At 35.8% G+C, this 144,179-nt stretch overlaps 7 protein-coding genes across 12 annotated transcripts; 5 read left to right on the top strand and 2 right to left on the bottom strand.

The window, feature by feature from the left end:
- The first annotated feature begins 5,415 nt into the window (after nt 1-5,415).
- On the top strand, nt 5,416-17,288 carry LOC129271915 (alpha-N-acetyl-neuraminyl-2,3-beta-galactosyl-1,3-N-acetyl-galactosaminide alpha-2,6-sialyltransferase-like). The gene is made up of 5 exons (XM_054909167.2): nt 5,416-5,628; nt 12,792-13,013; nt 13,629-14,056; nt 14,472-14,579; nt 14,986-17,288. The coding sequence occupies exons 1-5, from the start codon at nt 5,575-5,577 to the stop codon at nt 15,671-15,673; spliced, it is 1,500 nt and encodes a 499-aa protein (XP_054765142.2). The 5' UTR covers nt 5,416-5,574; the 3' UTR covers nt 15,674-17,288.
- Nucleotides 17,289-25,584: 8,296 nt separating this feature from the next.
- On the top strand, nt 25,585-45,226 carry LOC129270922 (AP-1 complex subunit mu-1). Of its 2 annotated transcripts, none has more exons than XM_054908259.2 (10): nt 25,585-25,831; nt 29,414-29,570; nt 30,429-30,496; nt 34,468-34,598; nt 35,427-35,571; nt 36,753-36,879; nt 38,485-38,627; nt 39,198-39,428; nt 40,290-40,415; nt 41,130-45,226. In XM_054908259.2, exons 1-10 carry the CDS (start codon nt 25,790-25,792, stop codon nt 41,226-41,228), a joined length of 1,269 nt encoding a protein of 422 aa, XP_054764234.1. In that variant the 5' UTR covers nt 25,585-25,789; the 3' UTR covers nt 41,229-45,226. The 2 variants fall into 2 exon arrangements, with proteins under 2 accessions (XP_054764234.1, XP_054764235.1); XM_054908260.2 differs by having other exon boundaries at nt 25,607-25,831; nt 38,488-38,627.
- A 2,982-nt stretch (nt 45,227-48,208) lies between these two features.
- LOC129270921 (transcription elongation factor 1 homolog) lies at nt 48,209-67,953 on the bottom strand. The gene is made up of 4 exons (XM_054908258.2): nt 67,865-67,953; nt 59,976-60,108; nt 57,277-57,347; nt 48,209-51,046 (listed from the first exon to the last, which is right to left on the bottom strand). Exons 2-4 carry the CDS (start codon nt 60,089-60,091, stop codon nt 50,982-50,984), a joined length of 252 nt encoding a protein of 83 aa, XP_054764233.1. The 5' UTR covers nt 60,092-60,108; nt 67,865-67,953; the 3' UTR covers nt 48,209-50,981.
- Nucleotides 67,954-76,210: 8,257 nt separating this feature from the next.
- On the top strand, nt 76,211-87,333 carry LOC129271914 (protein rolling stone-like). The gene is made up of 4 exons (XM_054909166.2): nt 76,211-76,401; nt 77,925-78,019; nt 78,945-79,170; nt 86,375-87,333. The coding sequence occupies exons 2-4, from the start codon at nt 77,954-77,956 to the stop codon at nt 86,908-86,910; spliced, it is 828 nt and encodes a 275-aa protein (XP_054765141.2). The 5' UTR covers nt 76,211-76,401; nt 77,925-77,953; the 3' UTR covers nt 86,911-87,333.
- A 9,579-nt stretch (nt 87,334-96,912) lies between these two features.
- On the top strand, nt 96,913-97,731 carry LOC129271913 (putative fatty acid elongase 4). The gene has a single exon (XM_054909165.2). It carries the CDS (start codon nt 96,913-96,915, stop codon nt 97,729-97,731), a length of 819 nt encoding a protein of 272 aa, XP_054765140.2.
- Nucleotides 97,732-100,195: 2,464 nt separating this feature from the next.
- Nucleotides 100,196-116,694, bottom strand: LOC129270920 (glutathione peroxidase-like). Of its 4 annotated transcripts, none has more exons than XR_010295170.1 (8): nt 116,446-116,694; nt 110,897-111,006; nt 109,670-109,817; nt 108,593-108,741; nt 107,106-107,130; nt 106,173-106,232; nt 103,181-104,505; nt 100,196-100,897 (listed from the first exon to the last, which is right to left on the bottom strand). XR_010295170.1 is itself a non-coding variant. In XM_064106909.1 (7 exons), the coding sequence occupies exons 1-7, from the start codon at nt 116,578-116,580 to the stop codon at nt 104,473-104,475; spliced, it is 660 nt and encodes a 219-aa protein (XP_063962979.1). In that variant the 5' UTR covers nt 116,581-116,666; the 3' UTR covers nt 100,196-104,472. The 4 variants fall into 4 exon arrangements, 2 of the variants coding, with proteins under 2 accessions (XP_063962979.1, XP_063962980.1); XR_010295171.1 differs by lacking the exon at nt 116,446-116,694 and adding an exon at nt 111,989-112,107; XM_064106909.1 differs by having other exon boundaries at nt 100,196-104,505; nt 116,446-116,666.
- Nucleotides 116,695-120,216: 3,522 nt separating this feature from the next.
- On the top strand, nt 120,217-138,753 carry LOC129270919 (RING finger protein B-like). Of its 2 annotated transcripts, none has more exons than XM_064106908.1 (16): nt 120,217-120,392; nt 121,651-121,742; nt 122,187-122,265; nt 123,248-123,284; nt 123,958-124,033; nt 124,685-124,773; nt 125,966-126,112; nt 126,681-126,732; nt 127,229-127,329; nt 127,780-127,868; nt 129,196-129,274; nt 130,987-131,072; nt 131,848-131,935; nt 132,536-132,778; nt 135,711-137,089; nt 137,942-138,750. In XM_064106908.1, the coding sequence occupies exons 2-15, from the start codon at nt 121,675-121,677 to the stop codon at nt 136,790-136,792; spliced, it is 2,316 nt and encodes a 771-aa protein (XP_063962978.1). In that variant the 5' UTR covers nt 120,217-120,392; nt 121,651-121,674; the 3' UTR covers nt 136,793-137,089; nt 137,942-138,750. The 2 variants fall into 2 exon arrangements, with proteins under 2 accessions (XP_063962978.1, XP_063962977.1); XM_064106907.1 differs by having other exon boundaries at nt 120,300-120,392; nt 135,711-137,370; nt 137,966-138,753.
- Nucleotides 138,754-144,179: the final 5,426 nt, after the last annotated feature.

Here is a 144,179-nt window from a genome sequence, read left to right as displayed (position 1 = left end):
TGATTATTACTTTTGTTATTTTTACCTCATGTTTTCATAAGGGGGCATCAGCCAACCCCTGTTCATCACCAATGGAAGTATACCGATTTGATATGATTTCTATCATTACGTCATGAGACTGACCTTACATTATCATTTATACGCGTTATCCACTGTGGCCCAGTGGATTAGTCTTCGGACTTTGAAACAGAGGGTCGTGGGTTCGAATCCCAGCCATGGCGTAATTTCCTTCAGCAAGAAACTGATCTACAATGTGCTGCACTCAACCCAGGTGAGGTAAATGGGTACCGGTAGGAAGTAATTCCTTAAAAAGCTGTGTGCGCTATGAACGCCTAGCTTAGCCGGGTAATATAGGAGCGCCTTGAGCACCTAACAAGGTGGATATGTGCGCAATATAAATACCCTATATTATTATAAAATAATTTGTTGATGATTATTTTTATCATTAGCTGAACATGCTGAAACATAGCCATAAAAAATAAACATGGACTTTGTAATAGTTTATAACCTTCGCATGCAACTGAATATCATACGCCACTTGTTCATCGAAATGCAAACTTTTTTGTTATGGAGTACTGTTTCACGGAACTGCGAATGCCCAACTCAATGATGGCGCTCTTAAATGATCCATTGTTGCAGCATTGGGTCAGCAACTCATGAGCAATAGACTTTAAAAAAAATATGCATACAATATTCATCGAGTTCGAGTGTCCGACCATCAAAATACAATTATAATTTTGATGAGCGCCTGGTAATTTGCATCGATAAGACGGTGCTTATTTGTTTTGGTTGTTTTTGTTTTGTTTTATCTATTCATTTATTTATTCTGTCTCCCTGTCGAGGGCCGCCCAACAGGATAGCGTTTCATCAACATTATTTTGTTGGCAAACAACTTTCCTTGGTTGATTGGCTTAGGAGTTGCTGGATAATGACAACAATTTTATTGCGGAGAATTTTCACGGAAAGGTTCCCTGATTGTTCATTCACTGAAAACAACATTTCAACTACCCTTGTTCTCTTACAACTAGTGGCGCAATGGGCCAAACTTTTGAGGGGGCTAGATAATTATGGCGTATCTCTTAAAATTCATTAAAACAAATTGCCAGCGATTCTGTGATAGATTTTGAAATAATATTTGCAGAATAATGTTATATTTCACCATTCTTTCTCTCCTTTTCTCTTTTTTCTTGGTCGTGATTTTTTTTTTGGGGGGGGGGGGAGCGGGGGGGGGGGGGGCAAGAGCCCCTGTTCTCAATTATCGCCACTGTTCTCAATTATTATTGTATTTGAAAGCATTCATTCTCTTGCAACCCACTGGTCCAGTGGGTTGCAAGAGAATGAATGCTTTCAAATACAATAATAATTGAGAGTTTGTTTAACTTTTATCATCAAGATTGAGAACGATGTAGGCCTATATGTTCGCCTACACCTTTCAGGTGTAGAAATATCCCTTGATTTGGGGGTGCCCCGAAAGTTTGTATAATAGTTTAGCTCATACTGCTGTCATCTCCGTATCTCTCACGTACTGCTCGAACCGGATTTTCGCCAATAAATGGCACGGTTTACCGTCTGTAGGCTTAGCACTTGTCCCAGTCTACTTTGCAAAAAGACAATTTTCAGATTTATTTAATGATCCCATTTACAGCTATAACTTTTTTTGCCCTGTCAGATTTCCTTCAAACTTTCACCATTTGTGTTTCATAGTTTCTATTTTTACATACAACATAAATTATAAACATGCATTATTCTTTAAACAAACTTGGAGTCCCCAATTAAAAACATGTTAACGTGCACTTATCTCATTGGTTTCTGCATGATTGGAGTGTTCACACTAGCGTACGGATGGGGGCCTCTATGTATAATATTATATAAATATAATTATTATCTGAATATCATGGTAAAATCTCACAAAATCAGATCTCCTTTATCTAATTTGTTTTTGTTTTAAAAGCCTATACGTGTATAAAGCCCGGATATTTATCGATACACATAGTTTATGCCATTACAGTGCACATACATGTATAAATAAGATTGAACAAATTTAAATAGCGAAGACATGGGCGCATAAAGGCAAAGAAATACTGCGTGTTACTTGGTATCTAATTGCTTTATAATTATGTTGATTGCTTTGATAAAGTTGTACGAAATCCATCATCATATATTGTAATAGTTGAAGAATGGAAATGAAATGAACTTTGCAAAATGTAAATATAGTAAGATATAAGATATAATAAGATATATAATAGAATATCTCTAATCCATAGAAAGAGAGAGAGGGGGTTCCATAAGAGAGAGAGAGAGGGGGGGGGGGAGTGGGGGTAGAGAATAATCAATTCTATACACAAAGCAGCCTGCGCTAATAATTCACGGATAATTCTCCTCAAAAAACGACAACAACAAAAACAAAACCACCCCCGCAAAAAAAAAACATAATGATGTTGATCCTTTCACCCGAACCATTATGAATAATTTTGCGTGATAAAACTATGACAACACGTAGAAGCTCTTAAAATTAAATCTTACTATACGACTATATTTACGAGAGTAGATAAAAGCATGCAGAAATTGCTGAATCACACTTCTGGAGTAATAACCCGAGTAATTAACCTGAGGCATTCACTTTCCTTCTGTTCGAGTGAAAAGCTTTGCATTAATAATATTGGCAGTGGCAGCGCAAGGATACTGACTATTGCCACGGGGGAGGGGGTGGGAGTTATAGGCAAAGTAAGAAAAATGCTTAGCGGCCTGCCTTTAAAAAAGAAAAGAAGAAGGAGGGGCCTTTTAAAAAATGGTCGACCAACCAATACAAAAAAAAAAAAAACCTGGCATGCAGGGATGTTTTTTTTTCACATCAGGCCTACAAGTTCGTCGGATTTTTTAGTGTTATGCATTAATTCCATGCAAAATTGCCCATGGTTCACTTACAGGCTATAATGGCTTATAACACTCACTGCACAATCTAAACATCAAGAAAGCCTTAAAAACTAGGCCCTATACTGCAATTTTGCTTTCTACTTTTCCTTATTCCTAAACAAAAATTAGGAGTTTTTTCAATAGAAAATAGTTGTTCCTCAGTGAGCCTGTGCTGTTCAAACAAAATAATTAGGCATTCATGTGCCAGCAGTACAATGGGTTAAAATAATTTAAGGTGACTGGATGCTATGTAAAAATACATAATCATCATTATAATTCAGCTTTACGACCAATAAGTTGCAGAGTTCCACAGGGAAGCCTACTTGGCCCCTTGTTATTTATCATATAAACAACTTTTATAAATCTTCTGATTTTCTATCTTTCATCTTATTTGCAGACGACTCCAACTTATTTTATTCTCATGCTAGCCCTGTTACGCTTCTTTCTACTACAAATCTTGAACTAAAACGTGTAGTGCAGTGTGATAATGCCAGCAAATTATCTTTGAACATCCTTAAGTCAAATTGTTATGTTATTTAGTAATACTTTGCAAAAGCTACCAGGTGATATCTTTTTCGACAGTACGCCTCTCAACAGAGTCACTTCAACCAAATTCTTAGGGCTCATGATTGACGATAAATTGAAATGGAACATTCACAGCCGTATATCCAAAACTATATCACGAAATAATATTAGACGCTTTTTTTTCCAAAATCAACACCTTTTACACTTCATTTTACACTAATACTTCGTATTTTAATTATGGAATACTGACATGGGGTAGTGCCTACAAAAATCTCACTGACAAGATATTTATGCTACAAAAGAAAGTTATAAGGATTATTAATAATGCTCCTTTTCGTTATCATTCTGATGATTATTTTGTTCTACGAGTTGAATATCCTAAATTTTCCTGATTTATTTCTTTTTCATACAGGGCAATTCATGTACAAATTGGACATAAATGTTTCTGTTTCTGTTTGTGGTAACTCCCGTAGGAACTCGGCATGACAGCATTTTTGCTGGTAAACACCAAGCTGGTATATAACCAATTACCGTGGAAACATGTTACGTCTAGGTTAATCAGCCATAGTGGCTGACGTAATAGACGACAGATATCACTCTTGGGCCTTTTTATCAAAGTTGAGACAATTATGGCAGAGTTGGGATTCGAACTCACAACCTTGCGATTATGAGTCCAATGCTCTAACCACTGGACCACACGACCCGTACTACCAAACATATTGATTAGCATGTTTACAAAAAACAACACCATTCACAGATACCCAACCAGACAATCGCCCCGTTTCCACCTTCCCCGTGCCTGCGCCATCTCTGCACAAAAAACAATTACTTTTTACGGTCCTAAATACTGGAACTCTCTCAGCAATGACATTATAAATGCCGCTAGTTTGAATTGTTTTAAAAGCAAGCTAAAAAAATCATTCTCGAATAATAAGAGCGACTTCCAATTGAGCGAGCGGTACCCAACTTTGCCTTCATTTCCTCCCTTTTTTCTCCTCTCCGAGTCTCTCCCTCTTTCCCTCTCCTTCCACTCTTCCTCTTTCACCAACACAGCACCACCCTATCATCTCGGTTACATTTCTTTCTTTCATTTTCCTTTCATTAACTCCATATTCCATTATCAACCATGACATCAACTATTTATTTCCCCCTCCTTCTAGTATTATGCTATACATGTACTTATATCTACCAAATCTATCTTTTATCCAATTCTTTGAGGGATCCACATTTAACAAGCCCTGCTTTTCAGTGGATCCGTTCATTTCCTAAACTTTTATTTTATTAAAAAAAATAAATAAAAATAGCCTCGCAGATGTTTAATCGAGATTGTTCTACATTCTGTTACACCCTCATTGTACATCTTTTTTTATACCATTGTATGATTACCATTGTTTTGTAACGCTTTCCGCAAACTCCCTACTTCCTTTGTATGGTTATATTGCTTACATTGTATATTCCCTTGTATTGATTTGTATGGTTATTATTTCATATTTGTGTAATATGTTGAGTCGAAAAGAAATAAAGGAAACTTGAAACATGTACTGTTCTTTAAAAATTGCGACTGAGAGAAGCGTATGAGAGGAAATGACTTTATCATATAGGGCCTGATCAATATTCTATCTGATAGGAAAAATTAGGAGCATTCTGATGGAACTTATGAAATAGATCTAATTACAATTTAGGCCACAAAATGCTTACCTCATTAGGGCCCTATACCATCTATGACGAAAAATTTCAAGGGCCACCCCCCAAAAAAAAAAGACGACAGAGAGAGTGATAAAAAAAAACCCTCGTTAGTGCTGATGACATGTATGGAAAACATTCCTCGGCGGCCGGGGGTGCATTAGTTGGTAAAGGGCGGGGAGGGGGGGCTTCCCCCATGTACTTAGCGGAAGTGCAAAAACGTCAAATTTATGACTCAACTGACGACACCATAAAACCACCACAGTATAGTACGCGCCGCGCCCTACTATTATTAGCCGCGGGATCCATATCGATAGCAGCGCCAACGAATTTTCTTGCTGTTTTTTTAATTTATGTAAATGCCTAACGTTAGGCCCGAGCTCCTGCCTGGTGGATCAGACAGCCAAATACGGAATATATGGAATTGTGTGTTAACTGTAAACAATAATTGCCATGGCGGGAGATTTCCATTCTTTCAAGCAAAGGATTTGTCAAAGAATTCTGAAGGTAAGTACCGTAGTGCCATCGTCGGACATCCATCGCCATCGGTGTTGACATGTCATGGTTTGCATGGTCATTGACTGAACTTTTGCAGTGATACCGTACCGGTACCTGCCGATCTCCGAACAGCGGAGGAACTGAAACGAGAGAGAGAGAGTGTGTGTGTGTGTACGTGTATGTTGTGGAAGTTAGACAATCAACGTCATGACGTCAGGGCGAGGGGGGATTCCGTTAAAAATAAAAGATTTAAAACATCCGCTCTCATTTAATCCTAAAGTTTAAGTATTAAACGTTTAATAGCCAATAGGCCTACCGTTAGAATTATCGTTAGACCCTTTTCAACTTTCAAAAAAATCGTTCAACTTCAAGTTTAGTTCGATCTCTAACGTTACTCGTTAGACCAAAGTAACAACTGAACAAGCGTTAAATTTTGCTTCAGCTTGATTAACCCAGGGAGCTCCCTGGGTTACAGCTTGATTAGATCTATGGATTCTAGAGTCTAACAAATTATAGAAGTCTGACTGAGAAATAGATCTAACGTTAGAGACTAGACCAAAACTTAGCTTCAGCCTCTAACGTTATACATTGGTTGTTCCGCTGAACTAGGCCTACGACTACGTAGGGCCTACGTCGTTGGCTCCTCTCACCAATACACTAATATACTAATGTCTACAGATGACAGAAAAATGTCAGAAATTGTTGAATAAATCCCAGGACGGTATTCCTGTTTAACTAAGTTAGACTTAGAGCTTGATAATAATTAATATTTTGAGGTGTTAGCCTTTCGTGATGTGTTCAGTTCAGTCAGGCAAGTCAAGACACAACAAAAATGTGTCCAGTTTAAACTGAGTTCAGGCGCCGTTTCCTAGTATACGGTATCACATCTGGCTCTGTGTCCGGTGCGTACGGTACGTCTGGCCGTGTTCCGCAGGACTACAAATATTAGTAATAGTAGCCTATGTTCTAACACTATAGCCTAGGCCTAGATCTATAGATTTTAGTATTAACAGTAACGTTAGGCCCGGGCGTTATGCCTGATGTTTTCGTTAGTCTTAGACCTAACTTTAGGTCTAAGACTAATACAATTTAGACCTAGGCCTAGATCATGTAGACATCTAGATCAAACTGTTTTAGTGTTTGGCCTACGGTACGTAACCAAAAAAAAAATGTTTAAAAACTCTTCTTCAAAGTAAACAAATGGATTTTGGCTACCATGAAACAGGCGAGCCTCGCCTAGCTAGGGCTAGATCTAGAGTCACTAGACTAGATCTAGTTAGGCTAGATCTAATCTAGATCTAAAGCAGGAACGGATTTGGGAGGGAGTGGCACGAAGGCATACATGTATCTGCCTAGGCTGCTTAAAAAAACTCTTCCAAACATATTGATTTTGGCTACCATGAACCAGGCGAGCTTCGCCTAGCTAAACTATAGGGCTAGATTAGATCTAACCAGACTTACGTTAGGCTAGATCTAATCTAGATCTAGATTAAAGCAGGAGCAGATTCGGTAGGGAGTGGCACGAAGGCCTACATGTATATGTACCTGTAGGCTGTACCACCTCATTTTGAATAACCCTTTTTCTTTCTTTTTTCTTTTGCTCGTCAGAAAATGTTTTGATTGGAAAGATCTTCCCATTGTGACCTCTTTTCCCTGTCAGAATTTTTGTCATAAGATCGTAATGATCCATGAAATATATTAAGAAGAAAACAGATCTTCCACATGTTTTATTTTACTTATATACACCCAACCCACGGGACGTACCGTATTATCATGGTAAACGCGATAACTTCAGTTTAACTTTAGGCTCATATAACTTGGTGTGTATCCCATATAGGGAGCCTATTGATTTTAAGGTCAAGGTCACACTGACATGTTTTTAACTTACCCTTCTGAAGTCCTTGAAAACGCGATAACTTTAGTTTAACTTAACCTAGGCCGTGGCGTGTTTTCCTTTAGCAAGAAATTTATCCACACTGCTGCACTCAACCCAGGTGAGGTAAATGGGTACCGATACCGGAGGTAAATGTATATTCCTCAAAAAGCTGTGTGCACCTGAATCGGTAGCCTAGCTTAGCCGGGTAATAATAATAGCAGGGCTCGCTTGGAGAACAGTTTTCGAAACTGACCCTGGGTAAATATACCGTTATTATTATTATTATTTTAATTTGGTGTGTATGATACTACATGTAGCATGGATCCCAGGAAGCCTATTGATTTTGAGGTCAAAAGGTCAAGGTCACACTGACATGTTTTTATCTTACCCTTCTGAAGTCCTCGTTTGTTTGTTTTATTTCCGTATATAAAATAACAAATACAAAGTACATACAAATACATATAACATGAGATGATGAGGTCACTCAATGTTAAGATACAATAATAAAAGGTAAGGAATAAAATAAATTATATGGTTGGTAGTCCATATTCAGCTGCAATAATGCATTGCTGCTGGTCTTCCATGGAGCCAGTTTACTTGCAAAAAGGCTACGATTACCATAATGTAAAGGAAGTTGACCATCAGATACATGTATAAAAGTGAAATCATTAAAAACAAAGAAACATCATATAAGCTACACCTACCCCCCCCCCCTCCCCCCGGCACAAATCAGTGATTTAATTTCATTTAGCACAGATATATTTCAAAAATGTATATTTAAAGGAATTGAAAGTGGTGACATTACGCACGCACAAAGGGATTCTGTTGAATTCAGAGGCAGCTCGGTACTTTTACAACTATTGGTTCTAGGTCTGGGTAAACATATATTATTTTCATTTCTAAGAGTGTAAGGAGTAGCTTTTGTATGAAACATATTTTTCATATATTCAGTGGACATGTTGTTACTAATCTTATACTGTACATGAATAATATCAAGTGAGTATACTGTCTCTTTTGAATAAGTGTCCCAAGTTGGGACACTATTCAAAAGAGACAGTATACTCACTTGATATTCCCAACCCAGAATAGAATGAATTTGAGAGGTTGAAGTGTGTGTATAGGGGTAAATTTTCAAGATTATTCTTCAAGCTCTATTTTGAATTTTTCTAAGTTGGTCAAGTAAAGATTTGTTTGCAGATTGATAGATAATGTCACCATAATCTAAATGAGGTGAAATTATTGAGTTATATATTATCTTTAATTATGACAAATTTACAAAATGCTTTAGCCGTGCAATATAACCAATCATTCTCCCCAGTTTTTTACATAATAATTTATGTGATAGTCCCACTTCATGTTTTCATCCACAAAGACACCTAGATACTTAAAGCTTTTTACCTGAGTCAGTAAATGACAATCAATTTTTAGATGTAAATGTTGTGACTTTTTAAGCATTTTTGGCGTTCCAATCAGCATGCTTACAGTTTTATCATAGTTTATTTTCAAATTATTCCTGTTCATCCAGGCAGATAGACTTTCCAGTTCCTTATTAAGGACGAGTTCGATAACTCTAATATCCTTATGTGAGAAATATATGACTGTGTCGTCAGCATAAAGGTGTACGGTGCACTCTTTAAATACAGAAATTATATCATCAACAAATTAAATGAACAGTAAGGTTCCAAGGAGAGATCCCTGGGGTACCCCCTTAATAATAATAATAATAATAATTAACATTTATATAGCGCTTAATACAACAGTTTCTAAGCGCATTGGAAAGAGAAAAAAGAAGTAGCAAAATACACTGAAAGAGAACAGGATATAGAATTAAGAGGACTGCTTAATGAGGTAAGATTTGAGGAGTGTTTTGAAAGATTCGACAGTGGATGCATTACGGATGGAGATGGGGAGATTGTTCCAGAGTTTAGGGGCAAGAGCAGAAAAAGCACGATCGCCATAACGGGTAAAAGTGCGGGGTCCTAGAGATAGTCGAAGGTGAGCAGTAGAAGAAGATCGGAGACGTTGAGTTGCAGATGATGAGTGACAGAGAGAGATAAGATTTTGAAGGTAGGATGGGGCGAGACCATGGATGATTTTATAGACAAGGAGAAGGAGCTTGAAAATAATTATATTATGAACCTGAAGCCAATGGAGGGAGTAGAGAATAGGGGTGATATGTTCAAATTTCTTAGTGAGGGTTACCAATCTAGCTGCAGTATTTTGAATTCTTTGAAGGGGGGCTATACTAGATTGAGGTAAACCAGCAAGTAAAGCATTACAATAATCTAAATGGGATGATACAAAGGCATGTACTATACGTTCAGTAGATGATTTATCAAGATACTTTCTTAACTTCCCTATCTTACAAATACCCCCTTAAAAATGACTCTTCTGATAAAATTCCATAAATGGATGTACGTATTCTTCTCTTAGTCAAATAACTTTTGAACCAATGCAATTCATCACCAGATATACCAATATTTTAAGTTTGGATAAGAGAATTGCATGATCGACCAGGTCGAAAGCCTTTTGAAGGTCTATAAAAAAAAGCCCCTGTATACTGCCCATTGTCCATGGAATGAAACCAGTCATCCGTTACCTTAACAAGAGCAGTAATGGTAGAGTGTTTCGGACGGAATCCAGATTGAAATGCAGAAAGTAAAGAATGAGTTTGAATATAACGAAGCAATTGCTTCTGCACAATTTTTTCCATTAATTTAGACACACGGGGTAGAATCGATATCGGTCTATAGTTGTTAAATTCAAACTTATCACCTTTCTTGTGAATAGGAACAATTTTGGCTACTTTCCATTTCTCAGGTACAACACCATCTTATAAAGATTTATTTATCAAGAAAGTAATAGGTTCAATTAAAACTGAAGTTGATTCTTTGATTATATATACTGAAATACCATCTAGACCAACAGACTTTGTATTCTTCATATTATGAACCTCTTTCAAGACATCGCTTTCAGAGACAGGCGATAATTGAAAGTTTTCATGCGGAGTGGACGCTACATGATCATGGTGTACATTTGTTGACTCATCGGCAATTTCTAATGTCACATTAGCAAAGTGATTGTTAAAACCATTAGCCACTTCATCTGACATTACTTTGGGAAAAGTGCTATTAGACGAGTTGTTTTTGCCCATAAACGCGAATAACTTCAGTTTAACTTAACCTAGGCTCATATAATTTGGTGTTTATGATACTATTTCCTTTCCTTATCATAAATTATCATATTTTATCATTGACAAGGGACGTGATAAAGTAAAAATCGCAAAGAGTGTTTGTATTTGGCGGCAACAATTTTTTTGTATATAACAGATGAATGCACCGATATTGCACCCATGAAATCCAAACATTTTATTTTGATTTTAATCCAATTATACAGAAGCAAAGAATAAACTTTGATTTGTTGATAACATTAACATTTGATTATATGTATTCTGTTCTTATATATAGCTTATTTCACGTTATGATCTAACATATCTACGGTAACGGTATGTGTTATTGTGTTTCCATGATAAAGTTTAGATATTATTACCAGGACTTTAGCCCAAGAACTTTTTTACAGCCCACATGCAGTATTGTATGTAGGCCCTGTATTATTGTTTTCGCTTAATGTATTAATACATATCAGGTGCCCACTTATTAGAGGTGAGTGTTGCGAATTCAGATAATTTATAAAAATATTGCCAAAGAAAAAAAGTACTTCCAATGCTCTGTCTCCCTCCTTAAAAATTATTTATAATTCTATGTTGTTTTGTGATTTCTCGTCAATATTTTATTGATATTTCATTCTTCAACGAATATGAATTATGAATTGTAACTACATCCTTTAAAGGTATTGTTTAACTTTGTGAGCAGCCGATTTAAAAAATTCTCAAACCAAGATGAAACATGTGTACAAGTGCATGTATTAGAACTAATAAACCCTGAAAACAACCATTATTGAGAATGAAAAGCTAAAACTACAAGGCAAACCCCGATTTTGTAAATAGGCGTCTTATAGACACCTAAATAGTACACATAAGTGTATGGGATGAAATTAAGATGGTGTTTCCGGTCACTTTATATTTCAACTTTTGAAGCACTAAATAATTATTTCGAACGCAATTTTTTCTGGGCTTCATTTTTGTAACATATCACAGACACATGTGACAAGTGTGACCTTCTAGCTCAGATTTTTTAAAAGTCAAACCAATGTTAACCAATCACTTTAATGTTTCTTTTTGGGGATGTTTCGAAGGTACTGAGTTGGTGTATTTTTACCAGTGCCTGAATAAAATAGACTGTAAATCTCAGACAGTATTTTTTTACAAGATAGATATTGTTTTATTTGTATTCTATTTTTCAAGCTTAACGCAAGAAATAAAAAGAAATAAGATTGTTTTATTTATTTTCTAGTAATAACGCCTCACACACATTTTGTAAATATTTGTATTTTTGATTATTGCGGAACATATTAACGATTATTTTCCTGTCTATTTGTAGTAATTAGCTAATGTGACATTGTTTTATATGTGTTTCGTATATGGGCGATTCCAAGAAAATGTGGATATTTTCCAAAATCTTGTATTGGCTCTATTTCAAATCAATAAAAAATTTGGATTAAAATTCACATGGAAGTTTATAAATGCAAATAAAGATCATAATCAGCCTTAAAATAAGGGCCAAAAAAGGGCCTGTTTTCATTTGAAAGAACCATCAAACAATAATCAGTCACTTTTAGTTACCATTTTTTTTTCTAATGCGACTGGCCAATTTTTAGGATATCTTGGTGGTTACAATATACATGTACACTATGCAAATTTTGTCTTTGCTGTTTTAACGCCTTGATTGTCAAGTTAAATTCACAGTATAAACTTGACAGAGAAACTCACTCCTGTAAAACTGACGGACACATAAAAATGTAATGCGACTGACCGTGGAATCACCCAGGATATAAAATGATCGAGATGGTAATCAGTGTATAGCCAAAATAGCCCTTTTTTCAGTGGGGTAGTCCCGTAAAAGTACTTACATTATACTGTAGTGATGATCATTGTTATCTGATAAATTGTCCATGTCTTAAAACTACGATCGGTCATAATAATCATAGCCTATCACCGGTCAGAAGTAAAACTGTGCGTTAGGCAAAAATAATGCCTAGTCGAGTTTACGTGCAACTAATCATTTAATGAGATTTTACTTCGGTATCATAAATGATATGCTTATTATTGGAAATATTTATTTAGATATTTACCCCTTTTCTACATTTTTTCCTCTTCAAATTCGCCTTTTTCTTGCAGATGAGGGATTGTGCGCTTATGATAACATCGCTATATTCGGTGTTTATGTTCATTGTTGTGTGCTACCTTCTCCATCGATCACCTCCCAAAGTACAAACCGTAAATGGCAGATATCAGCGATTTCGGTTTATAGGTAGTCCCACAGAGGACATCAGCGATACGGAGTCCACATCGCCTAACCGAAGTCCGAACACTGGATACTTCATTCTGGATACAAATGAAGTGAGATACTAAAAAAAAAATTGGTTCTTGGAAAGGCTAATGACTTTTCGGCACTTCTAATATAATAATTTTTTTATGGGAATGATGAAAAGAGAAGACATAGTATGGAAGTAAAATGTACTTGTTTTATTATGTGACTAATTTACTTGAGGTGCTCCAAGCTTTTTTTTCCCCTCTCCTTTGGTCATAGAACTGAAGAGATCGAAACAAAGTTTTTTTTTAAATAATTGATAAGAAATCTAATCGCATTTAAATAGCTTCGTGTAAAAACCCAAATTGGTTGTAGAATTTTAATGAGAAAGGTTTAATTTTATATGTTTAATTTTGGTATTTTCTTTTAAAAAACCCAAATGTGACTTCAATATTGTTGAGGTGCTGCAAGCTTTTCATTTTCTTTCTTTGGGTCATCTTTAGGAATAAGGTAGAACTGAAGATATCGAAACAAACATTTTCTTGAAAATGATTAATAAGAAGACTATTAAATCGCATTTTAAACGCTTCGTGTAGAAAACATAATTGGTTGTATATTTTTTTTTATTGAGAAAGATGTAGTTGATATGTTTGATTTTGGAATTGTCTTTTTCACTCGTTCCCCTATTACTTTTTTTCCTGCAGACATTCACTAAGCGGTGCTCACGGTGCTCGTTGGTCTCGAGTAGCGGTCACCTCTATGAATCAGGAGCAGGTGCCGACATCGACAGCGCCGACTGTGTGATCAGAATGAACACCGCCCCCGTCACCGGCTGGACGGAGGACGTCGGCGCTCGAACCGACATCCGTATCATCGGACACGTCAACCTACCGCGGGGCCTTGTGAAAAAAAGTATCCTGCGACAAGAGATTCTGGTGGATGAGCAAACCAGAGCCAGCTATATCATCGTTCCATGGCTCTACGACGAGAAGATCAACATGTCGACTCATAGGATTTTCAAGATTGCGCGGGATTTCAAAGGGCGGTTTCCCCAAGTGAACTTTGTTTTCTTGACTAGAGAAAAGTACGAAGCGTCCGAGAGAAGGTTCAAGCTTGAGACGGGATTTTCGAGGTAAATTTGCAGTTTCCCCTTTTTCCTTTACATGTATTGTGTGTTCGGTCGGCTTCTACCAGGTCGAATATCAATTGTATTCGACGTATTCGCACCAACGAAACGGACTTCGGACTGGACGAGGCTATAACCATGATACTTCGAATAGCATATTATCGGTTGGTTTTGGAGCCTGTTTTGTTGGTGTGACAACAACATCTCTTTGTGCCTTTATGAATCTCCTTGTTTCTCCGTCGTAATAGAAGCCATTGGTACATGCTTTTAGCTTTAATGAAATCCGAAAAGTATGTTCATGAAAATTTTGACAGTCATACTTCAAATTTGTACACATAATTCTTTATCGTTTTTGGAGTTATTATCATTATGGAATATTTATGTCATTTTTTTTTTTCAATCAACCAACATTTACCCCCAGAACTCAAATCAAAACATGGTTTAGTACCGGTTTCGTGTCCATGATGTTCGCCCTCGATGTATGCGACAAAGTAGAGGTTTATGGACTATCAACATCACAATTTTGCATGTAAGTCAATTATCATATTCATATATTTATAATCTTATATTCCTTTTTTAAAAGGGGATACAAATATTACAATTGTTGCATATAGACAAGCCCTATCCATAATCACAGAACCGTTTTGCATTTCATTAGAATGGAAGTTATTTAATCTCTTTAACCGTAGTGGTCATCGTGGTTATATTATCTTTACACGTTAGCATATTTTACGAAAAGTGTGCTGACTTATTCGACTTTATTCCCCCTAGACAGGCAGTTCCAACTTACAGATCTACACGTAGTTCCTGAAGAAAACATCTCTGTTTTCGTAATAATTTATCAACATTTGCGACCCAAGAAATGCATCACTTCGTCGTCCTCTCATCTTTCCTCCTGTTCAACTCTTTCCCCCTTTCTTTCTTTTTTCTTTCAGTGTCCATCCCAAATCCAAGGTCCCATATCACTACTATGAACCCGACGGAGCAAGGGAATGTTCCTTCCAGCGAACCAATGAACTCGGACTGGGCGACGGCCATAAATTCATGACGGAACGTGCCATGTTTGCCCGCTGGTCTCTCATCTACGACATCACGTTCCACTATCCATCTTGGAAGGCCACTATCAAGAACGCCACCGGTAATTTGGATACGCCGTTCCTACGGAAGTACAAGGAAGCGCTGAAGACGGGAAAGCTGGATGATATTCCGCAGTACGTCTACAGGAACGGGAAGCGGTACCGCGTCATTTACCGGCGCGTTCCAAGAAAGGTTGCAAGAGCAAAAACGAACCAGACAAAAGAGATTGTCAACAAGCCTCCAGGAAATCAAACATCAGAGAACATGGCTTTACAAACTAACGACCAGAACCAGAATGGTAAGAGTAATGATACCCTGATAAAGGAAAGAAGTATCGAGAAAGATGTAGAAAAAGAATCTCCAGGTTCACCTAAAAACGATACGAATGGGATCGAGAAAAAGGCTCATGAGGATGGAAAGTCAAAATCAAAAGTGGCCATCAAAAGCCAGGATCGGACATCCAATAAGGCCAAATCGCATATAATAAAGAGAACGATTGTCAAGAGAGTCGTTAGGAAAAAGCACAATCAAACCGATAAAGACTGATGATTTTCTGTACAGTGTTTTTTTTTAACAATTTTTATTGAACATTGTTATGAAGTTGATGGAGCGGTCAAAATGTACAGTAAAGTTATAATCTATGATTCATCTCTATATGAGGTTTAATAACATTTTGATCACTCATGCTCATTACGTCAAGGGAAAGATCTCTTTCCTGTGAGTTCTATCCAGTCCTATTGCTTTCCAAATGACGTGAAGGTAATAACTGTGGTCCAGTTGACTCCCAGCGAATCTAACAATGTTCATACAAATACTTCTCCGGAAAGATGTCTCGCCTTGATTTCATCTATCATGTTCATTTTCCACTGGGGATAGTACCCCCCCCCCCCCCCGCTGCCGTGTTTCAGATATCGTTTTACTTCACGGGAAAAATATCTAGCCGGGATTCCATTTCCCACGTTGATTTACCACTCGGATGGATATCTTTCCCGAACGATATATTACGGGGAGTCCGTATCCCTCGTTGATTTACCATCGGAGTAGATATCTTTCCCGAGATTCTGAATTTCTTTCACGTACATCCCAGGAAAACAATATCACATGGATGTGAGTTATCAGGATCTCGAAAAGATATCTTACTGAGATTCCATCTTCCGCTTTCATTATCCACCCGTGAAAGTTTTTTTTTGTCGGGATTCTAAAAGCCCTCATCCATTTATACACCAGGAAAGATATTTTGCCGAGATTCCATTCCGGCTATACCATAGTAATTTACCAACGGGATAAGTATCTTTCGCGGGATTCTAATTACTCACATCCACGTACATCCCGGGAAAGATATATTGCCGAGATTCCTTCTCTCGTGTCCATTCACCAACCGAGATATATTTTTCTCCCGGGATTCTAATAACATAAATCCATGTGCATCCCGGGAAAGATATCTTGCAGAGATTCTCTCCCGTCTTTGTTCACCAACCGGGATAGATTTCTTTCCCCAAGACTTTTAAACACCCACTGTGACCCACATCCATATCTTTCCCGGAAGATAATCTTCTCCATGATTTTACATGTAATTGCACATTTTTGTTATGCCATGGGATTAATCTGCAGGTGAATGTATGAAAAGATTGGGGGGGGGGAATGATAAAATTGATTCATCGGACGACTTCACATTATTTGTCAAAAAAATAAATAAATAGCGTTCATTATCTAGAATTACAAACGGTAAAGTATTCTGATCTCGTAATTGACTTATTCTGTGTAATACATGTATAGATAGTTTTCAAATTTTGATTGTTACGGCAGTTGATTGTATAAAAGTTCATATAATTTTATTGGACATTCAACTATTGAACTTGTGTTAAAGATGATGAATAGCATGATTTGATGATGCACTGATCTGCGTGTGACACTAACTTTCGATCACTAGTTGTGGGCATTAGTATTTAGTAGGCATATATGTACACAGCATGATATCATGCACTACATGAGTGCATATTTTTATTACTGTCTTTCATGTGGAATTGGATCTTGCTTTAAAACTACAAGAATTTTCTTGAATTCAGATATAGTCATGATGGTATCTATTTATGTTTTGTTATCAATGTACATATTTTAACGTTGGAATCTTGCGATATATGCATGCAGTAAAGATCGGTTGATACAAAATGCTATTCTTGTGCTATTTGTGTGACATACGTTTATATGAGGGCATCTAAATTATTGTAATTTCCGGTATACAGCAATAATTAAAAAATATACATTAGACCATCAAAAAAGGGTATTTTTTGCTCTTCCGCTCTTCGTCATATTTCTTTTAGCATGTAAAACAAAATGTAGCCTGAGAGGCTCGGATATTAAAAGATAACAAGGGTAAATCAACCCCTGCAATAACTTTTTGGATAAAAAGATAAGTATGACATTTTACAATATTGAAATTTCGCTTTAAAAAAAAACCCAAAACAAAACGAGAAACATTTCTATGCACTACACTGAAATATGCATTTGAGAGGATCGATGATGCAACTCAACATTTCCTTTGTATTTGATATTTTATAGTCGGAATTATAATTTTTTTCAGCAAATCTTACAATTTAGGAGGCTCTTCATCAAATCACAATAAATTAAAATAGTGGAACTTCGGCATTTTCAGGGAAGAAGCAAACTTTGTTTCACATTATATTGAAAAGAAATTTAAATAATATCTTAAAATAAAATGCAAAAGAATTGTGAGTGGGTGGGGTTAACGGTCCCTTCATTTGCATACGGAACCAGGATAAATATCACAGCTCTTTTATGCTACATCTTATTTTAATGAAATTCTCATCGTTATGATTTGTATTTTTATTCAAAGTTCTAAGAAAATCAACATTGCATTGGGGGTGGACTTGCCCTTTAGCACGGTGAAGGAATTTGAAGTTAACCGTGTTTTGTGAAATGTTAGACAAGACTGATTGTAAGTAGTGAGCGATGATGGCATATGTTATTTATATCTTCTGATTTTGTTTTATGAGATTGAAACAATTTAATCCTTATTCTTCATGAAGACTTTAATAGCTCCCCCGAGTAGAGTGTGTGCGTGTTTTTATTCTTTTTTATACGGCTTGCGTGTGTGTTCGTGTATATGAGGGTGTGTGTGAGTATGTAACTTTCTGTGTTTTTGGCTATTATCAAAATAAGTTTTGAAAAAATTACATTGGATTTTTATTTCAATTTTTTTTTAATGTACATGGATATGTGTGCGGGGGGGGGGGGGGGCCTGAGCGCCAAAGAATCTTTGCTCTGTCACTTCACTAGTGCCAGTGTCAACGAATCGAGTCCGAGTTGGACTTCATTTTGAGAATAGATGAAACTATGAATTAGTTTCCTAAATTCATATAAAATCTGAGTTATAGAAGTATTGTAATGATTTTCTCAGGTATCCTAATACAATCATCTAGAATGACAGATTGCAGACGGATTTGGTCATATGGGCCGCTACGAAGCGAACTGGACCCATGGCAAATATTTGATATTAAACGACCAATCATTATTCAAATACATATAGACACCACGCAAAAAATTCCTTTCTTTGTCCTTGGTGTTTGGGAATCGTTGCATGGCCCTGGAAAGCGGGGGTACTGGGGTGCAGAAGCACCCCTAAGAACGGATATTAAAAATTCCTGCTCGCCCTTCGCGCTCGCAGTAATTATTTGTTGCATATGCATCTTCTTCAATCAGGATCACAAACAGTGATCAAAATGTTCAATTTTCAGGACAAATACATGAAATCCCCCCCAAAAATATGTATGTATATATTTATATATATAAGTGTGTGTGAGGATTATCTATTGTTACTGGGGGTGCTGTGACAATGCTCAGCACCCCCAGTAACAATAGATTAATCCTCCGTGGCCAGGTCCCTGATGTATATGTGTGTGTGGGGGGGGGGGGGGGTGTGGGTTGAATGTGTGTGTGTTAGAACGGAAAACTCAATTGTGTCCCCCCACCTTTGAGGAGAGACTTTAGCCCATGTCAGCACCCCCAGTCAAAAAGTCGTTCCCGGTGCCCTGAATCTTTGGGGGTAAGAAAAACGCAGTCAATTGGTTTTGAATATCTCTCTTTGATGCATTTCCTATGTAAGCATTTTGTGGTTGATTTTTATCGAATTGTAAATAGACAGACTAATGTTTGATTGGAAATGTTTGTTTATAATTACTGGTCACTGGTTGGCGTGTCAAGGGGCGTGTCAACTACAAAATGAAAGACCGAAAATTGATTCGTCACCTCAGAGTGTCTTGTAATGATTGAAAATTGAGAAAATTGATAACTACGTCAAATGGAATATAATGTTAATTGACAAGATGGACATTTGCTTGTCCATGAATTTTCCTATCTCAATATGTAACATGATGTAACTTGCCATATTTTGAATTTGCAGATTTTTAATTTTCCTTTCTCTCTACCTCTCTGTCTTGTTCAATATTTCACTGAATAAATTTGTTGAATTCAAAATCAATCATCCATGTAGTTCCTAGCTTTTTATTTCTTTGTAAATCGCTTATTAACAATAATAACTGATTTACCCAGGGTAGCCACTTCGACCAAGCGGGTCCTGCATAACATGTTATTATTACCCTTCTCTATTCTGAAAAGTCGAGCGGCGGACAGAAAGGCAAAAGGTCCCATTTTTCAAAAAGTCTGACTCAGCCAGGGATCTCGAACTCACGACTTTCCGTTCATGGGGCGGGCGCTCAACCACTTAGCCACCATCTCCGGTATGTGAAATCAGTAGGTCCCATTGTGAAATATACAAGAGGAACAAGTGGGGATTTACCCTTATGGGGGTAAAAAAGAAGATTTTTTCAAAATTTCTAACAAGAAAAAGGGTCACTGTCTTCACAATTTTGGCTCCCCATCGGACCCCAAATGTTTTCGTTTCTATACTGTCCTTTATTGTCTTTTTTTTTTCAAAAGGCTTCCTGATCAGCCACTGAGAGGAACCGCGAAGACTCTGCTGATCCGAAATTTGTGTTTAATCGGGGGGGGGGGGGACCAAATATTACCTCTCTTGGTGTGTTCTTACGTAAAGGTCAAATTCATCTCAGACAGAAAATAAAGGCCCATATTCTGAAGTCAGTTTTTAATTAGACCATGGTCTCACTCTGTGCTAAAATTATGGGAAGCCAAAAGTGTCAACATTTTTATTAAGTTGTATATTTCTTATGTTTACTGTGCTCTTTCCTGATTCATCGATGGTGAAGACAATCATCTATTCATACTTCCTACACAATTATCAATGATTTGAGAGCCAAACGGGGTGAAATATTATATCTCTACTGTTAATGATTTATGTTACATTTGGCTATCCATACTTAAACCACGACTTTAAACCGGAGTTTAAGTTAACCCGACTTCAGAATACGGGCCAAAGTGTTTTGAATCAATAGAGTAAAATTCAGAACAAACATAACGTTGAAAGAATCATCAAATCGGATGTAGAAATATATGACAGTTTTAAAAGTTTCGCTTTTTTCACAAAACGGTTGTATGCACAACTCAATGACATGTAAATAAGAGAGTCTGTGAGTCACTCACTGATTCTTTTTGTGTGTTTATTTCTTTATTATATACAATATTCCAATTTGTACAGATTTGACAATAAGGAACCCTTTTGGTTTAAACCACAGAATGTTGAATCAATGGTATAATTCCCTTTGTTCAGGGAGGGACAAAACTTTGTTTCACATGGCAATGAGGAGGAAATGAAAATATTTTGTATTTCCTAAAATAATTATTGTACATCAACTCAACAAAGTGAACCCATCAACACATTTTTTCCTTTCCTTTATTTTCTGAAGCGTTTTGAAACATAATTATCATGTGTTATGTGCTATATAAAAACTGATTATTATTATCATTTTTATTTTCATTTTTATTATTATATAAAATGCATTGAAGAAATAGTGAGTGACTGATGTCGTCAGTCCCCTCATATATATACTGACCACGATGTGAATAATACCTGTTTTGTGAAATTAAGCGAAACTTTAGAATGTCATAATATTTAACATCCACTTTTGATGAAACTTACAATGGTATGCTTGTTGGATTTTTATCCTTTTTATTCAAATCAATGTTTTGTTGGGGGTGGACGTGCCCTTCAATACATGATGAATCTATCAGTGTATATGGTGAATATAAGAAGGAGTGTCTTAGAATAGAGAATGTTTCTTTTTCTGTTCATGTAAACTCCGTAGGAAGTCTGCGGGACAGCTTTTTGCTGGTAAACGCGGAGCCGGGGCCCGTTTCATAAAGCTGTTCGTAAGTTACGAATGACTTTACGCACGACTGGAACATGTTACTGGGTCATAAATCAATTACATAGGAATATCACATTGCACAAGAAAGGATAACAAGTCGTGCGTAAAGTCATTCGTATCTTACCATTGCGACCAATTTGAAGTCTCCGTCGGTATAGTGATGACCATTTTTTACAATAAAAAACAACAAAAACCAAAGAAAAACTTTCTTATCGCTTTTCTTACTTTGTTCAAACTTATCTATACTTAGTTTCATTTTTCTTTTTCGTCTAATAGCCAACTTTTTATTTGAAGTGAGGAGAGGAACCGGGAAAACTTTGAAAGGGGAATTGAGATTAAAACTTAAGAAATATATTAATGAAGAACCGAGGCCAAAAAAGAGGTCTCTCATTCATTCTACTCATCGTTATAAAAAGGGTCATGCTCAATTTCACATGACAAGTTTCAAGAACATGAAGAAGTGTTGCGAAAAAATCCTTTCTCTGTCTCTCGCGCTGGTCGAAAGGTGGCGCTATAGCACCTTCGACAACTGCGATTTCAAAACATTCGGAACAAATTGCACAACCCTAAACTACAGTAATCCCCCGCCCTCCGCACCATGTACGGTTCGATTTTAGATTTAAATCTTTAAATATTTGAATTTCGAGTTCTTAAATCTATATTCAGCGTTCGGTTTGTCACTATTCACAGCCGCCGATTAGGATTTCTTCAAAATCCCTATAAAGTATATAGGCCTTCTTAGTAGGTACAAATATAATTCGAAAAAAACTCAGGTTTTTTGTTTGCATCTTCGTCAACGGTGTGCACCCGGCAAAGGCGAAGACGAATGAAAGACAAAAAAAAAAATGAAATTTAACAAAAGAAAGGATAAATTGAATTATTATTACATTATTTTGATGCAGGCCGAAAGGGAAATCTGGTAAAAGTGCTATATCGGATGCTTTCTCGCGGCATCTTATGGTAACCAGCTTTCGGTTACATTAATCATCGATATTCAGTGGCAGATCCAGGGGGGGGGGGGGGGACCATCCGGCCTGTGCCCCCCCCCCTTGAGAGTCAGAGTCAATATGTGTAATGTAAATATGCCATTCATAATATTTTCAATGGGAATATGTCGTTCATGCATACACAAGTGAGGACCCCCCCCCTTTTTTTTTTTTGCTTGCTTGTCAAAATTTACGTGGGACCAAAATTGGCCTTCATTTTTTGTGAAAACCTTTTGGCTTCTCAAATTTTCCTAGGGAAAAAATGCCCCCCCTTGATCCGCCATGTTATTATTTATTTTCTTATTTTGTATATTGTCCTTTAATGCAAGCCTATTGTCATCAGGGGAAATACAGAAGGGAAAGGACAGGCCGGCCACTGCCCTCCCCCCTCTTGAACTTGAAAAAAAAATTAAAAAAGGAAAAAAAGAAAGAATAAAGCTGAGTAAAAAAACTGTCAATTACCCCTCCCCCAAAAGTATAAAGGTTATACCTTGCCCCTCAAGTGCCTAGCGGCGACCCTAGCTGATAGACATGATACCTATGTAATGTTCATTTTAGTTAAGCATAGTCGGCCTTCGATAGAGTGAAAGAAGAAGTTCACCCTGACGAAAATTTAGTTGTAAAGACACAGAAAAAAATTAAATATTGGTGGATTTGAGGAAAATCCATTAACGATTAAGACAGTTGTTATATGATTTTTTATTTATGACGTCATATATATGACCAGCTGCCCCATTATGTTTACTTAAATATGCATAACTTTCATTTCTAATGGTTCATGATGACTAAAGAATTTCTCATTTCAGGAGCAGGTGCATGTGAAATAATTTGTCTATTGATATAACAATAAAGCCCATTATCATTTTTTTTTCAGACTGGCATTAATTTCATTGATTTTTTTTAACTTCACGATACATTGGAAGCTACATGTATACTCACATCTCAAATTAAAAAAAATTACAATGACTTTTTAAATCTTTGATGGATTTTCCTCAACCCTTCGCCAATATTTTTCTGCTGCTTAGTGAGGGTGAACTCATGCGGCCTGCATGGTCGGTATCCCGCTAGCAAGCCAAATCCTCGAGAGCCGGGGGGGGGGGGGGGGGAGAGGGGGAAGGGGGTTTTAACTTCATGTAGTCTAATGCCCTTCCGTCTAGCAACATTTCGTCTAACAACCATATTTGGTCCAGTCATCACTTCATCTAATCACCAGTTCGTCTATGACAATTTCTTATCATAACCAGTTGGTCTATTCATTTTCACCGTCCGGTTTTCATTCATTTCGCCCAATTTACACTTTCCCCAAGACCAAATGGTACGGTGGCTATCATAATTGCACCAAGTGGTTAGAAGACGAATTGATGATGGATGAAATGGCAATTCATGTGGATCGATAGTGTACGAACTGATGGAAGATGAAAAGATAAAGACGAGTTGGTAATTGGACGAACTGGCGCATTAGGCCATTAAACCCAGAATAGATCTCACTCGACGAGTTGCACAAAGGGTACTAGGAATAGAATCATCTTCTTTTTTTCTAATTATGTATTATGTTTATCCTTTTTTTTACAAACAATGTAAATATTTTTGATAAAGTATTGTGAACGCAGAAATAAAAATAAAACAAACAAACAAACAAAGAATTGTCCCCAGTCCAGGCACTTTATAAAAAACGCCTATACTTACCAAGGTCCGGACCATATTAGCAGATAGAACAAATACAGGTTTAATCGTTCTGGAATACGGCTGTGTCCACCCCACACTAGTCTTTCACGTTATCGGGACTCAATTTATATACCGGGCTCTTTTATTCCAAATTCTATCCAATTCTATATTATGTACAACTCTAATGTAACACGATGATGTCATATTCCTCTATTCAACTCTAATGTAACATGTCATGATGATGTCATATTCCTCTATTCAACTCAAATGTAACACGATCTCATTTTCTTCTTTTTTCTTCCTTCTTTCTCCTTATTCCTCCTCCTATTTCTTCTCTCTTAGATCTTTTCTTCTTCTTCATCTTATGCCCCTGTTTTCCTCTCCTTCTCTCTCTGACTTACTTTCACCATTGTCTTAGTGTTATATTATGTATACTAATAAATTCTTCTTTTACAGTGTTTGAAATTCAATGATGAAAATAATATTCCGCTTAGCTAGTATAGGGGATGATATAGCAGCATACATACATTTCATCATTATCCACACGCATTGTGGATTAGGGGTATTAAAGTAATAGTTTAGTTTAGTTTACTCCAACGATGTTGTAGGACTAAGCCTGTTCATCGATCAAAGTAGAATGTCTATTAATTGCTGCTCTTCTTCTATTGCAGACAGTCTATTGGTATTGCAATGTATATTGCAGACAGTCTATTGCTGCTCTCTTCTCCCGGGGGGGGCACTCGACCAAAAAAGTGGTAGGGGTGTGCCGCGGGCGAGGCGAAAAACGGGGGCCTTGGAGCGGGCTTATTGTAAAAAGGAGGGTCCTCGGAACGGGCTTCGGAACTACAAATGTTTGTGAAAACGGGGGTCCTCGGAACGGATCTCCGTATATCTGTGAGTGCGTAGGCATCCCTATGGAACGGGCAATCTTGCATGACGCAGCTAGCGCGGCCTCCGCCGGGTGCGCTCGCACTTAGGCGATGGTCGAAAAGCGCTCTACGGCCGCTTTTCACCAAAATTGTAGCAGATCAATGCGACCGGAACGGCGTAACGAAAAATATGCGAGGCTTTGGAGCGGATTTCTTTCTTCTTTTTTTCTCGATAAGAAGGAAATGCTATGCCTTGGAGCGGCTTTCTTTGTTCTTTTTCTCAATAGGACAAAAATGCTATGCCTTGGAACGGAAATTTGAGTGTAAAAATGGGGGTCCCCTCCGCGGCACATACCCACTATGCATTATATACTGAGTGCCCCCCCCCGGGTCTCTTCTATTGCAGACAGTTATCAATAATTTACATGTATATTGATTGCTCATGTGAATCAGTTCAATATTGTACTTTTCATATTTGTGTATACTTGTTGTTAAAGCCATTGGAAACCAAATTTCTTTGTATGCGTACATTGACAAATAAAAGAATCTTGAATCTTGAATTTGTCAGACCTCTGTCAGAACGCCCTCGCCTTCGGGGGGATGTGTCTGTGAATTCAGGAGCATTCTGATTTCTGGAGACGAGGTTGTCAATAAAACAACACGCCCTCTACTATTTCATGATGTGAATGCCCGAACAACACAATCTTGTCACGAATACAGTCGGAATATTGAGTTAATTGAAGGCAGACAACGCATTAAGAACCTTGATTTTGCAGGAACAGATAGTACCGTGTGGCATGAAACGATAAAAATACACAGTGGTCAGAATAGAGCGACATCATGTCTGTATCCGCCCTTTTTATCCTCGATTTGAAGGGGAAGGTGAGTGAGCTCCACAAAACACCGTACGGTACCGTACTCGGGCACGTACCGGTACGGTACGTGCACATTTTGTATGATAATAATAATGGGTGAATATGAACCGTAGATGTTTCGACTCTGTTTACAAACGATGAAAACTATGCCAATTTTAATATTTCAACTAATTTGTTGTAATATTCTAAAGATTCTTAACCAACAAGAAAATAGCACCTCAATCATGATCATGTCAATACAATTTAGACAATCATGACAATACGAAAATTCCGCCGTGCGGTTTTTCCGAACACCACATGAATTCGCCGCACGACCACTCACACGTATTGCGAGGTTAGTATTAGTATACTAACCTCGCACCACGAACTCTTGGCAGTGGATTTCTAACTAGTGGGTCGCGCGTGCTGGGATCTCACTTCTTGGGTCCACAACGCCCGACATGATTGTAGGGTCCTAAACGCACTTGATTTATCATGCAAAGAAATAGTATTTCCTGTGCCTCAAGTTCTGAAATATGTTTATATTATTATAGGGGGCCTATAGGAAAATATGAAATTAAAAGTGAATAGAAAATTAAAAAAAGTTGCTGGATTTTTCTCTAGAAAAATTGAGAAGGAATCTTTCGTCATCGCCACTCTGCAGAGACACTGACAGTTTCACACACAGAGTGCGCATTTGCCATTGAAATTGCATGCGCGATGAGTGGTGCATATATACCCTATAGATAGCTTTAGGATCCCCTACCAATACTTCAGGACTAGCCAGGAGGCTCGTAGAGAGTAAAAATCTTTCACTAACGTGTGCTTACTCTCCACAGAGCCAAGGGCAAGGATTGCGTCCCATTCATGTGCGTGTACCGCGAAAAAAAATGAAATTTTTGCCTCAAAGATTTCTGCTTTCTAAAAGATCTAGCCCTAAATTATGTAAATGGGATACAACTTCATTTCCGACATTTATACGATATTGATTCCATTTTTTAAACAAAGAATTCATAAAAAAAAAACGAAAAAATATCTTGATAAGACGGGGAAGACTTGCCATGATGTTATTGTTAACGTCGCCATCTTGTTCTCTTTTATCTTTCGCCAAGTTACAAGATGCACATCGAGGACGTGCGTCTTGTAACTTGGCAAAAGACAAAAGAGAACATGCATGACTCGCATGATCTGACTCATTGTTTAAGTTGTCACTACAGGTTTGTTGATCATTTTTTTGAAAAATATATTACCTTATTATTACCAGATCTACAAGAAAACATACAGTTGTTTCTGCAGCCAAGTGTCCAGGTCTATCTATTTGTTTTCCTGTCAATTTATTAGATTATTTATCTTTCAGACTTTCTAAAGTTGTGTCTAACATACATGTAGCAGCTTGAGCATACATGAATGCACCAGTCGATCACGTTCACACAGAAAGGCATATATGTGGAGTGCTCAGTGTTGCTTGTAAAAATACCATACCCAATGTTTGGCTGGAATCCCATTCTTATTGCCCTAAATTGTCGGCAATTACACAATTTTATTCCAGAATCCTTTGGCACTCATCTTTGTATTTACAAGTGTCTAAATTATTTAGCAAACAGACACTTGGGTAGTTATTTCATTGCATTCTGAACAAACTCATATTGAAATTGTGACCACAACTGGCATTTATCTTCCATCATTTCTTTGTAATCATCTAATGCAAGGCTCGACATTAGCGGTGGCCCAGGGCCACCAGAAATTCACCTCGGGCAACCATTATTGATAAAATGTTCAGTTTTGGTGGCCCGAATCGGGCAACCAATAATTTTCAAAGTAGCGCAATTTTTCTCTCGATTTTGCACGCATTTATCAACTTTCTACAGCTCAAATTGCAACCCAGTTCGTCATGCGCCCTTTTTGTTGATCTACACACACACAAAGTTTGCATATTAGGCCTACAGCTATAGCATACAGTAGCTATTATCCAGCCAGCCGCGCCGGCCGGCTGGCGTGAGCTTTGCATGAAGCCACTGCATACAGTTGTGCTCTAGATGGAGCTGCGACAAAAAATGTTGCTGATAAGAAATCTTCCACAGAACTTTGAAAATCTGAGTCAAAGTCACATTTTACACCTATGAAATGACATTCTACAGTCTACATTACGAAAATTTGGTGTACCCTGATTATTTGCAAGCATTAAGAAGAGGAATTATTACCTCTCTTTTGACTACAAAATACCGATTTCCAAATGAATTAATACACATAAAAACACATAGGCAAGTACATCACAGTCCCACGTGTGCATTTGTATGTATGTTGATACTTGGTTTCTTTCGAAGCTGTGTCTTTTCTAGCCAAAAATAAACAGACAGTTTCTTTCTTTCTTGTTTATAAATGACTTCTTAAACCACTCTTGAGAAAGTAAATACTTTGGGAAGGCATTTCATTGATATGAAATGTGAATTTTTCCAACATTTTGGCAAATATAGGAAGGACTTTTCTCACACTTTTTTTCCAGATATAACTTTTGCCGTTTTCCTTCTTCTTTTTTTTTCTTTCATTTTTTTTACAGTGGTTAAACCATTTATACCCCTTCCCATTGAATATGCCTGATTAAAAAATATGTTTCTACTGAAAAAAAAATAATACAAACTAAAGGATATAAAAATAGAAATGTGCCATTCTTAGAAGGTAAGTGAAAATTATTTGCTTGGCTTTTAATTATATTCCAGTCAGAATAGACTGTTGCCACAGCTCTTAAAAAATATTTGTAATGGCTTCTTAATTATCCCCTTTTCCCCATGTTTATATTAATTTTGTTTTATTCATTTTTCTTTCACTTTTTTTTTCTCTCTAAATTTGTTCTTTTCTTTTTTCCCTGTTCTTTGTTTTTTCTTTCTTCATTTTCTTTCTTTTTTTTATTTCACTTATTTCTTTTATTATTTTTGTTTTCTTTTTGTAATATACTTTTTGATAATTATTTCTTATTTGTTTCCCCCTTTTATGCATTGTTCTAATTTTGCAGCATATTTTTCTGTGATTTTCTCCTGCTATAATATGCTGCAAAAGAGAAAACAGAAATAAACTGGATTTGGGGCCTGCATAATCTAGGTTTTAGGATTCAAAGAGGAAGAAATGAAAAAACCATTGTTTTGTACATCTATCTGAATTTGCTATGCACTATTTATTTACTTTACCAATATGAGTGTGTGTCTATACGGAGATAAACAAAAAGTCCACACAACCTGCGAACAATAAAATTCATTTATTCTCTTTCAATCATTTCATTTTTACAACGATAGAAACAATTTATATTTTACCACAAGCCAATTAGCAAAGTAAAATAACAGCAAACATGGTTTACATACAACTTATGATAAAGTGAAAGTATAGTGGTAGTGGCTGCAGAATCAATATTTCAGAAGTTTGTTTTATTAATTCTTAATGTGTTTCTTTATATTTTTCGGGCCACCAAACTTTAATATCGGGCCACCAAAAAAAAAAATTTGATGGTTTTGGTGGCCCGAACGGGCCACCACCAAAAAAAGTTAATGTGGAGCCTTGTCTTATGTTTTGTAGACTGTCTCACCAATGTTAACTAATGTTCTATATGTCTTCCTTGTAGGTCCTCATCTCCAGAAATTACCGAGGTGATGTGGACATGTCTGCCATTGACAAGTTCATGACCCTTATGATGGACAGAGAAGATGAGGAATCGTTATCACCCATCATCATCCACGGGGGAGTCAACTACATGTACATCAAACACAACAACTTATACAGTATCCTTTCAGATTTATGATAGATAGCACATGGTGGCTAGAGAATAGGGACTTTAGGTCATAAGAACAAAATATCGCACTCCTAAAAAAAATTTTGAAAATATTTTAAAAATCCTTCAAAAAGTTGCTGAAATTTCACATTTTACATCTTTATATTCATGACATAGGCATCTATTTTCCATTATTCCTTGAAATTATTTTGATTTAGTTGGAAACTACCGAAAAAATGAAGAATATTCACCTCTTTCCTGACTCTGATTTGATGTTAAACTCGGTAAATATTGTAGTCCCATATGTAGATTTTCATGGTGTTGACCAAATGTAAAACGATCAAACGATCAACGATCGTTTTCAGTTAATGTTTGCAACACCATGGAAGTCTACATGTGGGACTACAATATTTACCGATTGTAACATCAATCAGAGTTAAGAGAGAGCTGAATTTTCTCCATTTTACTGATAGTTTTCAACCTAATCAAAATAATTTCAAGGAATTATGGAAAAATGGATGACAATTTCATGGATTTAAAGATGTAAAATGTGAAATTTTAGCAATTTTTTGTTGTAAACGTATTGACCCAGGCCTAGTTTCACCACAGATTAATAGCTACACAGCTATTGCATTTACAATTTTAAGGAAAATCTACGATTTGTCATACATGTATTGTATTGAATTGATTTGAGCTCCTCAAGGAGAGCAATTCTGAGAAGCTCAATTGAGCTCCTCGAAAAAATAAGGAGAGCGATTTATTGAGCTCCACGAAATCATAAACGTGAAGGACTGCTGCTGGAGAAATTTTGAACCACCCTGTGCTTCTGAGTGCTTTGTTAGATGGCCTTAACCTCTCTCAATCTCAGTTGTTACGATATCCAAGAAGAATGCCAATGTTGCCCTCGTATTCACCATCCTCCACAAAATAGTTGAGGTAAGATTTTCTTTCTTATCCTTTTTAAAAATTAAGTAGTTTTTGCTTAACCCTAAAAGGTCTGGGCTATTTGAGATGTATTGAGGACTGGGGGGGGGGGGCATGATGGCCCCCCTTCTGATCTCAGCCGCCGTTCGCGCGAACGTGCCAAAATTTGGCACGCACATTCTTTACCACATAAACTACAAGCTAGTATAAAAAAATTCTGAAAATAATTATTGTTTATTATTATGAATAAAATATGCAAATTTATTTATGATAAATATTATTTGCATATTTAACACCCTATTTCACTTCAAATTTTCTTCTTTTTTTGCAGATGTCATCTTTGTAATCTAATTCAGAGGTTTCCACACAAAAAAATTGCGAAAGCCAATTTTTTCCTTATGTATTTCTTAGTATTTAGAATTTCTTATGTATTTCTTGTTTTTTCATCTTTTCTTTTTCATTGTTTTTTTCAATGGAAATTATTACAGACCATGTACAACTAAATTAAACCCTAAATTATTTAAGCAGACCAATTAGAACGAAAAATAATCACCATTTTATAAATTTCATCTCCCATAGACTTTGTACACAAAGTATAAAAATGAGCCATTTTCGGAATGACATTGCCTCGTAAAAGTCACGTGACGTCGCGATGGTATACCTGTATGTCGTGATTTTGGTCTCAAAAGTTGCGCAAGACTTCAAAGAAGAAAGTCATAAGATTTTGCGTCGCTGTCTTTTTGCGTTTCGGAAATATCGCGCGAAGCGTCGAGGGGTGGCCATCATGCCCCCCCCCCCCCGTCCTTTTAGGGTTAATGTAGAAATACCACTTGAGCTTCACCTATTTTTTTTCTTCCCTTGTATATTCACTCATAAAACGTTGTGTGTGAATGTTTTTTGTTTGAAAACCTAATCCCTTTATGTATAAGATGAAAATATATATGACAAAAGTGACCTAGAATTTGGTGACTTTGGGTCTTTATCATGTTTCCTGTAATATCCAACTTCACATTTTGTATATATAAAAAGAAGAACAGGGGGGCGTTTCATGAAAGGACTTGTCGGACGTTTTATCCGACAAGTCCCATTTTATCCGACAGTTACCATAGTAACAGTACCTCTCAGCCAATCAACATCAGAAAGAGATGTCATATCTGACAACTTGTCGGATGAAAATGTTGATGAAACACTCCCCAGGTAGCATGTCATAAGGTGGTCCAATTTCGCGAACAGGGTAAAAATGGTCAAAAAATTTATTTTTTTATGTTATAGGTATTACCATTCTTCTAATAATGATGGAGGATTTTATCCTAAAATACCTTAATTTTTTCTTTAAATGACTGATATATATCTAATTAATACATTGACGTCAATGTAAATTTGAATTTTCAAATGCGTTTTTCTCAAATTGGACCTTCTGTTCATAAAAAAGTGTAAAAATTTGATGCTACATTGGATCACCCTAGTATTTTGCAGTTGTATTATTTGAACATCAATGCTTACATCCATAACAAAATATAATGGTAATCTGTTATTGCATGCATGTTAATTACATCTAATTTTAACGATGTTTAATTTTGCAATTTTTTCCCAAAAAAGTGACTCTCACCCTTAGATGCCTTGCAAATTCACTACACCATGAATAGAAAGTTTTTTTGCAATGATACAAGACTTAAAAATAGTATAAATGAAGTTTAAAAATTAAATAATTTGCCATTTTTTGGCTAAAACTCACTAATTAGATAGGTTGCAGATTGGAGCTACATGTAACATGCACATGTAGCTAATTCTTGAATATTTTCAAAGTTTTCAAATTTGAATAAAACTTAGTCGTTCTTTGAATTTAAACTGACTAGAAATATGAGACTGACAGTCAGTACACATGTACAGGTATATGTACATATTATGACATAAAAGAATATATTATGGCATAATAATACATGTTCTAATTGTTATTTAAGTTGATTAACTGAACATAATTTACCTGCATGCCTATATCTTTTTTTATGAATGTACATCATCTTAATAAGTGATGCCCAGAGTCTTCAAATAATTCTAAAGTGAAATTAGACCCAATCTATATTGAAATTAAAGAAATTAGGGGGAAAAAAGTTTTTTGAATGTACATATTTGCCAACTTTTTCCTACTTAATCAAGTATATTAATTAGGCAGATCATTAATAATTTAACTGTATAGGTTCATTGAAATAAACCCCTCAAATAAAGTTTGGAAATCTGTGTTTGGCCATTAATTTCTCCCAACTCCCAATTCTACACAATACATATTTTACATCATTCAAAAGATAATTTAATTCTCTTTAAAATGATACCATGCTTGTTATGATCATGCCATCATGAAAAGAGCAGGATTCAAAAGTGTTGGATAAGGTCTGAATTGAAAAGCTGCAAAACGAGCAGAAATAGTCATTAAGGGTCAATACAGAACATGATTCTTTTGTCTGTGTCAATAGAGATGAAAATCCATTCAAATCAAGCCCCTGCTTCTGTAGTGATGGTTCTGTGAGATAACATGGTTTGAGTCGTGGTTTGAAATACCCATGCATGTTTTTTTTTTATGTGTTTGCTTGTGCAGAGGTGTGTTTGATTCCATGTTAATGTTGAAAACAAAAGAAACCACTGAAAAAAGAACAGTGACTTTCAATATTGTGCCATTTTGCAACTTCTGAAATTTGACCTTGCCCTACATTTCAAGGCACTGCACCACCATGTGAACGATAATCATATCATGTGATGAATTGTAGGGTATCATTTAAAAGAAAATTAAATGATCCATTCATTGGTATTAATCAAACATTGATGTTTACTAAAACCGATGAGGAATTATCGATCAAAGTCAAACGAAACCGCTGAGAAACTCACTCATCACCACAGAAAAAAGAACAGTGACTTTCAATATTGTGTCATTTTGAAACTGTTGAATTTTGACCTTGCCCCATATTTCAAGGCACTGCACCTCCATGTGAACCATAATCATATCATGTAGGGTATCATTTTAAAGAGAATTAGGTGCTCAATTCATTGATATTAATTACACATTGATATTCACTATAATCGAGGAAGGATTATCGATCAAAGTTAGATTTCCAAACTTTTTTTGAGGAGTTTAGTTCCAAAAGTTTGTTTTTGACAATAATTGAACATTATTATGTTTAAGTAATGACATTTATAACAAATGCTTTAAATGAACAAAATTCGTGAGTTAAACATCACATTTTAACATTTTTTCATTTCCCGCATCCACCGGCTCCGCCACCCCTGTGACTTCAACTTAATGTGCTATAGTTTTTGTTGCTGATATTGTATTGATCTAATTTATAGTACATATATTTAGCCTACAGTTATAGCTTCAAAATGAGACCTTTGGCCATTTGGCCATGGGGCTGTGATGTAGCTACAATTTATCCCCAGCACTGCGTGGAAATTTGTTCATACGCCACCCTTTTTTGCATACCCAACTTATGAAATGCGACCTACACTAAGTTGTCTATGTATACTCTTATTACTGGAGATTCTTATTCACATAAATTGAAAACAATCATTTTGAACATGGATCATCTACTCTTCTTATCCAAACTTTTTATCCAAATTTGTCACTATGCTTCGACTGAAACATTGTCCGGTACTTTCATTTTTATTGTGAGTCACCCACTGTATACAATCTTAGAATCATCCATAGAGATTGAAGAGTGAAACAAATCTAATGTGTCTTATCGTTTGTAAACCTTGTCTATAAAACATGTACATGTACATATAAAGGCCTAAAAAATTGTTTGCCTTATTTATTTCTTTCTTTTTGCAGACCCAAAATATACGAATGCAATGTTTTATTCTGAAAAAATACATAAATATCCCTAAGACTACATGAAGAAATCATTCCATGGCAACATGACATTTATTTAGGCCTCAGTATAAATTTGTACATGAAGTAGCCATAAAAAAATTTGCTTTTCTATCTCGTGCAGGTTTTCAACGAATATTTCAAAGAGATGGAAGAGGAGAGTATCAGAGATAACTTTGTCATCATCTACGAGTTACTGGATGAACTTATTGATTTTGGCTACCCTCAGACGACAGACAGTAAAATACTCCAAGAGTAAGTCCTGGGCCCCGTAACACAAAACTTTGCGATTAATCACAAATTTGACAGAATAGCTCTTATTGGTTCCTAGTCAGTCTACCGAGCAAAATGCCCATGCAACAAAGATCTGGATAGGCCATTTCATTTACGATTAATCACTAACCTTCGTGTTACAGGGCGCTGGTTTCAAATGCACATCAGTATTGCATACATGTTTGCAACTGTTACAGGCTAACCTGTTACTATCCCTTTTGGGGTATTAATAAGCAAAGGGCAAAATAAACAAGAATTTTACGAGTATGAAAAGAATGTCCGTAGTGGTGTAATAATACAATTTCTTTTTAATGTAATTTTTGCCTGTATGGTATCTTGCTTCCCCCCCCCCCCCCATTTAAATATCCTTGTGCCACCCTTTTCTATGTACATGGAGGAGTCCAACATACTTCCATCGCCCCCCCCCCCCCCACCATAGCAGGATCCAGGGCAGGAGGAGGGTGATTGAAGGTGTAGGCACACTTCACAAAATTTAATGGTGCACCCCATAGATGCTTTTATTGTGCATACCATAAAATAGACGATGACCCTATATCAGACCAGAAAAATTTGCACCCTGTTAGTCCGACTTTGGATCCATGCCTCCCCCCCATCAAAATAAATACCCTTGCACTTTACCTATGTATGTAGAAAAAAAACACATATCACCCTCCCCCCATCAAAATACCCTTGTACTGCTATTTATACTGTATGTACAAGTAGTATTCAAAACACATCATTGCCATTGTTGTTTGTCCTAACCACCTCATTGATTCTAACTCTCATATGAAATTTGAATTATTTTGACAGATATATCACTCAGGAAGGTCAGAAACTAGAAATAGCCCCCAAACCGCCCCCAGCAATCACCAATGCCGTCTCATGGAGGAGTGATAACATCAAATACCGCAAGAATGAAGTCTTTTTAGATGTCATTGAATCTGTCAATTTACTGGTAAGCTTCTATACCTTTCTTCATGAATATTGCTTTAATATGAAAAATGATGTAAAGACAAAAGAATGTAATTTCTTTTTAATAGTGCTACTGGCCTGTATTCTGAAGTCGGGTTTAAATTAAACCCTGGTTTAAAGTTGTTTAACTATGGAGAGCCAATTGGGGCACAAATCCCTAACAGTACACATCCAATTTATTAACTCAAATGAAACTCAAATTATCTGGGGGTGATAACCGAAGTATATCGAGGTATTTTTCGTCAATATGAAATCAAAATAATAAACATAAGAAATATACAATATGAAAAGAATTTTTGAATTTTTGACTCCCCATAATTTTAGCACAGAGTTAGACCATGGTCAAAGTTAAACCTGTCTTCAGAATACTGGCCACCATGTTTTTATTGAAAGGATGGTGAAATCAACAGAATTTCTCATCTTTAGCAATAGTAGAACATGAGTTCAAATTGTAAAAATAAACAAATGCTGATGGAACGTGTTGTTCATTTGAGAAGGAAAGCTTATGAAGCATGTGTTCAGGTTTGGTAAATCTTAAAAAAGATTCATTTTCAATTCATCGTCAGATGAAATGAGTATGTCATAAAGCATGTGTCGTGTGAACATGAAATCTAAAGTAATGGCCACCATATTTTTGTAAAATTAGAATGTTAGATGATTGTCCATCATAATTCACATTTATTAAACCATTTAAAGACAGGCTTTCAGATGAAAGAATCATTTGATGATGAGTCTGGGCAAAGTGTCCTAACCTGTACATGTTTCCTCTGACAAGGCCTAGATTGTCTAATATAGTAGGCCTATATATACAATGATTCTTTTTTGTGGTTAGATGTTTTTATTCATTCTTCAAAAATAAAGAGATCTGTTTATTTTTGCATTTTGTATAAAGTATACAAGTACAAGGTTTCTTTGATAGAAAGTCTAGAAATCACTTTTTTTTTTTCTTGTTTTTTCATCTTTTGTTTTTCATTGTTTTTTTCAATGGAAATTGTTACAGACCATGTACAACTAAATTAAACCCTAAATTATTCAAGCAGACTAATTAGAACAAAAAATAATCACCATTTTATAAATTTCATCTCCCAAGTTTTGATATAGACTTGTCAATCTTCATTAAATCAATTTTGCAATAGTTGTTTTTTTCTTTCCTTATCTTTTCAGGTGAATGTTAATGGTAATGTGCTGAGAAGCGAAATCATAGGATCTATCAAGATGAGAGTGTTTTTATCAGGAATGCCAGAACTCAGACTTGGACTCAACGATAAAGTGCTCTTTGAAAACACTGGCAGTAAGTACACAAGAGGGCCACAAATCAATGTTGTACATGTACTCAGTAATGTCAACAGGGGTATCTTTATGCCCTCTTCGCCATTTGATTGTTCGCCAGGGTAAACAGTCAAATAGTTTGAACAAATTAGGATTCCTGGATTATCAGAAATCACAAAAAAGTTTCCCTATTTACATAACCTACCAGAGGACATGTTAAATGAGCAAGCTGACTCGGTCGACTGTCCGAGTACAGCACCCATGACATGCGTCAATACAGCTGAATGATGCACAGAGCAGCCGTCATTGTCATGTCTTGAAAGAGTTACAATGTTTGGAATTCTTTAAATTGTAGCATAAATTTCATTTTTTTGTCTTGCACTTTGTTGTCCAATATCAAAGATGTACTTTTGATAATCGAATGTCTCAAATCTGTAATCAACATCTGGCGGACATTTGATTGGTGCGAAAAGTCGTATTCGGTTTCCAATTGTTGGTAAACTGATCAAATGCTTTGATTGTTTGAGTTTTAATGCCAGGCCTAGTAGTTATCATCAGGGACTATTTTGAGTGGTAGAAATTTCATCGCCTGACATCTTGTCACAGGGGTTGGGTGCGGGTACAAAAACTTGTCAGTTTCAAGGTTTCAATGTTAAGGCTGAAGCCACAAAGGTGGTTTTGAATAAAAAACATATCAGATACAGCTTAGCGACACCTCCTCCCCCCAAAAGAAGAACGCAAGAAAAACATATTAATTTGAGTTGTTAAAATTCAGGCTTATCATTTTTATTGTTAGCCTGCTTATCAGAGCAATAATTTGTTTTTCTTTATTATTAGGTAACTTTTTATGTTTGAGAATAAGTTGATTTTGTATAAAAATATTAATTTGTCATAATCATTTGCTTGTTTTTATTGCCATAGCTTTTTTACCCCATTTCTGTTGATGACATTTTTGTTTTATGTCATTGTTTTTAAAATCACAGTCGTTTAAACCATTTTGGTGTTTTTCTGTTCATTTATTGCATGGTTCCTCATGTACGTTGAGTTGTAAGGTTTTGTGAATACATGTAAACTTTTTTTGTTTTTCACCTCTTCATCTTTCTTATTTCCATTCACTTGCACAAGTAACAAATGGGCGTGCTTTGCGTCCAAAATCTGTTTGTATTAATTTCATAATATGAAAGAAAGAGCATTGAACATATAGGGATGTGTATGCAAAGGTTCAGCCCCTGTAGACTTTTTAGGGGGAGGAGGGCGGGTGGGGGGGCATTGTTTGGATTATTTCAGGGGTGTATCTAGAACTTCTGGTCTAATCTATTTATTATTCATAAAGATGAGACAACTGAACGTCAAAAAAATGAAGCAATCATTAGCAATCATTGAGACTATCATTAGTAATAAGACAATTGGGTAAGATGTATTCAACAGCATAGAATGTTGATTATGTTGTATGTTTTTCTAGCTGTATCTTTGTGGTTAATGATCTCTTATGACTACAGCTCTCTGTCTTTGTTTGTCTCCCATCCTCTCCTCTTTGTTCTGTCTCCTCTTACTCTCAACGTCCGTTTGTACGTTCGTTCATTCTTCTCACGCCTTTGACCAATCCTCCAATTCTCTTGACCACAAGGAGGAAAGAGCAAGTCAGTCGAGCTGGAAGACGTCAAATTCCACCAGTGCGTGCGTCTCTCTCGGTTTGAGAACGACCGTACCATCTCTTTCATACCGCCCGATGGGGAGTTTGAACTCATGTCGTACAGACTCAATACCCATGTGAGTCCTGTGGATTTTTGATTGATGGTGGTGATGATGATGATAAGAGTTGGTGTGATGATTAGCATGGATTATGATGATAGTGGTGATGATTATGGTGACAGTGGGTGATGGTGATAATTATGATGGTGGTGGGAATGATGATGATGATAGTGATGATGATGATGATGGTGATGATGATGTTGATATTGATGGTGGTGAAGATGATGATAGTGATGATGATGATGAAGATGGTGGTGGTGATGATGATGATGATGTTGATGATGGTTGTGGTGATGATGATTATCAAGGAATGGTGACAAAGATGATGTTTATGATGATAATGATTAAAGATCACGTATAATGTTGATGCCAGTAACAATGACAATGCCCATATCTGGGGACTGTTTCGTAGAGAGATAAAACTATTGTAACTCTGCCATTATTGTAAATGCAGTGGAAACCTTGATTTTCATTGGCTGCTTAGCACCGTTACCATGGTAGTTGACATAATGGCATACTTACCATAGTCACTCTTTATGAAACGCCCCCTGAACCATATCTGAAACCAATCACCCTCCTTGACTTCAGGTTAAACCGCTCATCTGGATCGAGTCTGTTATTGAGCGTCATTCTCATTCCCGAGTGGAGTACATGATCAAAGCAAAGAGCCAGTTCAAACGAAGATCAACAGCAAACAATGTAGACGTTATCATTCCCGTTCCAAGCGACGCAGACTCGCCCAAGTTCAAGACGACCGTAGGCTTTGCCAAGTACGTGCCTGAGAAGAATGCGGTGGTATGGCATATCAAGTCTTTCCCAGTAAGTATATCGCTTGCAAATATCGATTGTATACCTCAATGGCATTCCATAATTGATTATATCAAGTGCGGTGTTGAAATCTAGTGTTGGTGCTTTGACAACACCAACACTGGCCACAACACCTTCCTTGAAACCAGGCTCGACCTCGGAAATATGACGAATTTCCAGCAGTTCATGTTGAGTGCTGTATGTTGTCTGCTGAACCCAGCATTACAGTTAGTCCCGGGGGGGGGGGGCACTTACATTGACGAGTGGATACCATGTGCGACCAAAAAAACATGTAGAAAGGATGTCTTTTTCAAGATTGGGCACGTTACGTACGTAACGTAATAAGGGTGTCAAAAACACTAAAATAATGAAAACAGGGTATCTATTTTCGCTAGGATAGCTACGTGTTTAGGGTCAAATTTGCGAGGGTGTAAAAAAATTAAGACTAAAATGTTTTATAAAGGATGTACTGTTTGCCCCAAGAGTCAACACTAGACGTGTTTAGAGTACGATTTGCGCGAGATGTGGAGGTGGTACCCAATGATGTAGGTACCGACGTCCGTGACATAACAATTGTACTTGTTTAGTGGGTCAATTCAGGGAATACTTGCCAAGAGTATCGCTTTGTTTCCAATACTTGTTAACGGTAGGGTTTCACACGCCAATACTTGTAAAGGGGTGCATTTTCAGAATATTGAAAATATGTGTTTAGGTGCTTTTCGAGACCCCATGGTCGCGCATGGTATCCACTCGTCAATGAAAGTGGCCCCTCCGGGCAGCTGGTGTTGAAAATCTCTGTATAATTTCCCCATTCACCATCACCAACCTAACACCAACACTACAAGTGATATCATGTTCTCTTCCCCATGACAGGGAGGCAAGGAATTTCTGATGCGAGCTCACTTCAATCTGCCTAGCGTAGCAGCAGAAGAGGCCGAGGGGAGACCTCCTATCAGTGTCAAGTTTGAGATCCCTTACTTCACAACATCAGGCATTCAGGTAAGCTGTCTCAGATTATATACACCCTTTGATATTTAGCCATATTCAGGACAAGAACTTGTGTATTATCATTGGGGTTGATTACGTACATGTATGCTATGAAAGATAAATGTATTAAAATGTTATGGATGGATCACTTCCAACCAGTCAAGTTTGAGATCCCTTACTTCACAACATCAGGCATTCAGGTAGGCTATCTTAGATATACATCCTTTTATATCCAGTAATATTCAGGGCGAGGACCTCTTGTGTTATTAATGGGGTGGAGTTTAATTCTGTGCTTTAAGGCGTAGAGACCTAGATAAGTTCAAGACATCTCTAAAAAAGTATTTATTTAACATGTAATGATCTCAGTGCCCAACATTCTTCAACTTCTTCCCAATTTCATTTTTTAGTTTGTACTTGATTCTATTGTTTCACATAAGTGGATAGGGATATGTTATGCGCTATAAAAGAACTGACTATAGTATACTGGTAAGTTATATTGCATTTCTGTCAGACAAAAACACTAAATTTGCCAGAATACGTGGAAGGGATGTCACACAATTTTGCACACATCTTTTTATGCATGCAAACATGATACAACTTTCATTTGCCATTACCACTACTGTTTTATCAATTCAAAGTCATATTTTGGATATGTCCTATAGCATCTCTTATACAAGGGAATCTTAAATCTTTTTTTGTTGTTGTCACTTTCTTTCTATTTTTCAGGTTCGATATTTGAAAATTATTGAGAAGAGTGGCTATCAAGCCTTACCTTGGGTTAGATACATCACTCAGAATGGAGATTACCAAGTCAGAGTGCAGTAACTGTCCAATCAAAACACTCCTCTCATCCACTCATCCTTTCGTGGAGTCATTACCAGCCTATAAGAGCAGGCGTTATGTTTTCCAGATTATGGATCAACAGGTTTGTTACACTGATACGAAGGAGTCTTTTTGCCACCTTGTACGAACTGCATCCTCGAGTCAATGACCCTTTCATTTCTTCATACATTATAGAGCATCAATGCAGGTATATCTGCATGAAATAAAAACATACAATCCACCCAATATACATTTGGCATTGTGCATAGTCAGATTCACAGAAATTGTTCGACTCTTGCTCCACTTCAATGTGCATTGTATTCCGTGTGCAATCTCAGTTGATGAATTATAATTTTAAGGTCTTCTGTATTCTGTTGGAAATCAACTGGACATAATCTTCATCTGTGCTTTCAGTCGATGATTACACATAGTGTCTCAGATTTCCTCAGAGTTTTCTGCCATAGGTACAAAATACCCTTCCCCTTTAAAGGGGTATTCTAGGCTGAAAATGTTATGATTTGAAGAGATAAAGTAAAATCACACAAACAAAACACTGAAACTTTCATCAAAATAGATTAAGGGATAATAGAGCTATAACATATCAAAGTCATGCATTATTTTGGTGAAACAGTTCTATGCATGTCTTCATGAATATGCAATGAGCAAGCTGGTGATGCCATGTCCCCCCTTATTTTTTTGTATTTTATTATTTGAAATGAAATTTGTTTGAATTTTTTCCTCTAAGAATGGAAACAATTGGACTGACTACCGATTTTAATTTTTGTTACAAGGGGAACATATCATAGACACATGTATGAAAATATGAATTGATTATGATTTTGTGTAATAACATACGAAAGATATAAAGAGGGGACTGTTTGGGCATCCTCAGTCAACCTATTGCATATGCATGATGGCATGTCGTCTGTTTTCTCAAAATATTGCTTAACTTTAAAATCAAATAACCTTGCTATTTGTTTTCAGATTTTGATGAAATCTTCAGTGTTCTGCCAAGTGAATTTTTCTCTATTTAGATACAATCATTATCAGTCTGGAACACCTTTTAAACAGTTAATCAATATAAAGCAAGGAAATGTGGCTTGAGGATTAGGAATGGTAAAGTGATATGGTCTTTAAATTTTCTCATGAATCATTTCGAGGATGTAAATTTGCAATTATAGAAATAATATAATATGAACATGTGGGTCCGTATTTCTGAAGTCTGGTTAAATTAGTATTAGGCCTTGGTCTAAATCTATACTTAGATTATGGGATGCCAAAAATATTAAAAAGCTCTGGTAACTTTGTACTTTTGTTATTTTCACTGTGTTACTTCTATATGCTTCAATGGTGAAGTAAACTATTTTAGTTATTCACAGATTGTTATGAAAGATTTGAGCACCGAATGTATTGATGAATTTGATCGCAACAGTTTGAAATTTATGTTGTATTTGGCTGTCCATACTTCAATCACATTAGGACTCCGAAACAAAGCATAACGATTGATCTTACGCTTGATTTTTATGATTGATTGTACATTGTAGCCAATGCAATCAATTGTGAAATTTTGTTCTACGATCATTGCTAAGCTTTGTGTTACTGGCTCCAAAACAGAGTTTAAGATTTAACAGTTCAAAATTAGGTCCATGGCATACATCGTGTAACATTTACACCTTAGCAGACGTTCTATCCTTTCCGTGCTGTGTGCAGGAATTCATAGTGGCTTTTTGATCCCCTTATTTTTTGTCCATGCTTAAATTTTGGGATTAGAAATGAAGAAAAAAAAACACAAGGTGGGGTAAGATGCTTAGATTATTGTTAAGGTTCCTTGTGTTGAATACTGAATGCGATCCTATTATGAGCACTTCAATCTTTAAAAAAAATTACATTTCTATCATTCTTTCCAATATTAGTCAACTTGGTATTAAAAGCAGTGACCAAAAATTAAGGAATCACAAAGAAAAAATTACTCTTTTCGATCTCTTTGCGTGATTATGCACTGTAAAATATTCACGCTTAACTATGTCTCAGAACACGACGTCGTTATCTAGGGATTCTAGGGCTTGGGAACTTCAATTTTGTTTTACATAAAAATGTAGCAAGTTGATGTTGGAGCCAGAGATCTATCGTTTTAAATAATTTGAACCTAAAGTACTCGATATCAGTCTAGGTTCTGTTTTCAATCTTGGTCTAGAATTACAAATGCATAGTCTTAAATACATGTTTCTTTGTTCCTGTCTTGTAAAGGCTATTTGGGGGTCTTTGTGTGGTTTCGTGTTGGAAATTAAGTCATCCCTGTTTTAAAATCGAAGCCGATACTTCGTTTGTACATGTGATGTGTATATGAAAGTCACTCTTAATGTTCACTTATTGTTTTTCTACACCGGTGGATATGATTATGATATAACACTACGGGGATCAATTTATTAGGGAAACTATCTATGCTGGTCTCCATTCTGATGATTGATTTTAATGATGCCAAATAAAGTATTGAAAATGACATTTCTACAATGAAAATATTATAATGATAATGTAGGACTTTATAAGTACATTGTGAATGTTTCATTGAATTCATTCCACCCTAATTGAAACTAAACTTTCCTTTGAACTTGATTATTTATTACATGTGGTATGGCTTTAAGCATATTGATTGAAACTTGCTTTTAGACAACAAGTACTATCATGATGATGTTCTCCATGCACAATGTAGTTTCCGCTTTTCCAGCACAGCCTTGAGTATCTCAATTATATTATAGCGGCTTTTAAACTATCATGCAGTACAATTCTTTAAGAAATCAGAAGTGTTTTATTTCAATGTATTTAACTTTTTGTCTCTCCTTTAAATATTCTCTTGCATTTCTCTGTGATTATCTACAATGTACCTATCAAATATACCCTCAATAATTGATAGAAAATAATAATGATAATAATAATAATGGCATGTTTCCCCCGGGTAGCCACTTCAGTTCCGAAAACTGTTCTCCCAGCGAGCCCTATCATAAATAATAATACTTCAAAATAATTCAAAATCCTAAATGACCAATAGATATTCAATGTTACATTTAGATGTGGCTATAATCTGCAGTTGTAATCTTGATTGCAAGGGAATTTTTCTTTTCTTCATTAATTCCTGGGCCCTGTGGCTTTAACCATTTATGGTGCAGTCAGTTGTAGCTTTAACCCTGGCAAATAACTACATGTACATTAAGAAAACCCTGATACAATTGATTCTATATATTGATTGTATCTCTTCATTCCTCGTATGTGATGGGGCCATGGATTGTGAAACAGTTCTTGATGAAATAAAGAGTAGAATTCAGGGCAATAATTTATTACGCACTGCCTCGCTGTCTGTATAGTCATCAAATAAATGTTCATTGTGATGTCGTAGAAAATGTTTATGTTGGCAAATTCAGATTGCTTGTTTTATCCATGATGCTACTCACAGATTGGAGACTTGTTGATGATGCTACCACACACATTTTGCATAGACCCCAGCCTAACGGATTAATTGATAATTCTTGTAGAATACATCCATAATTATTCTATTTTTATTACTTAATAAACAAAAAATATGTATGAAAAATACCCATGGATTGGTTTAGCACAACAGCATTCCCCATGCACTGTCTGAAGATGATCAACAAATGTGTAGTACATGTTGTTTCTCATATTTTTCATCAAGAATTTTCTTTTTGTTTATACCCTATTCCTAAATTTCTTGTATTCGTTTTCTAAATAATATATATTTCAATTACTTAACCATCATTCAATTTGTAATAGAAAATGAGTGATGGAAAATTATATGTATTTAATTTTACTTTCATACACGACTAGTTTGTTTGAAATAATCCAATATGTGAAAATTTATTTTGTCAAAATTTTCCAGTAGAATCTGTCTTTGTTCGCAATCTCTCTATTAATGAGAATGGTGAATTTTGACAATGATGTCAAACATGAGATTATGTAGATAAAATCAAATAAATGTACTATTAAAGAAATGTCATTGTTTTGTCAAATGATTGCTTTTGATGCTTTAGTGGTGTCCACCGTTCATATACAGTACGAGTAAAAAAAATTAAACTCTTCGAAAATCGCCAATTCAATTGTTTGAGAATTCCTTGAGTACATGTAGTTCTACATTTCATTAGAAAATCTCTTTTAAATTAAATTATTGGAATGAAATTGAATACTAAAATGTGTTTATTGAAATAAACGATTATCATGTTAACTTATGAGAAAGAAATGCAATTAATTTTACCATATTGACTGCAACTATTAGAGGATTATGAATTCATGGACATCTGGATTCATTCATTGCCTTTGGCACAAATCAAATTGTATATCACAACAAATACTAACTCCTAATCATCTAAGCGTAAACATATACCACATAAAAATGGTATCAAATTATTCTGGAGAAGATATTCCTTCAGGATATGTGATAGTTGCAAGTTTGGCCATGTTTTGTCATTGACTTAATGATTCTTGAAGTGTTAAGTTTTTTCAGACTCCCACTGTATTATCAGTTTTCCAAGTTTGCTTTATTTTTTCTCATCTGCTCTCTTGCTTTCCTCTTTGTCTTGCCCCCTTCATACCTCTTTCTCCCCCCCCCCCTTGCTGTCGGTAAATTGCCAATTCGTCCACTGCCAACTCATCCACTCACCACATGGTCTGCCTTCATTTAGTCTAATGCCATTCTGTCCATCATCACTTCGTCTAATCACCATTTTGTCTATTACCATTTTGTCTAATAACCAGTTGGTCTAATACCCATTTTCTTTTCATTCATTTTGCACACTTATACTTTAGTTTAATTAGACCAAATGGTATATGGACGAAATGGCTATTGGACCAACTGGTTATTAGATGGAATGGCATTAGACTAAATGAAAGTAGACCATGTGGTGAGTAGATGAACTGATGATAGACCAAATGGTAGTAGACGAGTTGGAAATTGGATGAATTGGCATTAGACTAACTGGAAATAAACCTTGCTGTCTGCCAGTCCACCCCTTCCTTCTCGCTCTAATGATTTCTCTGTATAACTTTTCACATCTCTCTCTCTCTCTGTCTTTCTCTATCCTTGAATGGGAAGTCCATCCCTAAAATAAAATTATTTTGAGAAAAGAGAACTATATCAAACAAGTATTAATACCAACAATTTTCTTCAAACTTTGGGGCCCGTTTCGTTATAACAAATTTGCAGTAACAGTCTAAAGCTACTGAAATCATTCCATTTGATTGGCTCATTTTGAATTTGTTACAGAAATTCTGTATTGTTTTGTTGAATCTTTATGAACCGGAACCCTGGTGTAAAATAATAAGAGACCTGATATTTCAAAGTTTTGCTTATTTTAACCAAAACTTTATGTGCATGGCATGCATATGAGCAAGCCAATATCATCACACACTATTTATTTTGTATTATATCATATGGAATATTTTGTTTTCCAGGCTATATTGTGACAAAGTTTGGATTCCTCCCTGAAAAATTCGAATTGCCATTGTTTGTAACCCATTGTGATTCAATCGAGAGGGTCCTTATCAAATCTGCATAAATTTAAATATACAATCTACGGTATATACTGAAATATAAAAGAAAAAGCGAAACTAATAATATTTTCACGTTCGATTTTCATTTTTAATCAAAATAAAGTCAGCTGTGGTTACAATCTCTTTGGCAACGGGTTTCCCCTCTTCCCCACTGAACTCTCTCCTTCACTTTATACCTTTCTCTAGCACCCCCATTTCTTTTCTTTCATAGGTCCCTCTCTCCATCAGTTTCTTTCCAATCATGTTTCCCATCTCTTCGTCTTCAATACCCTACATCTATCCATCTCCACTCATATTTCTCATTCTTTCATTGATCCTGTCTCGCCCCCGGGGGGACCACTTACATGGACGAGTGGATACCATGCGCGACCAAAAAAACACGTAAAAGGATGTCTTTTTCAAGATAGGGCACGTTACGTACGTAACGTAATAATGGGTGTCAAAAACACTAAAATAATGAAAAAAGGGTATCTATTTCGCTAGGAAAGCTACGTGTTTAGGGTCAGATTTGCGCAAGTATAAAAAATTAAGACTAAAATGTGATGTACTTTTTGCCCCAACAGTCAACACTACGTGTTTAGAGTACGATTTGCGCGAGGTGGGGCCGTACTATTAGTACTACTAAACCCAATGATGTAGGTAAAGTACTAAAACCGACGACCAACGTCCGTGACATAACAATTACTTGTTTAGGGGTTCAATTCATGGAAATCTTGCCAAGAGTATCGTTTTGTTTCTAATACTTGTTAAGGGTAGGGTTTCACACGCCAATACTTGTTAAGGGGTGCATTTTCAGAATATAGAAAATACGTGTTTAGGGTTCTTTTCGAGACCCCATGGTCGCGCATGGTATCCACTCGTCAATGAGAGTGGCCCCCCCGGGGTCTCGCCCTCTCTATCTATGCCTCTTCTAGCACCTACAGGTACTCATCTCCCTTTGACAACCCCCTCTCCTTTATTTTCTTCATCATTCTTCAGATTTTGGGAGCACTTCATGAAACAATATTCAGTCTGTTATACGATACTGGAAATCTTTGCATCATGATTGGCTGAGAAAAATATAGTCAGTTAATATCACCTACAAAAACTGTCCATGAAATGCTCAACCCATGTCTTCTTATTTCCCTATTGCCCCACCCTATCCTTCACTTTCAAATCTTATTGCCCCCTTTCGATATCTTTCTCAGTCCACATTTTGTTGTGCCGGTGCAAGAATGCCCTTAAGACCACACTTTCATGAATTGCATGCATGCAAAAATGACATAAACAGCACTCATAAGTGCATTGCATAAGGGCGTTTCTGCTTCGATGCGCAAAAATGTTTTGCTAAGGGCGTTTTTGCACCCACATGATGATTTTATTTCCTTGCAACAATGACTCTCTAAATAAAATAATCGAACGAACTTTATATACACATTTAAAGAATATGACTGTTTCTCATTGATTTTATTCATATTTGAGTTCCACGAAAGACAAACAATTTCATTATTACAACTGACATCAAAAGCCGTGAATTTGTCTAAGGATTTGCTTGAAAGCAGAGTTTATCACCTGTGCATATAACAAAAGGAAAGATCAATGCTTAGCAAGGCTCCATAGAAATTCACTTTTTTAATAATAACTACATTTCTATGAATAGAATGAAGAGATCATGCATAGTACACAACTGTTCTATTGCTTCCTCTCAGGTTGAATTTCAATCCTTAATTGCAAAAATTTGCTTTTATTTCATATCCAAGTGTGACATGTTACAGTCTTCTAAAAAGTATTCAAGTCTTTATTCAGTCAATTTGTTCTTGTTTATCGTGGGGAAAAGGCCAAATTATATAACATGTAATGTATAGATAAGTTGAAAATCTGTAAGCAAAAAAAAAAAAAAAGGATGTTACTGTATCTCCAAACATGTTAAGATACGAATGAAATATGGTTGAGAAACAATGTCTTGTCAAAGAAAGTTCTTAATTAAAGTAGAATATTTACATATGTACAAGTGTGCAACCTTTCACACTAAACTCAAATATCAAATGCCCTGCAAGAAATTGCTTCATTTTATTCTAAATATGTGAAAATGCAGCAAATAAATTGTTTTTAACTTGCCTTCATAACAATGCCAAGATATTCAGAGCTTTCACTTGGAAAAATAATGTAACATATGTTTGCACTAACAACCTTAGAGATTGTGTAATTCCTTTATATCAATATTGGTTGCATCATGAATATTTACAGATATAAATCAAAAATAATAATTTCTAGGCACATTTACAAAGCTCAGACATAATCAAGAAAATTATATCTTTTCAACTGCATTGAAACGCAATCTATACATGAATGTTGATAACATAGTACATAGAAAAAAAAAAACTCTTTGTGCGCGTTCACATATGATGCAGAAAACAAGGACCCGACTTGATAAAGCTTGTTTTCAAAGACAAATCGTATGACAAATACATGTATACCCTAAATGTCTCCATTTCAGAAACTTGTAAATGTAGCTTATAATTTATAATTGATATCAAGTTCTGTGACACAGGACCCAATAAAGCTTTTTTTCTTTCCATGAATTCATATCAATAATGTAAAGCTAAAGGGGTGTTCACACATCTCTGGTTTAGCTGGCCATTTATAGCATCTATAAAAGTGTGGTCACCTATTTAGAGAATACATACAAGTCCTGCTTTTGGCAGGGTAGCTTCTCAAAGAGCAATTTTCTGCAGCATATCTGAGTGAGCCTTGAAGAGTTGAAAACATTAAAATATAACTAAAAAACAAAATGTCACCCCCAGAAAGTGAACAATCGGATATGTTTGACTTTTTCTCTTCATTGGTCGGCAAATGTAACATACAATGATAGACCTTATGGTTGTCATCTACATGCAGGTCATACATGAATGTTGTGTGAGCAATAGGCTTCAAACAAATAGTCTAGGATCTGACTGATAGCAGACAAAGTATTATAGAAGAGCATACATGTATATCAGCAACAGGGATGTGCATGTAATTGAAGCCTGTACTTCCCAATCATGAGGCCGCTGGAGAAAAGATTCTTCCATAGACTTTGTACACGTGACTCGGTCCGAGGCCGGGGCCGGCAAAATATGGCCTTGACTACATCCCTGATTATCAAGGTATTGATATTTATGGATTAACTGTTACTGCAGGAAAATGTCCCAAATGTATCCATCTCATCTACGTACACATTAAAGTGATAGCGATGCTTCTGTGATGGAAGTTGAATACTCTCATTTGGAAACTAATGGGGTGAAAACCTTAATAAAGATCCTTGTCTTGCAAAATCGTTTAGTTAAACTTTGTCACATAACAGAAAACTGATAATCTTGTAAGAAAAAATGTTTCTGCATTTATTGCATTTATTTTAGCATCATAAAATTAATAATTTGGGATATCTTGTCAAGCTCTGGTGATGAATACATGTAGTTCATAATAGTCCATGATAAAAAAATACTTCTCTCCATAAGATTGAACAATATAATTTTGATTATCAAAGTATTTCATACTTGCTCATAGCATAATTGATTCTGCCCTGCAGTTATAAAAGAAATATCATGATTACATTTATGTGCTTGGATATCTTGTTCCTGTTTAATTTCCAATGCATTATTTTTTAAAGTAAAAAAGAAGTACATATTAATTCTTGCATGAATGTTACATTGTAAAAATTATTTTATCAATCTTTGACCTTTTTTCTTAGGTTTCATGGCCAATCAGAGATATTGAAACAAAAATTGTGTGACACTAATGAGTCATTTTATACTAAAAAGATCAATTTAAAGTTTTTAAAATCCTTCAAAAAAATGAACTGTCTTTAAAAACAAATTTAATTGTCCACAAATGGAATAATCAAAGTTTTCTTTATAACATGTCAAATCAATCAAATGAAGACTTTATCTTAATAGTTTTACTCAGTCAAAGTTACATAATGTGAAAAAGCACTTTAGTTTTCATATTTATGCATTAGATGAATCTTGATCCTTTTTCCTTCTTTACCTGCTATCTATTTCATTGGAAAAGAATTGTAGATGGCAAAGTCCTCCTTTGGCAGATCAATTTTGATCGAATATGAAGAGATAATGTCTGTGAAATAGTCAAACGAAATGATGAGCTGAGGTGCATGTACATCATGCGCATGTTGTGAGGTATACACGTAGGTATCTGGAGGGGTTGGGGGTGACGTCACATTGGCTAGGCATTCGCTTGTTCACACGCGTCTATCCAGTCGCTATACACATCCACAGGTTCTGATAGGTCTGAGGAGGCTTCGAGTTAAGGAATTATATTGTGTGAACGTGCTTTTGTATAAATCAAGATATATGAGAACACATGGTGATTTTAAGACTTAACGCTGTCCATTATCTCAAAATAGCACCATTTCTGTTGGCAACCTGACAGTTTCGTGGGAGCCTACTGCCAAAGTGTTGTCCATTAAAACCTTTCAACGCTAAGCATCTAAATCTCTTAGTCTTTTAAAATTGTAAAGACTCCTTTTTATCAATTACCAGAACATCATGCAGTGTACATGTAGTATATTGTCAGAATCTGTCAGGTGCACCAGACCTATTTGTCTACTCAAAAGTTGACAGATTTTGAGGTAGGTCTTAAATATTAAGTATATTTTTTAGGGCAAAATTATATGATAAAGATATACGATAATAAAATGGTAAAACAAAAATATGTGGCCTGGTGGATTTTATCACCTGAATGCCAATGAGGGTACTGTAAAATGGAAACAAAACCCCATCATTCTTCATTGGGTACAATGCTGGCATATGCTGTAATTCATTCAAGGATTGGTTTCATATTTGGTGTACTTAAAGATCAAGTCCACCCCAGAAAAATGTTGATTTGAATAAATTGAGAAAAATCAAACAAGCATTATACTGAAAATTTCATCAAAATTGGATGTAAAATAAGAAAGTTATGACATTTTAAAATTTCGCTTATTTTTCACAAAACAGTGATATGGACAACTCAGTGACATGCAAATGAGACAGTCCATGATGTCCCTCACTCACTATTTCTTTTGTTTTTATTGTTTGAATTATGCAATATTTCATTTTTTACAGATTTGAAAATAAGGACCAACTTGTTTGAACCATATAGTATTAAACAATGCTAATTGCAAATGTTCAGGGAGGAATTAATCGTTGTTTCACACAACAACAGGGAGAAAATTTGAATATTTCATATTTCACATAATAAAATACAAAAGAAATAGTAAGTGAGTGATGTCATCAGTCTCCTCATTTGCATACCGACCAGGATGTGAATATAACTATTTTGTGAATTCAAGCAGAACTTTAAAATGTCTTAACTTACTGTACATCCGATTTTGATGAAATTTTCAGTGTTATGCTTGTTGGATTTTCTCTTTTTATTCGAATCAACTTTTTGTTGGGGTGGACTTGTCCTTTAATGTTGGTGTTGGTGCTAGTTTAGAAGCAAAACTTGAGATTGTCTCTCGCTTCAACACCTCATGTGAGCTTACAACTAGCAAATCAATGATGTGGAACTCATCCGGCAACGAAATTTAACATAATTTTAATTTCAGCCCAGTTGACACTGTAGTGAATTATATTGGTGACATAAATTGAGGATATAGAATTGAAATTGATGAAGAAATGACATAGAAGCATTTTTTGTGATCTATGAATAAATTTCATATAAATTAAGCATAAATAATTTTCTAGTAAAAATTTCTTAACTCTGTGTAGAACCTTGGTGAACCTCATGTAGCTCTCCGATAGAACAAAAATAATCAAAATCAATCAACATATAAATAAGTATTTTTTGTGAGTTTAGAAAATATATGAATAAATTAGCATATTTAATGAGTTTCAAAATTCTGTGTTGAAATTTTGTATCACCACCTCGAGCTATCATATAAAGCAAAAAAAATTGAAATTGATCAACAAATGAAGAAGAAAAAACATTTATTGTGATTTATGAATAAATTTTGCATAAATTTGCATAAATAATATTCTAGACAAAATTTCAAAATTTTGTGTAAAAGTTTGGTGAACCTCATGAAGTTCTACCAGATAAAAGAAAAAAAATCAAAATCGGTCAACAATTAAAGAAGAAGCATTTTATGGGAATTTTAAAAAATACGCATAAATTTGAATATTTAAAGAGTTTCAAATTCTGTGTAGAAGTTTTGAATCCCCCACCTAATGCTATCATATAAAGCAAACAGAATTGGTATCAGACTTGAAAAGACGAAGAAGAAGCATTTTGAAATTCAGTCAACAAATAAAGAGGCATTTTCTGTGGTTTATGAATTTTGCATAAATTAGCATAAATAATTTTCTACTACAAATTAAAAAATTCTGTGTAGAAGTTTGGTGAACCTCATGAAGCTCTACCAGATGGAAAAAAAATCAAAATCGGTCAACAAATAAAGAAGCATTTTATGTGAATTTTAAAAATATGCATAAATTAATTTTACATAAATTAGCATAAAAATTGTTCGGGCCGGATGAGCTAAAAATGATCCATGTCAATATTGATATAATACTGATCTCCAATACAGCATGTGACTTGTGAGTTCACAAAAATTATCCATATCATTATCAAGTCAATGATAGTTAAACACACAATAAGATTCATCACTATAAAAAATAGAGGTTTGTGTTGTGCTGTTCTGAAAATTGACCAAACACCAACATCAAAAAGGTCAACAAAACAGGGGAAGAATACTGTACATAGGGCTCAGGATGATTTCACCTCTGAAATGCTCAAGAGAGCCCTAGATAATAATTTTTAAAGTTGAATTAAGAAGGGGGTGAGTTTCCATAAATATAGGTTCTACATACAATATATAGTATATATAAGTTGTTCAAACACATAGCATGTCACAATAATCCTCTGCCTTCTCGATATTTTGCTTTGAAAGTCTATGAAATTAGCCACCTGTCAGAGCCCGAGAGACGAGTGTACAGAAAAGTCACTCGGAGTGTGACGTCACCGGGGGGAATTTAGTATAAGAGGTGCCTGAATGTCATACAGAAATGCTATGCAGAGAGAGAAAGATATTTTACAATTTTTTTTCAAAGCAACTCAAATCAAACAAATAGGACTGATATGCACAAATCTTTACTTTCCCTGTATAAAAAACAGTATGAATAACCACCATGAACTCTTCAATCATGATGTAAGATAGCAAACAGTGAGTTATTGAATGATATTTTCACTATTTCTCATTTATTTTATCACGATGTTCAATCAAGTGAGTAGCTGGAAAGTAATTCCGGCGGCTAGCTCAGCGCGCGCTGAACGCATAATACTAGTACACACAACACCCAGGCATTGAGTGTACTGTTATGGTCTGGTATGTCGACTTAGTTCATGGCCGTGCAGCGATCCCCTGGCGTTTTTTCTTCTTTTCTTTTGTCTTTGACTCCACTTTTATATCCTCTGGATCATTTCCACTCATAGCTCATTCCACAGAACAATCTTGAACCAAACGTATAGTATTCTTTCTCGGCCTTCTGAGTTGTTTTCTATATTTAATTACGCTAGGGGTCACCGTCACACATACAAACGCAATTCGGAAGTGAGTTGAAGACAGAAAGATATATAGTCATTAGTATACATCTCTATGGTTGAAGACAACAAGAACGGTACGGTAGCTCGACAGCTACCTGCGCCGGAGCGGGCGGCCGGTCGGCACAAAGCAATTCCGCAACCAACTGTGTTTTTTTGCAAGAGCCGCGTCACACGCGGATAAATATGTCATAATAACACGTCTGCTACGTTATCGACTGGTGAGAAGATCTCGATCAAATTTCATATTATTCACCTTGAAATTATTCCTTTAGGGTCTATGGTATCATTCTGAGGGAATTCACATATTTGGAATAATAGTACGGCCACAAATATTTTAATCATTTCCTCTTTGCAAGTTATATGGCTCGCAGATACAACTTCAACTGCAGTTATTCCATAGTAGTACACAAAACGGCACTGCCTTGTTTACTAAACCGGGACCGAATACCCCCCGGTGACGTCACACTCAAAGAACACCCGTCTCGGTAGGCATTGCAGGAGCGAACTCAGGGAAAATGGGTAGGGATAAATCGTTCAAATTCACTATTTTGAAAAAAGAAAATGGGGGGTCGAATCACCTATTAGTGTTTGGGGGGTTGTAAGGTTGCTATTAATGTAAATATCTCAATATTTGGAATCGTCTTCTTAATTCAACTTTAAAAAAGTCTTGGAAAATTTCAATTCACTACAATGTTTAAATATCCAATGTTGTAGGTCAAAGCAATGATTTGTGAAAAGTAGCCACTGAAAATAATTTGCAGAAAAGGAAGGATTTAGGCAGCTGCCATATAATACTGATTTTCAGTATTTAGTACTGAAAGATGAAAATACAGATGGTTTCATGCAAAATACTGATAATTATAAAGTTTCAGTTTTATGTGTATTCCTACATGGTATTTCTTTGAAAATATTGATTTCCCCACCATAACACTCATTTTCTGCACTTAAAATAATAAAATGTTCAGGTTCAGGTTGGCAGCTCTGGATATATAATGTAGAGTAAAACAAGTAAAAATGTGAACAAAGATGAACATAGAAAAGATGCAAGACAACCAGCTACAGAAAAACATAGAGTCAATGAACAGAGCTGTAACTTGGACAAAGAGATTTAAAGGGGAAGTTCACCCTGACAAAAGGTTTATTGTAAAAATAGCAGAAAAAATAATAAAAAATATTGCCGAAGGTTTGAAAAGAATCCATCAAAGAATTAAAAAGTTTTTAGAATTTTAATTACCTGGTATTTGATTTGTGACATCATATGCGAGCAGCATTCCTACATACATGTAGCGAATGGTAAAAAATCAATGAAATGTCATGTTTTCAGAAAATTGAAAACCGTTTTTTCCGTATTTTTTGTATATCAATAGACAAATTATTTCCCACCCGATCATGAATAGAAAACAAAAATAAGTCATCAGCAACCATTACAAAAATTAAACCCTTGCGTTTTATAAAACATATGGGGCAGCTGCTCGTTTATGACATCATAAATCCAAAACTTAAAATTCTAATAACTTTCTTAATATTCAATAGATTTTCCTCAAACCTTCAACAATACTTTTTTAATTATTTTTTTTTGCTATTTTTACAACAAACTTTTCTTCAGGGTGAACTTCCCCTTTAAGCCACTCAAACCAACAAAACCAACCCCAGTCAGACCAAAGCTTTTACATTATTTCAAAAGACTAACCATCAGTCGGTTTGGACGTGGTTTCATAAGGGTTGGTGACTGTGGCATTATGAGAACCAATGCCAGGTACATGTAGTTGACTGTGTGCCAGCTGATGTCTTTTCTCATCAACCACAGACCTGAGTCAGGTGGGCAAAATGAATGCATGCCAGGATGTTTCATATTAGCTTAATTCATTGCACCCTTGTCGAATACTAATATACACTCTCATTCCATCCTCTGCATTCAAAATGACAGCATTTCCATGTTGATGATACATGTTCCTCAATTATTTCAATTTTCATTCATACAGTACAGACAATTAACGTGACGGGGAAAAAGCAGCTTCATGTATATTGGTTTAACATGTGCAAGCATTGATTGATTGATTGATTTTTTTTGGGGGGGATGGGGCGCTGCACCAGTGCCCCCCTCCCCCCGGCCAGAAGTTGTACCGAATTATTACCCAACCCTGTGATACAAAGTGCCCCTTTTCCAGCTCCCAAACCTTGGATGTGAGCATAGGACTTTCATTAGTGTGAAATAGAAAAATAATTGAACCAGGCTTTCTTTCGAGGGAGGGGGGGGGGGGGCTAAAATTACACTGTAGATCAATGCACACCACTTTTTTCTTTGTAAATTTTTTTTTTTGCCAAACTAATCAACCCCCTCCCCCATTGCAAAATTCAGGATCAAGGAACCCAGGGGGCCACTTCCATTGACGAGTGGATACCATGCGCTAACCCCAAAAACGTAAAAAGGATCTCTTTTTGGAGATAGGGCAAATAAGAATGTCAAAAACACTAAAATAATGAAACAAGGGTATATATTTCGCTAGGAAAACTACATGTTTACGGTCTAATTTGCGAGGGTATAAAAAGACTAACATACTTTAAAAAGGATGTACTTTTGCCCCAACACTACGTGTTTAGTGTTCGATTTGAGCGAGGTGTGGTGTGGGGTGGTACCCAATGAAAGTAATAGTAAAGCCGACGTCTGTGACATAACAATTAAGATATTGTTAATTGTACTTGTTTAGGGGGTCAATTCAGGGAATACTTGTCAAGAGTACCGTTTTGTTTCCAATAATTGTTAAGGGTAGGGTTTCACACACCAATACTTGTTAAGGGGGTGCATTTTCAGAACATGGAAAATACTTGTTTATGGTGCTTTTCAAGACCCCATGGTCACGGATTGCAAGATTCCTGCGGGAAAAACATGTCTCTTTTACTTTTGGCAAGGTGCCTATTCATGAAAGGATACAGGTAATACTTGTCTGGAAATCCTCTAAACAAACACGACATGATATCACTCCAACATTCCGAGTTCGATCCCTGAAAGAAATTCAAATACTGTACATGTAATATCAGTAATACACATCATTCCTTGCCGTTCTCAGTTCTTTTTCATGCCATGATTACATGGCACGATGCTGTTTTTACCATTTGTCATACAATCTCTGGACTAATATTGTCACTACGCCGTCGCACAAAATTTTTTCGACCACGCCACTCATTGACTTTTTAACCTTCAAGTCTTGCGCATCTTTTAGACCAATTTTGTGGCGCCAGGGTATGTAATTCCAAAATTACGCAACATTTTGTAAGTACATGTCAGACCCAAATCGCTCAAAAACATGATTCCATGTAGAAAGTCATATTGTGCAAATTGTGTTTTCCACCCAAAAATCATTAATGTATGAATATTTTTATTTTGTTGGTTAAAATTGATTAATTTTATGCCATTTATGATCGCAAAAGGGTCCCTGACAAAGTTCATTGAAAAAACAATAGAAAACAAAGGTCCGAAGAAACAAAGAGATAAATACGTATTAAAAAGAACTATAAAATACATAGGAAATTAATTATGTTTTGGCATTTTTTTGAGAAAAAAAATTGTTAGAAATATAATAATTTATATTAAATCACCAAAAATTAGCATTCTACTAGCTATATAAAAGGCATAAACCATATATACCGCAAATTTCAAGTGCTTATTTGCATAATTAATTAACTAAAAAATATAAACAATTAAAAAAAAAATTTACAATACAGTCTTGTCGTCTACATCCAGCTCTACGCGCATGCTAATTTTCGCGGCGATCGCACAATCAGCAGCCAAGATCTGAAGGGGGGGGTTCAAACTCCTGGTCTGAAATAGCCCAGTTATATTAGGGTTAAATGACTGTATTTAAAGACTTTGTTTGACCAACAAAATACTAATTTGAATATTACCTTTAGTTTAACCACAGTAGAAATATTCATGAGAAACATTATATTCTTGCATGCAATTAAATATATAAAAGACAAGTGGAATGCCTCTGGCCGTCTCACCTGCATCACGCGATTCAATATAGCAGCAGTGCTGATTTTGAAAACTACTATAACTCGCACAAGATGTTCAGTGATACTTGGTTACTCTTATTTCCACGTTTTATGAACTAGACCAATACACTTATAGAGATATGATGGCAATTCAACAAATACCCCCAACGTGGCCAAAGTTCTTTGACCTTACATGACCTTTGACCTTGATCATGTGACCTGAAACTCGCACAGGATGTTCAGTGATACTTGATTACTATTATGTCCAAGTTTTATGAACTAGACCAACACACTTTCAAATTTATGGCTGTAATTCAACAAATACCCCAATTTGGCCAAAGTTCATTGACCCTAAATGACCTTTGACCTTGATCATGTGACCTGAAACTTGCACAGGATGTTCAGTAATACTTGATTACTATTATGTCCAAGTTTCATGAATCAGATCCATAAACTTTCAAAGTTGTGATGGTAATTCAACAGATACCCCCAATTCGGCCAAAGTTCATTGACCCTAAATGACCTTTGACCTTGGTCATGTGACGTGAAACTCATGCAGGATGTTCAGTGATACTTGATTAACCTTATGTATAAGTTTCATGAACTAGGTCCATATATTTTCTAAGTTATGATGACATTTCAAAAACTTAACCTTAGGTTAAGATTTTGATGTTGATTCCCCCAACATGGTCTAAGTTCATTGACCCTAAATGACCTTTGACCTTGGTCATGTGACATGAAACTCAGGCAGGATGTTCAGTAATACTTGATTAACCTTATGGCCAAGTTTCATGAACTAGGTCCATATACTTTCTAAGTTATGCTGTCATTTCAAAAACTTAACCTCAGGTTAAGATTTGGTGTTGACGCCGCCGCCGCCGTCGCCGTCGCCGTCGCCGTCGGAAAAGCGGCGCCTATAGTCTCACTCTGCTATGCAGGTGAGACAAAAAATGCAATAATTTAGGATTAATCTCTGCAAAAAATAGATTGTAATGAGGGGAAAGCAACTCCTAAATAATGAAAAGGCAGAATTGAGAGAACACAAACTTTTTTTTTTCAAATGGGGTTCTACTTCTATCATTTTTTTCAAAATCTTCAAGAATTGACAAAGTGATAAAGGCATAAATTACATGAAATCTATCATAATGTCATAACTTAGCAATTTAAACATAATTCTTCCACTATCTCCCTTTTCTCCATATATTGTAAAATGCTGCTTGTATCTTTGTAAACACAACAGAATTATGTTATGTCAAAATACATCTATCTAATAATATCTGAGAATGAAGAACTACATACAGTGTATGTACCTTTTACGAGGCCTCCATCATGATCAAGCCTAATCGCTCACGACGGCGGTCTCCTGCATTCCTTTAAATAATCTTGTTTTGAAAAATGTAAATTACATCTTATTGATATTTATTTATACTATACGACTATTATTATTTTGTTATATGTATTACCTTTGTATATTGTATATATGCATTTTGTAATTTTGATACTGATGTGAATGCAGAAATAAATGAAATAAAATCAAATCAAATCTGAGACTTTTTCAAATAAAGTGCAAGGTCCATTTGAGTAGGTTTTAAATTGCTACTGTACAGAACTGGAAGAGATCCCATGGAATTTACTCACATTTTAACGTCACATGATTTTTCGTGGTTACAGAATGGACATGTGAATTGAGTTTCCAATGTCCCCAGCATCTTCTTCTTCTGAGGTGGCTTCTTCTTAGCACGACGTCTACCCATGGTGAATCAACACTTTACTGTCAAAATGAATTTAAAACAAAATAATAATTGACTTTTATACAGCACTTACATGTAATACATGTACATCGTAATAGACATCACAAGACAACTCAACAGCATTGTTGTCATCATTGTGTCCATTTGTGTGTTACCGCGGTTGCCAACTTTCTACAAATGCACCACCTCGTATATATATGCCCTATTCTCGCCTATGAGGTCAATACTGTTATGTTTTTACCTTATTGGTACTAGGAGTGGTCCGCGGGGTGAATTGTCTCGTGATTTAATGTTGTTTTTCCTATTAAATCTAGATGAACTTCTTTGAGTGAAATTAGTTATTGTTTAGATCTATTGCAGTGTAGATATCACAAATTATATTCTAGACCCTATGGTAAAAATATTAATCATACATCTATGGATTTTGTACAATAGTGCTCGAAAGTCTGAATAATTATTGAGGTCCCAATGGCAATGCCCCCTACCGTTAGAGTGAACCAGTCCACTCCTAGTACAAATGGGGACAAAACATAACAGTATTGAATAGTCATAGGAGGCAATAGCGCATATACCATGAGTACAAGGAGGCGCGATAGCTCAGTCGGTAGAGCGGGGGATTCGTATTCCGGTGATCCGGGTTCGATTCCCACTTGGTGCGCTAGTGCCCTTTGGTAAGGCATTAATCCTCATTACCAGGTCCTTCGGAGAGGACCTTAAGCCGTCGGTCCTCTGGTTGCTTGCTTACAAGCATTCATGCTTTCTTAGCAATCAGGTAAAAAAATCCCCACTTTCAAACTTTCAATCTTTACAAGTACAGGGTGCTGCATTTGTAGTAAGTCGGAACCCATGATAACACACAATTGCACACACAAATACGGTGACAAGGCTTGCTGCGGGCTGAATTGTCTAGTGACTTTGATATTTTTTTGGTTAGTTATGAACTTTTTTGAGTGAAATTAAATCTAGTGTATGTTTATTCATTTATAGCAGTTTAGAAATCACAAATTTGATTTTTCTTAAATGTGATTAACTATCTGTGAATTTTGCACTATGGTGCTTGGAAGTCTGACTACCCTGGCAGTATTTTTTCCACCTCATTGATGCCCCACTGCCCCCTAGACTTTGTGCTCCAGTCCTGGAAGTGGAACATCAAGTGTCGACTGACCACGACCAGTAGAGGTGCTGGTCCAAAAATTGGGATTGTCCCGGAAAACAAGGATACCTCATAAACCAAGACAAATCATGCCTTGATGAATTGAGATTTTCCTTGTTTATGGGAACAGTTTTTTTTTCAGTTACCCCTGCGGGACATAGACAGCAATTTCGGGGATTGAGAGTGCTAAAAACAGATTCAGTGACCTCAATTCCCCCTAGTTCACTGTCTATTTTTCACGGCTTGCCGTCTTCCAATAATCTTGTTATGAAACCTGATATGTGTACATTGACTGGCGCACTCGATTGGTGTCGGCACTTGACAGGTGAATGAACTTTACTAGATTTTCTTTGAAAACCGAGACAGTCCCTGTAAACTGGGACGATCCCAATTTGCTGACCGGCGCCTCTCTGAACTGACAACAGAAATAGACCAGCAGCATAGGAAATACATGAGGGGGACTGCCCTCATGACAGCCCAAATCACCCCTAAATGTAAAATTCCCCCCAAAATGCATTCTTTGGGCGACCAGTGACTCAAGAGTAGAGTCACCCCAGGCCCCAAGATCTGTTCCAAACAATATTCAAGATTTAGAATATCAATATTTTATTCCCCTGTGGCAAAAGAATAATATTTTCTTTTACTGCACAAATTATGTTTTACCCCTTAAAAGCAGCACTTCAAAAGAAATAGGGAGTCTAGCCCCCAATATTCTGCCATCGCCCTAGACAGCTGTCTGTTTCGAAGAGTTTTCTAACATTTTCTTTTGTTTAATAATTTCTCCTCGTACACAGACAGCTCGCGATCGTGCAGCCGCCATTAGGGGGTCAACAATGAAAAATCCCCCAATGGGGCTCATCGATTTTTGTTTTTATTTCATGAAAATATAGAAGATGAACTGGACCAAAATAAAGATTATTATTCCGTTTTTGCCTGAAATGCACAAAAACGGGGAAAAATAAACTTAAAAGGAAAAAAAAACAGTGACTTACTTCGGCTGTCTTGCAACTCCCACTCTCTGGTCTATCCGATTTTAATACATAAACATATGGCCATTGACTCCCTGTACAGATCGAGTTAGAACTTCGGTCTCTGTAATTGGTGAGTGGAGCCAACGGAATTCAGCGGAACAACCAATGTTTTGGTCTATCATCGCCCAAACCAATGAAAAATGTGTGGAAAAGAAAAATTAGCCCCTAAATTTCTCATTTAAAATCATCAGGTATTGAAGTTTCAGGACTCATGAGACATTGAGTAACTCTTTAAGCCTATATTGCCTTTTGGTCTAAAATCTAGGGGCTAAACTAAAGGCTAGAGTCTATAAAGTATCACTCACACGTATTGCGGGGTTATTATTAGTATACTAACCTTGCACCATGAATCGCGTTTGGCAGTGGATTTCTAACTAGTGTAGTTCTGCCTGGTGTCCACAACACACGACTTCTATGGCTTGATTTTTCCGTGCGCTTCGGCATGTAATGAACCCTTGAGAGATGAAAGTATTGCAGACAGGATCCAGAGTTGAAATTTGATGGGGTGCTACACTTAGTCTTAGGCTACAGGATTTTTAAAAAGGGGTAGCACATTTTACCCGGTGGAAACTTGAAAAAGAAAAAAAAGGTTGTCACCTAAATTTAAGGTCAATAGTGTGTCCAAATAAGTTAACGAGCCAAAAAAAAAAGTTTTCACCCAGAATATTTTAAGCCATGGATTGTATTGCAGTAGAGGCGCACGGCCAATATGGGAGACTGTCTCCCATGAGAAAGATTATCTCCAATATCAGAGAGAGAGACTTTTGTAAAGAATTCGGGTATCCAATTTTAGAGACAGTCTCCAGTTTGGGAGACCAATTTCCTTTGTTTACATTTGCTGCCAAAGGATTACCTTGGCGGCAAATAAAAATGTGATAAGCAGATTCCTCATGGGGTGCGTTTATCCGCCACTTTTTTACCCTAGAATCATGATTCAAATCATGATTCTGCAGAATCACGATTGCGTTTAGTCGAAATTGAATATAATCATGATTAGAATCACAAACATGAAACACGAAAAAAGGGGCGTTTGGAAAGACGTTTCTGCAGAATCACGTACGAAAATGTTCGAATAAACGATATCGTGATTACAATCATGATTATATGACCTCACTGTTGTGTCGGGCTACTTTCGGTTTGACTCTTGCCAAGCTCAAGGCGCTCTATATGCTCATTGTATGTACATGACTATGTACTATGAATTCATTTCTTGTCATGTTCAAGTTCTGTGTTGGTCATCGCATCGTCCACTACTTTTCATTTTTTGGTCATGTCTTCAACTTCAAGTTCTAGTAAATGAATTAACTGGACAGACAATGATCTCAGTTGTTGTTGAGTATACAGTATCAATATCAAATTGGATCTACGCTGAAATTAACTTCCGAACACCATTTTGGATAAACTAACAAGATGAATAGAACCATATTGACCCTTTATGATAGAAGTAAACAAAATGAGGTATAGACTGAATTTTGATGGAAGCAAAAGAATTTTCGAGAGCCGAAACACGTGCGAAAAACTTCCTCTGTCAAACTGCGCACTAGTGATGCGCACTGGATTGGCCCGAATCTGAGGAGAAACAGCATTGGAATGAAGGTCGTCTAAACGCTGATTCTGTGATATTGTGATTCTTGTTTGTGTTTTGAATCATGATTCAAATCATGATTCTGGCTTGAGGTCGCATAAACGCAGCCATGAAAAATTACCCCTTTTCACCGTCTACTTTAAAAATTCACCGTCTAGGCCTACTTTTGTTTTGATAAGGATTTTTGTTGTCATCAACACACAAAACAAATGGGCTTCCGACCTCAGTGGTGTTGTTTCTTTTGTTCTTTTGCATAGCAAGTCTCCAATATGGGATTGGGAGATTGTCTCCCCTATTGGAGAGTCTCCCATATTGGCCGTGCGCCTCTACTGACCACTCTAGGCGACACCGCTATTCCAACGCGTGTTGGAAAAGGCGACGCCAGACGGGTACGTTTTGGCCTTGAATTTCCAGCCCATTCCTCTAAATTTAGGTCTAACTTATTTATTCTATACTAATTGACTAATTATAATGTAAAATGGGTACTCACCGGTTCTTTTCTTTCCAAATTTTGTGTTTTCATCGCCTCTTCTGGCCAACTCTTGCGGCGGCTGTTGTCGCCATAGGATCATGTACATGCAAATCCAGGGCGAGTTGTTACATGACGCTCGCGAGTCTCTAGGCTTTATGGCCTTTAATCAAGGCGTTCATTTTGTTATAATTTTATAATGACGCTTAAATATCGAAATCAATGTAGACGAGTCTGTGCAGGGGCATAACAGAGATGTTATATTCATTGAAGTGGTTTATAAATCTTATCTCGGGGGTCTATATGGACATTTATCAATTCTTTGTTCTGTGATATATTGTAATATAAATTATGAACGTCTGACAAAAAGATAACCAACCGATCACCTGACCGATCAGCTGACCAGTACGTGAATCACATCGGAGTTGATCAGTCCTCACAGCGTTTGGAACGCTCACCAAGAATTCAAGAAAAAAGACTGAAAATGTAAGTTTAACCTCAATCCATTTACTTTTAAACATTGTAAAAGATTATTTATGATGTTAAGAACTAATTCATACCAAAATTTTTACCATCCAATTTGTATTAAGCCTTTAAGGCGTACATTTGCCAAAGTCTTTGGGTGCAAATAGAAACGGCAATGTCTAACCGGTTTTATCACTTATGTCGCCTATGAGGTCCATAGTACATGTAATGTTTGGACCTCATTGGTACTACTACTAGGACAGTAGGAGTGCTACTGACTGTATTGTACTTGTACTCACTCTAGGCGACACCCCAATACTTACCCGTGCTAATAAACTGGGACTCCACTCACGCGCATTTGGGCCGCCCTAGCTTAGAACTAAGCTTTGTTTTACTAAAAAATAAATCTTGTAATGATTCAATAAATGTTACTTAATAAATTAGTACTGTTAAATCGGTACTCACCGGTTCTTTTCTTGAATTTTCTGGCAATTTCCCACGCTTCTGGCTTCAATTCTGCGGCTGTTCCTGTCGCGGTAGACAACTACATATGCAACTTTATTTATAAATAGAGCGCCCCTTACGATAGTTGTTAAGAACGCGGCCAAATTGTTAGGTTTTTTGCACTGTGTCCAAGGCGTTTTTATTTTGTTTGATTTTTTATTTTTAATAAATATTTTGTTAAATAGCGATTTTTACGTCAAATATTAAATTCATATCACAAAATATTTTTAATTGTAGAAATATATATAATATCATGCAATTATTCATTCTATATATATTTTATAATAAAATTTATAATTGTTGCGGTCTTTAAAAAAGGATAGTCGATTGATCAGGTGATGACCACACGTATCACGTGATCTGAAAATTAGCTTCATACCGCTTTGATCGCACTCGACGGTGACCGGACTGACTGCCAAAAAAAGATCGAAAAATGACTCAAATGTAAGTTTCCCTTTATTTTATTAAATTCAAATTAGGAATAGGAATATATTTAATGGGCAATCTTTTAATAAATGATAAACAAATGAGGACAAAACTCATATTTTGGGAGTAATATCATACTTGGGTGCAGGAAACAGTACGTTTAGAAGTTCTAACCTGTTTTTAACGCATTGTCGCCTATGAGGTCCATACATGTTAATGTTTGGACCTCATTGGTACTTAGACAGGAATAACCGTCGTTTCTGGGGATTTATTCAACAATTTCTGACATTTTACTGTAATCCCCATTTACCGACGGTAGGGTGTACGTGTGGGCTCGCATGTGTTCTCATTCCCTCCCTTTTGTCAATTCACAGTCCAAAGTTTGATGTAATTTTACACATCGCATTTACAATCTAAGGATGTATAAAAAACAAAATTTTAAAACTTGATATTTCTGTGTTTAAATACTTTAAACGATATAGATGAAAAAGGCATGAAAAATATACTTTACCGATGTTTAATTGGGTTGAACACGATAAAATTGGTCAAAATGGCAGCCAAACTATAAAATATTTACAAACGAACGTCAACAATCACGAATGTGATATCGATATTGCTTTCGATATTATACGATCTGCTCCATATGCGAACGAAACCGAAGATAAACGATACTAGTTATACTAGTACTAGTACTAGTTATAATCGCGATATATCGATTCGAGACATTAAAGTAATAACGATAATGACGTCATTCAAGATGGCAACTTGCAAGAAAAACCGTCAGGTCAGGTGAAAATGTCTTAGATGACAGATTTCTCAATCATCCAGAGGATTTTTTTCAATAACTCCGGCCCAAGGTATGCAATTACTTAAGTTATTTATATTTCCCTGATAATGGAAACCATGAAACTTTCAATTTTGCTTAAAAAACAGTTTTAAATCGCGATCTATAAAACGCTAGTTCACTATACGTTGGCTGTAGGTACGGGGCCCCATCCCCTTCAGTCTATGTATGGTGAGTGGAGCCAACGTAGTTCAGCGGAACAACCAAAATACAGAGACTGAAGCTTTTGGTCTAATTGGTACTAGGAGTGCTTGTAGTTGTATGATGGGGTGTCCAAACTTCGCGCACTTTTCAAAAATGTTCATCAGGCTTAAATTTTTTCACAAAATATTCATAATTTATACAAAACCAATTCAAAAAATAGTTACCACATTGACGGCAAGATCGTAAATTATAAAATCATGGACGAAAATGTAAAGTAGGTCAAGGGGATTCGCCGGTATCGCGATCTCAAAATTCTATTCCGATCGGCGAATGCGCGCTGTGCTGGAAAACCGTTCAAAAAAAGTGTGACCTAACTTCGCGGACCAATGTTTTTGTGGACATTTAAACAAAAACTCAAGCTCAAAAAGTGAAATATTTATATCAGATTGATGGCAAAATGCTATAGAATCGGTGAGTACCATATTTAACTCACATTTTTGATGATTTCTGCTTGCAAAATGGTGATATCGTGATGCTTGTTGAGAATATCAGATTTCTTCAAAACGGGCGCTAAACGTGACAAATTTGCCGATCTTTTGCCAATATTTTCATGAATACTGAACTCATCCTAAAGAAACTTACACCAAAGGGTAATTTTAGGTCGCTTTTAACGTTGATGATGTCAGATTTTAAGGATATTGGCTAGTTTTTGAGATAATGACCGTCCGCGAAGTATGGACACGCGCGAAGTTTGGACTCACTGCCATACTTGTACTGTAGTTGAACTACTGAGTTGTAGTTATACTTATAGCGTAGTCAATCTAACGCTTGTGTCTTTCTTTCTTTTTTTTTCGCACCTTCACCCCCCTGGCAGACTATAGTAGCAAATTAGTAGGGCCTAATTACAGTTAGATAATAGATCTAGAAAGAATCTACTCGGCAGAATCTACTGTCTGCGTGAAGAAATCGGCCCGGCCGACTCCATCTAAATTATTAACGTGTGGGACTATGACTGAATGATGCATTGCAAGTACGTCACTTTTCTACTGGTTTTCAACCACTAATTGCAAAACAGCTTAAGATACTTCCATACATTTACGTCAATCACTTCATTCTATATAAACTCTCTACATTCCGTGGGTTGAAACTACTTACCGTGAGGATACAGTGAAATTATTTCAGTAGTCCCGGGTTAGCTGCCTACGAACGTCTTCTCAGCTCATATCACATTCACAAGCAAAACGTGTTGATTGATTGGTTTTCAATCGCGCGCCGCGCTCGCACGCGCAAAGCACGAGCAGCGTATTGCAATGGGTGGGGGAGGGGGGGGGGGGCTCTGGGGGCAACATTTTTGGTGTGTGCGAGGAACCCTCTCATTGGTCCAGCGGCCACTAGAAAGAAAGAAGAAGAAGAAAAAAAAAGGTCTGGGAGCGCGGCGCGGCAATAAAGATTTTCGTCTCCAAAAACCCCTTGGCTAAAGACGCATATGGAACTGAGTAAAACAGTTGAAGTGGGGGGGGGGGGGCTCTGGGGACAACATTTTTGGTGTGTGCAAGGAACCCTCTCATAGGTCCTCATTCACATTGATATAGAATAACAGAAGAAAGCGAATAGCGAAGGTAAAAAAAAATGACAGATAAAGGGCGCCTACGTGGGGTGACTCATGCATGCATGCAGCTATACAGCGGCCCCTAGAAAGAAAGAAGAAAAAAAAAAAAGGTCTGGGAGCGCGGCGGGGCAATAAAGATTTTCGTCTCCAAAAACCCCTTAGCAAAAGACGCATATGGAACTGAGTAAAACAGTTGAAGTGAATAAAGTAGATCTAAACACCTGTAGTCTTGATATGACAGACCACCCCGTATAGTGTCCTAATTTTCCTTTGAAAATATTTCTACGTCCCACCCTCACACACACACACACCCTCCCTTACATACATACATACATACCAAGTAAATTAACTATTAAAAAGAAATGTCTTTAATGACCGCTGAAATGCTCCCAGAGATGACGATTCATTTTTTTTTAAAGGATGTTTTATTGTATTCTCTCAAATCAAAATAAACATTCACATTCCATAAGCAAGTTGTACAAACTATTTGAAACATGATTATAAATTCATTTCCATTTCCATTTATGCTCTATATTATACTGTTTTTTCAGTTTTTTTTTTTTACGAAGTAAGAATGCCCTTCTGTAAAATTGTACTTGATTTGTATTACTTTATATTACTTTGTATTATGTTTTTTGAATGGAAATGAAATAAAAGAATTGAATTGAATTGAAAAAAAATTATACAATAACAAATATAATTATACAAACTATACATCAAACTTCAAAGATACTAGAAATTAATACTAATGCGTTTTAGCAATTACAAAATGAAATATTAACAAGATGTATGAATGATAAGAGAGAGAAAATAAAGATAAAAAGTGTTGTTCTACCTCCCAACCCCCCCCCCCCCCCGTCCCTATGTTAGGAGCACCCTCCCCTTTTTATGCATATACTCTACATGGAAGGGACTACAATTCTCCGTATTTATTTATTTTTGTATTTTTTGTGTGGTTTTGTCTCTCGTTGTATATATACCTTTACCTCACTCTCCCTATATATTCTTTTAATTCAGATTTTCCCATTTCCTTAAATGTAGAGACATCTTACCTCTACCTAGCGCCAGCCTTCTTTCTTCCCATTCTTCTTCATTAAATTTCCTTTTAATTTCATCCATGGTTATAAGTGCACCCTTTTCCCTCCCTTTGAAGATTAAAAATTTAACAAAGATTAGAAAATGATTGACTAAACGTTCCTTTCCTTCGTCCTTTAATTCTAAACCTACAAGAATTTCCTCCCAGCTTAAATTGCCCGTCCAAATAAAACCAAACATCTTCTTACAATTATCCCAAACCAGACAAGCATATTCACATTCCAAAAATAGATGGCGATATGTTTCTTCCTCTTTTTTACAATAACAACAAAGATTATTCTGTGAGATTTTAAAACGGAACAAGTGATGATTTGTATAAGCAATGCCGTGTAACATTTTAAACTGAAACTCTCTTAATCTACTGTTCAGAGTACATTGTCTTGGTCTCATAAAAATGTGTTCAATCTTTTCATAAGAAAAACTATATTTGTTTTTTAACCTTTCGAAAACATCAGGTATTGTGAAGTTACATTTCATAAAATTTGCATAAACGTTTTTAGATACTAACTCCTCTATTGACAAAATTCTTTTTCCAGATATAAATGATATTTCTTCCCTAAGAGAAGCCTCTTTGCTATCTATTTTCATATTTCGTTTCCAGCTGACTGGAAAAGTTTTATAAATTGACTCTATCAAATGAAAATCATTTATGTTTAAACCCTGTCTTTGGAAGTACGAAAATGACCTTAAGTTTCCATCACAATCCATAATATGTTTCAGTCTGTAAATATTTTTTTCATATAATTTTTGGTTAAATATGCATTTCCCTTCAATTCGTACGAATTTATTGTTAAAAAATATCTCATTTCCTTTATATGTTTCAGATTTTAATCGAAAATCCTTCGTCTCTATCCATACTTCTAGCAAATCTATATAAAATTGCGGCAATGCTATCTCCAACACTCCAAGCAAATAATCGCATGAAAATATAAAATTTCCTCCTCATCGGTGCAAAGATCGATCATCATGCATTTATATACTATTGGAATTAGACCTGTAAATAAATTACAGAACAGTCTACATGAGATTAACATAGCTAGTGCATGCAGGGGCGGCCCCATGGTAAGTGATAAGGAGAGAGGGTGAGGAAGACGATCTAATTCTTCTCAATTGAAATAACAGGGGTGATACAGAGTTACCCATACCCCGCGCCCATAACACTTTTTTGTATAGTTTTTCTTTCTTTTCTCTTCATTTTCTTCCTCTTTTTAACTTAAAAAATATATTTCCACATTTTCACTACCGTTGAAGCATCATGGGGGGCAGTCGCCCCTGCCCCCATGTGACTTCTCCCCTGCGCGGGGGGGGGGGGGGGGTATTGGTCACAAAAAGAACGAACATTTTAAACTGAAAATAATTCATATTAAATAGGCATTTTATTCTCTTTCATCATCTTGATTTAAATCAATAAATAATCACAGCTGTCTCTTTAAACTTTCAAGGATGAGTGTGTTTAAGTGCCATGGAGGATCGTGTGGTCCAGTGGTTAGAGCATTGAACTCATAATCGGAAGGTTGTGACTTCAAATCCCCACTCTGCCATTGTCTCCACATTGATAAAAAAAAGGCCCGAGAGTAATATCTGCCGTCTATAAGGTCAGCCGCTATGCCTGATTAACCTAGATGTAAAATGTTCCTATAGTAGGTAATTGGTTATATAGCTTGGCGTTTACCAGCAAAAATGCTGTCCTGCCGAGTTCCTATACGGGAGTTACCATAAACAGAAGAAACAGCCCATTAGCGTACCTAAGGGGGGGGGGGGGCAGGGGGGCAGAGTACACACCTGGAAATCGGGTTGAAAAGCAAAAATAAAAACCAAAACCGCCCCCCCTAAAAAAAAAGGTTATATGTCCCAAATGACGGCGATTTGGGAGCAATGTGTAATGTATATTTGTTTGTTTGTCGAATCTTTTTCCGCCCTGAACAAAACTCACAGCGCCCCCTATTTAAAAATCGTTCACAGGGCTCTGTGGAGTGCCAACTACAATATCTTACTAGTTAATACAATGACCTGTCCGACTCGATTTTTACTACCGATCAATCTGCACTGTAAAAAAAATAATTACCATACAAGAAATGTGAAATTTCTGCGCACTTTACAATTGTCATTTCTTGTGTCCCGTCTGTTTAGTTTTCTCAGTCAATTTCGCACTATTCAGTAAAAAATGTGTAATTTGTTATACACGCAATCCTGTTATGATTGAGATTGTTTGTTGGTATAATGTACATTAATTGCGTCCAATTCTTTTGTCAACCCACTGTTTGCTTTAAAATATTTTAAAGGGGAACCCAGCCTTGGCCATAAAATGTTGTGTTGGAGAGGAGAAAAATAAATTAAACAGAATGGTGAAAGTCTGAAAGAAATCGGACAAGCAATAAGAAAGTTATAGCTGCTTTAAAATTGAGATCACTAATACTATGTAGATTTCAAATTGGCAACTGGGTAAGTAAATTATGACAAGGGGCAAGGACAACTTTCCCATAGGCCATGTACTTTATTATCAGGGATTTGTCGTTTTCTCCTAAGTACCCATTCCCCTGGGGCAGTAATCTAAATATAACCCAGGTAGTATATTGTTTTATGTCCTCACAAAAATATAATTTGAAATAAAACTTTTGGAAAAATGAAATTTTAGCCATAATATATGTATTGGAGTATGGAAGAGTAGTCCTTGCCTTACATCACTATGACATCCCGTATGCGGCCAATTTGAAGTCTCCATGGGTATAGTGATTACCAATATTTACAACTTTTAAAAATTCATAACTTTCTTGTTGTTTGTCCAATATTGTTCAAACTTTCACCTATCAACTTGTCTGATTTTTCTTTTCCTTACAAAAACAAGTTTTTATATGGGTAGGATTCCCCTTTAATTAAGTTGTAAAAACGTTTGAGTCTTGAATTTATGGCTGACAAGAGATTACCGGATGCTAGGATGAAAAACAACAAAGGATCTCAATTCCCTGGGAAAATTTCTTTGAAGATTTTTAAAAAAAATCAATTGATCGGAAACCATTGAATCGATGGTGGGAAATTTTTACTATAATTTTTTCTTCTTCCACGTTTCATTTTGTCAGCAGGGGTAACTTCGTGAATAACTAAACGATTATTGTAACTTTATTATCAAAATAACTATCAGTCGAAACAAACTTATAGAATTTCCTTTTTTTTTCTTGACATATTCACTCCAACGATGTGCATGCGCCTAATATCAAAACTTTTTGTTGTTGCTTTATTCATGTTATGTATGCTATGGCTGATATACTATTTTTGTCAATGTAAATATGTTTTCATGGTGAAAAACTCCCACAAAATAAAAATAAGTAAACAAACAAAATTACTGTTTGTACATTAACAACGCAACGCTTAATATAACTCGGTTTATATTTAAACAGGGATTGTCTGAATTAAAAGAATAACACAGTTTTCATTTTTTCATAATTATCCAGGTTGAACATTACTGTTTATAAAACAAGGTTGCTCATACAAGTTATTAATGTTGTTTTATTGTGTGGATTCTCAGCGGAATTGGTGCAGGTGTTTATTCTTTATTTTGATATAATTGCAAGACTTTCATTGCGATATTTTCAGGGGGAGGGCACTTCCAGAAAATGAAGTTTTTTTCAGGTTTCGCATATAGGTGCAGTTCCTAATGGTGCAGTCACATTTCTCCTACGGCGGCCGTACGGCGAGTTGAAAACGGCCCTTTTAACATTTTGTCGGGCCAGCTATACATTATAGGTGGTTTGAATGAAGAATGTATGAATAAAACAGCTGACCCAAACCTCGGCGGTGACACGACATTTGCTCCTGCGACAATTGCTCCGGGCTTAATTTCGTCTAAGATGTAGAGTTAGGGTTGCAATTTAGGGTTTTACGTTATATGTTTAGGGTTGGGCTTAGGGTATGGTATAGTGCTAAACCCCAGGTTGAAGATGGTCTTTCAATTCGTGTGTGGAATTTTAAGAGCGGAGCAATCGTCGCCGGAGCAAATGTCATGAAACCATTTTCGACTCGCCGTACGGCCGCCGTAGGGAAATGTGACTGCAGCATAAATGGACTCCTCTCCCCTTCTCGCTCTTGACCCTCTCCTTATTTCTCCGCCCCCTCTCTCTCTCTTCATTTCCTCTCTCTCTCTCTATCGCTCCATCCAGAAACAGACACAGACACACAGACCCCATCGACTTCCAAAAAGGCTTGAAAAAGGCTTTTGACACCGTGGAATTCAATACTCGTAATACCTTGGTCACATTTGTTCTACGGCGGCCGTACGGCGAGTCGAAAACAGCCGTTTTAACAATTTTTTGTATCAACTACATAAAGGTGGTTTGAATAAAAATGAATAAAACGACTGTTTTCGACTCGCCGTACGGCGCCGGAGAACAAATGTGACCAAGGTATAAGGAAACTCTCGAGATTTGCGTATCGATGGAGGCCTTTAATACCCTGGTTCGAAAGCTACTTGTATATTCGGAAGATGCATACTTATTTTATATTATGAAATTCCTACTCTACATGGCAGAAGGAATGCTTTATTCCATTAGGAATCGTGTTTTCAGACAATATTTCACTCATACAACACAAGTATATGCATTGTATAGTCAAGCAAATCAAAATTTGTCAAAATTATTTGTCCCACTCAAGTTGTTCATATTATAGTAAGGGACGTATGGTAGCCATTTGGAATATAAAAATACAATATTTATTACATACCGTACGCGACATAAGTATGGATTTCGTTAGCAATCATGTTTTCAGACAGTACTTCACTACTTCACTCATATATCACAATGCATTTTCAATAGTGCTCACTCTGGTGACATTTATTTTCCCATTTATATTGTTCATAATATTATACATGGGTCTATGGCGGCCATTTCAGGCGCCGCGGAACGGATTTGAAAGTGGGGGGGGGGGGGGGAGGCTGACCATGCAAAAAAATCACAATCATGGTAAAAAAAATTTACATTTTTTGTACACGGTTTTGAAAACAAGAAAGTAAATATTTTGTAAAAAACCGTGTTTTCAGACATTATTTCACACCTGTTTCACAATTACAGGTATTTTATGTTTATTTAATGGCAATTACATTATACAATAATGATTCAACAAAATAAAAACGTGCGTGGGTGCATGTGTACATAGCTGCCTGGGTTTGGGAAAAGCTAACTTGATAACTGTAACCCTTGGGTCTCCCTCCCCGACCAAGCTACATGAACCCAGGACCGGTCTGTAATGATAATGATAGTTAATAGAACATTAACAAGAAGATAAGTACACAGTATCATAATGATTTGAGAAAAATTAGTGGTATACAATAAGACCAGTCATTATATAGGTATAGACGTGCAAAATAGTTATATGAAAACACATTTGTAATTATGTAATTATGCATGGGTTAATATATTTTTAACAACTGATACGAGCGTAAATCTCGAGCCGAAAATTTTGATAAACTTTCACGACAAGGGATTTAACATAACTCAAATATCAAAATGAGCGCGCTGATAAGTTTTTAACAATCACACCTGACAAGGGATATTTTGATAACTTTATGGAATACACGAAGACAATAGGTACCTGACAAATCAAATAATGCGAGCGCTCAGCGAGCTAAAAATGTTGATATTTAGACCACAAAACTGACATTATACAAAGCAATTGTTTTTAAATCAAATTGTAAATCATACCAAATAATAAAATCTCGATGTCCGAGCTAAAATATGTTTTGTATATTGACTTCAAAACTTGATATTTTAAGCTCCATATCAGCCTATTTAGCAAAATAATTATAAATCTCATCGAACTGGCTATGCTAGCGCAAATCGAAAATTATATATATTGACATAATAATTCCTCCTCCTATATTTTTCGTTTTTTTTCTCTCCTCTCTTTTCCCTTTTTTTTCTTTCCTCCTTTTTCCTTTTTTTTTGCTCCGCCAATAAGGGGGCCCGGGCCACTGGGGCCCTCACCTGGATCCTCATATGTGGTGGTGGCTCAGTGGTAGAACATCGCCTTAATAACCGGAGGTCGTCGGTTATCCAGGATTTTTCAAGGGGGGGGGGGACAATTTTTTACCAAAATAATGACAAGCAAAAAAAAGGTTTTCACTAAGAAGAGGAGGTCATCTTGTTGCAGGAATACATTGACAAGCAACAACAAAAAATAGATAAACATAAGGTCCTGCCACTGGTTACAATAACAGAGATCTGGGATCCGTTTCATAAAACATGTTACATGTTACTGAAATCCTTTAATCTGATTGGCTGATAGTAAATTTGTTATAGCAATTGTGCATTTGTTATTATAACCAGTCTTTATGAAACGGGGCCCTGATATTCTGCCATCTCGACTGGCGCTCGGCATGTTAGAAATGGAGATCGGGGGGGGGGGGGGAATTATATTATGTTAAAGCTGAAGTAGCTACCTAAGCCTTGGTAAACAAGAGATATAATTATTTCATTAATTTTTGACGTAGCCTTATCATACATATATTTTCGGATGGGAATGACCATATTAAGAGCTCTGATGATCATTTAGAAAATGACAAGCACTATTTATTACTGCGGACACACCCTCACATTATTTGTCAAAATTTGTTCACCAGTAACCGGTTGCCTCTATTGTTGTTTTGGCGTGTATTCTCTTATCAAACAGCGAAAGAATTCAAGTCCAAATATAAGTACATGTACCATGTTTCTTTCTACAATAAGTTCGCTCAACCATAATAATGCAAATCCCAACTGTATGGCGTGGGATAAGTTGGTTACACTTAGTGAAGAATGCGGGAATTACACAGTACAAATAATTTGATTGCTAAATAAATATGTCGAATTGTGACATTTTCATTTCCTGCAACTTTTTCAAAATTTTGTTTTCATATCATGCACACTTGCTCGTACTATCATGACGACAGCGAACAACTGGACGAACGGGAATATTACCAATAATTGAACGTTTATGAAGTCGTGCCGTTAACAGATTCGGGGTAAGCTGTGATTTTTGCATACAACATTTATATCAAAATTTGTATCTATATACCATTTTCTAATTATTTATGCGATTTGTTACTCTGATGAGTGCATGTCAAATAAATTTGGCTTAATGTGTCTCTGTTTCATGCTATTTTCCCATTTTAAAGTACCTGACACTTATTCGAATCTTTGTCTATTAGCGACGATTGGGGTTGATAAGCATCATCACTATCATTACAAACGTCATCATCACCATTGTCGTCCGATCATTATCTGTATCATCATAATCGTCATTACCATCACTATAATAATCTTCATAATCATCATCACCATCATCGTCTTCATTACCATCATTATAGTCGTCACCATTATCATCATCATCATCATCAGCGTCATTACTATCATTATAATCGTCACCATTATCATTATCATTATCATCATCATCATCATCATCATCATCATCATCATCATCATCTTCACTATTATCATCATCATCCTCATCATCATCATCAGTGTCATTACCATAATTATAATCGTCAACATTATCTATCATCATCATCATCAAATTCTTTATCATCGTCATTACTATCATCATCCCATTCATCATTATAATAATCATCATCGTCATTATCATCATCATCATCATCATCATCATCATCATCGTCGTCGTCATTACCATCATTATAATCATCATCATCGTCGTCATTATAATCATCATCGTCGTCATTATAATCATCATCATCGTGATTACCATCATTATAATCATCATCATCGTGATTACCATCATTATAATCATCATCATCGTGATTACCATCATTATAATAATCATCATCATCGTGATTACCATCATTATAATAATCATCATCATCGTGATTACCATCATTATAATCATCATCATCGTGATTACCATCATTATAATCATCATCATCGTGATTACCATCATTATAATCATCATCATCGTGATTACCATCATTATAATCATCATCATCGTGATTACCATCATTATAATCATCATCATCGTGATTACCATCATTATAATCATCATCATCGTGATTACCATCATTATAATAATCATCATCATCGTGATTACCATCATTATAATCATCATCATCGTGATTACCATCATTATAATCATCATCATCGTGATTACCATCATTATAATCATCATCATCGTGATTACCATCATTATAATAATCATCATCATCGTTACTACCAGCACTGTACCCCCCCCCCCCCCCCTCACGGTTTGTTTTAAGAAAGAATAGTATATTTGTTTCTTTTATCATGATATTTTTTTATATTCTGATATAAAATCATTATAAATGTGATTAAGGATGTTCACAAAAAGTTGGGTATGCACTGAGCACTCCCCGTATACATAATAGACAAGACCGCTCCACCACCCCCCCCCCCCCCCACCATCAACCTATCTCGGGAAAAAAATAGACTCGATCCTCTTCACACTGTGCCCTTTTGGGGGCCTAAGAATGTTATATTTAGCTAATATATTTATTGCATTTTTTTTCTGCATCAAAAGATATATAAACAGAATAATATCTCGAGGAGATGGCACAGTGCTGTTTTGATTGCGGATTAAGATGGAAATCCTGCAGGGATTTTACTCGAACACAGGTAGGCTTATATCTGCATTGGCGTTGATTCATTATCGTGACATTTAATTCATTTGACAGTGAAATTATTGTGTTAAACTGTTAATCTATCTTATCTGGCTTTGGCCATTCAAACTGGTATACCTCCATATGGCTTCGACGTATTGTTACTTTTACAATGGCTGATAACTTGTCAGTAAATACTGGCAACTTCGCACTACTCGAGTTTGCATGAGTGGAATTTCATCATTTTAATGATAAACGGTAATCCGATATTTTACTGGGTATGACTCAATTGTAATGTTTTGTTGACTCCGGTTTTTTCTCTAATAAAACCAATTTAATCATGGAATAAATACACTTTGCCGAATGATTGATCAAAACGACTCGTAATATTGTAGAAATCTGTATATACCCACCATCTTTACACAAGTTACGGTTGTACCAGAGAGAACGCGTTTACCCTTAAAAAAAGTTTGTTGTAAAAACAACATAAACTTAAAAAGACATTGATGAAAGTTGGAGGAAAATAAAAAAGTTATCAGAATCTTTTTTATATGTATACGCGAAGCTGTCCCATAAGTAATGCGATATATAAAATACATGAATTTCAATGTGAATCACATTGACTAAATTTTATTTTCTTTCGTTTGGCGCGGGCGTGGAATGATTTGCATTTTGATGCACTGATGGTATAAAACTTTTTTTTTTAGAAAGTGACATTCGGTTTTTATCCATTCGATGAAAACAGAAGCTGCTCGTATGTGACGTCACAAAATAAAAGTAATAAAATTAGAATAACTTTTTAAATCTTGATGGAATTTTATCGAACCTTCACCATTTTTAAAATTATTTCTTCAGCTATTTTTAAATGAATTTTTTTTCAGGGTGAACTTTTCCTTTAACTGCATGCTGACAATCTTCTCTTTTATTCTTTTCCAATTTAGTGGCCTATTCCAAGGTGGTTATTCATTCTATATCGACTTATTACACTCATCTACACCTTGGGTTATCAGATATTTTCCTGGGTGATGTATTTCGACCCGAGATATTACGCCTTCGTCACACATTTGACCTTCTCGCTCGTCGCACTATACGAAATAGCGGCCACCGGAAACCTAATCATCGATTTGGTATTAGACGCAAAGGACACCCCGCCAAAAGAATCCACAAGTAAGAACTACTTAAATTAAATTAGTTTATTAAGCATGTTGATTCAGCGTTGCCATGGGGATTTCCATCCCCCAAATTTGGCATTTTGGGATATTTAGAAGCCTCAGTGGGGTTTAAAAAAAATATTTGGGGATTAAAATGAATTAAGGGATTTTTCGTCCATTATAGAGGATTTTTGAAGATTTTGGTGAAAAACCAATAGTATACGATCTACTGTAGATAGATAAATGCATTGCATGTACATTAGCGCATTTCCTACCCAATTCAACCGGGTGAATTCAGTTTACTGAACTTAGTACTGATGGTGTTGCCAATCTACACTGCATCGAAACCTACCCCCCCCCCCAAAAAAAAAAAAAAAAAAAAAGATCTGACGTGGTGTGAACAAACGAGCACACAATAACTAGTTTTTGGCAATATCCATGATAGCAGTCCTCACTTTTAGTCATTAATAAGGTTTTAAAAATTTGGATATTTGGGGTCAAATTTTGGGATTTTCCAAATGCCTTTTGGGGATATTCTTCAGCTTGGACCTGCATGGCAACACTGTTGATTTCGTAAAATTCTACCCTAAAGGTGTGAGAGATATAGAAAGGGGACGACAGTAGCTCTGTTTTTGTTATATTTGTTGTTGTTTCTTCTATCAACCTCCAAGTCCTTTGTATTTGTTTGCTGGTTTTATTTTTCACCATGCATAACAAGAAATAAATTGACAAAATATGAGAGTAATTTAGAGAAATATCATTTACAGTATTTGGAGAGATATAAATCTTTCATATTCTTCCTGAATGATAAAATATTGTTACGAATTCGTATATTTAAGGGTAGTGAATATCAAATGTTAGGTCCTACATATTGTATTGATTAATGGGCTAAGGCACTTCTGGGAGTGAAAAAATTAAAACAAAATAAATGTCTAGTTCTATAATCATGAATGTCTCTATTCAAAGTAAAATTATCAAGAAATTATAAAGGTAACTCATTTTTGTTTAAGTGATACATAAAAATGACAATTTGCATTTTAATATAACTTTCAGTGTTTTCAGTCTACAAAATAAAGGATCAGTTTGGGCAAAATATCCAGACCCCGTACAAAGCTGCACGGCTCTCTTGTGTAATCTTAAAATGCGATCTGTATTAACTTTCTTGTTGGCTCATGCTCTATTGCAATGTGAAATGCAATATAAAATGAATGAATGAGTGAATGAATGAATTGTAGATACGAAGTGGCACAAAATTTAATGACCTCAATTTGTATATAGCACCAACGTATCGAGACACTGAGACTTGACGAAAGTCACGTACGTGCTCGTGCCAAGAAAGGCACTCGTCAATTTGAATTCCTATAGGAATTTTGGTATTTTTCTTTTGTTGGATCATAATACTTTGTATCAGTGGCGTAACTACGGGGGGGGGGGGGGGCATGGGGGGGCACGTGCCCCCCCCCCCCCAATCGGCTGACCAAAAAAAAAACGGGGAAAAGGAGAAAAAGAGGGAGAAAGGAAGAGGAACGTAGTGGCAAAGAAGAAATTATTATTCATTATAATTGTATATTGTATTATAATCATGTTATGTTATATTACATAGGAAACATTTTTATCATAACTTTATGAAACATAATTTGCTCAGGGTCCATGTCTTCATTGTTCCTGGTGCTCGCATTGTCTGTTTAAAGAGATATAAACCTGTTGTTCGAAAACCTCCCGTTTTCAAGTCAATATATATACACCAAATATATTATTGTTTTATGTAGTGACATATGCTTCTTTTTCATGACTACTTAAAGTGATTGCCCCATGTTAAGGTCTTAATATAAAACATTTCCTGCTCGTGATTACGATCGCTTCAGTGGATTGGTGAGATATGTCTGCTCTCCATGAATTCCTAAAATCAGTCCTTGAAATGTCCCCTTTTCTGATCTGAATATCCAAAATTTTCAGCTCGCGCTTCGCGCTCGCATCATTTGGTTAGTGAAATACGTATGGTCTTAGTGAATTCCTACAAACAAGCCTTAGACTGCCCCGCTTCAGGTCTGAATTATCTAAATTTTCAGCTCGCGCTTCGCGCTCGCAATATTTGATTAGTGAGATGCGTATGATAATCATGATAACATTGACTACAAAAAGTGCTTCATGTGTTCAGATGTAATTCTAACAAAATCAGTAAGCGCTTGGCACTCGCATTACATGACTATGGTGAGATATGTATACTATTAAGAGATTCCTAAAATATAGTCCTTAAGATCTCCCTGTTTGGGATCAATATATACAAAAATTTCGGCTCGCGCTTTGTGCTCGCATTGTTTAGCAAGACAGGTACGTATCATGATTACAAAAATTCGATTATAAAGTCCTTTTTTAGGTCTGAATATCAAAAATTTTCAGCTCGCGCTTCGCGCTCGCATTATTCGATTGCTGAGATGCGTATGTTATTCATGATTACAATGACTGCAAGTGCTTCCTTAAAATGTCTCTATTAGGTCAGTATACCTGACAACTTAGCGCGCTTCGCGCGATCACTATATAAGTGACTAAATTTTTTTGCTGGTGCCCCCCTGTTACACCCACAAATGTAATAATCGCCCACAAATGTAATAACGCCCACAAATGTAATAACACTTTACCCACAAATGTAATAACACTTTACCCACAAATGTAATAATTTTGATCGCCCACAAATGTAATAATGACTTTACCCACAAATGTAATAAATTTGAAGGGATTTTTGGCGAATCCGTTCTAAACTGAAATCCTATAGTAATACGCTCATATAGCACAAAAGTGCAAAGTCTTTTTTTCCAGACCCGGTTAATAAAGAAAGTATAATATAATCCAAAGTCTTTTCTTCCAGACCCGGTTGTTTCAATAATTATAATATAAGTTCAAAGTCTTTTTTCCAGACCAAGTCGTTTAAAAAATTACAATATAAGTCCAAAGTCTTTTTTTCCAGACCCGGTTGTTTAAAAAATTATAATATAAGTTCAAGGTCTTTTTTTCCAGACCCGGTTGTTTCAAAAATTATAATATAAGTCCAAAGTCTTTTTCCAGACCCGGTTGTTAAAAAAATTATGATATAAGTTTAAAGTCTTTTTTCCAGACCCGGTTGTAAAAAAAAAATTATAATATAATATAAGTCCAAAGTCTTTTTTCCAGACCCGGTTATTTCAAAAATTATAATATAAGTCCAAACTAAGATATGATAATGATACTCCAGTGGAATAAAAATGAGAATCGAGCTTAGTCTCTTTCCAGACCCAGTTAAGTAAAACTGGTGGAATTAGTGTCTTTGTTGTTGTTTTCACTTATACAGCGCATATTGTGAATATATGCGCTAAGGGTTAATTGAGAATCAAGCATAGTCTTTTCTCCAGACCCGGTAACTAAAACTAAAACCCTATAGTAATGTGTTCGTATAGCACAAATGTGCAAAGTCTTTTTTCCAGACCCGGTTAATTCAAAAATTATTATAAGTCCAATGTCTTTTTTCCAGACCCGGTTGTTTAAAAAATTATACTGTAAGTTCAAAGTCTTTTTTCCAGACCCGGTTGTTTCAAAAATTATAATATAAGTCCAAACTAAAACAACAAAACAAAGACCTATGGTGTAGTCTTTGCTCCAGACTCAGTTATTTCAAAATAGGAAATTATAAGAAACAATTAAAAAATATATATCAACAAAGACCCCACAATATCATTGATGTAGAATAACGTTGTTATTGTTATCTTGGGTTTTAAGGTGCGTATCATTCAGATATGAACATTTACGCCTATGATTAATTTGTCGTTTTTGTGGTATGCGTTATCACAGGGTTTTAATAGTTTAGAAGATGCTGGGGTTAAGTTTTAAGATTAAAGTTTCGCTTAATTTCGCTAAACCCAAGCATTTTAACTGGGCTTAATTTTGAAATTTGGTCTTAGTTTTTTTTTTCTCAATATTTCTTTATTTTTTAAATAACCGGGTCTAGACGAAAGACTATGCATAATACTCGTGGCAATCCACAGGAATAAGAATATGACAAAGTCTTGTGTTTTTAAGACTGTTTGAATCATTTTTTAAATGACTGGGTCTGGAATAAAGACAACGCTCTAAACATGTGCTTTTCTACATGGTCTTAATTTGGAGGATTGTTGGTTCTTAGATTCGTTGTTGGGGTTGGGTTTTATTGCTTTTTTATTCTTGAAATAACTGTGTCTGGAGGAAAGTCTACAATCGATCTTCATGTTATTCCACAGTAATTAGATTATTGGGTATTCGTTTTAGAATATTTGTAAAAACTATTTTTTTTTCTTCAAATAACAACCAAGTCTGGATAAAGGATGTTTGCTTTACCCATGCATTATTACAATGTTTTGTAAGGGTCTTAGTATTATTAAAAAAAAACTGGGTGCGGGGTAAATACATATTTTTACACTCAGTTACACCCAGTAAGGGTGTAACTTTTGAAGATTGGTCTTAGATTTGAACTGTTGAAGTTTTTTTAATTCATTTTTTTTTAAATAACCGGGTCTGGAGAAAAGAGTACGTTATAAAACTCGTGTTATTCCAGAAGAATAAGAATATGATATAGTCTTACGTTAGAAGATTTTTTTTGGTAATTTTGTTAATGATTAGGTCTGGAATAAAGACAATGCTCTAAACCTCTTTTTAAAACAGGTTCTTAGGTTGAAGGATTGTTTGGTCTTAGATTTGGAATTTTCTTATTATTACTGTTAGCGTTATTTTGAAAAAAAAATGGGTCTGGCTGAAAGACTATGCTATATGTCCATGTTATCCAGCATTAATAGGATTATGGGGTCTTTATACTGTTTTTGTTGTTGTTGTATTGTTATTTATAATTTTCGAATAACAGGGTTTGGAGAAAAGACTAAGCTCGATTTTTAGTTTTATTCCACTTGAATATCATTATGGTATCTTAGTTTGGACTTATATTACAATTTTTGAAATAACTGGGTCTGGAAAAAAGACTTTGGACTTATGTTGTAATGTTTGAAACAACCGGGTCTGGAAAAAGACTTTGGACTTATATTATATTATAATTTTTGAAACAACCGGGTCTTGAAAAAAGACTTAATTTAGACTTATGTCATAAATATTTAATTAACCAGGTCTGGAAAAAAGACTTTGCACTTTTGTGCTATATGATTGCATTACTATAAGGATGTAGTTTTTAGTTTTAAGTAACCGGGTGTGGAGAAAGACTACGCTTGATTCTCAATTTACTCTTATATATTCACAAAACGCACCGTGTAAGTTCAAACAACAACAAAGACATCAATTCCATCAGTTTTAATTAACTGGGTCTGGAGAAAAGACTAAGCTCGATTCTCATTTTCATTCCACTGGAATATCATTATCGTATCCTAGTTTGGATTTATTTTATATTTTTTTTAAATAACCGTGTCTGGAAAAAAAAGACTTTGGACTTATATTATAATTTTTGAAACAACCAGGTCTGGAAAAAAGACTTTAAATCATATTATAATTTTTGAATTAATCGGGTCTGGAAAAAAGACTTTACACTTTTATGCTATATGAACGCATTACTATAGGATTTCAGTTTAGAACGGATTCGCCAAAAATCCCTTCAAATTTATTACATTTGTGGGTAAAGTCATTATTACATTTGTGGGCGATCAAAAATTATTACATTTGTGGGTAAATTGTTATTACATTTGTGGGCGTTATTACATTTGTGGGCGTTATTACATTTGTGGGTGCAACACCCCCCCCCCCCATGCCGTGACCCACGGTACGCCACTGCTTTGTATATTTAATGAAATGCTTTTTTCTTCAGTGTGAGCACGAGTTTTAAAGTGAATGAAGTTGGTCTTACCCAAATTCAACGACAATTTGTTGCATTTAAACCAATTTGCGCAATTCTGCATTAAAATATATAAACTAGATTATTTAAGTTTGAGTGGGAGCAAAACATATTACTGTCATCTGCAAACAATTTTTTTTTTCTATATTGTAATAAAGTTGAAACATTAGAAATATCATTGACATAAATAAAAAAAAAAGAAGCGTGCCCAAAATGGAGCCCTTTGGCACATCGCAGGTAACTGGTAATATATTTGATTTGGTATCATTAAAAATTGTATATTGACTTCAACAAGAAAGATAATATGGAACCAGTCCAAAGGAGTACCACAAATCCCGTAATGGTAAAGCTTGTTTAAAAGTATATTATAATCAAGGGTATCAAAAGCCTATCTATACTTAAGTCCATAAAAACTCCCATGACATGTTCATGCTTGGCTAAGGCAGGTGATACCCTATCATATAACTTTACAATAGCATATTCAGCAGAGTGAAATTTCCTGACTCCGTATTGATCATTATTGAATAAATAGTTGCTAGTCATAAATTTGTGTAACCTACCATAAACCAGTCGTTCTAATATCTTTGAAAAAAATTAGAGTATTGAATAATCATGATAATTGGTAAATAAACTAGCATCGTCTCTCTTATAAATATAGGAATAACTTTGGAAATTTTCATCATTGAGGAATAACTACCGGAAAAGGTGGGGAAGAAAGGCGTATTGCCACAATTATTCAGTTAACTATTTCTGCCCCTGGCATTCCAGTGCTAAATTTCTATTCCTATTGTTCATTCTTTGATATTTGAATTGTATGTATCTTTATTTAATTTTCATTTTGCCAAATAAATAATGATAGGTTAAAGATGTAAACAATGGGTTTGATTACGCTTCCAATTATACGTTTTAAGAAATATGTGTTCATTTCGTCATGTCCATGTCATGCCATGTACGTCGATCTAAAGATGATAATACAGTACGGATATGTCCCACAAGGTGCGGGGCCGGAGCAACACCCGGGATCATGCAATAGGGCGCATTCTAAAATTACATTTATTAATATTATTTTGTAAATGTATTGCTTACTTTTCTTTCCTACCATATTTTGGAAGGCAAGTAGGCAAAGCATGACTTATTCAGGAGTAAGGTGATTAGAAGGGACCAAAATAATTATAGGCACCCCTCCTTACGTGTTTTTGATAACGAATCGTACAATGAAACAAAAGTGTTCTCTTGATTGCGCTCGTTCGATCAGCCCGCTTGTATATAGGGCGGCAGGAAAATGAATAGTGACTTTATTGAATATACATGAAATTTAGGGCAGTGTGTCAATGTCGATAACAAAGTTATATATTTGTTCCATTTTCTTTGATTTTCGCGACAGCACTGTCTCTTCGATACACGATACAATGGGTTCTTTATGACGTACTTCTGACGTGGTCGCTCATCGTCGCCGTCGTTTACTGGGCGTTCTTATTCGAACAAAATACAGACGCCGTCAGCTGGGTCGAGGACATCACCATCCACCTCCTCCCTGCCGCTTTCAGCCTATTGGAAGTCACAGTCACGGCCACGCCCTGTTTATTTGGTCACGTGGTCTACCCATTAACGTATGGAATGATGTATCTAACCTTCACGTTGATCTACTGGGCTGTGAGTGGGGGAGTGGTTTACTTCTTTCTCGACTATGGTGAGAACCCCGTCACGTCCATCGTTGCTTTGCTCTCTCTTGCCGCAGCCATCTTTGTAATCTACACAGTGGTGTGGGTTGTCACGATCCTGCGGCAGTGGGTGGCCAGGAAGACGAACGACTGTCGATGCGGTAGTCGAGCGAAGTATGACGTCGAAAAGAATACGGAAAACCAAGGACACCATTCTGAAGGGGACGAGGACGAGGGGATTGTAGCACACATCTCCTAGCAATGAAATGCTCAAAATATCATGGCCCTGTTTCATAAAGATTGACAACTATGGCAACTACCATGGAAACTTTGAATGTGATTGGCTGATGTACCACGTTGCCATGGTAATTGACACAATGGCAAAGTTACAGCACAGGGCCCCGGGGGGGCACTTCCATTGACGAGTGGATACCATGCGCGACCATGGGGTCTCGAAAAGCACCATAAACACGTATTTTCCATATTCTGAAAATGCACCCCTTGACAAGTACTGACGTCTGAAACCCTACTAGTCTGGTCTGTTAGCGGAATTATGTGGACACGGTGGACAAAAGCATGATTTTTTCTCCAGACCTTTGTTTATGTATGAGAATTAAAAATGGGGTATGCTCCAAAAAATCTGGCTGCAGGAACAGTGAAAAAATGGGTGAAAATGTCAGAATTTATGAGTTTAGATTGGTCTGATATATACACTAGCGCTAGTGCAAAACTCAATAGCAGTGCATTATTTTGCTTTGGTTTAGTTCTTGAATTCAGACCCTTTTTGAACAGATATTCTGTTTGTCCTCACATCTCAATGCACTAAATATCTGAATGCAGATGCTAAACAAGCCGAAGGGTGGTGATGGAGGGGGTTGAATGTTGGTGTGTATGTACATATTTTGGTCTTGGGGTAAAGATGTGCAAGACAAATTTTTGCATGTGTTGGAAATTGTGTTGCCATGGTAACAGTGTATTATGGCAAAAATAAGGTACAAATCTTGCAGTTAGAACTACTTCCTCTGTTGTCACCCGATTCTCATGAAATTTGGCACACACATTGGTCTTGAGGTGAAGATGTCTAAGACACATTTTGTGTGTCTTTCAAAAATCTTGTTACCATGGTAACAACATATTATTTGGTGAAAATTGGGGAAAAAATTACAATTCAAACTGCTTCATCAGTTTTAAATCAATTCTCATGAAATTTGACACACACATTGGTATTAGAGTAAAGATGTACAAGGCACTTTTTGTATGTGTTTCATAAATTGTGTTGCCATGGTAACAACATATTATATGGCAAAATTTAGGTAAAAACCTTGCAATTTGAACAACTTCATCAGTTTTGAACAATTTCTCATGAAATTTGGCTCATACATTTGCTTTGAGGTAAAGATGTGCAAGAACCATTTTATGTGTGCATTTGTCAGAGTATATTGCCATGGTAACCACATATGATAGCCAGAAATGCAGGAAAACTCATTGTGGATCAAACAACTTCCCCTTTTTTTAGTCAGTGCTCATAAAAGTTGGAAGAAATATTCATCTTTGGGTAAAGATTCATATTAAATTCTAAACTGCATTAAAATATATGAGTGTGGGGGTATTAATCACCTTCAGTAATATTTCTAGGTTTTGGGGGAGGAGCGGGATTGGTCCTTAAAATCTGACCTCAAAATAAAGGTTAAAGGCGGTGTCTATTAACACTCTTGAAATAAGCATCCCCTCAAGGGCATAGGCTGGGGGTACACTGGGTGAATGTGAAACCTTCCGCTCTGGCAAAGGAGTTCCAACACTGGCAAGCAAAACAAAATGTGTACCCCTTCTACTTTCAACGGCTGATTTTCCAAACCTTAGTTCCACCTTCCCAAGATGTGCACCCCTCCCCATACCACTTCTATCTCCCTATGCTCAACCAGTCTACGCCTTTGCCCCTCATGGGTCTTTGTATTTTAAAGCGAGACATTACTCCCTTTTTTTGGGGGGGGGGTCTTTAGAAAATGACCTCATAAAAGTAAAAGTTAAAGGATTATGACTAAGAACTTAACCCCCCCCCCGCAAACAAATGGGGCTGATATATTTTTTTAGCAGAAAAATGCCCCCCCCCCCCCATTAAAAGGTAAGAAGATTCATTTGCACTTCAGAGTTCAGACCATTCATTTGATGTTTAATGCATTCTGCTTTGGTAAAAAAATTTTTACAGTAGCAAATTAATCATTGTTTATTTATATTCTCATATTCAGTCTTTTATTCATATTCCATTCCTACTCTTTCTTTTTAACTATATCACATCACTCTTGATTTTGAGCTTCACCATACCATCTTATGTTTCCTCTCTCCTTTTTTTACCCTCTCTTCTCTCCAAGTATATTTTTTCTGACATATTATAAAGTGAACCTTTAATCATGCAACTAATTATAGAAATATATATATATATACAAAAATCTCTGCACTTGTTTTAGAAATTCACTTGCAAATCCATGACTCAATAGCATACCATATCAAAAATATGCATATGTGCACAATAATTTTTTGCCTTCAATTTTATTTCATTTAATTTTTTCAGTATAATTGTCAAAAAATGAATATTATGTTTCAGTAGCAAAATTGTTGGATGCAAGATCTGACTGTCACAAAAAATGCAAATAATTTTCCATTGGAGTAAGGACGAACGTATTCACTGTTCATTGAGCAAATGATGACTTTTATTTCTCTACATATATTCTAGTCATATCCCTTTCAGATGGTGGTAACTGCAGGAATGGGAAAACTCAGTGATATAACTAAAATTTTCACAGAGGATTTTCGGAAAACAACTAAATCCATTTTTTCAAGCAACAGTTATTCCATTCTGAATGCTGCAACTATGAATTTGATGCACCTTTACCGAAATATAATATCATGACAGCCATTTCTTCAATTCTTTAAACTAGACATTAAATATAGCTAATAGTATTATTTAGGACAGAGTGTAGCCAAAATAGAGTTTAGAAGATTATGAAGAAAAGAATAAATGTCATGGTATTATATTTCAGTGTAGGTGTAAGCATTCAAAATTGAATAATTGTTGCTAGATAATAATGAATTAAAATAGAAAAAAAAAATGTACTTAGAGAGGGAGAAAAAGAGGGGGGGGGGGGAGGAAACAAAACAAGAAGGTATGGTAAAGCTCTAAAGTGCAAAAAGTGATGTAAGAAAGTCAGAGTAAACACTGAAATGAACAAAGACTGAGTAGAAGGAGATAAATAAAACGTTGATTAATTGGGCACCGGAAATGATCTTTCATCAAACCAGAATGTTTTAGGCTTTAAATTAATACGCTGAAGTGTTAAGGATTTTTCTTCCCCCCCTTTTTTTTTTTTTTTTTTTTTTTTTTTTGGGGGGGGGGGTCAGTTCCTAGTTGTAATTATTTCCTTTTTTATTCTTTATGTGGCAATTTTCTAAAGGCCCCCCCCCCCAAAAAAAAAAATGGAAGGGGTGCTCAGTTTTTAAGGACCTCCTCCGCCCCCCCCCAAAAAAAAGAACCTATAAATGTTATTGAAGGTGATTAATACCATGAATACCCTGCGCTATTTTATGATGTTAAAGGGGAATCCAAACCAAATAAACACTTGTTTTTATGAGGAAAAGAAAAAATCAGACAGGTCAAAGTTTGAACAATATCGGACAAACCATAAGAAAGTTGTGAATATATAAGAGTTGTAAACATTGGTATATACCCATGAAGACTTCAAATTGGCCGCACATGTGATGTCATAATGATGTAAGGGAAGGACCACTCTTCCATGTACAGAAATAATTAATTGACTAAAATGTCTTTTTCAAAAGTTTTACTTCAAATTGTATCTTTCTTCCATGAGGACATAAAGCATTATACTAACAGGTTTATATTACGGCCCCAATGAAATTTAGGAGAAAACCAAAAATCAAAGTACAAGGCCAATGGGAAAGTTGTCCTTGCGGCCTCACCCCTTGTCATAATTTGCTTACCCATTATCAATTTGAAATCTACATACTAGTAGCCTTAGGGATCTTAATTTTAAAGCAGCCATAACTTTATTTTGCTTGTCCGATTGCTTTCAAACTTTCACCATTCTTATTTTTCTCCTTTTCCACACAACATTTTATGACCAAGGCTGGATTCCCCTTTAACACTGAATGTGAATCTTTACCCAAAATGAATATTTGTGTAAACTTTTCTGAGCACAGGCTGAAAACTGAGAAGTAGATTGATCCACAATTGATGAGTTTTCCCTGCATTTCTGGCTATATGTGGTTATCAAGGCAATGCACTCTCTGACAAATGAAAAAAAAAAGGTTCCTGCACATCTTTATCTCAAGGCCAATGTGTGAGCCATATCATGCATGAAAATTGGTTTGAAACTGATGAAGTAGTTCAAATTGCAAGGTTTTTACCTAAATTTTGCCATATAATATGTTGTTACCATGGCAACACAATTTCTGAAACAATCACAAAAAGTGCCTTGTACATCTTTACTTTAATACCAATGTGTGTGCCAAATTTCATGAGAATTGATTTAAAACTGATGAAGCAGTTTGAATTGTAAGATTTTTCCCCAATTTTCACCAAATGTTATGTTGTTACCATGGCAACAAAATTTCCGAAAGACACACAAAATGTGTCTTAGACATCTTCACCTCAAGACCAATGTGTGTGCCAAATTTCATGAGAATCGGATGAAAACAGAGGAAGTAGTTCTAACTGCAAGATTTGTAACCTTATTTTGCCATAATACACTGTTACCATGGCAACACATGCAAAAAATGTGTCTTGCACATCTTTACCCCAAGACCAAAATATGTACATACACACCAACATTCAACCCCCTCCACTGCCACCCTTCGGCTTGTTTAGCATCTGCATTCAGATATTTAGTGCATTGAGATGTGAGGACAAACAGAATATCTGTTCAAAAAGGGTCTGAATTCAAGAACTAAACCAATGCAAAATAATGCACTGCTATTGAGTTTTGCACTAGCGCTAGTCTATATATCAGACCAATCTAAACTCATAAATTCTGACATTTTCACCCATTTTTTCACTGTTCCTGCAGCCAGATTTTTTGGAGCATACCCCATTTTTAATTCTTATACATAAACAAAGGTCTGGAGAAAAAATCATGCTTTTGTCCACTGTGTCCACAAGTAGGGTGTTTTTGACGCTAACAGACCGGACTATACCCTTAACAAGTATTGGAAACAAAACGATACTCTTGGCAATTGAAATGAACCCTTAAACAAGTACAGCGATATTTTATTGTTATGTCACGGGTCCGTCGGTCGTCGGTTTTACCTTTACACACCATTTGGTTTAGTACGGCCCCACCTTCCACACCTCGCGCAAATCAGACTCTAAACACGTCGTGTTGTCGTGTTGGGGCAAAAAGGACATCCTTTATAAAACATTTCAATTTTGTTTTATCATCCCCGCAAATTTGACCCTAAACACGTAGCTTTCCTAGAGAAATAGATACCCTTTTTTCATTATTTTTGTGTTTTTGACACCCTTATCACGTTACGTACGTAACGTGCCCTATCTTGAAAAAGACATCCTTTTTACGTGTTTTTTGGTCGCGCATGGTATCGACTCGTCAATGTAAGTGCCCCCCCCCCCCGGGCACAGGGCCCTGGGCACGATTTTTTTTACTGGGGAGCTGAAGCGAAAAAAAAATTATCACTACAAAATGGAGGTCATTTTGGTCCCGAAAATATTGAAAAGCAAAAAAAAAAAAAAAAAAAGGGGGGATTCACTAAAAGGTCATTTTGGTTACATTTTTCCTTTTTTCACACCTTCCAGCACCCCCCGCTTCCAAGGGCCATGTTACAACAGGGGCCCGTTTCATGAAACTTGTTATAATAACAAATATGAAATACCCGTTTAATGCTACCGAAATCATACAATCTGATTGGCTGATAGCAAACTTGTTTTAGAAATTGTACATTTGTTATGATAACATGTCTTTATGAAACGGGCCCCGGATCTGTGTGGATAACCGCAGGAGAAATGGAAATTACCGACCTTTTTTACGTGGGGTGGATTTATCATTTTGTAGGCATCGAGAAGGGGTCAACAGTTTAGAATTGTTTCCCATGTACTTTGTCCGTCTCGACCAAGGACCCATTTTTGTTTGTTTGTTTTGCAGAAAGAGCTATAAATTATGTTAAAACGCAACAAAAAAAAAATCCAGCGCATATTACGCGCGTTTTATTATTTTCTTGAAAGGAAAGTTGCGTTTGATTTGTTGAAATGTGTTTGATCACACCTCTTTGTGCAACCGACCCCAAGACTTGTAAATGAAATAACATTACTCGAGAATAGATTCAGTCTGCAGGAGTAGCAGTTAATATGAGTATCCGATGAATGAAATCGAAGAGTCGTCAACATTAAACTAACAACAGGATTTAAAAAAAAAACCCGGTTTTAAGATGGTTGGTTAAAATATCATAATTATTTTATTTGAATTAATAGATATTCGTTTTGATTAGGCCTATACAAGGTATTGTGAGAAACATAAAAAAGAAAACATTGTATTGAAGACATGCCACGACAATAACAATAAAAATACATTTTAATGGAAAACACTAAGCATGTATAGTTAATGATAACAATAGTAATAATAATGATATTAATAATTATAACAATAATGAAAACAAAAATAATAAAGGATATAACCTATCAGTATCGAGAATAACGGCCTTCAATTATGCATGAAATTTCTGGCGAAATTTGCGAGAATATTAATGTAAAAGAGACAAGTGGTTTGATTGCAATAATATACGATATATCTAATACAATAAGAATGACACTATTCAATAAAAACCAATGATGTTGATAAAAAATCTTGTCCCTTTCTACAATATGGCTAAACTAAATCTCTTTCTCATTAAATTATAATTATGTACTATCAAAATATGCATTTATGTTTATTTCTCTATTTTCAAGGTTATCAAAATGAAAAAAATTAGTAAGGGAATATCTGTGTAAGCTAAGTGGCTTTGACAAGAGCGACTCCTCGCATTGGTTCTTTTCTCTCCGTGCAAATGCATTATGTAAATTTGAATTCAGACTGCTGTTGATCATTAATAGAGTGTCAGCTTTTTATACAAGTATCAGGAAAGTGTTTCATGAAAGGACATGTCGGACGTTTTATCCGACAGTTACCATAGTTGCAGTGCTTGTCAGCCAATCAGAATCAAGGAAAGTTGTCAGATCTGGGGCCCGTTGCAGAAAGAGTTGCAATCAATCGCAACTCTAAAAATCATGCGCAACTTGATTTTCAACCAATCAACAGCGCGCATTTGGGACTTGCGATTGATTTTTGGCTTGCGTTTAAACGCAACTCTTTCTGCAACGGGCCCCTGACAACTTGTCAGACAAAAATGTTGATGAAACGCTCCCCAGGATTTATAATTGTGATGGAATGTTACGCATTGTGACGCACTATGTGACACAACGCGCTCATTGTGACGTAAGCGCGTTTACTGCGTGATACAGTAGTGCGTGCTTTCTTGGCAACTATATACACATAGCTAGCTCTGCCAATTCCAAATATTAATAAGACGGCAGGCAGTGCAAATGGAGTAAAAGATCAAAACACATATGCTGAAACTTTCATATGCTGAACAAAAAGTAGCATCAGACATAAGCATCCTTGAACTGACGAGAAAAAAAAGGATGGGGGAATGAGGCTCGTGGCAAATAACAAAATTGGTAAGAACTTTAAAATATTGTGTTATATCGCGGTATCAAATTGTTAAATATGATATTGCCGTCCTGATGCAAATAGAAAAAATACCCACCCCCCCCCCCGAAAAAAGGGTGAAATCTGTATCGAAATCCGATTAAATTTGAAAAAATTGGTGGAAACATAAAATAGATCTAATGGTTAAACATAAGACTCCCTCTCGGACAAGTTAAAATGTAACGTAATCCAGTTCAACACAATGTATTAGTCACGCCGTATTGTAAAAGAATAGATCTACTTCTTTTTCATCAGTGTAGGATTTTAAATCATTACTCGTCAGAAAAGATGAATGTTTTGATGGCAACGACACTAAAAGGACGGAAAAACCCCAAATAAAGAATGTGAATGTGCAAGTGAATAACCCATAGTTCAAATACCGCATCCATAATGATCCCCACCCCGTTGTCCTACCCCGCCCCCCACTGCACAACGTACTATTACAGAGTATAGAAAATCAATTCCTGTTACTGATTATATTGAATCTCATTAATCTATAGATTTAGGTATTTTGCCAATGTAAGCATATACATTCCTGATATTGTCATTATCATAACATCACAAGTCATCAGGTACGGAAATGAAGGACTTTTATAGATTTTCCGGTTTTTACTTCTGGTAATTGACAATTATCTAGACAGTTTGAAATTGCGAATCTTTACGTGCGTTGAGAAATGGAGGTTTTAAATCCCCCCCCCCCCAAAAAAAAAAAAAACTTGGGGGTATTTTTGAAAAAAAATAGCTGAAATGTATCAGCTATGATACATATGAAATGTATCATCTTAGCGATGAAGACAAAATATATACATAATGAAACTTGATAATTTATAATTTCTGTGAGTTCATTAAAGCCATTATAAATATGAATAGGAAGTTCTAACATCAACATTTTTTCTTTTTTCCTTCATTCAGGCTATAAAAAAATCCAAGGTATACCAAAGATATCTATCATAATTCATATATATACATTGAAGTTCATTTCTGAGCTCTGTTCGATAAATGGATAATCATAAAGTTCCATTATACAGTGCGTATCAAAAAAAAGTTTACACTTTGAAAAAGCCCTGGGAATTAAAAAATATACAACATGTGGGTAATTTGTTCACATATAATCTTGGGTTTGGGTCTCATCTATCCAATGAAAGTAAAAGTTTTGACAAAATGTTACACTTGAGTGAGCACTGTCCATTTTGGTAAAGCTCGCAGAAATCTGTTTGCGCAGAAATGCTCGTTTTCACGCTGTGTCAAGGGGAAAGGGCGAAATCAAATTCACCCTGCGAAACATTTCTCATACATTTCCCTCGCACTTTTAGTCAATATTGAAATAAAAACAGATACATTCAAGCATTTTGTAACAATTTTGCCACCCAAATTGAAATTTCAACACTTAGTAAGCACAACCTTTACCCTTTTTGTGCCAGCTGGATCTGAGGACAGAAGTCAATCTGAACAAAAGTTTATATCAGATATCTCCAGCATTTTTTCACTAAGTTTTTATCATTTAAAGTGGGTTTACATTTCATATTTTATTTAATACTTGTTTCTCCACACCTTTTCCAAGCTTGACAATGATTAACAAAATGAAAATCAAGCCTAAGCCATTTCATGTAAATTACAGCTCAGTGTAAAGCAAATATCGTCACGATGGCCTCGGTGTTTGGGGGAGTGGGACACTCTTCGAAGTGTTTTGGGCAAGGAAACAAGTTAAAAGGGTAAAAGATATCTTCAAATCAATTTTACTAGCTAAATTCAACGTGTTCTGCATGATTAAGGTCTATTTCAAAGTTCTGCGCAAATCATTTTTCACTAACTTTTCAAAAGTAAGTGGTGCTCACTCAAGCGGAAATATTTTTCGACAGTTATATCGTCATTTGCTTAAATAATGTTGAAATGTGGAAAAATCTCCAGGATATTACAAATGTATAATTTTACAGGATTTTTTCTAAGTGTAAACTTTTTTTTGATACGCACTGTATTGCATTATGCTATACTTTCTTCATGTTAAATTTCAATACGTTATTTCTCTTTGTATATAGATGTTTATACATAATTCAATTAATTGGAAATCTAAAAGGAAATGTATTGATGTATTACTGATTTATACGATATACTGCTATAAATATTTTTTTATGTTATCATTGTATATAATTGTACAACAAAATGTTCATGTCAAGTGAATGAAGTTTGTTAATAAATTCAATTCAATTCAATTCAATAAATTCGAAATAGAAAATGAGTTGTTTTTGGAAGTATTTTTACTATGAAGTATAACTGAACCGGGTACCGTAAATAAAAACGTATATTCACTGATAATTCAGCTTCTTAATCTTTTTATATCCCTTGCCTTCCTTCATTTTGCCCCCCCCCCCTTCTCTCTCTCTCTCAACCTCAATTGTACAAATCAATGAAACATAAATCCTACTTTCTTGCGTTTATATACAAATTCAATTTCAGAAGTTGGATAAGGAATACTATAAACCAAGTTGCTGAAGTTTATGAATCAGGTAAAGATGTCATCTATATTGGGGGTTGTCCTTCGGCCGTTTGCATCCGAAGTGAGCTTTGACCCGATCCCATGGCAACGATGGATGCGGGAGGAAGGAATGCTCATCTACACCATTTCCACCATTGTCTACCTCATCACCATCTTCACCGTCCAACGAGTAATGAAGAATCGTCCTCGTTTCGTCTTTCGCCTACCCCTCGCTCTCTGGAACATTGGCTTGTCCATCTTCAGTATCGTCTGCGCGTGGCGGCTAAACGTCGCCACGCATTACATCCTATCCCAGCGAGGCGCCACACTGCACAGCCTTGTCTGCGAATGCCACTGCTTCGATAGGGGACAACCCGGCGGGCTCTGGCTGTTCCTCTTCGCAATGAGCAAGCTCGTAGAATACGGTGACACCCTGTTCGTGGTTCTCCGCAAGGCAAAACTCATTGTATTGCATTGGTACCACCACGTGCTCACCTACTTCAGTACCTGTTATCTTTTCGCCTACGCCTCACCGACGGTCTTCGTCATGGCCATGGTCAACACGTATATCCATTCTCTCATGTACCCGTACTACGCTCTCCGCATCTTGGGCGTGGCCGTCCCAAAACGCGTTGCCATGACGATCACCAGCATCCAAATCATCCAGCTTTTGGCGGGTTTTCTCATTAACCTGTACGCCGCGCAGGCGGTGTTTCGAGGAGTGCCATGTGAAGTCGACCATATCGGACTAGGACTGGGTCTGTTTGGTTTCGGGACCTTGTTCATACTATTCGTCAACTTCTTCATTCACAGTTACTTCTTCAGAGCCTCAAAGACATAAAACTCTACGTATTAATAATACCAAACAAAGCGATTTGACCATATATAGGAAAGATTTGCACATTTACCCAATACTTTGTAGTGATCACTCATAACCAAAGTAACGCATACTTCATGACCTGCTAGTACACTGTAAAAAACAATTAGTAGAAATTACTTAATAAAATTGTGGCAAAAAATTGCCTTAATTTTTTCAAGTATTTATGACTTTGGCAGTTTTAAGTAAAATTTACTTATTTTCTTTGCTTCCATTTTACTCAAGAAAATTAAGTTACAATAACTTAATTCAATTAAGTAAAACAATCAACAAAATATTTGAAAATATCAAATGGGGGAGTGGACTTTCGTGATTCGAAAGTCCCACTTTTGGTGGCATCATTTTCATTTTAGACATGTTTTATCCAAATATTAGACTTTGTGAATTGTCACTTACCTGTACATGTATAGGTACTGACATTTATATTTATACGCGATCGTTTCATTCTTACAAATAAAACAGTGAGAATAATTTTCTGCTAAATGACTATTTAATATTGCCTTTTCATTGATTCAACAAAAGAATACAATAGTTAGCACACCCTTATCCAAAACAATTTCAAACACAAATAGATATGACAGTTATTTAAAAAAAAAAAACATTTACTTGCTCTAATGAATATTCATGCATTATTTAAATATGGCGTTAATTGAAAAATATAAGTACATTCAACATGATTTTATAAGTAACAATCATCTTTGCCTAATTGAGTTAGATTTACTCAATCAAAGCAAGCTATCAATACGTGAATTTTCTTAAATGTATATTGAACCCAAATAAATCAAGTTAATCAAGTAAATTAAAAGACAAGTTGAAACTACTTAAAAACAACGAAAAATAATTACAAATTGTAAATTCTACTTAAATACATTAAGTGTTAACTACTGATTCAAAGATTTTTTTTTACAGTGTAGGTTCATGATTGCTCGTGAAAAGAACAATTAAAAGAATCTTTGACATTCGTCATCAAGAAGATTATCTCGCAAGATACTGTCTGATTATACTCGAATAAATGAAATTACGACCGAATTCATGACATTTTTATTCCCAGCTCATTGATGGACAGATATCTTAAGTTTTGATGATTCTACATATCCTTTAATATCATAACCAAATCAATTTTTGAGGCGGCCTGTTCATTAAAATTAATATATGTATGTAACATTCTAACACTGAAAAGCATATAGCATCTTTTGTTAGTTTTTACCGCGGAATAATTATCTTTTTAAACCAAAATCATTCATGCTTTTTTTTTGCTAGTTTTTAATACCGTCTCGATTTTTTTTTTAATGATACCAATTCTCCTTTCTCTCATACAGAAATTGCTATCTGATCTATCACCCCGGGGGGGGGGGCACTTACATTGACGAGTGGATACCATGCGCGACCAAAAAACCACGTAAAAAGGATGTCTTTTTCAAGATAGGGCACGTTACGTACGTAACGTAATAAGGGGTTCAAAAACACTAAAATAATGAAAAAGGGTATCTATTTTTGCTAGGTGAGCTACGTGTTTAGGGTTAAATTTGCGAGGGTGTAAAAAATTAAGACTAAAATGTTTTTATAAAGGATGTCAACACTACGTGTTTAGGGTTTCACACGCCAATACTTGTTAAGGGGTGCATTTTCAGAAAATGTTTAGGGTGCTTTTCGAGACCCCATGGTCGCGCATGGTATCCACTCGTCAATGGAAGTGGCAAAACCGTGGGAGTCAACATTTGCTCCTACCAATGGCAGACCTAAGGGAAAGGGGGGGGGGCATGCAGGTACAACTTCCAATAATATAAAAGGGCGATATAAGAAAATAAATTCTTGAAATTTTAATCTATCAAAACACTAAACAATCCTTTGTCACCAAAGGTTTGAAAGGGCAGGCCAGGATTTTCCAAAAGGGGGGCACATTTTTCCGAGGAATAATTTGACAAGCAAAAAAAAGTCTTCACTTTCAAAGGGGGAGGGGGCACACTTCTGTTTCAAAGGCATTTTTACATTACAAATTTTAATTTTTAATCAGGGGGGGCACGGGCTGGCTGTGCCCCCCCTGGATCCGCCAGTGTGAAAGGGTTACGTTTTATTTCTGCATCTATAGTAGGCCTACATCCAGTGTCAGATGCTAGAAGCGACATGAATTTAGCTCAGACCCCTTGCACTGATTTTTTTCCTATGCCTATTCAGTATACAAGACTTTTTCTTGTCTAAATTTCCCTGAAGACATGGGTCCTCAGGCTGAACTTAACCCTAATAAGGCTGAGCTCAAAAGTTTTCCTCTACTTAATTTCAGAGTATGTTTATAACTAATAGATTAATGTGTATTTTTAGGCTATATTGACACTATTGTCGCCACAGCAATCACTGACTCTTGAAAAGAACAATATACTAGATTTAGATTTTAAGAAAGAAACACAAAATAATAAATCGATTCCTGATATTGGATTAACATGATCTCACGCTCAATTTAATCACAATAAACTCATGAGTAAAACCATTGGTGGACATCCATACTACATTCATCAATCGACCTTTAAGACAATAAAATACACCTTTTAAGGCTGAAACAATAATGCCAAATAATCATCTTCTAACGCATTGAAACCATATGTATGCATTCATATTCACCACCAATCAGTGACCAACCCATTTACTATTAAAACAGAACAGCCACTTTCAGTAGATTTTAACTTGTCTTGCAGATACCCTCTGCACAAAAATATAGCAAATGGCATGTGTTACTGTTAGAAAGATATAAGAAACATTCGAAAAAAAAATTAATAAGGCAACAAATGGCAGTCTTTTCCCCATAAAAAAGTAGGACATGTATTTCCACAACGCAGTGTAAAATTAATCCTAGCATTAAAACAATTAAAATCTGAAATCTGTACCAGACTTTGTTTTTTTTCATGAAAATACATTTTGTTGAGTGCTTATCTAAAATACTAATTATAATGGCAATGTTTTACCATAAAAGAGAACATCAAATAGGACTTTGTATATTTTCATTAAAAATATCTTAACTTTAAAAATGTTTAAGAATCAGATTTCAGAAAAATAGGCATTCTGTACTAGTCATTATCTATTTCACGAAATTGCTTCTATGGGTACTTATCTATTACACATTATAATCATACATTATCTACTTATCAACTGCAGTCCACACAAACACAGAAAAATTTAATTATCACTTCATCAACTGCGTTGGTAATCAAATAGCAAACTCAAATCACAGGTCATAATAATTCATAATTGATGAATGTACCTAAAAACAAGCATGCAGGCCATTGGTTAGTCTGCAAGCGCAGATTCAAATTTGATACTTTAACCAATTATGTCATGTCTAGAGGGAAGACTAGACTGCAAACTCACTCTCTCTGTGGCAGAGTCAGCCACAGTACATAGTGAATCTAGTCTCACTACTTCAGACTCTGCATTATGCACTATGTGAATTGTGAAAACCAAAGGGTCTGTGCCTGCAGACTAATCATCGGTGGCAAGGAATTATAATGCAGCTACCATGAGCCTAAATTTATACAACGCATAACACAATGTTTTTAAGCACTGCATATTACCACAGCTTTAGAACGGCAACCCTGATCAGATGCTCGAGCATTTGAGGAATTTCCTCCTACCAGGTATTAATTATTTGCACCTGGGTTTAGAGTGGCAAATGTAGATATACAAATTGCCAAAGGAGGTGGGTGCTGCGGTGGGATTTGAACCCCCGACCTTCTTGTTCGAGTCAAGACTTATCCACTGAGCCACATATGTCTACTCTTATGCTGGATAGAATCAAGTTGGCTCAAGACATTGGAGTTCAAGTACTCATCCATACCAGACAGACATATTACATTTCAAAAAATACAAAATTGAGCTTAAGACACATATGCCTTTCTTGCAGTATTAAGTTTGTCTTATCTACATATGAAATGAATTATAACTGGCCTGCCAGACTGACACTCTATGGTTTTAAAATAAAATCCAGATCTGCTGTGACTTTGCATTTAATTTAATTTTGCATCTCAAAAGATTAAAATTCAAATCTTGATAGAGCTTTCATTTCAAATCTTTACTGATTTAAGCTACAACCAGTGTCCAGCTGGTCACCATTTACTGCTGATGTGGATTTAATTTGAATCCATGTTATTGATAATGTTGATACATTGGTTTGTACTATGTAGGTTTCCCTATCAACATGATGGCATGAATCAAAGACCAGATTTAACATCAAACTGATTTAAACCATGTCAAATAATGTAACAATTTATTCTTATAGTTTGATGTAAAATATCCAACTTTTCCAAATATTATCAAAACAATACATATACACAGTTGGCAGTCTGTGGTACATGTATGTAATACTCTAGTGGAACAAAGAGTTAAGGTTTTGAAGGGTATGAATTGGCATCGGGTAAATAGTGACCTTATTTCTCAAACACCACACTACCTATGACAATCAATTACATAAAGTTTCACTGAAGTTTTTCTTTGATTAAACAGAATTTAAGAAATATAACCCTTTAGGTAAAATTACCTAAGCTTGATTACTTGAATTAGATTGAACAAAATATCACATTTTTATTAATAAGATTTTCTACCTTATTTAAAACAGAATCACAAAAATATCACTTTTTATAGAAATAGTTGAATATAGGTAAAGTGACCTTCACTGGTGGAATAAGATTGAACTAAACATCCTAAGATTGTCAAATACATGTTTACACACACAAAAAAAACAGAATCATAAAAACAACACATTATTTATACAAATAGTTGTATATAGGTTAAGTGACCTTGACTGATTGAATTACATGTACATTGAATAAACCCTATTCATAACAACTACACAAAAACCACATTCATGACACAGGTTTCTGCTCCGATTACAAACATTGTGGACTGCACACCATTTTTCAGTTGCTGATGGTAACAAAAAGTTTTTCAGATTTGACCCTGCCGTTAGAAGCGGTTGAAGAGCAAATCATCATAAACCATCGTCAAAGGAAGGGAGTGGTGTACATTTCACTATGTTGGTAATCTTTACATTGACTTTTTTTAACACAATAAAAATTCCATAATGTGTACAATGCATGTAGGATTGGCAACATACATGTACATGTATATTGATAATATACACAACATAACTGTGTATCATCCGTCTCACTTTGGTACAGCTAGCATAGGATCAACTGAAAAAAAATCTCAAATCTGCATTAAACCCCTCTATTGCACCAAGAGAAAATTTTAAAAACACCTGTTTTTCAAAACCTGCAAAACAAGTAATACATCCAAAAAGTCACGACAAGGACATGAGAGAGATATTGCAGATAAAAATACCCAATTATGGCACGTACATTTGTGCAAGCAGTCGCTTCTTTGCAAAACTGCCTGCTTTTACATACAATGTCCAAGACATAGTCACCAGGCACTAAAAGGACATATATCAAATTCAAGGATCCAGTCTTTCTCATCTTACTTCCATGAACTTTGACCTTTTATTCTCAAGCTTGTTCTGCCACATGGAATGCGGTTTTACCAACAAGCCATCATGATTGTCTGAGGTACATGAAGGACAAGATGAAAATGACCCAATCCTGGTATTTAATATATGTGTTCATCAATGTGAAGGCAAAAAGGATATCTTCATATTACAGAGTCATCAGTGGCCGGTAACACAAAGCTTAGCAATGATCGTAGAACATTTTTCTACAATTGATTCCATTGACTTCCATGTACAATCAATCGTAAAAATCAATTGCTAACCTTTGCGTTACAGGAACCAGGTCTTCTTGAGTGTAACAGTCTTGGCTGGGGTGGAAAATACGAGTGGGGTAAATACTGGTAAATAATGCCTCAGTCATTTTTTTTAAAGGAAAATGGGAAATAGTTATAAATGCAGGAAACAGGGTAAAAATTAATTATTTTTTATCCGGGGCTACTTTTGAGCTCACCAGACTAAATTTGCCACATTGTATTAAAGTTTACATTGGACCCAATGTGAATTTTAGGGGCTCGTTTTTAGTTTTCCAGGGCTCTGTGGGGCATTTTCGGGGGCAAATTCGCCCCGAGCCCCCGTGTAATATTTTCCCTGGCAGGAAAATACTACGAAAAATAGTTTTTGAATATTTCCAGGTATTGCCCAGTTTCTCAAGAATATTCTAGCGTTTCCCTGTACCTCTCTGTACATCTTGAGTACTTCCCAGCATTTACGAGTTTTTCCCCGTATTTCCCACCTGGAGAGGAAAGACCTAAATTTCCCAAGAAACTGCCAACCCTGGAGTGTAAGGAATATTCCCTGAAAGTCAACAATCCAAAGGCCATAATTGCAGATAAGCAAATTAAAACATCTCCCTAATTTCCTGGTAAATTTTCCTTAACAGAGATGAAAATGAGTGTCGGCAGTCCTGGAATGGGGCTGATTTTTTCAATCATAGAAATCGACCTCACGACTGATCGCTAAAGCTTTATATTACACATTCCTGTAATCAAATAATTATGAATTGGAATGCTACATTGCATTTACTGCTAAATTTTCTTGGAGTCGGCTAAAAAAATTGTTACTTTGTAGGCTCCATCCAAACTGGGCGTTACATGTATATGCAGCAGTCAATTAGGGCCATTACCTAGACTAGCTTGGCAGCTCCGAGTTACAGGAAGTTTGTAGATCACCTTCATACCTTCACATCAATGCTTCATGTTTTTTTCCCCTTTCCTTTATAGGTACTTCTCAATGTCTTTTACGGTGTCCTGCATTATGAAGAAGAAGAAAGAAGAAGAAGAAAAAAAAATTATTACAAACGTATACCCTAAATTATCAATTTTTCAAATTGACCCACATTTTGTCCCTAATGTCATCATATTTTCTTGTTCTCATTTATATGTTTTTATTTTTGTGGATGTTGCCATAAAATTTTAGGTTTATCCTGGGGAGCGTTTCATGGAACGATTTTATCCGACAAGTCCTGTTTTATCCGACAATTACCAGAGGTACAGTACCTCTCAGCCAATCGGAACCAGGGAAAGTTGTCAGATCTGACAACTTGTCGGATAAAAATGTTGATGAAACGCTCCCCTGAAATGTGAATCTTTCAACTTGACCCATGTTTTGTTCCTAATATCACCACATTCTACTGTTCTTATATATTTCCATTTTTAAATACTATTTCTATCTGAATTTTTAATATTTAATATAAAGCTTATGTTTTTATTCTTGTGGATGTTGCCATACAAGTCCTGAGCCCTGTTGCATTATAGTTACTATTTTATATAACTCATACTAAGATTGTTATCTCTGATTGGTCAAAAATGCATCATGTGACACAGTGCTATTCCGTCTATCATCGTCTCAGAGGTTTGACTTACTGTACATTTCTTCTATCAAACCCCCTGATAGCACTCGTAACCCCTGAGGGAGGGGCCACAAGTTGTGTTTCTAGGAGTGCATCTAGCTGGCTCGAGCTCATTCGCTGTGCTTTGCTGCGCTACTGCTGCTCGATCATGTACGCGCAGCCAACGGCGCGCTGGCCTGGCTGGACAACTGAATTTATCGGTTGTCCTGGCCAGCAGCAGATTTGGGATAGAATTATGTGATTATCGATGGGGTATATAAAACAAATATGGACTGCTCTATATTCGGATGACAGTGAAAATCATCACTTTTTCCTTTCCCAAGGCAACCTGGTCCAGTACTGTAAACCATCCTTTATTCCTCTTCTCTTTGTGTGTTTTCATGTAACTTGCTTTTTTAATTGTTTTTGGTTGAAATGCCAAATAAAATAATAAAAGGAAAAATCTTTGAGGAAGGGAGTCACCAGAATTAGAAGTTATTTAATTTTCCTTCCATACAATTTCCCTTCCATACAATTTCCCTAATGAATTTCGTAACTTTTGAAAAGTAAAACTTGCTATCTTATGCATTGCTTGGTGGATCCCTTGGATTTAAATAACAGACAAAGATTGAGAGCATAGGAGTGAAGTTTTTTTTTTTTCAGTCAATCAGTCAGACATCCAAAATTGAAATCTATTTCTGTCTATGTTGAATGGGAGGCTGGATTTACCTCCCCCTCCTGGGAACTGCCCTTACATGTACCTTTCCCTCATTCACAAATGATTAATAGGTGATTACAACACAAAATCTGGGAACAAAGAATAAAAAGGCAGAATATTTTAAGTAGCAAAGTGAATTGTTCAAGAGCAAGGCTTACAGAGTAGACAGCCCCCCCCCCCCACAAAAAAATAAGAGCAAAACGAAGGAAAAGGGGGGAAAAGGATTGACCTACTAGAAAAACAAAAACAAGAACATAATAAAAATCAGAGCGTGCAAGGCCTAGCAAACCGCGTGATTGTTTAAGATGTTATATAAATCATTATTAATGAATGAAAAAGTGGATAGATATGTTTCCTTTGAAACTCACCTTGGGTTCTGTTGGTGGCCCAAACCTCTTCACAGGAATGCCTTCTTTGTTCACCAAAAACTGGGAAGATAAGAATGAAAAAAGTAGATCCATGAATGACATTTTGTTTGCATTGTTGACCATTCAGTTGCAGTAAGGAAGTGTTTCTTTCGTTTATCATCTCTCCTTCCTATATCAGCCGTCTCACTTCCCACGGATTGATTGTACAATGACTGCTGAGTTGAGGTATTTACGTAAGCCAATTGGAGACTTACTGTGCAGCATTTGTACCATTGCACATGTACCATCCAAAATGTACCCTGCAGCGATATTCAGGTGAAATGCGCTTAGGCCTACAAGCTAAATTCAGAAACATGTATGATGCATGCTTGAATCACTGCTAGCAGCATTGTACACATGCTGTTCAGGGATTTCAATAATTCTTTCATTTGTATGGATTTTACATTGGGAAAAACTGTTTGTTCATTGTATTTTTGCTAAACTTCTGAGGCATTTTTCAAGGTGAATAGCGAATATTGTTATTTGTGCAATGGTTCAATATTCCGCATTAGGTGAAAGAGAGACACTCCATTCAACTCAGCTACAATGTACACCTCATTGAATAGAACAGCCTCCTTTAAACTCGTGAAAAATCTCCTACAATTGCACTCGTGTCAATTCACTACAATTTCAATTGCAAGTTACATGTACAAGGTTGTCTTTATGATGTACTGATATGAAATTTGATTGGAGGATTAAATATTTGTCTTAAAAATATAAGCTTCAGTGGCGGATCAGGAAGGGGCACATCCGGCCTGTGCCACCCCCACCCCCCACTCCTAGCATAACAAACCCTGATAAAGCAAGGAAAAATTTGTACTAATGACTACATTGTTTCTTCCAACAACCCACAAACTAAACCCATAACATGAGGGCAACATAAAGTGTTCTCACCTTTGTGAAGTTCCACTTGATACGACTGCAAATGTGAAATAGAAATATGGATACAATTGGTTATTACATCATGCATTTTATCATCAAGGAATAGATTAAAGACTATAAAGGGACCTTCTTTGAAGAAAAAAAAATTTGCAATTAGTCCCACTAACCATAACTATGGTGAGAAATTGAATCACAATTCATATGAGAGACCTATTCATTTATTTTTGTAAACAAGTTAAATAGAGCACAGTGGTTAGTCAGATCAAGGATGTGTGTACAAGTGTTTGTCACATTTTATACCATACATGTATGTTTTAAACAGACACATGTACAATGTATGCATGCTTATTGAGACCCAGATTGGATCAACTACAATTCTTTGTGAAATGGGATAAGGACGGATTAGGACGGACTTAAGAAATGTACAAAATAACCAGTGCTACATAAATAACAATAGCAATTCCAAATTTTTTTTTCCAATTTCCTGTTGGATACAAACTTGAATTTTAGCATAAAGGTTAGTTTGCTACCACAGAAGTATATTTGACTTTGAAAGGCAAAATCAGACTAAGAAGTGGTATTGTTTTGCACAATCTGGTGATTTCTGTGCCCCGGAACACAAAGCTGAACAATGATCATAGAACATTTTTCTATAATGATTCCATTGACTACAATGTACAATTAAACGTAAGAATCCAGCGTACGATTAATCACAAACCTTTGTGTTACGGAACCCTGGTCTAAAAATTTGCCTTTTGACTTAATAATAGATTACACAACTAAGAGAAGGTTGATTTATGTTGACTTTACTGTACTCCCATACTAAGCACCTAATCGGCACAACGGGATTAGACAACTTGTGAACGTCCGCCTTTATTTATCAACAATAAGTTGTGATCTGCTGATATTAAAATCAATCTCCTCACTATCTCTCCCTACATGTTGTTGCAAGGGTATTAAAAATGTGTCTTAAATTGTTAACATTTTAAGGGCAGCTAGGAAAAAACTTCGATTTTGGACTTGTGCCATAAGTCAAGTGGCAACATTCTCTTCCCTAGAAAGAGTTCTTTATAGGATTCAGGAGACTGTACACAAACAATAAGAGGTTGCCACCATTGCTATACTTCTATTATAGATTTTTTGCTAAGCCAGCCTACAAATTTTGAGATATAAAGTTATAACCACAGATATCAATAGGTGGATAGAGCAACAAAGCATTCTTTTGGGTAAAAAGAAGTACTCCAAAAGGTCATGTGTGCACAATGTTTACACACTTTTATTTTCTATTGTGTGTGCATGTGCATGCATGGCGCGTGGAGTACTTTACGCTTTGGTATGGTCGCGTATACTATTAATTGTTTACTTGGAGTACTTTTCCTTTGCCTCAAGGTCGTACATGCAGTAGCGCACAATGAGCTCCATCTAGCTTATGGTTATCAATAATTTTAACGCCTTGGCAACGATGTATCATTTTTTAAATCTCATTTTTTCTGACTTACTTTCCCAGGGTGCCTTTCTGTTTGATCTTGAGGTATTTGTAAAGGGGGATGGCGTTGTCTCCGTTCACGTCAATCTTGGAGAACAGATCAAACTGAGCACCGTACTTATCTTGGGCAAACTTCTTGATCTCTGCATTCGGCTTTGGCTCCTGGGTTGAAGAAACAATAATTTACAATTACATAATGATAATCAAGGATAGCCAGGCTTAAATTATTCCAAGGCAAAGACAACTCCCAGGCAAGGGATGACCTATCAATTGGTCTCAATGCCCCTTTGACTGGCATTTGAACCCTTTTCAATTTTCCCCATTTGTGCTGTAAAATGAAAATGTGCCCTTTTAAAAAAGTGACCATGTCCTAAAATATATATTCAAATTCAAGGACTGTAATAATAATGAGAAATAAAAATTGATTGAATGACAAAATATAGAATTAATAAAACCCTTTGTAGGGAAGTTGCAACGGATTGCTATTTCATCAAGGGCTTAAGTTGAAAGAATCGCAAACAGCATACCACCTTTGGCACTGTATTTACTATATATGCCAATGATCGATATAGTTTCTTTTTTTTTCTCCTCCACCACCACCACCATCACCTGTATATCACCCATTTTTTTTTTTTTTTAGGGGGGGAGGCTTCTTTTTCCAACCAACTCTCTAAATCTACAACATTGGAGAAGCTTTAACATTGTAGTGAATGGGGATTTTCCAGGGCCCCTTTTTTATCATTATTTTCCAGGGTTCTTTTGAGCATTTTGGGGGCAGAAATGATCCCAAGTAATTTTGTCCATATGATCAGGGCCCTGCTGCATAAAAGTTACTATTATAATAACTTTTCCATTCAATGGTAACTTTCATGGAATCCTTGATTTTGATTGGTTGATGAGCACTGTTACCATGGTAGTTACCATTAGTAACTTTCATCCAACCAGGCCCAGGGATGTACATGTAGTTGAGGCCTGTACTTCGAAGTCACAAGGCCGCAGGAGAAAACCTTCTCCCATAAACATTGTACCCGTTACTTGGTCCAAGGCCGAGGCCGGCAAAATGAATGAAAAGCAAATGAAAAGTACAAACCTGTCCACCAAACTGGTTGCAGGGGAAACCAAGAATCTTGAGACCTCTAGAACTACCAAACTGCTGATCTAACTCGACCAGCTGTTTGTAGTTCTTGTCGGTTAACCCTCAGCTGGATGCCACGTTCACAATAAGACATACATGACCCCTACAAAACAAAACAGAAACATACATGAAGAGCGATATCATTATAAGCTGATATGGAAGTAAATGGTTAGTCCCTGACATTTTTTGTTTGCTCTTTTACATAAAAACAAAGTTAGGAAAGAAACATATCAGTCAAAGGGATTGAGTAACTTCAAGGTTTGTAAAATCTGACCTGTGGGGACCTACCTGCTGTCCATCCGATAATTTTTAAAGAGGAAGCCCAGAAGATGTTTTTTCATTTAAAGCATCATTACATACTGTAATTCACAATACATGTAGGTAAAAAGGGTTGTAATTTTCCCTCAACAACGTTCAGTAGAAACTTAAGCATCCATGTGGACTTTTATGAATGTAGTCATCAATATCTAAGTAATGTATTAGTGACCGATATGTTTGAAATTCTTGGGTTATTCTTGTCCGACCTATTGAAAAAATTTAGCAATCACAATTACAGCATAAGCTGCAGTAGCAAAAATATATATGTTTAGATCTTGATCAAAGCCCAACAATCACTTCAAGGTTTGGTGAAAAATCCAAGTTCTAATTTTGTGATTTCATACGCGAGCAGCTCCCCATACAGTCTGTTTTCTGATCTCTTGTATTGAACTAATCCATGGTCATATATTTTTTTTCAATCTTTCTGTTGTAAGCCAAATACAGTGCAAATTCATACCAATAGATATTCAATTCATCGGCACATTTGTAATGCATGCTAACTATTACAAACTGTCTGGAAATGATAAATACAATATTTTTCTCCACCATTTCAGTATGAGAAATTAGAACAGTTAAACATATGAAACATGCAATTGACTAGTTTTTGACATTTGAGAGTTTTCAGTAACCTAAAATCATAGCACGTATACTACATGGTTTACATAAATTTAGCCAGATGTTACATTTACAAGCGCAAGTATTACATGTAGAGATTCACATTGAAAAAAAAAAAATCGGCCTCCCATCTAAACCACTTACGTGTAAATTCTGATCTGGATTAATAATTCTACAATTATTATTCTACCTAATGTTTTTAAAAAATTCCTTGAATTCCATCCTTGCATTTGCTGATACAATACTTACTTGTACTTCTCTAATGATACTTCATTGCCATCTATATCAGTTACAGTAAAGGCATAGATGTTTTCAGCCGTTTTCCACCAATTCGGGTCATTGTTACCCGCTCCCGCTGCCTACAAAATAAAAATAAAGAAAGAATACAAACAAAAATATTAATACTAAAGCTTTAAAAAAGAGGCATGATTCAGTATTGAGTAACCAAAGCTAAAAAGTCAAGGGTTATTTCATGGCATATTGACAATGTTTCTGACACATAAAACATAAAATGAGAAAGTATAAGGGAAATCGAAGACAATTAAACTTACCCAGTACATAAATATTTATAAGTCAAAGCTAATTTAAGAGATAATTTGCATTTCATTTGTAAAATATACTTTTTTGTGGAAAAATCATGTAATAATTGTAACTAACAACCTCCTAATTCTCTATGAATATCTAATTGGACCTTATCATATTCACTTTTTTAAATCTACTTTCTAAAGCAGACAGTAAATCTAAATCATTTTCTTAGTTTTGTTTCAGGGTGCACACTAGTACTAATACTCAACCACTTCTTTATTAGGACCTCATATCCTGTAGAATCCTGCACAAAACACCCTTGATTTTATAAGTAAATTTATGAAAAATTAAGAAGAGCCCTTCGTGGCATTCTATATAAAATGTACAGTATGCCTATTGCACTATACCAAGTAACAGCTTCTGATCTATTATGTACACTATATAAATGACCTTTGACCCTAAATCTACATGTACAAGGTCAGGACAACATATTATATGCTAGTATTCTGAGTTTTTATTGGCACACATAGGGTATGTACTTATGTATTGTAATCACTTCGGAACTAACTTGTATCAGGTATATTATCACACCTTCTCTTAATCATAAGTTTCATTTTCAAACCAAACCACAGAGCAATGTAACAAGTATGAAATTACCCTCACAATGACGAGTTCTACAATTCTGTTAAAAAAATAATTCAATAAAATCAGGGAAATGTAGAGCAAATAGGTGAGTATGCAGTTTGCACCAATTGCTATTTTCAAATCACTCAATGAACACAAAGTATATTACAGAGTACAGACAATCAAACATACCATTATTACACAGACTTTACTATTTCCTCAATTTGTAAAATATAGAGTGCCAAGTTGTTTCCTCCAAACCACCAAGATCACCAGTATCATAAATGTATAAGTTTCAAATGCTGAAATGTTCTTAAAAAACGGAGTAGAATGGTAAATGCACTATGCAAATATAAGTGATGCTTGAACCAGCTAAAGGCAAATATTTGCCCTGGTATCTGACCTACAGTAATTCAATGACTAGCGAGTGTTCAAAGCTTTTCAGACAAGACACTTTAATTTTAGCCCTCAATAGAAATCTTGAAGAAAAAAAAATCTTAAACCATTGTAAAGTGAATTTAAATGAGCATACTTACATTTGAATCATTGAATGTATTCAAATGATTGCTATCAAATGTATGCTATCAATTAAACAATGTTTCTAGATTTTTTTTCAGTAATGGTATTTTGCTTGTAATGTGAAAGTATATTCGACAAGAATGAAATGTAAAATCTTCATTAGAATTAAGGGAAAAGCAGGGCTTATATGCCCCTAAGTGTCCCCCCCCCCCAAAAAAAAAAAAAAAACCTGGAAAACTGAAAAAAGGCCACAGATCTTTTCAAAGGGTCTAATGTGTAAACTGTAATACATAGCAAATAAGGCTGCGCATTTTTTTTAAAGGTAACCCTGAATATCCACAGAAATGTAGCCACAAACTAGCATCGGAAATATGATTATGAATAATTACATCATGTATGTTCCTTGATATGAGAATGCAACACCCCATTACAACCTGTACATTTTTCTGAGATAGAGTTCATGTGAACAACATCTTTTGTTTCAACATCAATATAGTTTGTACACATGGTACATTCACAGGATAAAAATTTGAAGAAAAAAACACATTTTTTAATAATCAAATCATGGACCTATAGGTCCAAGATCAAATAAACAACTAATAAGTGACATTTTCCTACATTCATTCTAAAATTATTCATATTAGTTTCATTAATATCATTTTATCTTTATTTGCACAGCCTGATTCTGAAAAAGCTTGGTTCTATCAATGCTAGGTCACAATTTCATCTTCAAGAGAAGAACATTGGTGATTGCTTTCTCACCATTTATAATCTGAACTGCTGTTATTCAAAATTGCATTAGAATTGTTTTTAAAGTCTTAAACCCTATGTGAAAGCTGTCTTATACAGCAAGTTCATTTTGGTGTTTCTGAGCTCTGCAAAAAGACTACAATATATTACAATTATACAATGTACAAGTCATTGTAATTTGCACACTCTACTCTGTACCAATATGTGTTATCTAATTAAAGATAAGATAGTCATTTGGCCATTCACTATACATGGCCAGCACTGTATTAACAAGTGTGGAGGGTACCATGCACTAGCTGGTTCACCAACCACTGACTATTAAAGTACAGTACTATGAATCAAAAGATATTGCTTTAATTTACTGTTTTTCACTGAGATGAATGGAAAGAATGACTAAAGAATCCATGGATAGGGGAAAAATGATATTGCACCAAAATTCTATTTTAGATAGGATGGTTTAAGGAATCACGGGGAATCAAATCATTTTATTTAGAGGATGTACTGTAATATACCAATTTACCTAAAAAAGAGTTCATGTGGAAAAAGCTGTGACAGTGTGAGGTTTATAAATGAATTGTGTTGATTTAATACCTGCTTTTGTAATGAATAGGCCTACCCGTATATGTTATGTAATCAGAAAATCGTGTGTATATTTGTATAATCCATGTATGAATGTCTGTTTGCTGTTTCCTTTTAAGAAGACAAACTGATAGAAAAGCCATTTACATGTACCTATTCTATTCAATAACCATAAAGAAGCTTTATTAAGGGCCTTAGAAGCAATAATGCCATTTAATCCCCTTTATAAAGATTTTTGGCTACTGGGCACTGGATCAATGTTTCTTTTCTCTAGTCTGTCAATAAACTTAAGGCCTGATGATGACCAAAATAATCTCAAGTTCAGTCCTGACATCGAGGCACAAACTGGACCCTCAAAAAAAGGAGAAGTTCTGTCTCGTTCGTTCTCCTTCTGTCAAAATTGAAAACAAAATGACCGATCGATACCGAGAATGAACGCGACAGAGGTAAAACTTTTCCTTTTTTGGGGGGGGGGTTAGGTTTGAGCCTTGATGTCAGGATTTCTGTGTATTCTGTGTCACTATAGACCTTCATCCATATAATCAAGGTAAAATGCATAATTTATTTTTCCCCTTTTTATTTAGAGTGCTATTGCAACCCCAATCTACCCCATTTTGGAGAGTATATGTCTGCCTTGTATTACACCGATGACTCCTGGACCTGGGCTCCGGCCTGCGAAGCGGAACGGAGCTCCCTGGGTTGTCGATAGCAAGCCGTCTCTTTGACCAAAAGCTTCAGTCTCTGTATTTTGGTTGTTCCTCTGAACTGCGTTGGCTCACTCACCAATACATATAGTAAAATCAAGGTGCGACATAAGCGCTTGCCCGATTGCCCGGGGCAAGTAAAAGTTAGAGTCGGGCAAGTGTTTTGAAGCAAAGACAAAAACTAATTGCCCGAATCGGGCAAGCAAAATTCTCATATAGAAATTATATTGAGAAAGATTCCCCATATTTTACCATCAAAAATATGAAAAGAAAAAGAGAGAAAAAAAGCCATTTATCATTAATTTCTTTCAAAAAGTTTATAAGTCATGATTCGAATTGCAAAATTTGCGCCATTTTCTGCAATAAACACACAGCTCAGACACGTACCGTACACACACACTCAGAATTAATGGCAGTCTAGCATACCTAGCTAGCTAGCGCCTAGTCCACGCAGCCCATGGTTTCTACGGTGCTGCACGAACGAAGTTTGCTCTGGAAGAAATCTCACACAGAACTGTCAAACTTCACATTTTTTACCAATGAAAACTCTTGTAATGTCCACATTTCCTAAAAATTGGGGTAGCTCTATCATTTGTAAGCAGTAAAAGGAAAAATTTTCACTTCCGTTATGCTTCAAAAAGATCGGGTTTCGAATGATCGTCTAGTATCGCACACACTGAAATACATTGTTTGACAGTCCCACATATATGCATGTGTGTGTATGTTGTAACTATTTTTTTTAGCCAAGGAAATTTATAAATTTTCTTCTTTATTTATGACTGGATAGTCTGAGCTTTCTTCCTTACTGTTTTCTTTCTTTCTGCCTATCTTTCCTTTTTTTTTCAATCTTTCCTTCTTTTGAATCTCTCTTTATTTCTTTCCGTCTTTCGTTCATTTTTTTCTGTTACTATAGCTGTCTTTCATTTTGTCATTCTTTTCTTTCTATCTTTTTTCTTTCTTCCTTCCATCCAACCTTTGTTTACCTCTTTCTTTAATCCTTCCTTCTTTTTCCCCTTCCTTTCATTCTTTCTTACTGTCGTTCTTCCGTCCATCCATTCTTTACCTTTTCTTCCTTTCTTTTTTTTCTTCCTTACTTTCTTCATCCCTTTCATTCTTTCTTTTTTTTCTTCCTTACTTTCTTCATCCCTTTCATTCTTTCTTTCCTTTCTTTATTTCTTTCCTTCATTTCTTCCTTTCTTTTTGTCTTTCTTTGTCCTTCCTTTCTTTCTTTCAGTTTCTTTCTGATTTTCTTTATTTCTGTCTTTTGATCTCCCTTTTTTTTTCCATCCATCCTTTCTTTTCTTCCTTATTTTTTTATATTTCTGCCTTGCTTCATCTCTTTCCTTGATTCCTTCCTTCATTTCTTTCTGTCTTTCGTTATATCTTTCTTTTCTTTTTTTCCTTCCTTCCATCTATCCTTTTACCTTTTCTTTCTCAAGTTCCTTTCTCTCGTTTTTTTCTTTGCCTTTTCCTTCCTTCCATCCATCCTTTACCTTTTCTTTTTTTCTTCCTTTCTTTCCTTTTACCTTTTTTCTTTCTTTTTCTTTTTTTTATTCGTTCCTTTCTTTCTTTCCTTTCTTTCTCTTCCCCTCAGTTTTTATTTCTCTATTTTTTTTCCTTTCCTTCCTTCTTTCTTCCCTTTCTTTCTGATTTTCTTTATTTCTGTCTTTCGTTCTTTTGATCTTTCTTTGATTCTTTGATTTGATTCTTACTAAAATCTTAGTTAGACTGGTCTGTGTGCAGTCACCCTAAAACTTAGTCTAGACTAAACTAAAGACAAAGTCTTTGACTTGTTATTATTTTATTAAATGTTCAAAAGGAGCAAGGCCTACAAACTTTCATCTAATAATAAAGTTAATTAACTTTTTATTATACTCCATCATGTCAACTGATATTGAAATTAATACCCACTCGTTTTTCCAGCTAACGTTAGTCTACGAGTACGAGTCCTGTCGCTAAAGTTTCTAAACAGCCCCCCCCCCCCCCCCCCCCCCCCCCACCTTCGGCGACGGAGCTCCTCGGGGGACTTGGCCGCGTCTTGCTTGGTCACTTTCCCCATCACCAGTCCGGAGTCACAAAAGTTCAAAAGTAACTCACCATCGTCGTTACAAATGGCGATTTTCTGGACGCATATAAATAAACACCAACGCTCAGAATAGCTCCAACTCCGAATGCAGTGCTCCTGAATTGTGGCACTGCTCTCGAAATTCTATGAAGGACGCGAGTAATCATCGAATCGATAGATAGCTGCACTTTTCAACATCAACGATATGTAGGCGAAGGTTCACGATGAGTAAACAAGTTTGCGGTACCGCGCTGTCTGCTTTGAAAAAAAAATAGAAACTTACTTCAATGTGCACGCAGTTGCTATTACGTGTACGCACAGAAATAGTTAACAGTCGATTTGTGTGCATCATAATGACTACGGTATCCGTCATGTAATCACCACGCCATATATTTTCATCTTTCTTCTGATAATGAAAGAGCTGGGTTTATCCACTCATTCAATGAACAAGGTGGGTTTATCGGAAGTGTGGGAAATTCGAATCACGATTGGCGCTAATAAAGGCCAGTCAGAGTTCTATAGGGTGACCATCCCCTTTGTGGAAGCGATAAGGTATAAAGTAGAAAGTTTTTGTATTAAAAAAAAGCTCTTGGTCTTGTAATTCAAATCCAAATCTAGTAGGAAAAAAAAAATTGTGTCACATTCAGCCCCTTCCCCAACTGCTTCTGATTCTTAAATATTCTTGTACACTATACAAAAAATCGACGAATCTCTTTAGAGTGGATTATACCTCGCTCGCTACTTAAAGGACAAGTCCACCCCAACAAAAACGTGATTTGAATAAAAAGAGAAAAATTCAACCAGCATAACACTGAAAATTTCATCAAAATCGGATGTAAAATAAGAAAGTTATGACATTTTAAAGTTTAGCTTATTTCTAACAAAATAGTTATGTGAACGAGCCAGTTACATCCAAATGAGAGAGTCGATTATGTCACTCACTCACTATTTCTTTTGTTTTTTATTATATGAAATATGAAATATTTTGATTTTCTCATCATTGTCATGTGAAATGAAGTTTCATTCCTCCCTGAACACGTGGAATTCCATTATTTTAACATTTTGTGCTTCAGGCAAGGAGGTCCTAATCGTCAAATCCGTAAAAATTGAAATATTGTATAATTCAAACAATAAAAAACAAAAGAAATAGTGAGTGAGTGATGTCATCGACTCTCTCATTTGGATGTAACTGGCTCGTTCATATAACTATTTTGTTAAAAATAAGCGAAACTTTGAAATGTCATAACTTTCTTATTTTACATCCGATTTTGATGAAATTTTCAGCATTGTGCTCGTCTGATTTTTCTCTATTGATTCAAATCAACATTTTTCTGAGGTGGACTTGACCTTTAAATTTCACTCATATAGGCCTATATATAATCTAAGTCATTTTGTCCCGAATTTTGTGCCCCGGCCTCATTTTTTTTTCTTCATACCAATGTTACGTAGGCCTTTTTTCAAGCAAACTCACGCCAACGTACCTTTTTATCTGAGAATTGTCCTTAATCACTTATAATGCGCTGCTATTTTAATCTTCCTACCTCTTTTACGCCTTCTTCCATGAAGGCCTACATACTGTGTCTGTGTTTTATATTCATTGTTTTTGTATTGATATTCATGATTGATTTGTATGTTCTCCATGAAAAAGGGATGAAATATCGATAGGAAGAAAATAAATGTTTAATTGAATTGACATACGGGGGCATATGTCATTACAGGGTAGACAGCATGCTCGTCCAGGACCCTAAACAAAAATGTTACCCTGTCAAGTTTTCCCAACGGAGTCTCAAACTCTTTACACGCACTAAACGATCAAGGCTACTGAGTAAAAGCAACTGCCCCCCCCCCCCCCCCCGCCTAAGCTGGCCACGGAGGATTATCTAAAAAGTCGTTACTGGGGCCGGGTGCTGTGACAATGCTCAGCACCCCCAGTAACAATAGAATAATCCCCCGTGGACAGGGCCCTGCCCCCCTAGCCTCTTGTCGAGGCCCTGTCGGCTGCTTTAAAGGATAATGAAACTCTTGGAGCAAGTTAGCTTTTGTGAAAGCAGAAAAATCAAAGAATAAGATTAACAAAAGTTTGAGTAAAATAGGACTAGCAATAGAAGAGTTATGAGCATTTGAATGTCGAGATCACTAATGCTATGGAGATCCTCCCATTGGCAATGCGACCAAGATCTATGATGTCACAGATGAACAACTCTCCCCTTTTGGAATCTGAAAATATACCCCAAAATATATATTTTTGCTCATTCTTATCATAAGACAAACGATTCATCAATGATATAATGTTGTGAAACCTCTGTACTTGTCCTCTCATAAAGAGAACACCTCACCTTGTGATAGACTCTTTAAAAGTGAGAATATAAGTGTAATAAGTACTAATGTAATGAGGGAGTTGTATGTGTGTGCATGACATCACAGATCTTGGTCGCATTGCCAATGGAGGAACTACGTGGCATTAGTGATCTCAATATTCAAATGCTCATAACTTTCTTATTATTCATTCACTCTTCCTCAAACTTTCAACAATATGTTTCTTTGATTTTTCTCTTTGATATGGATTCAGCTGGTTTCAAGGGTTTCATTCTCCTTTAAGCTTTCCGAGCGAACATTGCGAAGCAAGGGAGAGAGCGAAGCAGAGCTCGCGCCAGGCCTAATTCGCTTCGCGAATTAGGAAATCCCTCGCTTCGCTCGGGAAGCAGCCGCCAGGGCCTCGACAAGAGGCTATGCCCCCCCCCTGATTTTGACAATTTGTTCGCATATATTGTACTGTAAGCGTGCACATCGATCGCCCGATGGTTAAAAAAATAATAATGAGTGTTTCATATTGGAAGAGCGCATGAGTTCAAACTTGAAATGACGGTGGTCCGGCCCATGGGGTGAAGAGAACAATGTTACCAAATTTATTTTAATTTTGTTTTTTCTTTTTCAAAAGTATACACACTGACTATAGGTTGCTGTTTCCATCATCTACTGGAACATGTAGTAGATCCAGATAGTGTGTCCATGTGGAATTAGAGGTCCATGCATGTTTTTGTTTTGTAATTTTAAAACCTTTGTCTGGTGGTACGCGGGAATTTTCAGTTAGAAACATCATTTGCAAACCATCCCAAAATAAAAAACAATTTCTGTCCAAAACAGTAGTCAAAGAAGAATGGGGGATTATAACCGCATACATTCATGCATAGACAAAAAATACAAATTTATTTATTTATTTATTTATTTTGTTTTATTTATTTTATACTGCAGGGTAGGCCTGTTCAGTTCTTAAAACTGCTTTACAAAGGCGCCCTGCAGTTTAAAATACATGTCAAGATAACTATGAACAACAACAACAACAACAACAACAAACAACATCAAAAATACAAAATACAAAATATCTAACATCAGAAACAATTAACACCAAAATCATAGAGTGGGAAGTGACAACCAAAGAGAGATTTATATGTATATATTATGATAGAGAGAGAGATAGAGAGACAGGCAGAGAGAGGGGGGGAGAAGGAGAGGGAGAGAGGGGGGCTACCTCTTCAACATCATGATCTCGACCTTGACCATTTCCACACTGTGTTCAACCCTCAACCCCCCCCCCTTATCTCTCGCTATGTTCCACGCTTCTCGAAATGTTATTTACCTTCGGCTCCTACATAACTATAATTATCCACGCATGATATATTGCAAATTCATTTTATTATCCGATATTATAGCTACAACAATAGTCGACGCCAATGGATTATGGGATGAGCGAGTTATCACAAAAGCGCGCCTGGCCCCACGAGAGCTTGTCCCATTTTCACGTCGCCTTGGCAACGCTTGTAAATCTGGCAGGTGGATTCGCTGTTGTCTGAGATCGTCGAGCACCCCAAATCGGCTTGTAAACTTCACATAAGGATTTCAGACTACAACTTACGAGTGTGATAGAGTGTATATAGGACCCGCTTTGTTATTCAACAAGAGATTATAAGACCTACAGGGGGTAAGCCGTTTATTTTTGATAATTTGAAGTGAGAAATGTTTGAGAATGTTCCAGAATAGATATATTTGCCTGAGTTGAAGTTTTGAGTGAGTTTATAAACATTATCAACCCGTGAAGTTCAATGTTTTGTGCAAATAGTAAATACAAATTTTATATTCGCTCAGCGGTGCGAGCCTATAATTTATATGCACATACTTTTCGCAAATGCCTGTTTAGCTCTAGCTGTATCAATCCTTTCAAATACATCATAATTACCCCCCAAATATCTTTGTTGATAACTTGTGTTATTATCGCCAATGTCTTTTTTTTATATACTAATTTTGGGTTATTTTGTTTTGTTGATGTAAGTTTGTATCCATACCATCATCTTCTCCGTAAAATCATGGAGCTATATATCTAGCTCCATGGTAAAATGAACTTTAAATGTGTAGTTTGCATGGTATTACATATATATGTTATTTTATCTATTTCTACACTTTTCTTTAAATCGCTTAGAGATTAATTTATACAAGCCCTATAAAGATAACGTATACTAGTGTTATTCTTATACCTTTTTAATTTCTTTGTATTAACATATTGCGGCTGGAGGTATATATGTTTTAAACCATATTGGTATAAAGAATCCCTACGCACATGAAATATAACGAAAATCGAGAAGTGAGCATTTCAATCACATTTCTGAGACTGATATTCCCTAGCAGGGTTCGAATTGAACTCGTACTTGGCTTAATACATCAATCTTTGGAAGTAACAAAATACAAGTAAATTCAAAGTAAATCAATAATTAATTGAGATAATTGAGAGCACAATATCATGACAATAGAATGTTGCAGACCTGTCTTGACTAATTGGTTTCTATATGCACTTTCTGTTTATTCATTTTTTTATACAAGGGGTATGATATATTGCCATGATTGTATTTACTTTTCGCATAATGTATAAACAAAAATTGAAAGCTTGACCCTAATAGTAAATTTTATCATTCTCTTGAACCTGGTTAATTACAATTTGAATTTCATATCATATTATTATAATTAGTTATTTATTGCAGGGTAATCTAAAAAACAAGCGATGCTTTCTAGCGAGTTCCTTTTTTAAATATCTGATATCTATATTCTGCTTTGCAACCCGTTTGGCTTTGAAATGAAAAAGAACAAAGTCAGCCAAATAATCAATCAATCGATAAATCAATCATCCAATCAATCAATCAATCAATCAGTAAAATTATTATTATTTATTATCATTTCTCTATACACAGTCAGCTGCATGAAATTGTATCATCATGGCCCTAGCTGTGATTAGCTTGAAATGGGTACATCGTGAGATTCATGGAAAACCCCCTTCACCAAGGTAACAACATCAAATATTTCAATGTTGATGTTATGGTGGTAATGATGATGATGATGATCATCATCATCATGGTGATAATGGTGATGATGATTGTGACGATGTTGTTCATGTTGATGATGACGATTGTGATAATTATAATAATGATGATGATGTTGATGACAGGAATGATGATGATGATGAGGATGATGATCACGACGACGACAATGATGATATGATTATGATGGTGATGATGATGACGACGATGATGATGATAATGATGAGGGCAACGATTAGCCTGTAAACATGGTGAATATATTGAAAGCAGATTATTTTTTCTCAGACGAAGATTTTTTAGTCATTAATAGAAATAGGCTATAATGGTTACAGAAATGTGTAGCAGTAATAATTTACGTCTGAAATCTTTAAATCATTGCAAAAACATTTTTATTTATGTCATTATCTTAGACAAGGGCACAGCGCCTGTGTCGTCGGTAGTGTGGCTTATATTTTCGGAGGTATCAGATCAGTCGACTGGCCTAAAAAAGTAAGTTTTTTTTAAATTAAAATATGTATATCAGGCAAACACGCATACATGTACATGTATTATGATATCGTATAGACAGATTTAGAGAACTGTGAATACTAGAAATAAAAATTGTATTTTATTTTTTTTAAACATACATTAATGACTTACCATGTAAGAATGTTGACTATATGTTACAGACAGAGAGCAAATAGGTTTCTAATATTTTGCAACTCTGTTATTTAATTTAACTAAAGAAATGTTGGATTCAGAGAGAAATGACTTCTTTTCAGATCAAAGCAGTATAATAAGAACAGAGACATTGTATATGATTGATTAGTATTGAACCGGATATGAAAATGAAATATGTCTCATGCACAGGATAAAAAAAAATAAAACAAAGAAGGCCTATTTTTGCATATTCTTTTTACAATAATACTCTCTAAAAATATTGCAAAAAAGTGCTCCATGAGGGTAATTATGTGTCCAACCAACATTTGGCATTTTTTATTTATCCAGTGTCAAATTTTGCCGTTTTGAAAGTAATTGCTGCTTATTTTTCAACCTTACTGGACAATACACTTCCCGCATTTGGTAAAATACTGCTCCAAATTGGTTGGACACATAATTACCCTCGTGGTGGTAAAAAAATTACACAATATTTTGTTTACAGTGCATATACAGTTAAGTTCTTTATTTAGTATGTAGGTTTCCAATTTGTGTATATTGCCGAGATATATATGATAAGCAACCGGTCGAATAGGAATATTGTCCTAATTCGTTTCTATATGTTGGTTAAGTATCCTCTGAAGAAACCTTCATTTTTAATATATTTTTTTTTTCAAAATGGCATTTGCATTGGAGTATTATAATGTCTCCAGCATCTGCATGTAGAAGTGGATAAAATCAACCCAATATCTGGTATACTTTGACACCCACTCTTGCCATCTCTCCCCCCCCCCTCCTCTCTCTCTCTGTCTCTTTCTACCTCTTCCATCACCAGGGAACATATTTTTTCAGAGATCTATTTCAGCTCCACTGTGAGTATTTTTTTATCATTCATTTAGATTAAAAAACAAAGTCAATATTATCTTAAAGACTTTGTTGTATATTACATATATCAGTGACTTCTCGCGGTCTTTACGTGTCTGTTTTATGCTGTAAAACTTATGTCCCTATATGATATGTTCAAGGATTATACAAAAATGTATATAGTAAAGGTATAAATATCCATTCCATTTCTAAAGAGCATTCCAAATCATGTAATATCGTTATAACCATATATTGTTTTCATCATCAAATTGTATTAAAAGAATGAAATGCAGTCTATATTAGTTTATTTTGTATATATTGATTTGATTTGTTCATGAATTAATAATAATGATAATAATATAGGTATATTTACCTAAGGAAGCCACTTCAGTTCTGAAAACTGTTCTCCCAGCGGGCCCTGCTATATCATTATTACCCCGGCTGTAGCTGGGCTGCATATACATGATATAGGCGCTCAAGCATTCCAACGAATTTCTTCCTATATACCGGGTACCCATTCACCTCACCTGGGTTGAGTGCAGCACAATGTGGATAAATTTCTTGCTAAAGGAAATTACGCCATGGCTGGGATTCGAACCCACGGCCCTCTGTTTAAAAATCAGAAGACTTATCCTCTGGGCCACAACGCTATTGACGACTATCTTTTTTTTTATTCATTAGTATACAAGCGAATGCAATGGGAGAAGGTTAAGCAGAAAGGAGAAATCCCAAAAGGAAGATATGGGCACCACATGTGGTAATGATATATTATTTTTATGATATACATTTTGTTCATTGGTCAGTTAGCGCAAATAAAAACAAATGTTAATATTTTCGCAATTTTTAAATTGCAAAATCCACTTTTAGGGGCGTCATTTTTAGGCCATGATGACTGTCCCCTCCCTTGCAATGACAGTTATTATTTCACCATGAAGTATTATTGTTAATTCATTTTATGTTGTGCGTTCGATTGTTGCATGGAAATGAAATACCAAGTTCACTAAAGATAAAAATGTAATGATAAATTTATTTCCCAGCAATTGTATTGCATTATGGTTTACGAACGTGAGGGATTGTACCTAAGACGTGGTTGAGTGATGCACTTCATGAATAAAGGGGACGATTATTGTTTATTTTGTCATAAGAAAGGACCCTTGTTTAATACTTTTAGAATATGACAATTGGCCTTTTTCGTGCTCACTCATAACCTAATAGGTCATTTCTTACGCAGATTAATGTTAGCCACTAATGTAAAAAATGTCAAAAGTATTGTCAACTTTCATGGACTACTATATTGTGAAATATCCCAAACTGGTGGGATTTTTCACAATATAGTAGTCCATGAAAGTTGACAATGAAATCGCCTTGATTATTAGTCACAATATTTTTTCTCTCTATTTTTTTTTAGCGTGATTGGTCATAAAATCTACCTGTTTGGTGGAAAGCACGAACTACACGCTGATAAATGCCTCCCTGGTCTTCATGTATACGATACAGGTAAGTATCTATCAATCACTTAACTTATCAGTCAATGAGAAGGACTAAGTACAGTCATAGGTTTTGAACCAACAATATTTTGTAATAAATGAAAATGAAAAAAAAAACTTCAGTAGCATCGGTGTAAATATAATCATGATATTTCTGGTGTCATTTTATTCTAAATATTTCTTTATGCATAAGAAACTATTAAAACACACAGGAAAGTATCATCATTTATTGATTTCTGCAACTTTATCATGAACAAATTAACAGAGAAAATACAATGAACACAGTATTAACAAAATAGTAAATACAAAATGTGCACATTCTATGACATATCGATTAAACAAGTCTGTAGGGATTGCCACTATCATGACTAAACCAACGGTTCACTTGTTTTATACCATGCTCTTTTAAGAATTTGATTCAAGTTGATGTTAGAATTATAATTTGGGATGTGAAATTATTCTATGATCTGCCCCACCGTTGATTTTCTTCCACGACGTGGTAATTTTGAATTCACGATCTGTACGTGTGAACTTTGCTGCTTGAATTTGTCATGATGGCCACTTTCAATTCCTTTCTGTTGCAACAGTGTCTCCTTACTTCATTAATATCAATTGTAGGGGTGGATCCAGGATTTTCCAAGGGGGTCCCAAGAAAATTTGACAAACAAAAAAATAAAATAAAAAGGTTTCACCTAAACTTTCGTCCACGGAAAATTTGAAAAGCAAAAAAAAAAAATATATATATATATAATTATGAAGGTCCTCACTTGTGTATGAAGGACAAATGCTGTGACTTTCAAAGGGCGGGCACACTCGTGTAAGAACGGCATATTTACATTAAAAATTTTGATTGAGGCTCTCGAAGGGCCGGGGGAGCACGAGCCGGATGTCCCCCCCCCCCCCTGATCCGCCAGTGATTTATTTCTATATGAGAAGACTCTAAAGTTGGTAAAGTTTGTAGGTATATTGATATGAAATAAGACGATGTTCAATGAGGATTCATCCCACTCCTGCCATCAAAAGTTTATCAGGCGTCTGTTGCACAATTCATCCATGTTATTGTGGAAGCATGGACCATATCCATGGTTGAAGAATACAATGGCTATGATTATACTTATGCTAATTCTCAGAACTGTGGGCTTCGCGTTTTGTTTAACTCATTGCCATGGTTACCTATGAAACAAATTTCATTATCTCTGTAGAAAAGAAAGAATGGTCCGAGCCCCAGACGAGCGGTACCGAGCCTGAGGCTCATGGTAGCACATCATCGGTCGTTGGGACGAGGATCTACGTGTATGGTGGGTTGGTGGACGGACAGGCGGTCGATGATCTGCACTGCTTTGACTCAGGTTTGTAAAGTTTTGTTTTCGACCGGTCTGTAAACTCTTAGGGAGCCATGACTGTAATCTTTTTTAGTGGTACTATCCAGTTTACGTCATGGACTGCTAAATATCACATCTCTTACACAGTAAAAAAAATAGCACGTTGTTTAAGCCTGTCACTCTAACAACAAGTTGTTTAAAAATTGTAATTGTTTAAACTTTTTAAAACAACTTGTTTAAAAAGTTTAAATAGTTGATTGAAAAGTTTAAACAGTTGTTTAAGAAGTTCAAACAGTAGTTGTTAGAGTGACAGACTTAAGCAACGTGCTTAAAATTTTAAACAGCGTTTTTACAGTGTACACATACACACACACCCTCACACACTCTCCCCTTTCTCACTCTCTCTTTCTATCTCTCTCTCTCTCTCATCCTCTGATCTCTCGACACCACCCCGGCCCCCCCTTCTCTGTCTCTTTGCCAATATTTGTAACATTTACTACTTTTGCCTGATCAAATTGCCATTATCATCCCCCATCATATCTCCTCATTATGAATATTTTCGTTTGTGTGACATTTGATGTTAATTTCTTTATAGAAAACCAATGGTGGATTAAACTTACTGTACAAGGGGTACCTCCATCGCCAAGGTAAATATTTATTCATTCATCTTCTTAATATTGTTATTAATGTTTCTTTGTCATCTATTATATTATCAAACTTCTGTATCCCACTACCTATTTTCTATTTCATAGAATTTATTTCAGTTATTGAAGCCCAACAAGAATATTGGTCATAAAGCTTAGTTGATTTGCTGTTGCATTCTGCCAACGCTTAGTATAAATTATTGCTTTGTATATTATGTTGTACTGTTCTTCATCAGCCTTGGCTTAATGAATATGATATTTATTCATTTCAATCGTTCTGTTTCGTTTCAAAGACTTCCTCAATAATACGCTGCATAAAGATTGTTTTTTAATCACCATTGATGGCAAAAACTATTTAACAACATAACATTTAATGCCAATCATTCTTTGTTTCGGATATGCACTAAATAATACATTATTGTTGATACCATTATTCATTAAAAATGTCAATGTTGACAAATAAAACCACCACCCCCTTCATTATGCTCCTAATTATCAGATGCGATTCTGCAAGCACAGCTGTAGGACATGAGATGTTCATATTTGGAGGAACTGCTGGAACAGAAAAATGGTTTAACGATATTCATGTCTTTGACGCAAGTAAGTATGTAGTAGTAGGAGAAGGAGAAGAAGAAGAAGAAGAAGAAGAAGAAGAAGTAGTAGTAGTAGTAGTAGTAGTAGTAGTAGTAGTAGTAGTAGTAGTAGTAGTAGTAGTAGTAGTAGTAGTATAGTAGTAGTAGTAGTAGTAGTAAAAGAGGAAAGAAGCCAGTAGAAGTAAGTATGTAGTAGTAGTATATGGTAAAAGAAGAAGAAGTAAGTATGTAGTAGTAGTATATGGTAAAAGAAGAAGAAGAAGAAGAAGTAGTAGTAGTAGTAGTATAGTAGCAGTAGTAGTAGTAGTAGTAGTAGTAGTAGTAGTAGTAAAAGAGGAAGGAGAAGGAGAGGTTATAAAGTCGTAACAGTAGCAGTAGGCCTATAGTTTTAGCAATGATAATTCATCGTCACCATTGATATTCAAACTTATAATATATTTCGTGTCATGTATCACAGAGAAACTTCTTTGGAAAGAATTGAATAAAACAGATGGAGAGCCGCCGACACCACGAGGGAATCATTGCTTTCTAGCTCACGTTGACAAGGTGAATAACATCTTTCTAAAATACCACATCAAATATCATTACAAAAACATTTATCTTTACATTTTTCCTAGCATTGTAACTCTTCATTTCTTTATTTGGTATAAAACAAGACGAAGATAAATCGTTTGATAAGAATTTAAGGTATACAATTGGATTAGAGCCACGTAAAATTATCAACATGATCAAGGTGCTGTGAAAAAAATAAATCAGACACTTTACGGGAATATTTGCATAGTTATTGATTTAGGTGAAGGTATTCACGGTTTTTAAAAAATGCTTTAACCTATTAAGAATGCTCATATTAGGGTGTTCATTTCCATTGGCCTCTTGTGGAAGAGCCGTGGTGTAGTGGTTCTGACTCTCGCCTTGTAAACAGAGGGTCGTGTGTTCGAATCATTTGTCATTTGGCAAGGCGTTAATCCACACTTTGCCACTCTCGACCCAGGTGCTAAATGGGTACCCGGTAGGATGCTAAAGATATTGTATGTTTGAATTTGCCAGCGCCATAAAGAGGCTGCGATGAATGCAAGGAATGCTCCCCAGGGAGTGGAGATTGTGCACTTTTCGTGCGGGATTAAAATGAATCCAATGACCGGGGTAATAATATGCTGTAAAGCGCTTTGAGCCATTCTGGGAAAAGCGCTATATAAATATTGGCTATTATTATTATTATTATTATTGTGCTAGCGTATAAGTTTCTCACGATATGTGCCCAATTTTCATCCATCATCAAACACATCATTTGTTATAATGCTTGTTTTATGCTTAAATGATGATTTGATTTTAATTGATTTCCACATTTCAGTAAGAAAAGTATACAAGTATGAAAATTATTCAACATAACATTACAATAAGCAAACATGTTGCGTGATAATAATACATAGCATTATCAATAGAAATTTACAGTTCAATAATTATGCAATGCTATTATCCAATATTGAAAACTTCCCTCCTGTTATACCCTTATGTACCCCTCTTCGGATGTTTATGTAGTTGCTAGCAAATAGTAATGATTCAAACATCATAATATGATTTTACCAAAGACCGACACGATATAGTAACTTGAAGACAAAAAATAATCATAAGAACATATCGTTCTAATAAACAAAACAAGTTTCACTGTATCAAATCTCATCATCGACCTTAATATTTTAAATGAATGAATGCTTAATACGTACGACCGATATCAAGCAAATTTTCAAGAATATAATTAAATGATTATATTACAAAATTTTCATACTTATATTATAATAAAATTTACATTTAATGAAAATGGAGTATGCGATATGAGTTATGTTCATCAGATTAACTTATCTTTTATTTTCAGGATATTTATGTCTTTGGTGGATCGAATGATTCTAATTCGTCTCACCCAACTCTTGGTGATTTGTACAAGTTTAGCCTGGGTAAAAAATAGTTATATGAAACAAAATCGCTTACAAAATGAATTTCTGTGGCACTCTAAATATATTCACTAATCCCCACATACCTCATTGGGCTATTTACACACTATAAGGAAATATTAATGCTTTTATTATTTTTATTTTTTTGCTTAGCACAATCGTATCCCCAGTCGGTTTAAAAATGGAGTAAATGTGTGTATCCGTCCTACTCTCCAGAAATGGTCCACTATAATATTCCCCATCTCATATACATATGTCATAACAATAATACATAGGATTTATATAGCGTCTTTTCCATTTTGATTAAATGCTCAAGGCGCCTAGAAGAGAGCAAAACATTAAAGTAAAAAAAGTCATGTCAAAAATTTAATCTGACAGTTGGTTTAAAAAAAGTCACTCCTCAGCTCTGTACCAAGTTGAATGGATCCGTAAAGACTGATAACATAATGTTTCCGCCCCCCGCGACGCACGACAGGTTAAAGAACAAGAAACTGTTCTCTCCTCCAACCTTAATGTTGATTTAACATTTAATTTTAGAGTGTATGTTTACGTTGTTTCTGTCCCGAAACCTTTTATCAATATTTATGATTGGATGCAACATGGAGCTACTAATGGTTACAGGAACTAATCTAGCGTCTTGCTAAAGTCGGATGATGGGTGAAGCCGTGGTCGGGGGGGGGGGGGGGGCAATGACGTCCAGAGCCAAGTAGCATCGATTTATTTGCTGTTAAATTGGGGTGCTATTGTGTGTGGGTTAGGTCACATGATGGCGCTCTGTTTTACTTTACACAAAGCAATTAATGGTTTACATAGAGTTCCTGTTATTATAGTGGTAAAAATAATACCAAAATAATTAAATGCAAAACATTTAGAATATGATATAAAGGTTTGTTATTTCTTGTCCGTCTTCATGAAACTTTTAATGCTTTTACTATTTTCATGTTTTGTTTTTAGCGTGGAGTACACCATCAAAAAATCATTCCCTTCTTTTTCCCATCATCATTTGATCACAACTCTGTCCTGGACTTTAATTCCCCCATTTTTTTTGCCTTCTTTTATCCCCTCCCCCAAGTTCCCGCTTCTCTCCGTCTCTCTCTCTTTCGACCCCCACCCCACCCTCCTCCCTCACTCCCTCTCTCCCTCTATCTTAGTTTTATAAACCATTCTCTATTTATGCTTAACTCCCATCTCATCAATTTACTCTGCTAGTGTATGATTGGTTTTTTAAACGATTCGTTCCTGTCGCTTTACTCATCTCTCCATTAAATGGAATAATCGCATCTGATAGGCCAATAATCACTACAAATAAAACATCCGTGCTTGTGTTGTTTGATGTGGACGCCAAATTGCAGTTTTTTTAAATAGCGTTGATTACAAAATTTCAACTAAAATACTGGTTCAGTGGGTCATATTTATTACCAAAATCAATATAAAAAAGGTATCATAAATGAATGCATTTAACATATTAATGAGATTGGATACCAAAGGTTTTTTTTTTAAATCCTTTTCCAGCCTCATTGAATTTCTATAGTTTTGTATTTTGCTCACCTTATAGTATAGCTATAAAAGAAAAATTGTACTGGTATTAACTATATTATTATTATTATTATTATTATTACTATTATTATCATCATTATTATTATTATTGTTGTTGTTGTTGTTGTTGTTATCATCATTATTATTGTTTCATTTTTCCTATTTTATCAATAAATTAGACAAACGTAAGTGGAAGCGACCATTCTATGGAGGATGCCCACCCGCCAAGAGATCGGGACACGCAGCTATCATTCATAGAAGCAAGGTAAATAATTTAAGGAAAATAAAGATGGATTTTTTTAGTATAAAGAAGTCCCTAAGTTCCAGATGCAACAAATTAAATTTGCCCTATATCGCGGAATACATATTGATATCCATCGTCCATGGGAGAGCTAAAATAAGTGTGTGGACCATAAATAGTGGTAACAGCAGCAGCAGTAGTAGTAGTAGTAGTATAGTAGTATATAGTAGTAGTAGTAGTAGTAGTAGTAGTAGTAGTAGTAGTTGTTGTAGTGGTGGTGGTGGTGGTGGTGGAAGTAGTTGTAGTAGTAGTAGTAGTAGTAGTAGTAGTAGTGGAAGTAGTAGTAGTAGTAGTAGTACTACTACTACTACTACTAGTAGTAGTAGTAATATGAGTGGTGGTGGTGGTGGAAGTAGTAGTAGTAGTAGTAGTAGTAGTAGTAGTAGTAGTAGTAGTAGTAGTAGTAGTAGTAGTAGAAGTAGTAGTACTAGTAGTAGAAGTATGCCTAGTAGTATAGTGTTTGTAGTATAGTAGTAGTAGTAGTAGTAGTAGTAGTAGTAGTATAGTAGTAGTAGTAGTAGTAGTAGTAAATGTAGTAGTAGTAAATGTAGTAGTAGTAGTAGCAGCAGCAGCATCAGCATTAGTACATTAAGTACAAGTAGTATTGAAAAAGAAGTAGAAGTGTAGTCATGATGTTATAAGTTTGTTAAAGTAGTATTTTTTATTGTTATCATAATCATTATTCTCAATGATATAATCGTTGATTGAATAATCTAAATTTGTCACATTCTTTTTGTAGCTGATCATTATCGGAGGAAGCAATGAAGATACTGATTTCAATGATGTACACGTTGCCAAACTCATCAACCCGTCGAAAAGACAACCATGTAAGTCAGATTGAGTCATATCATGTCTAACTGATCTAAAATATGTCCAATGGAAACGCTTAATACGTTCTCTCAGTTTTGGAAAAGGGTAATAACCTAAGGATTTTTTTATCCGAATCCTTTTCCCGTCACACCACTTCAATGTAACGTAGTCCTACTCAATGCACCACTCATTAAAAAACCCCACCGTATTAAGCTTTATATACCTTCAGCTGTTTTTAAGAACATGAAATAGGAAAGCTCCGCGAAATTACTCTTTCCTGAAAGTTTTTTTTAATCAGTCAATTCAATGCAAAAATATCTAAACTATTAAAGGAATTAAACTTTGCATTTGTACTTGTAAAGGTAATTAATATCAAGTTACATGCCAGAATGTTAGTGGAAACATGCAGTGATAAGTTTTAAAACACGTCATGTAACTCGTCCTAATTCTCAATGTTTCCATCAACATGACCCAGTATTATATGTTTGGTTTGTTTGTTAAGGGTGACGACAGAGATCGTCATCCCTTTGACAACACTGTTTTGTACATTAATGTGACCGAACCTCTCTAAAATTTGGCAGAATAATATAATGTCTTTACCCTGTATCTTCCATCAGTGAAAGTGCCTGCTGGCGACATGCACGAGTTCCTGGACACCATCAACAATGCCGACCCTCGACCCACGGTCGTCGACGGCGAGGACGCAGAGGCGCACTTCCATGAGAGGGAGGACGCGGAGGAGGATCCTGCACCAGACCCCAAGGAAACGGAAGGGTCACGTGAGGGTCACGTGAATCAAGAAGGACCCGGATCTAAACCTCATGGGTCACAAGAGGACAGTGTGGCTGGATCAGATCCAGGTTAGTGTCATGTCGTCTTGATTTTACAAAATTTCCAGCTTAAGGACGTTCCACAGTTAAAATGAAGTCCATGTCATTTTCACCAAATTTTGCAGAGAGTTACTTTGGTATCAATGCATTATGAAAATGCAAAAAATAATATAGGTTCATGTGCTTATTTTTTTTTCCAAGGGTCTTGAAAGTCGCCGTATTTGAATGATATGCAATCTTGCGCAGTCAAGATAATTATGCCTCTCTTAGACCTCACGAATTCACCAAATGAGTTTAAATCATCTTTACTCATTGGATACCACATCAAACTTCATCAAATTTCCAAGATATATAACAAAGTGTATACCAAAGTAAGAGAAAGTCTTTTAATTGGTAAAACTATATTAATTTGGAGTCAGCAGCGCCCTCATTTGGCAAGAATGGTGCAAAAACTCGGAAAAAACAAATATTCAAAGACGTGAATCTACTCAAAAATAAAAAAGTATTTTGTAGGCTGCACTTTTGTCAAAATCCATGTCATTTTCATAAAATTCGGCTAAATTGTAAAGGAATGCATATCGAAGGTGTAGGGAAGTTAAAAATATGGGGTCCATGTGCTCGTTTTTAAACTATTGGTGTCCCAAGTGTTGCAAGTTGGCTTGAAAATCGCCAAAAAAGCGCCGAAAACATGCAAAAGTCTCTTAATACCCTCTAAAATGCAAATGGTTCCATATTTCTCTCTCAAACATTCAATATCCATGTCATTTTCATCATACTCTCTAGATTTGTAGAGGAATATATTCTAAAGCCTTTGAAATATTAAAAATATGGGGTCCATGTGCTCGTTTTTAAACTATCAGTGTCCAAATTGTTGCGAGTTAGCTTGAAAATATTGAAATCCACCTAAAATGCGCCGAAAGGGTGCAAAATTCTAATAATACCGTCTAAAATGCGAATGGTTCCGTAGTTTTGCTCCCTAACATTCAAAATCCATGTCATTTTCATCATACTCTATAGATTTGCAGAGAAATATATTCTGATGACGTTAAAATAATAAAAATATGGGGTCCATGTGCTCGTTTTTTAACTACCAGTGTCCAAAATGTTGCAAGTTGGCTTGAAAATATTGAAATCCACCTAAAATGCGCCGAAAACGTGCAAAAGTCTAATAATATACCGTCTAAAATGCGAACGGTTCCGTAGTTTTGCTCCCTAACATTCAAAATCCATGTCATTTTCATCATACTCTCTAGATTTGTAGAGGAATGTATTCTAAAGCCTTTAAAATATTAAAAATATGGGGTCCATGTGCTCGTTTTTGAACTACCAGTGTCCAAAATGTTGCAAGTTGGCTTGAAACAGCCTAAAATGCGCCGAAAACATGCAGAAGTCTAATAATACCGTGTAAAATGTCTAAAATATGAATGGTTCCTTAGTTCTGCTCCCAAACATTCAAAATCCATGTCATTTTCATCCTACTCTCTAGATTTGTAGAGGAATATATTTTGAATAAGTTAAGACATTTAAACTATGGGGTCCATGTGCTCGTTTTCAAATTATCAGTGTCCAAAATATTGCGAGTTGGCTTGAAACAGCCAATGCGCCGAAAACAAGCAAAAGTCTGTTAATACCGTCTAAAATGCAAATGGTTCCGTAGTCTTGCTCCCAAACATTGAAAATCCATGTCATTTTCATCACACTTTGCACATAGATACTTTAGCACATGAATATCCCAAATATGCAAAAATTAACATTGGTCCATGTGCTTGATTTTTTTCTATAGAGCTTCAAAGTTAACTCAAAATGGTTGATGTTCTTAAGAATTGCGCATCCAAAAGAATTTGGCATTTTTAGACCTCACGAGATCACAACAATGAGTTTAAAGCCATTACTCAGTCAAAATCCATGAAAATTTCATCAAATTTTGCAATATGATTAACAATTTTAACCGTAAGATGGATAATCTATCTACTAGTATATCACGGCTGTCAATTGTTTGCTCATTTAAGTCTAACAACACTCTCAGTTATTAGAAATTGCGGGAAAGATAGTCAACCTCAAAAATTTCAAATTTCAATAACAAACTTAAGAAGTAAAAGAAATGCTGCACTTTATTCAAAACCCATGTCATTTTCACCAAACTTTGCAAAGCTGTAGAGGAAGGTATACCTAAGAGGTGCAAACATTAAAAAAATATGGGTTCATGTGCTTTTCAAACTATCAGCACTCTTATTGGGCAAATGAGCTTTTCTTAAAACACCCGAAAACACGCCAAAAGCAGTATCTATGTGAGGAAAAATTCCGAACCACTTTTCCATTTATTCAAACTCGGGGTCATATTCATCATACATTGCAGCACTACAGAGAAACTATTTTGAAATTGTAGAGGAATAAAAAAATGGTACATGGAAGAACTTCTAGTTTATTAGCTTCATGAGATCTGCAGTTAGTGCAGATAAGGAGAAAAATCAGCTCACATTACTTACAGCTGATTAAATCACCAGTTCATCCATTGTGACGTCATCGAGCAGAGTGTAAAATATGCGCAGATCATGATGCGCACAAACATAATTATGGAACGTCCTTAAGAGTGCTTTGAGCTTCCTCCCAAACAAACACACATATAAATTTAAGAAAAAAATGAAGGAGAGCGAGAGTGCAAATGAGGGGTGGGTTAACTTAAAAGGTGACTCGACCACTTCCGAACGACCAGTTCATAGTATATAGTTTGTAAAAATGAAATATAAGACATCAATTTGCATAATGAATTTCTTTGCCTTTTTTTATATTATATTTCTTACAAAATGGATACGAATATCGATTTTAGTCTCTCACTTTTATTATCTAATCAGAGATCACAACATATTGAACAGTACTGTATATGAGATTTTGCTTTCCAGATAATGTTTTCATAATGATTCTTTTTAATCTCGAATGCCTGACATATATCTCCACTTTTTAGATATGAAAGGAGGTCCAGGAAAATCTGTGCATTTTGAGGACGAAGAATCTGAAAAGCAAGATGGAGCTTCGTTATCTTCTTCAGCTGGTTCGTTATCATCGTCGGCAGGATCATTGTCATCAGCATCGTCGTCATCATCGGGCTCATCAGAGGGGTCGAAATCGTCAGATAGCAAGGGAAATACCAACAACAGCAATAGCAACAACTCGGCTCTGGGTGTCAGGACCGGAAGACAGCAGGATGGCATCCGAAGGGACATTGTCATAGAGGTTGAGGAAAGGGGTTCAGATGGCGGCTTGGATCATGCTGTCGGGAGGCAGGAAGGTGAGGAGGAGAAGGGGGAAGATGGGAAGGCAGTAGTTGCAGCTGAGAGCAGTAGCAAACAAGAATCGCAGGATAATCGAGCTGATGATTCAACCCCACCCATTCAGCCCGGTAAGGAAAAGCTTGCTCCCATCAGCAAAACAGAAACCAAGATGTCCGGTGCGAAACAGGGTAAGAAGGCTGCTGGCTCAAAGAAGCAGAAGAAGAAACCCAAGCAAGAGACAAGTAACGGAAGGTCCGTGTATGAAACCCAGTTTCCTCCTGCGGGATACAGACCTTACCCGCCCATGGAAATCCCCATGCAGAATTGGCAAAGGGGTCCGGAGGAAGCAGGGTGGAATCAATATCCCGAGGACTGGAGAACCCAGAATCAGCTACATTCTCCCGCACACCAACCACAGGAGCGACAAGAATCTGAAGAAGAGAGTGAGAGTGAAAGCGGAAGTGAAAGTGATGAAAGTGGAGATAGTGATGATGGTGGTGACGATGGCGGCAGTCAGACCGAGGCTCCTGAAGTTCGTAATATGAATGGGTACGATGATTCACTTTCCTCCGGGAGACAAGGCGAAGATACCAAGGAAGAAGACGAGAGTGAGGATGGGGATGATGGCAGTGATGAGGATAGTGATGAGGAAGAGGGGGAGGACGACGACGAAGAGGAGGAAGAAGGAGACGAGGATGAATCGGGCAGTGGTACCGGAAGTGATAGTGAGTCCGGAAGTGGCTCTGAAGACGAAAGTGAATCCGATGAAGACTGAAACACGTACACCCAGGAAAGCATTTCAGTAACATTTCTCGTCTGATAAATTGTTAGATTCGAAAACTTTCCTTGATTTTGATCGACTAAGTAGCTCAAGTGTCCGACTCTTACATGGTAACTGTCGGATAAAACGTCCAAAAGGTCATTTCATGAGACGCTCCCCCGGGAGAGAGTTTCCGATCAACACTATTTTGTCGTCAGGCAAGTTATCAGATATTCCTTGATTTTGATTGGCTGAGAAGCACATTAATCTGCTACTTTGGTAACTATCGGATAAAAAGGATTTTCACCAAACGTCACCCTGAAGATAACAGCGAGTTTTCGCACCGACTACGCAGACTTTTTTTTGAACATTGAGAATCTATTATTAAATGTCCTTCACGACAATGAAGTCTTTGTCGAGTCTCGGTGAATCGAAACAGCGATTTTGTCGGTGACTCTGGAAAAACGACATTGCGATTTTTCGTCAGCTCTGAAATGTTGGACGAAACTGCTGTTCCAAATCACCGACCCTCGACAAAAACTTCATTGAGATTTGACCTGCGTTTTTAATGGAATTGCTGCCTTAAAGGGATGGTCCGGGCTGAGAATACTTATATCTTAATACATAGAGTAGAATTCACTGAGCAAAATGCCGAAAATTTCATCAAAATCGGATAACAAATAATAAAGTTATTGAAGTTTAAATTTTAGCAATATTTTGTAAAAAAAACAGTCATCATGAATATTCATTAGGCGGGCTGATGATGTCACATCTCCATATTCCGTTTTCTTATGTTATTACATAAAATCGTATTTTTTTCATTATTTCATACTTGTGTGAATAATATGTCTCCCCTATAATGAAATAGTTGCAGCAATAAATATCTAATGCACTAAATCAGTTGTCAATCCAATTTTTCTAGTTCTTAGAGGAAAAAATTTGAATAAACCTAATTTCATATAATAAAATACAAAAGAACAAGTGGAGATGTGACATCATCAGCCCACCTAATGAATATTCATGACAACCGTTTTCAAAAAATATTGCTAAACTTTAAAATTCAATAACTTTGTTATTTGTTATCGGATTTTCATGAAATTTTCGGTATTTTGCTCAGTGAATTCTACTCTATTTATTAATTTATTAAACTATAAATACTTTCAGCCCGGACCATCCCTTTAATTGTAGGCTTCATTCTGCGTCACTGAGCGAAATTTCGCAAGTGTTTATTTTTAAGCCTTCTGTGACAATGCTCCATTGATATCTCTGGAGATCATACATTTACAGGGGGTCGTTTCATAAAGCTGTTCGTGAGTTAAAAGTGACTTTAAGAGCGACTGGTGATCCTTCCTTGTGATAAATGATATTCGGCATTAAATATTCATTGGTGATTATTTAGCGCGTAAGAAAGGATCACCATTAAAGTCGCACTTAACTTACGAACATCTTTATGAAACACCCACCCGGACTGTGATATTTTTGGGAACAAAATTATGACGACAAAAGCTTGAGTTTAAAAAATGTCTGTGGTGTCAGGGTAAAACTCTAAATCATGCTTAAGCAATAAAAACTCCTTGTTCCTCATGTCTTTTGACAATTCGTTTCATTGAAATTGATATAGCCCTAGCCAATACAACCTGTCAGAAATATTGTATATAATATGTGTGTCTTGCTTAAACGCCGAGTTAACCAACCCTCTTTTTTTTATTCTTTGTGATAGGACTACCTGTTCCATAAATTTGAAAATGATTCGACAAATTACGGCTGGATTATGAAATGTTAAAATGCCTGTTTGTTATTCTTTCTTAGATTTTACTCAGCATGGTTGTATTTCATTCATACATGCAATTTTATTTTAAGATATTCAACCAGGGTTGGTACGTTTTAAACGGTGTGTATTAAAACCTGTTTTAAAACGCGTTTTAAAAAACACCCGAGTTTTTTTTACAAATAAAAAACGTGTTTAAAATACCTTTATATTTGTGTGTTATAAATTTGCATAGATGTGATTTTAGATGTTTTTTTTATATACTTTTATTTCTTAAGTGGTGTATTATGTTCTTTTAAGTACAGTAACTAAAACTCTTTCTCAACAGCACTCTTTTTCTCCTTTGTCTCCATCCCCCCTGATTCTCCATTTCTCCAGATCGTTTTGTCATGTTCCTTTCCTCCCTGTTCAATTTGCACACTAATCCATATAAAGAATGTTCTCAGTTTTAACAAACATATCTTAGTGTTGTGCTCACTTTTGGACAGGGAAGAAACACTATATAAAATAAGCTCAAATACATGTAATAGTAGTAGGCTACTTGAATGAGATGGAAGTGTTGCACAAGCATAATAATATTTTACAAATAGACTAAAACTAACATCGTACTCTTGAGGTACACACAAAAGCAGGTGAAATTTTACGCTTCGTAAATATAAAGAAAAAACAGTGTAAGATCAGCTAGCAAACTTTAATTTTTTGGACAAACCCACCCCAAGAAAAAGTTAAATAAAGTAAAAAGAGAAAAATCCAACTAGCATATTGTGGAAAGTGTCATCAAAATCGGATGTAAAATAAGAAAGTTATGACATTTTAAAGTTTTGTTTAATTCCGCAAAACTATATGCACATCCTGGTCGGTAGGCAAATGAGATGACTGATGATATCACTCACTATTTATTTTGTATTTCATTATTTTCTCTTCATTGTCATTTGAAATAAAGTTTTATTCCTCCCTGAACATGTGGAACTACCATTGTTTTAATATTTTTGGGTTCAGTCAAGTTGGTCATTGTCAAATCTGTAAAAAGTGAAATATTGTATTATTCAAACAATAAAAACAAGTAATAGTGAGTGAGAGACATCATCGACTCTCTCAGTTGCATATCACTGAGCTGTGCATATAGCTGTGTTGTAAAAAAATAAGCGAAACTTTAAAATGTCATAACTTTCTTATTTTATATCCAATTTTGATGAAATTTTCAGCGTTATGCTTGTTTGATTTTCTCTATTGATTCAAATCAACATTTTTCTGGGGGGAATTTACCTTTAATCCCAGGGGACCTTAATGGCCCCCTCAAAAAAAAATTATGATAAAGCCATTAACACGACAGGATCACGCCTTATCGTTCAAGACTATTGTAGTTTACTCCAACGATGTTGTAGGACTAAGCCTGTTCGATCACTTTGGGGATGCCGTGGCCGAGTGGTCTTAGGCGCCTGGCTATACATAGAAAGTCCGGGGTTCGATCCCCGGCCGCAGCACCTATGCCCGTGAGCAAAGCATTTAATGTACAATGCTCTTTTATCCTGCTTTCAAATAAATGGAAATGCTATATGCATTATTGGTAGCTTGGTGTGCAATTGTTAAAAAAAAAAAAAAAAAAAAAAAAAAAAAAAATGCATGCTTGCATGGGTATGCGGTTATGATATTACACAACACGTGCATGTCAGACCCGAATTGCTAAAAACACGATTTCATGTATAAAGCCAATGCGGATTCTCATCAAAATTTGTATCACTATTCTTTTTTTTTAATGATTGGAAAATTATTGCAATTAATTTCCATTAAAAAACAATTAAAAAAGTATTACAAAAAACAAAAAACTGTACTGTAGAAAAAAAAATTAAAACATTGAAAAACATTTTATAATGATTTTTGTTTTCTATTATGCATTTGATCAGAATTCCTCAATTAACAAAATAAGCAGTTCAAGTGCTTTATTTGTACATTTAAACCCAAATTTGTATTTCATGCACTAAAATGGGCATAACTGATTCAAATGAAAGCATATCGATGTAATGAAATTAAGCTTTGAAACCCCATACTGTCTATAGATTATGTCATTTTCTTCCATTGTGCCAATTCTTCTCGCCCCCTAGATTGGCAAGACTGAAAATACCCCGGGACTACAGGTATAAAGTACATGTATGAGGAATAAACTTATAAAATGAAAACTTACATTAGTGTTTTTTAGGCATTCAATCTCCATGATTTAGTAATATTGGGGGAAATTTGAACTTTTCTGTTGGGAATTCAGTTGAAAAAGTTGTAGTCATCTCTTATTTACTCAAAAACTGTATTTAAAACATCAATAGCTTAAACCATACTGTATAAGTGTAACGTTTAATTCATTTACAGAAAATTGCATCGTTGGGGGGGAAAAAACGTTATAAAACATTTTTTTTTAAGTTTTATTTGGTTATTTTATATTTATAGACTGTATATGTAAACCTTATATTTGATCTGATATTTAGCAATCTTAACTTTGTATTTGATAGTAAGACCAATGAGTTGTTTGTAGTCACATATCAATACTGTGATGCACAACTTGCGAACTGTTAACCGATAACGGTCGTATGGCAAGCCGTTTTAGCATTTAATCCTATTTCTTGATATCAAACTCCTTGACCCGGGGGGCCAGTCAAATATATTGCTGTAAACACGAGTGACCAAGGAATTTCCAAACACCCCTTAAACGAGTTTTTCTCTGTGTGCAAAATAACCCCCTAAACAAGTTATCGCCAAAATATGACCTCGGGGGAGAAAGCTTTGCGGAAAAAACATACCCTAAATACGTTTGACCCCGCGATTGACCATTGACCAGTCTCTCAAAACCACCCTTTTTCTTGAAAATCAGTGTTTATTATATACCCTTAATATATTTGACTGCCCCCCCCCCCCCCGGGCTCCGTGACTACTTCTGGAACCACTGAACCGGTCCATTGAAGAATCAAGCAAGACTCCACTGTGTTGTGTCATCAAACGTCGTGATATATAAAAGATGAAAGTCAGCCTATTTATATGATCCCCACTTGAGTTTATATCAACTGCGTAATCGAATATCTTCAACCTGGAAAAGCAATAACTTTTCATTTCATTTCATTTAGTTCCATTTCCAACTATTAAAATGTAATGTCTGGTCATCCACTTCGATCCGTTTTCATCCGCAAGGTTTCCGATGAGCAACCGTTTAGCATCCGCGCTACATACTACCCACGTCCGTTCTTTTCCGTTACGTTTTCGCAAATTTTGTCCATTTTTGGAGCGGATGAAAACATATGGACCACCCGCGAAATTTTGCTCGTTCGCTGTGTCCTTTATGAATACGTTATGCATCCGTCGGCCAGTGGGATCAGGCCTTTATCTTTCCTCCCCTTTTTCGTTGTTCAGCTGCAATTAATGTGAGTTGCGAGGATGCCCATTCGACGCAAAGAGGATACAGCGGACGTTTAACGGATGATAACGGACATCGGACGTTTGTTGCTCGTATATGTTGCGGATTTATATCGTATATGGCGGAAGGTTCATCCGTTTTAAAAGTTTTGTGCAGCTCAAAACTTTGAATCACAGTGCAAGGTAGACCAAAAGCTTCGGTCTCTGTTATGTTGGTTGTTCAGCTGAACTCCGTTGGCTTCACTCACCAAATACAGAGACCGAAGTTCTAGCGCGATCTGTACAGGGGACTCAATGGCCATATGTTTATGTGTATTATGTTCGGATAAAACAGGGCAGTGAAGTTGCGCGACAGCCGAGGTAAGTCACTGTTTTTGTTCATTTTAACTTGATTTTCCCCGTTTTTTGGCAATTAATGCCAAGAGGGAATATTGATTTGCATTTCGGTCGCGTTAATTTTCAAAAGTTTGATTCATTAAAGACAAAAATTGAAGAGCCCCGACGGGGGGATTTTGCACTGTAAGTCCCCTAATGGTGGCTGCACGATAGCGAGCCGTCTGTGTATGAGGAGAAATTTAAAAAATAAAAAAATGTTAAAAAACTCCTCGAAACAGACGGCTGCCAGCTGTCTAAGTGCAAGGATACTCCATGGATAGAGCGTATGAAACACGTATGCAAAGAGTACACAACGGATGCATAGCGTTTACCAACCAAGATTCTTTTTACGTTTTACATCCTATTTGCATCCCGCGTAGGTGCAGTGAGACCGGGCCTTAATCGAAATAATGACCCAATTACAACCCTAGATTTAACATCCTATCCTAAATCTTATCCTAAACCTTACTTAAAGGTCAAGTCCACGCCAGAAAAATATTAATTTGAATAAATGGAGAAAAATCAAAATAGCACAATGCTGAAAATTTTCTCAAAATCGGATGTAAAATAAAAAAGTTATGTCATTTAAAGTTTCGCTTATTTTTCACAAAAAGCACATGTGCACAACTTAGTGACATGCAAATGAGATGGTCGATGATGTCCCTCACTCACTGATTCTTTTGTTTTTTATTGTTTGAATTATACAATATTTCTTTTTTTTTTACAGATTTGACAATAAGGACCAACTTGACTGAACCATATATAGCATTAAACAATGCTAATTCCACATGTTCAGGGAGGAATTAATCGTTAGTTCACTTGACAATGAGGAGAAAATTAGAATATTTCATGTAATGAAATACACAGGAAATAGTGAGTGAGTGACGTCATCAGTCTCATCATTTGCATACCGATCGGGATGTGAATAAAACTGTTTTGTGAAATCAAACGAAACTTTAAAAATGTCATGACTTTCTTATTTTACATCCGATTTTGATGAAATTTTCAGTGTTATGCTTGTTGGATTTTTCTCTTTTTATTTAAAGGACAAGTCCACCCCAACAGAAAGTTTATTTGAATAAGAAGAGAAATATCCAACAAATATAACGGCTGAAAAGTTCATCAAAATCGAATGTAAAATAAAAAAGGTATGACATTTTAACTGAAAGTTTCGCTTAATTTCACAAAACGGTTATATGCACATCCTGGTAGGTATGCAAATGAGGAGACTGGTGACATCATCCACTCACTATTGCTTTTTTATTTTATTACATGAAATATGAAATATTCTAATTTTCTCCTCATTGTCAAGTGAAACGAAAATGATTCCTCCCTGAACATATGGAATTAGCATTGTTTAATACTATATGGTTCAGTCAAGTTGGTCCTTATTGTCAAACCTGTAAAAAAATGAAATATTGTATAATTCAAACAATAAAAAACAAAAGAATTAGTGAGTGAGGGACATGATCATCGACCATCTCATTTGCATGTCACTAAGTTGTGCACATGTGCTTTTTGTGAAAAATAAGCGAAACTTTAAATGACATAACTTTCTTATTTTACATCCGATTTTGAGAAGATTTTCAGCATTGTGCTAATTTGATTTTTCTCCATTTATTCAAATCAATAACAAGTGGGTCTCGCGTGCTGGGATCTCACTTCTGGTGTCCACAACACGCAACTTCTATGGCTTAATTTTTCTGTGCGCGACAACATGTAATGAACCCTTGGGTTGTTCCTACGATCAGAGAGAAAAGGTGAAATACACGCGCGCCTACGGGGATTGTGAACTGTAGGAAAAATCGTATAAAATTACACTTTTTGATATTTCTACGAAGACGAACCCAGGTAACAAGCCAA

This window comes from Lytechinus pictus, chromosome 11 (assembly GCF_037042905.1).
Source record: "Lytechinus pictus isolate F3 Inbred chromosome 11, Lp3.0, whole genome shotgun sequence".
In the NCBI taxonomy this organism is placed as follows: domain Eukaryota; kingdom Metazoa; phylum Echinodermata; class Echinoidea; order Temnopleuroida; family Toxopneustidae; genus Lytechinus; species Lytechinus pictus.
This window is presented reverse-complemented; position numbering and strand designations above follow the sequence as displayed.

What these genes read in the sequence shown, in the direction of transcription:
- LOC129270919 (XM_064106907.1), top strand. Translation starts at nt 121,675, where the DNA reads ATGGCCCTAGCTGTGATTAGCTTGAAATGGGTACATCGTGAGATTCAT. An exon ending in AGATCTATTTCAGCTCCACT is followed by an intron (nt 123,285 to 123,957) that starts GTGAGTATTTTT and finishes TTTATTCATTAG; the next exon opens with TATACAAGCGAATGCAATGG. An exon ending in CCCGTCGAAAAGACAACCAT is followed by an intron (nt 131,936 to 132,535) that starts GTAAGTCAGATT and finishes ATCTTCCATCAG; the next exon opens with TGAAAGTGCCTGCTGGCGAC.
- LOC129270922 (XM_054908259.2), top strand. Translation starts at nt 25,790, where the DNA reads ATGTCTGTATCCGCCCTTTTTATCCTCGATTTGAAGGGGAAG. An exon ending in TTGAATCTGTCAATTTACTG is followed by an intron (nt 35,572 to 36,752) that starts GTAAGCTTCTAT and finishes TTATCTTTTCAG; the next exon opens with GTGAATGTTAATGGTAATGT. An exon ending in CGTACAGACTCAATACCCAT is followed by an intron (nt 38,628 to 39,197) that starts GTGAGTCCTGTG and finishes CCTTGACTTCAG; the next exon opens with GTTAAACCGCTCATCTGGAT.
- LOC129271913 (XM_054909165.2), top strand. Translation starts at nt 96,913, where the DNA reads ATGAATCAGGTAAAGATGTCATCTATATTGGGGGTTGTCCTTCGGCCG.
- LOC129271914 (XM_054909166.2), top strand. Translation starts at nt 77,954, where the DNA reads ATGGCACAGTGCTGTTTTGATTGCGGATTAAGATGGAAATCCTGCAGG. An exon ending in GGGATTTTACTCGAACACAG is followed by an intron (nt 78,020 to 78,944) that starts GTAGGCTTATAT and finishes TTTCCAATTTAG; the next exon opens with TGGCCTATTCCAAGGTGGTT. An exon ending in CCCGCCAAAAGAATCCACAA is followed by an intron (nt 79,171 to 86,374) that starts GTAAGAACTACT and finishes TTTTCGCGACAG; the next exon opens with CACTGTCTCTTCGATACACG.
- LOC129270921 (XM_054908258.2), bottom strand. Translation starts at nt 60,091, where the DNA reads ATGGGTAGACGTCGTGCTAAGAAGAAGCCACCTCAGAAGAAGAAGATG. An exon ending in AAATCATGTGACGTTAAAAT is followed by an intron (nt 57,348 to 59,975) that starts GTGAGTAAATTC and finishes AATTTCTTTCAG; the next exon opens with GGATCGAACTCGGAATGTTG. An exon ending in TTTCCAGACAAGTATTACCT is followed by an intron (nt 51,047 to 57,276) that starts GTATCCTTTCAT and finishes AAGCCTCCTCAG; the next exon opens with ACCTATCAGAACCTGTGGAT.
- LOC129271915 (XM_054909167.2), top strand. Translation starts at nt 5,575, where the DNA reads ATGGCGGGAGATTTCCATTCTTTCAAGCAAAGGATTTGTCAAAGAATT. An exon ending in TTTGTCAAAGAATTCTGAAG is followed by an intron (nt 5,629 to 12,791) that starts GTAAGTACCGTA and finishes TTTTTCTTGCAG; the next exon opens with ATGAGGGATTGTGCGCTTAT. An exon ending in CTTGAGACGGGATTTTCGAG is followed by an intron (nt 14,057 to 14,471) that starts GTAAATTTGCAG and finishes ATTTACCCCCAG; the next exon opens with AACTCAAATCAAAACATGGT.